Below are 144,179 nucleotides of genomic sequence, written 5' to 3'. Positions count from 1 at the left end.
CCGCATAATATAATAAATGATAAGTTTAAATAGTTTTGACCTTACATAGTATTGTAAAAGAATACCTTATCATTATCCTTTGAATAAAAAAAACAGAAAGTATTTATATTGTGTTTTGAAAACCAATCTGGTCCTTTTTAAATTTTTTTTAAGTAAAATAAAAAAATTTAATTTGTCCCATGATTTAAACTAGTGTTTAAATATTGACACAAATTTTAAGTTTGAATCAAAGAGGACTGACTTCATTATAATGCATTTGTTTGATGCAATTGAAATTTGTGTGTCTATATGGATACATTGAGAACAAAAGTGGGTTAAGAACACAGAAACAAAATATCAACAATTTCAATATTAAAAATTTATATTTATTTTATTTAAATTAATATGCTCATAATTTATTAAAAACTTTTCTGTATTAAATTTTCTTTTTTCGTTATAAAAGCTATGAAACTTCACCTGATGTGGAGGAATTTTAAAACTCAAGTAAACTTACAATATTCGAGGATTTTTTAACTTAAATATGAACTGATAAATAAAAGAACATTTTTCAAAAGAGTCGGCACAACTACAAGAATATATATTTTTTTTTTAATTTCTCAAAATTAACATCTCTTATCAAATGTAACTGAAGAAATATGTGTATAATGCAACTGATACTTTTCTCGGACTTGTTTTTGAGTTATGGAAATTTAATTCGAATTACATTTATTAATTTGATCGAAATAAAGCTGCCTTTTAAAATATTTGAGGTGTATATTGCACAATTACTATTAAAGTTTTATGCCAACTCTCCTATTCTCCAATTCAGTCAACAAACCCAGATACGAATGGTTTTAATATTTACATTTTTTGCAATTTTATGCTCTAATTTAATTAGTTAGTTTTCTATCGCTGTAACAATTAAGTACTATAGTAAAAATAGTTTAATTAATTTAGAATTCAAAACTGTTTTGAATTCTAAATTAATTAAGTGGTTTTGAAATTGAATATTACAATTCATTTGTGAAAATTTTATGGATTTGATTACTGATGGTTAACCGGAAGACAAGCGAAAATTGTTTATTTAATTCAGAATTCAACTTTGAGCGTGAATATGGAAAAAAGACTGGAAAAGTTAGAAAAACCTATATATAAGCATATAAGAGTATAAATTTTAGAATAAATTCACATACTTACTTTTAAACTTTAAAATTTCAGCTTACAATTTCTTTTAATATGGTTAGAACAAAAAAAAATTTTTAATCAAAATATAAAAAGAAACTTATACAAGCTATTAATTTCAGCTAATAATTACTTGATGAGACACATGGAATAATTAACGTACACATACATATATATGTACATATTTATGTGTTTATTCCGATTGCAAAGAATGTAAGGTAATCAAACTTCAACAACCTTTTTTTATCTTTTAAAACAATAAAAAGTTTTTGAATGTAAAAAATTTTTCCAATTTTTGATAAATTATCATTCAAATAAAAAATTTTACTATTAAAACTATTCAAAAATTTCCCATAAAAATCAAAAATTAAAATACCTTATATATGTATGTATGTATAATATATAAAATAAATATTTTCCACAATTTAATTTTTAATATTCAAAACAAACAAAAATATTATGTAAAAAATAATAATAATTTTTCAGCCATTTATAAAATGCTCTCTCTATCTCTTTATTATCCTTTATTTTTCACATAACCTATAAATTTTTATGAGAAAACTTCTTATATTACGTACATCATTTTATATTTTATCAAAGGACAAATGTTAGTATAAAATAATAATAAAATAAAGAACCCATTGACAAAAACAAAAACAAAAAAAAAACGAATTCAAGGAGTTTAGGTAAAAGTCAAAGAAAAGGACATTAGTTTTAAGTTTATATATTTTATTTTATTCACATTTTTAATGAACATTATGTACAAACACATCGCGTCTTATATGGTACATACGTACATATCGTGCGTCTCTTTCATCAAAATGAAAAATTCTAGATCTTACTTTGTAAATACAATAACTTTTTTGTTTTGTGTTTTTTTTTCTTGTTTTCTTCTTTTTTCTATTGTCTCTTTTTTTGTCTTTTGTTTTTTTCCTTGAAAGCCATTAAAACTTTTCTCACCATCAATAAAAAGCCCATAAACACTGTATCAAAACGTCCAACTCTGTTATTTAGTGAAACTGAAAATTTTTGATATTTTTATTCTCATAATATTTGTATATATATGGTATAACGTACAGGGTGCTTATACAAATAATATTAATCTATAATAATGTAAGTTAATGTTATAACTTTTTATTTAAATATTGAATTTCATAAATACGTGACTAAAATTAGTATAACGTTTTAGTTACGGCATATGTAATTAAAATTATAGATTGTATTTATTGTATTGCCAGGAAATAATACCAATATAAAAAGGTATTTTTCAATAATTAGAAAAGATTAAAATTTAAAGTTAAGACAAAGAGTAAAGAGTTCCATAATTTACACATTGGACATTATTTGAAGATGACGACAGTGCCTTATATTGCAACAATTTTGAGTTATTTTTTAGTGTATTAAACAAAACAATTGCAAAGTTTTTGTTGCACTCACCATACTATTATGGTGGAACACTAATAAAATATACAAACCACTATTCAATATCGAAACACTAATAAACTATACTATAATGAAAACAAAAGTACTTTTTTAAAATCTGAAAATGTGTAAAAATTATTGGTGCAATTAATCTCAGTAGCATAAGAATAAGGTAAAATCTATAGTATATGCGGGTTAGTTCAAGGTGTAAGTGTAAATTAACCAATCTTATACTTTTACAAAAATTGTATGGAAACGTAAAATTTTGTATGGAAACATAATTCAATATCAATTTAAAATGATAACACGACTCACCCTTATCTGCTATAACACCAATATAACTCAAAATTTATATTTAAGAAAATCGAATTTTAGTTTCTTTGCAACAAAATCACAGAAAAGTACTTCGAAAACGAAACAATTCATCTTGCAAAGCAAATTAAAATTATATTCTAAAAACACTTTGTAGACAGAAGAAAATAAAATATTATATTTTTTATTACTTGTATAAATTTACACATATCCACATACTTTTGATGATAAACACACAAATGCGTATGTTCATATATGCAAGTGAAAGTTTTTTGAAAAAAAAAAAAAAACTTTTTCTATTGTTTTTTTTTGTTATCTTCTATCTTTTATCAAATAAACATATAAAATGACATCAGAAAAACTTGTCTTAAATTTAGATCTGATACTTGATTACAAATTTTCCGGAGAGTCATTAAATTTTTAGATACTGAAAAAAAATACATATATGAATGTAGGTGAAATATTAAGCACATTTTTTTTTATTTTTTGAGTTAGTCTACTACTTAAATGGTTACATAACATAAAGACATCCTTGTTTAAGACAAAGAGAAAAACAAGAAATTAGAAGAAAACTTTTTTTCTGTTTTAACATTTGTGTACTTTGAATATTCAATGAAATATTTACTTTTTTATATTCTTGTGCTGAAATATAAAATAAACTTTTTACTATTATGTATAAAAAAAATTACATTTGAAAAAATTTAGGAAATTTAAGACCTATGATCTTAAACTTAGAAAATATTAAATTCAATAAAATTTATATCAAACTGAATTGGGATTTTCAGGTGATGCTTGTGAATTTTAGATAACAATTGCTTTTTTGGAAACTCTTAACATTTTGGGCAAATGTTAAGAGTTTCCTGCCTCATCTTCCCGATTCTTTTAAATATTATAATGCCGCATATATTTAATAATTAATTAACACTTTATCTTGGAAATCTATATTCTTTCAATGTCATGACATTAAATAAATTATGTTCAACTGTATTTTACTGAATATTTTTGATGTAAAAGTATAAAGTTGGCTTATAAATTGCAAAACGCGAGGTTTTTCTTACGGCAAACTTTTTAACCTTGTTGATGATAAGTGTCAAGATAATTTCAAATTCTAAAGTCACACATATGCAGCATCTGTATAGTATGTATTAACTGTATATAAAGTATGAAAATGTTGAGCACACGCATTACACTCTTAAAAATTTATTTAGATTATAAAATCCTTCTCTGTCTTGATTGGAAACTGCTTTTTCAAAATTATAAATATATTTTGACTTAATACTAACAGGATCTTCGCCTGGACTAAATTTATTTTAAATTAACAGATTTATTATTAAAACTTTATTTTAAATTAACAAGTTGTTTACTGTCACTTGTTCTTGATTCAGTTCAGTAACATAATTATTCCAGGCAAATATATCACAAATTCCGCATAATTTAAATAAAACAAATTTTGTAGCGAGTATTCATCGGTATAACAATTACAAATAACAAATACATTGAAAAACAATATTATCGTACATACAAATATTATTTTAAATAGCGGAAAAAATATCTAAAATCAAATTCTACATCTAACGTAATTGTGAGTCTCAAATCATTTCATCCATATAAAAATTTCTATATTCATCTGTTAATTTTGAAAATTCCTTCCTAAATTTTATATTTTCTGTTATACTTCGTTCTTTATTTTCCAATACATACAGAATACTTATAATGTGATTGCTGTAAAAATGTGCTTCTTAATTACAGGTTAAGTAATAAAAAGGACACAGTAAAACAAAGTACATGTCTGTATATTTACCTTAATTAGTCTACTAATATTATTTTTTATTTTTAAACTATTTGTTTTGTTTAAATGAAATAAAAATCTGTTATCATATAATATTTAAGTTTCTATATCATAAATACAATTTAGATTTTAGATAGATTTTGAGAAAAGCATTGAAAATACAATTAATTTCATTATTTCAAATTACATTCACATATTATAATGAAATTATAAACATATACTATAGTATACTAGTCATATATACGTTTGTTAGTTACAGTAAATTAGAAAATTCTTTGTCTGTTCGAAATTTTCGGTATGCTATCTATGTACACTTAAATTTCTAAGCATATGATTAAAAATTTTTGGTTATTAAAAATTGTGGTAAGAATAGGAAAATTTCTCTGACTTAACTGTAATATAACAAGATAAATATATAATACAATAATTTAATATAATGTTATATTAGCCATTATTTTGTCAAATTTTTATCAAAACTTTAATATATTGTAATGAAAAAGGACATAAAAATAGCAGACAAAAAGTAATTTGTTAACGAAATAGCAAAGTAATTTCATTTAATTTCACTTTCGAATATTGCAATTTCCAATGACAATAGTTCAGTAAATGACTGTATTTTTCTACTTTTATCTTCACTTGTAAAATGTTTCATATATCTCTTTTATATATATAATTTTATTTTTCACCTATTCAAGGATTAATAGTATTTTTTTTCATTTCTATTTCCACATTTAATTGCGTAAACGATATACTATAATTTAATGAAAATGTTTCCTAATAATCCAATTTATTTGTATTAATTTGGACTTTTAATATAGTAAAGATGTATATGCGTCTGTATCTATGTAATATTATAAAATATATTTAATTTGTTTAGACAAGGTGAATAATATAACGATAGCTTTATTCAGGACATTGTTCTTTATTTTATTTAGAAACAAAACTTTAATAAAAATAAATTAGATTTTTAATTTCCATTGGAAACAAGGCTTATATTTTATGCAATCATAAGTGTAGCGACTCGTGCGGAAAGTTATTGAATAATCTTATGATCGAAAGAAATGTAAAAAAAATGAATATGTTTTCCTAGTAATGAACTTTCGATTGGTATACAAAGAAAATTGTTTAGTTACAATGAATGCTAAATTTTTAACTCACAATTCACTTTTAGGGTTTTTATGGGACATTTGTTATGTTGTGTAATAAGTGTAATACAAATTATCTTCCTAATTCTTAACTGATAATGAAAATATGAACCAGTTTTTAAAAGATTTTACACTTTAGATAAACAGCTCACTACTTTCTGATTTTAAGAAATTCAAAACTAAATATTTAGGTTTATATCGTAAGGAAATATATGAAATTTCAGCCATGATTTAAATTTTCTTACAATGTAATTTAAAATAACTCAAATTTATTATTGGTTTATAAAAATAAACTTCAATTTTTTGATTTTCTCAACGAAACAAAGACTCTCCCTGCTCACATAAGATTCTTAATATGTACATAAATATATACCTATCCAAAACCAAAGCTTTTCATTAAAATATAGGACATAATGTTGTTATTCCCTTCTATAATTCTAAAAATTTAATATGTATTTCGAAGTTTTAATTAAAGAAATTTTTTGACTTGAGACCAGTTTGCAGAACAATAGTGATATTTTTGTATACGAGTATCAATAAATAATTAAAATCATCACCAGTAAAATTTTAAAGTAAAATTTAAATTTATTTCATATATAGGCACTATTACAACCATATGTTACATAACACTATTATTAATAGAAAACAAACAAAATTAAATGTGATCATGTTTTCCATTTTTTATGGCAATTACATTTTATATTGTATAGAATGTACCGTATACAAAATTTGAGAACAACAAATTAGGTAAATTATTGATTTGTATTTTATGTACATTTGATAAAATATATATGCACACATTATAAGTATACAATTCTAGATATTTCTATATACATATATATATATATATATTGTTCATTAGCACTTATAAAATAATTATACTAATTTTGAAAATCATATATACATAAATATATGTACATTAAGTGTTGTAATAAAGCAAGAATCTATATACATTATTATATATAACAATGTTAAACTCTTTGATGCATGCAACCGGTATGATAAAGATAAATTTTAGTTTGATCATGTTTTACCATTATAATGTTTTCATTATAATATATGTATGTATATGCAATTGTTAGTTCACTTTGTTGAATGTATATGTGAACAGTGTACATGCACAAATCATAAAACATTTCCGGTTTTCCTAAATACCATCATATATTGTATATAAATTTTATCCTAGATTTTATGCAACAATGCATTTAAAAATTTGTTTACCTTTGTACATTTTATATAACATTAACTTGTCCTTTTTATGGCTCAAAAGCTTCATTAAAATTTTCGTCAAACAAAAATTATTTGCTGTTAGAATGTGTCAGAATAAAACAGTCTTATGATTCCTTTCAAATATAAGGAAAGGTACAGGATTTCATTCCTATTTATATTGTAAATATCTCAATTCACATATTCTAAAATAGTAAAAATTTTTTTATAATAATAACGTTCTACCAAATTGTATATATACATATACCTACATAAGAAATATAAGCAATTGTATAATCAGTTTTACCATTCTTCAATAGTTTCCATTATGAAAATTATAGAAAATTTTTCGTTATTATAAATTATATACGTATGTATATATTTCTTTATAACAAAAATCAAAGTATTCGACAAAATTAGCCTGGTATACTAGTTTTTATGCAACTGTAATGGCAATTAAATTGCGTTTACATAGAAAAACTGGTTACATAGAATTTAATATATTTGCTATTATTAACTTAAATTGGAATTTTTAATAATTTTATAAAACTATTTTGAAATTTTAAGTAACGAAACTGAGCCTGTACTGAAACTATTAGAAAAAAAAATTGGAAGCTACAGTTTTTATGATTTAGTAAGCTAGGATTTCGAACTTTCAAACTCAAATATATGTTCAATTGTGGAGATTTTTGACAGCGAATTATAATAGTTATATACATATATATATATATATATTATTTTCTTTTTCGTGAATAGATTAATGTTTACGCTTTACTATTGTTATTGATCCAACATAATTTATCTTCAAATCAATGTTACCGTTTTCTTGATTTAATAAAACCATTCTTTAAATAAACTATTTTATTCCAAAGTTCTTTATATTTTTCTTTTACTTGCTTTAACAAAAATTTAGCTTTTTCCAATATAAATTTATATAAATAGTGGTTTGAACTACATAATCGATTCGTTTATAAATTCTTGATATTTGTATAGAATTACTCAAATTAGTGCAAAAATAATATTTTATGTCGGCCGAACCAACAAAATTCTTCTTGTATTATTCTTTTCAAATTTTTATACCCGTACGAACGTATGTTCGAAGGGTATACTAAATTTGCCTTACCGTTTGTAACGCTAAGAAATAACGGTGTTAGATATAGACTCAAGTGTATGTTTTTGATCAGCGTCAAATTCTGAGTTGATTTAGCTTTGTCTGTCCGTCCGTCCGTCCGTCCGTCCGTCCGTCCGTCCGTCCGAACGATAACTCAAAAACTAATTGAGCTAAGTTCACCAAATTTTCACAAATGATTTATTGTAGTAAGTGCTAGAACCCTATTTAAATTGGACATGATCGGGGTACCGGTTCGGGTAGCTGCCATACAACTTCAAAATTTATTTGGCTATATCTCAGAAACTATAAAAGTTATGGTATTGAAATTTCATACAAATGAATATATTAGTAGGGCCAATATGCCTCATAAAAGTCGTTGAAATTACTTGGCTCCTTCTGGTACCTGCCATACAACTTCAAAAGTTATTTGGCTATATCTCAGAAACTATAAAAGCTGTGATATTGAGATTTCACACAAGTGAATATGTTAGTAGGGCCGATGTGTCTGGTAAAAGTCGTTGAAATTACTAGGCTGCTTCTGGTACCTGCCATACAACTTCAAAAGTTATTTGACTATATTTCAGAAACTATTAAAGCTATGGTATTGAAATTTCACATAAACGAATATATTAGTAGGGCCAATGTGTTTCATAAAAGTAGTTGAAATTACTTGGCTCCTTCTGGTACCTGCCATACAACTTCAAAAGTTATTTGACTATATCTCAGAAACTATAAAAGCTGTGATATTGAGATTTCACACAAGTGAGTATATTAGTAGGGCCTATGTGCTTGATAAAATTCGCTAAAATTTCTTGGCTCTTTCTGGTAGCTGCCATACAACATCAATAGTAGTTTGGCACAACCAGTATTTTGAATAACACATAGTACTGAAATTTTGCATAAATTAATATGGTAATACGGCAACTTAAAGTCATAGTCTGCCACATAGTGAGTTATGGCACATTAGTTATTTGGATATAGGATAACAAATTCGTACGGGTATCACAGAGTTGACAAGGTCAACTCTATTTTTTTTCTCGTTTTGTTTTAAATTTACATGTACACACTTAAAGTATTTGAAATATATAGCATGTATTTCTGAAGCTATATAATATTGTATACATGTATATGCATAAATATACTTTTTTTGAAATACATATATAATCCATCTATAACATATACATATACATGAACATAGATTTGCGAAAATGAATATTCATAATATCTCAATCATACTTCCGACATAACATTTTGGCATCAGATGGTCATGATATCCGTATGAACATTTTATTCATATTATATTTTTGGAGAAAAAGTGCAAAAAAAAAGTTTACTCTAAATACACACCAGCATTTTTATCCCATTTTTTTTTATTTCATTTTTTTTTTGTCTTTTCAAACACCATATTATTCTATTAATGCCTACATAAAAATAATATAAATCTATATATGTGAGTATAACGGTTTGAACAATTGTGACAATATATATATATATATATATAGATATAAATATACAATCGGTTTATGGCAGTATACATGTGTATTTCTCTTTTACTAAAATATGAATTCTGTGTATTTGTCTATATGCGTATATTCATTTACAAAACTTTGAAAAAAAAGAAAAACGAAATCAATATAATTTCTACATTTTCATATTATAAGAATATTCATAGCCTATATTTTTTTTTTTTATTTAAAACCAACATAACCCAAAGTCAAAGTCATAAAAGTTTATACAAAAGATGACCAAACCATACAAAATCTTCAGTTCCCCTTATTATTTCAAATCTCGTTTTTACTCTTCCAATACATATACCATACACTCTCATTCATTTTTTTTTTGTTGTTCTCATTCTTTTGAAATTTATTCAATATAACATACATTATGATGACTTTTACAATATGAAACAATATTGTAGGCTAGGCATATTGAATCCTGAATAAATTGAGCTGCAGGTTGCCAAAAAGAAAAAACAAATAAAATAAAATATATTGTACATGGTACGATTTTATTCCCTATCATTCTTAGTAACCCAGGCCAGCCGCTCCCCCGTTATTGTTTGCACAACATCATAACAAATTTTCATATAAAATCTCACAGTCATCGTCATAGTTCAACTTTTATTCTTTTAATTTTCTCTCTCCTTTTCTCTCTTACTTTTAAATAATAAATTCAATATCAAAAATTGTAAATAATATTTCTTACCTCTCCCTTTTCAATTGTATTATAGAATTCTCCAAAAGCAAAAATACAAAATTAGAGTGTGTTTATAAATAAAGAAGAGAGAGGTGTTCGAGGAAAGAGGGTATTTATCAGGATATTTGGATGTGAAAATGTCTGGGAAAAATGTTTGATGTCCTTTTGAATTTTCATATAATATAATATTTTATTTTTAATTTTTTTATTATTTTTTTTTCCTGTTTATTTTTGAATTTTTTTTTTTTTTGGTATAGTATCTTCGTATATGTATGTATGTCTATTCACAATTACAATAATAATAACAATAATAATAAATATCATATGAATTTGTAAAAACGGACTCCACAGATGGTCAAGCATGATTATTTCAAAATTTAGCTTATTTAAAAGGCTCGGGGGGGGTGGTGTATTCGACTTTTTTCCTAACATATACTCAATTTTACATACATATTTACATTATATAGGAATTAATATATTGTATATACCTAAATCTGTTGTTATTTTTATATATTGTATTATTTTAAATATTGAATGTTATATAATGTTATGTAGTGGATTCTATATATGTAAATACATAGATACCCTGTATTAAATTAATCTCTTTACATTCAAATACTGACAATAACTGGGCTAAAATTGAAATGTTAAGAATTGAAATGACATAAAAGAAAAATGGGTATGAATTTTCCCTATTTTTTTTTTTGCTATTTTTTTTTTATTTTATTGTTCAATCGTGGTTACAAAAAAATATTTTTTTATCCTTAATTTAAAATATACTCTTATTTTCCAAATACATATAAGCATTTTTTATATATGGTATTACGTAATTTAATATTTTACAAAATTTTTTTATATTAAGAAATAAAATTTAGTAGAAAAATTTAAAGATATCCGACTTTAATGAGTTTTAGGAGACATTCCTTATAACAAATTTAACTTTAAATACGTTTTCTTTTGAATTTCTAAACAGTAGCAGCAAAATTGAAAAAAATGGAGCGAAATTGAAATAATGGTTTCAATAAGCTTTTGAATATTGGTAAAATTTAATTATTTCTACTATTGACACTGAAAAAAAAATAATGGATTTTGTGTTATTAGATAACACAAAATCTATAACATTTAGATACATACGAAGAAATTTCAGAAATTGCATATATTTGGGATAAGACAAAACAATAAAATTGAAAGAGGTATTAAAATAATGCTCGAATTTAAGGGTTTATATTCATATTTTTTAATTAGACGGACGGACGGGCTGAAGAATTAAACTTATAAGCACTTTTGTTTTCAAAATTTTCTTGGAAAAAAGCTAAAAAGCAATTTATAATTATAAAAAACTCCTGGTATCGTACAGTTGAGGATTTTATTTGAGCATGTTTAAAGTTACAATAACATTAGCACTGATACCAATACGTAAGATAACCCAATTTTTCCAAATAGATTTATTGCAGAATGTAATTTTATTTGTTCACTTAAATTAGTTTTCGATTATCGTATCTATCACTCTTGCGAATCTATAGCTCTTTAATTTTCAATTCATAAGCAAATCAATACATTATCACCAAAAAATATATAATATGACTAAAGTACAATTAAAAGTATATTAATTAAGTTTTGAATTTAATTCTGAGGCTATATGCTAATCTAATTTATATTCAAAATATTCAAACAGCTAAGTATTATTTTCGAAGTATTAACTTCAGCTAGTTCATTCGTAATATTAATATATACAAACTCAAATATACATATACAAAGATATCTCAATGTTCCAAACTTTAGAAACGAAACTAAAATTTTATACCAATAAATTAAAAAATTCGTATATGGCTTTTGAATTTGATTATTGCTTTTTACTTGTATGCATTTAATTGTACACATAGGGCAACATAGCAAATATTATCGAGTTCTTCTTTTAGTTTTTTAATTTAAAAACAATTAAATTATTGAAAAGTTGTAAAGTAAATCCAAAATTATAACAATTTAGACAAGAGATCCATTTCAAATAAAACCGAAAGGTCATAATTTTCAAAAGTTTTATAAGAGAATCTTCTTTTTCAATTAAATTTTTCAATTTTCTAAAAATTCATTTTAAATTCTAAAAAGGAATATGTACAAAAATAAAATATATATGTAAAATATAATAAAGAAGGAAAACAAAATTCAATCTCCTGTTTTTTTAATCATATCCTCCCATAAAACAAAAAAAAACAAATATCTGTAGTCGCAAAACAATTATAAATTTTTGAAGACTAAATAATAATGCACCCAAATGAATAGGTTCCCATGTATGCATGTATAAGTAAATATATACATATATGTAGGTACATTTTTTAAAAATAACATGAAGTGTCTATCAAAAATTTATCACCATTCATATCACTCATTATTTGAGTTTTTCTTAAACTAAAAATAGAATTTTCATTTTCCAAAAAAAAAGAAAAAACTGTTATCTAAACATTCCTGTCTATACTTGTAAAAAAAATCACTTTTTTAATCAATTTTTACCTTTAAAATACACCAGCACACACTTCAAATACATACATAACTTTAAAAGTATATTAAGTAATAGCAAACCAACAAAACAAAAAGGACATCAATTTATTTAGATAGCATAGATCCTTTTGTAGATTCTTACTATAACTTGTGAACAGGATGTGAATATAATCCTCGTTATATACGATAATATTATCTTTTTATATTGATTGTATAATGATTCTATTGTCTTTAGTGGTCTCTCCTCTAATGTTGTATTCTTACATTATGATATCTGCATTAAACATGCACACGTACATATATAAACAGACATATGAATTTATGTATATAAATAAAAAAGGTTACCAAATTTATAATATATAAATGTATATTTGTGTTTATACACGCCATAAACCTAGATCAGCACTGCATCAAATCCAAATTTTTGCAAAATATATTTTTTTCGCTTATAACAATTTAGTAGGTACTTTAGTAGGTACTTTTTGCTCGTGTTGCGAAAACATTAGAGCTTTTTACTATTTTAAAATTTTTAAATAAAAAATACTGAATTCCAAAGCAAAATTTGTTTTTTAGAATAGAAATACCCTTCCCTTCCTTCTATTCTATTCTATTCTATAGTATTTTACTATAGAATAGTGTTGAAATTTTATTGAAAAATTTAATAACTTAATAAAGATTTGGTACATCTGAGTTTACTCTCTTATATCGTTTTATCACTCTCCCGTAAAATTTTCAAAATGTGACTTAGGATACTTCTGATCTAAAGCAATGATGTGCATACATACACATTATCATAGAAAGACAAAAATTCAATAAAAATGGCAAAAGAAAAATAAATAAATAATTTGTGGCAAAAAAATAACAAAACTTTTTTTCATGCCACTTTCATTTTTTGTTGTTTTTTCATTAAGGAAGTTTTTTTAAAAGTTATTTTTGCTATTTTTATTCATATACTGTTAGATTAGTATATCTTTTTAGATTATGTATACTTTTGTAGTTACATAACATGTTTTTATCTCTATTTATCCCCATATAATTTCATATACATAATGTGTGTGTGTTCGTGTGAATAACAATGATGAAAAATATCTATTGTCGTCATTTTTCTATTAGATCAGGTAAAAATAAAAGCATTCTTCAATTTAACATTATACAGACACAGTTACCTTTTTTCGTACCTTGTTGGTTGCAAAAAAGTTGTCGGTTATTTTGTGTCTTTTTGGTTAATTTTCGTATATTTCTTACAAAATATTCTGAAAGAAAATTAATTTAGGTAAACAATTCCAGATTTCGATGCAAGACTAGGGCAAGCTATATTACGAGTAAAACCCAGCAGTAGGTTAGTGGACAAAAAAAAGTTATTACACACTTTTCTAAGTGTTCTAATAAATTTTCTGTACAAATTTTCTAATTTCTGTATTTTATAGTTCTTATTAAATTTCTGAAACTCCAATATAGATATTGCAACTCTATGGCAATATTAAACCCTATAATCAATTTAAATAACATTGTGAAAACATGTTGTTCCCGTATAGTTTACATGTAAGTGCATAATATGTTAAAATTTAGAGCTTTTTATTAAAAATCTATTATTCATAAATAAAAATTTTACAAGAGTGCAGGATTTTTGCCATAATTTTAGTGCTTTGAACATTCAAAACAACTTGGTTAACCAATTTTATATCACAAAAAAAAAAATTCTTAAATTTAAGGTTTATTAACTCTTAAATGATATAGAATATCCTATATAACCAATGAATTGAACACTGTTGGCATTTTCAAGACTATATGGGCAACAGGAAATTTTTTAAAGGATATGTTTATTAAGTTTGCAAATTTTTATTTTAATAATTAAATATTGGTCATTTGTATTAAATAGTTGCAAATAGTTTTGAATTCAATTCTATCACCATGACTAATTGGTCACATTTTTTACACGGACTAAAATTAAACTTCAATTCCCTCTGTTTCAATAATTTTTTTTTAACCATACTTGTAAACTATTTAAGAAAACCAAATGGAGCAAAAAAGCACTATCGTTTCTTTTTGCATGAATGCATCGACCGGTGAAAACCCCTAATATAACGTATACTTTTATTTTAAACATACACACATAGATTATAATTATGTGAAACATATGATAATTTAGTAATGAATGGCTCATAAAATCCTTTTTCTTTCAGACAACTTAAATCAAAATATCCTACACATGTACCGATACACATACATACATACAAATGTTTAAAAAATCGAAATGTTTTGCATGTGCAATATTACTTTAGTAAAAAATTCTTTTAACGCTATAATATTGCCATTTTACATTTATTAGAATTGTTTCTAGCTTAAAATGCTAGCATATTTCGACTCTTAGTACATCAACCAGTAAATTGAATTATTTTCATATTCTCAAATATAATTTTCAATTCAAAATTTTCTGTGATTTAAGCTCCTCAATAATTCGAAACTATATTAGATAATATTGAGTATAAGATTTAGTTTTAGATAACCAAAAATAGAAAGTATATAATTTTACAGACCTGAAATCATTTCACCAGCAACTTTGAAACTAAATCGTAAGCCAAAATTATCGACCCTTAACGATTGTTGCCTTATATAAATAACTTAAAATCAATTAATCAGAAGTACGGAAAAAGTTAGAAATCTCATTTTATCAAGCATTTCCATAATTCGAAAATTGAAATTTATTGTCGCTTTTGTTAAAGAAAATTTATTTTAATTTCCTGGAACATAACTAACTAGAAAATATTATAAATTATATTATTTTGTGGTAATAGGTGGTTTCCTTGAATTAAAATGTCCTTGAAACTTTATATAGAAACAGATCCTAAAAAGTTTTGATAATTATTTGATAATGATTATCGATTAGATCAATATATTAAGATGCAATTTTCAATCGTCTACAAAGTATTCAAAATCTTTATAACTTGGATACTTGGATACCCTCCTCTAATATGTATGACATACTTATTACCCAACTAAATATATACCAATATTTTGCACAAAAGAAAATTGTATGTATATAGTTATTGTGGAATATGGCTGGTTTGCGGTTTTAAAACTTATTGCACCTTATTGCAATAAAAATATTCTTCATATCGAATACACTCCTTTCTTATCCCATTTTTCTTTGAAAACCGAAATGAAAATGATTTTGTAAAGAAATATAAATTCTCAATTGGACATATTGTTTGGGACATTATATAGCTACTAAATAATTTTCATGCAAATTTTATGTTCTCTATTTTCTTGTTAGATGATATCAAATTTATTATTATATGATCTTAATGTTATGTTGCATGTTATAAATATATTTTATATATTTTCATATACAGAATCAATAAATTTGATATCATAAACATTCATATTATGGTTACTAAAAATATATAAATACAGTTAAGAGAATGAATCAATAAGAGTAAAATGTTAAAGCAAACTATCTGTTATTACGTCTTATAGGTACAACAAAACTACTCCTTGTCATCTCTAAAACAGAATATAAAATCTATTTTTATAAAAATTCAATATTGATTACACTCCCCCCAATACACATATAAAGATGTTAAAATATATAAATATATTCTGCATATGGACTAACAAGGATATTATGCTTATAGTCGAAAAAGGAATATGTAACAAAGAAGAGAAGAATATTGGATTGGAGTATACGAGAAAAGGAGAAGAAAGAAAATTTACATAATTGGTTATCAATATGAGAAGCATAAAGTATTTTAAATAGCATGAGCATAATTTTATTACGTTAAGTGATTTTTTATAAATTAGAAATTAGGATTCTTGAGGACGTCAGATGTTAGAAAATTGATGATCCTTATTATATTTAAGGACAACAAAAAGAAATGAAGAAAATAATAAAATTAAAAATCTCTTTTTAATATCATTACTAAAAAAAAAAAATATTCTCTCTAATTTAAAACGATTTTTCTTCAAAATTCTTTTTTAATATTAAAAACTTTTCCAAACTTTAAAGCAAAAAAAAAACAATATTCTTAATAGCCTTAATACCTTTAAATTACAAAATATAATTTTTGAAAAAAAAAAAACAAACACAAAATGGAGAAAAGTTAATTTGCAGTAGAAGGTTATTATAGAAGATTTAAAAAAAAAATCATAATTGCTTATTTTAAAGAAAAGATAACGTGACTATTATTAAATTTCTGATCTTGAAGCTATATAAGATGATTTAATATCAAAAAAATTAAATATTGTACACCTGGGCATTAAATTATTAAGCATAAGAAAATTTTTTGATTAAAAACTTTCTTTCATTTCTCATTACAGTTTATTACGAAATGAAAAAGAGAGTGTTGGGTCAGGAATCTTTACAATAATTTTTAATATTAATGTAAAATAAAATCAGTATAACAGTTGAATATTGATCTTAATTAGATCTGACCTAAATACCAAAGGTATAAATACATTTTTATAAAAAATTTTATTAATTTTCGCTGAAAATTTTAACCAAAGACTCAAGTATTACAATATGTTCACTATACACAGTCGTATACTTTGGGAAACCAAAAACACACACATAAATTTAATAATGTTTAACATTTTCATTTATTTATCAAGCAATGCATCTTCATAATTATCTGACATTTTCATAGATTTTTCGATTTTTTCGTGAGTCTTCGAATTTCTATTTTGGCATATAATACTTTTTAATTTACTTATTTCACAATTTCTTGCTTCCATATCAAGATTTAATACAGTATTTTCGGCAGCAAGAGCTTTCATCTTTTTCTCTTTAACTTTTAATAATCTCTACAACAATAAAGAAAAATCAATACTTGAAACCTTATTTTTGTTAAACTCCTTTAATGATATATGTACTTAAATATTAATTATTCTACCTGACTATTTAATAAATCCTTTTTTAGATTATAAGACGGTAGTTTTCCAATATAAGCTTTTAACGATATATTCTCTTCATTTGAATTTTTCAAGTAATCTTCGTTTTTTTTGTTATGTGCTTGTAACTTAAAATTTTCCCTAAAACTCATAAAAAAATATAATTAAGCTAAAAAAAATCAATAATTTCCGAATACACTTTTGTAATATTTGTAGTTTTTGTAATAATTGACAGCGATCTGGAACGGTGCCGGGAAGAACTCGCCAACGGTGAACATTAGTTGGTGTATTTAAATCTTCTGTAAGAACAGCATTTCTAATTCTTTCTTGTGCTAATTCTCTTTGTAATTTTACAATTTCCTTTTTCATATCGGCTGTATTAGCTATACTCTTTATTAGTATTTCTTTTTCATTATGCAGATTAGTGACTTCTAATTTGAGTAAACGAATATCTTCTAATCTTTCTCCATATAACTTTTTCCCTTAAAAACATTAATAATAAGATTTTAATTGCTTTATTAAAATATAGAAAAAGTTTTCGTGTTATAATAAACATTTTAAGGTGAAAATTAATTTTCCCTTTCAATAAATATATAAATACTAAATTTTTTACTCTTTAATAAACATACACAATAAGTTAAAAACATCAGGAATCCAGGTATTTCATTGCAATTAAATTTAGATTTAACTTCAATAGAAGGCCATAAATTTAATAATTAAAACAAATTTTTTAACCCACATGGGGCTCGAATAAGGTGACTAAAAGTTTATAAGAAAAAAGAAGGACAAGCAAAATAAAATGGGGTCAGCGCATAGACAGATTCTTCAAATTTTTTAGATAAGTCTCCTTATATTTTATGGCTTCAAATATAACTGATTTCAGCGCTACGGCTAAGTGAATCATTAATTTTTTCACAAAAAAAGAAAGTGAGTGTACCGGAAAAAAATAAAACTTTTATTAGGAGTAATCTTGAACCTTCCGATAAAATTAGCCCTAAAATGCTTTGCGAAATATCATATAAATATTCGGACATGAAAACGGATAAAAAGGGGAAATGATATGTAAAATTTTCAGTTTTGTTTTAAAACAATTTTATTTATTTTTAATACCTACTGGAAATATCAAAGAAAAGAAACAAAACCAAAGTTAAATGGAAAGTTGTGTTGCTACCATATTAAAATGAGTAACAGTGGAAAATAAAGTCTACAACACAGAGTAAAAACTGATGTTATGTATTTTATGGACGTTATAGTATAAAAATTTTAATAGTTTAAAAAAGGAACAAAAGAGGCCGAAAATGTCCGGGAAAAAGTTAACAGATATTCACCTTAAAAAGAAGTAAAATAATTTTTTGAATTTAGGACCAGTAGGCAAGCCTCACTTTTATGTATCATAAAATAACCACGATTTTATGTATCATAAATTTATAATGGAAAAAAGTACTTACCATGATTGAGTGCTGCTTCGTTTATTTGTATTTTATCTTTTAAAAGAACTATCTCATCTTTACGGCTTACCATTTGTTCTCCAATTAAATTTTTCACCTTTTCTACTTCTTGTAATTCTATTAATAATTTTTTTAATTTCTTTTCATCTTCCTAATTATTATAAATTGAAATGATAATATAAAAATTATAATAAATTATTAAAATTTAAGCACAGTAACTTCAATTTTAAAAAATTTGTTGATTTTCCTTTTTAAAATTCTAATCAACGTTAAAAAAAAATTTTAATGACAAAAATTAAACCTAAAAGTCCGGCACATACATATATCGGATAATAGACGGAACACGAAATATAGAAATTGAAACCGAATTGTAAAACTAAAAATTAATTTATTTTATCTACATTGCAGTGGAAATCATCACTACCAATTACTTGATTCAAACAATTCAAACATCAAAACTCACAGGATCTCAAAATCTATCCTAAATCTAATAAGCGTTACGTGTACATATAGTTGTTAAACCGAAGTAAATGCAAGATAACAGAACCGAAACAGAGCAAATTATGAATTAATGGGACAGATCCTGAAATTGTGGTCTTGTTAATTTTATATTTTATAAGGTTTTAACACATAGCTTTTAACTCAAATATTTGTGTATTTTTTTATTTTTGGAATGCAATTACTTCAATAACTTTAGTTAAGCTATTGTTCTTTTCCTTCATTTCTTTTAATTCTTCTTGATTCGATTGCAACATTTTTTTTACAATACCATGCTCCTTTTCAGTTTCTTGTTTCTCAGAACGTAATTTTTCAATTTGATAATTTTGGGTATTTATATTGGCTTGCTTTAAAGAAATTTCTTCATCTAATTGAATTATTTGGTGTTGTGTTTTCTAAAAACAATTTTATACAAATTTGTATACATACAAAATTATAAATTTTCATCAACTTTACAGATAATAAACTTTTTAAATTTGTTTTCTCCTCAGAACAAGTCTGTAATGATCTTTGTAAGGTTATTTTCTCTGAATTCGTTGTTTCCAACTTTTTTTGAATTTTGCCATATTCTGTTATCTTTTCATTTAATTCAACATTTAAGGCTCCCAATTGATCATTTTTAAATTTTAATTGACCTTAGATAAATTGTAAGATTTTTAACTTATTTTGATAACGCAAAATATTCCAGAAAAAAAAAACTATATGTACTATAATATACTTTGTAAATTATCAATTTTATTTTCCAATACAGTTGCTCCTTGGATTAAATCCAATTTTTCTTTAATTAGTTGAGAAATATTCTTCTTCTCATCTTCAAGCTTAACATTCAATTTTTCAATGGTTAATTTCAAATTATCAATTGTACTATCTTTTAATTTATTCTGCAATTTTAAATCATTCATAGCATTATTCACTTTAAATAGATCACTACGCAAGGAATCGCGATTCTGTGTAACACTATCTTTTAATTTATTTAAATTCTCGTATTTTCCAGCAATTTCCAATAATTTTTTTTCCAAATTTTGATTGAATTGCCTATATAAAATATAATAACAATGAATATTTTGTTTTGTATAGCTAAAAGGCTTGATACAATAAGCCAGTCTATCATAATCGACGGAAGTTTCTTATACAATAAACGACTTACATATTAATAAATTAAAAAGTATAATAATTCCATCCCAGATAATTTTTAAACGCAACAGATGAAGACATTTTTAAAATGTGATTTAAATCAAATCAAAAGAAACTAGACTACCTTAAAATTTAACTTTATAAATTTTTGAAAAAACTTGGCTATTTTTATATTTAACTTTGAAGTTTAAGGCTGTATTCAACACCTAATACATTAAATTTAAAAATTAGGGATCAACTTACTTAAACTTTAAATTATCATCCTTTATATTAGCCATTTGTTTGTCTCTTTTCGATACTGAAATAACCATGTTATTATAATCATCTTCACATTTCTTCAATTTCATTGATTTTTTAGATAATTCAGCTATTCTTTCCTAAAAATAAAATTCCTAAAATATACACAACTATATTAAATAGAATGAGGTTAATAACATTGAAATCTCTATATAATGAACACTTAAAATTCAAATTTAAATTTTTTCGTAATACAGAAATTGGATTATAGTGAATATAAATTATAAAAGATCTTCATAACAAAACACAAATGGTAAACTGGCAAACAAATTACTCCCTAATTGGAGAGGTCCTCATAAACAGTGTTCATTATATATAGAACGTTTATATATTTACTTTAAGATCAATTTTCAAATCTTTATACTGTTGTTGAAATAAATTTTTATCATTTATTGCATTTGATAATTGAATTTCAATTCTATGAAGTTCTTTTGTTAGAGAATCATTAGTTTTTTTAATATTTTCAAGATCAATACGCTTAATATCTAAATCTTTAGTAATTTCCTTTAGAGTAATAATCTTGTCTTCTAACTAAAATTATGCAAAAATACACAATTAAATTAAAAATATCACAAATTATGCGTTTAATACTTTAGTTTCTAATTCCCTGCATTGCGATAACAAATCTTTATTTATTTCTTTAGATTCTTCGAAATCTTCCTGAAGTTTTTTCATTTGCTTTTGCAAATTTATTTTCTCCAATAGAACAGCCTATAAAATGATTTAACAAAGTAAATTATTTCAATATCAAATTTAAAATATTTTTTTTTTCAAACATCAAGTAATTTTTGTATTTTTTCTGCACGCTCTTCAGCATCCTCACACCGTTTATCAACTTGTTCCCTATAAATTCGATTCATTTTAAGGCGCCGATTTAATTCTTCATTTTCATGTTGTAATCTGTCTCTTTCTTTTAAAATTATATGTTTATATTTTGTCAATTTTCCAAGTCTTAAAAGTAAAAAAAATAAATTCAATTAAAAATTAAAATATTTAAAAAATTCTTATACTCTGCGTCATCATTCTTTTCCTCAATTTCCTCCTTTTTTGTAAAAGTTTCACATTTTAATAACATTTGATTTAATTCATGTTGTAATTCTAATTCTCGATTTCTAGAAGCATCTAATTCTTTCCGGGAATTTTCTAAATTTCAAATACAAATACAGACTAATTTATTGTTCAATTATCTAATTTAATAATTTACCTAATACTAATTTCATAGAATTCATTGCTTCTTGAGTATCAACAGTTATTTTTAATGTTGAATGTAATTTTTCATCAGCTTCTTTAACTCGGGGTAGCAGTTCCCGATTTTCGAGAACTATTTGTGTATATTGTTTTTGTAATGTTTCCAAAACTTTTACTAAAGTTTTTATATCAGTTGCAAGTTCAATTCGATTTTCATCGGTTAATATTCTAACACACTAAAATTATGAAAATTTTAGTATGTATGTGAAAAAATTGCCATTTGTATACCTTGTTTGCCATTCCCCAAAAATCTTTATCTAAATCTGTCATCATATCTAATTCGCTAATACTTTTTTTAAATTCATATTTCGGTTCAGCAGGTGGTGGCGGTGGTGTTGATGGTGATGGAGGTACTTTTAATTTCTTCTTTGCCATTATATTTTAAAAATTAATTGCTCATAAAACACAAAATTAATTTCCTTCTATTCAATTAAAAATATAAAATATTTATGATTGAATAAGTCAGAAAACAACTTGATTGGAAAAAAAACTTTTTAAAAAATTTGGAAAAATTTAAGGTTGTATGTATATTAACTTTATCAACTCAATGTTTTAAGTTAACATATTGAGTATTTAAAATTATATTTAAGAGTAATTTTTTAACAGCTTATGGGGAAAACGCTCTATTGCTGGCAATTGTACTTATACATATATTTACTGGCACATATATTCTGGAAAATAAAGCATCTTTCTTTTAATTTGCAGTCTACATTATGTAAGTATTTGTTATGGATATACAGCAGTGAAATAGTATTTTCGGGTTTTTCAGTACTCTTTAATATTTATACAAACATAGTATTTATGTACTTAGGTTTACTTTAATTATTTTCTTAATATTAATAAAAAATATTTTTAAGTACCTAATAAATTAATACCTAATACACAAATATTTCCAAATATCGCAAAAAAACAAATATTTTCCTCTATGGTCTTAGCTTTTACCAAACAAATTTGCACAATAAAGAAGTTACATGATGAGGACCAAATTTAAATTGGTAAATATCAGTTTTCAACAGAAATGCAATTTTTCCGTGTTAGGGAAACATAATTAAATTATTTTTAATGAAATGGCAGTCTATCGATCTATCCGCCCACCGGTCTGTCCGGTATTTTTCAATTTCGAATGAACCGATTTTAATGAAAATTTATATCTGAGAATTTATATCGATCAAATTTACATTTTGGTCATATACAGAGAGAAATAGGTAATTAAATTTTATGGCTCGAAAATCAAACTTTCATACAGCAAATTAATAGTTTGGTGGAAAACCAAGATCGAATAATATGATGGGAACTGTTGTTAAAAGCTAAATTTGCATTTCTCTTGGCAGTATATTTTAACAATAAAGCCTTCTACAAATTTTTAGAAAGCATTTAAGACACATTCATGATTTATACAATGCGGTCGGTTATATCTTGCCCACATGAGTTGTTTTATCCTTTGTTATTTTTAAAATATACGCACATACAGAAGATAAAATTGATTTTAAAATATTTTTGAAAAACAAAGTACAGTTTTTATTTCAATATTCACAATAATGACAGCTTAAATAATATATTCTCTCTTTTCATATTTTTAGTTTTACTTATTTTATACATACATACATGCATACATACATGGGTCTAAAACCAATAATCTCTTCTACCACGCTTTCCTGTTCATCTCCCATGGGACTATACTTTTATTAATAATTTGTTTTTACTTTCACAAGCATTTTCAATAACCCCAAAAACTATAAACCAAAATCATCATCATCCCAAAAAAAAAGGCAAGAAAGGAAATTAAGAAAAAATTACCCTACTCATTGTTCATCATTTAAATTCAATGTTTTAGTGAAAAGCCAACTTGATCTGGTCTGATTTGACATTACTTGTATTTGTTTCGATGATGATTTTATTCTGAAAATTCATATTTTTTTCAATTTTACTTGTGTATGTAGGTATACAAATACTCGCATGTATGTATGTATGTATATACACAAAATAAAATATTTTGATAAATCACTGAACTTTTCACCTGTTCCCTTATAAATATGTATATAAAAAAAAAAAGAAATTGAAATTTATACATGTACACATACATACATACATACATTAATAAATACATGTTATTTACATTGTTATGTACAAAATGTATTTATAATGAAAACTTTGTCCTTTTAATATTTCTGACCCTTTTTTCTTTGCAGTCGGTTATCTTTTTACAATATGTTAACAGCTCAATTATAACTTATCAGATTGTTGGAGAACTGAAAAATTATATAAGTATGTATATATGTATAGACAATGTTTAAAATATGAGATAAAAAGAATATCTTTTCACTTAAAACTGTAAATCTGAAATTTGTTCTTTGTAAATAATATAAAGTCAAGTCTGTGTATGTAGATGTATGTATTTAATATTCATAAGTAAATATATACGGGGTGATTCTGAAAGATATACAACAACCAATGCCATTGATTAGAGGATCGAAAATGGGTAAAATTTTTGTTCCGAAGTGGGTACCAAATTTCAAAGGTTTCTAAGTTCCGGGGATTTTAACGAATTTTCACGACATTTTCACTTATCCAAGTTTTTTTGATTATAACTTCCTTTCTGAAAAAGATAGGAAGTTCAAACAAACAGCTTCTAAAAGTCCTAGTAAAGGGTTTAAAATAGACATTCTGCTTGATTTTATGTACTTTCGAACCAAGAATAAGTTAATACCAAGAATTCGAACTTTAGAGAAAATAAAAATTTCACTTGTTTTATTTTTTCAGTTTTTTCTAACTGGATAATTTCGTAAGAAAATTTTTTAATCCTTGAAATTTTTTTCATAGGATCTTTCCCAGCTGCTTGAACTTTAACTTAAATCCTCAAATATTAAAAAATTTTTATGGTACACAAGATATAGCAAAAAAACCACAAATATTGTGGGCAACAAATTCCATTAAAATCAAACCAAATGTTAATAAAACTAAAATTAAATTCAACTTAATATTCCTTTATAAAAAAATTTGGAAAAATAAGAACTCCTTATTCAAAAAATTTACAAATTTCTCAAAACGACATATTCTCCTAGGAAATTCACCTCATTCGGCAAAAATTTATATTTTTCTTCTTTCAAATCTATTTCCATTCAATCGCATATTTTAAATTAATTGTTTTACTGGAACACCTCTTAATTTGCATCAACCTTGTGCCAATTTATTAATCCCATTAAATTATTAATTTATTAGCTTCAAATTGTTAATAGCAAACTCCATTTTGTGTAAAAAAATTAAATTTTCCTATTAAAAAATTTTTTTTCTATCAGAATAAATGTCAAAATTTGTATGGCATCTCTTTAAAAATTCGCTCCAGCTAGATAACTTTAATAACTTCAGATGCCAAATGGTGTCTAGATTCCGAAAATATTTTTTTCAAATTTCTAAATTGCACCCAATGCGAGAAAAATGCATTTAAAAATTTCAAACCATATAGGTACCATTTCTTATAAAAATCGGCAAAAATAAAAAACCTATCAATTTTCTTTACCAAGAAAAGTTTCGAAAAAAAATTTTTGATTACTAGATTTTTTTTTGTTTTTTGTATTACAAAATTCTAGTTTTTCTTTTCCAAAATTAAAAATTTTTTTAAATCAATTTTTGTTTTCCAAATTTGTACAAAATTTCATTTCAATTTTGTTATTATTTGTTACATTTCAATAAAAACATTAAAATTTAGATTTTTTATCAAAATAACGGCTCTTCAAAATTTCAACTGTTTTTCTGAGTGACTATTGTTACCAAAAATTAATGATAGTTGATAATTACAACGCTTAAAATTCTTGCCTTTAAATGTCTTTAAAATCCTGACATAGAAATGGTTCCTATGCTACATCTTCCGTAACATAAAAAAATTTTTTAATGTTTGAGGGCTTAAATTAAAATTTAAACAACTAGAAAAAAATCTATAAAGAAAAATCTCAAGGATTTAATAAATTTCATACGAAATTATTCTAGTTGGAAAAAACTGAAAACATAAAGCAAGTGAAAAATTTGATTTTCCCTAAAGTTCGAATGCTTATTATTCTGAAGGTACATAAAATACAGAATCAAGCACCATGTCTTTTTTAAAACCCTTTACTATGCCTTTCAGAAACTGTTTGTTTAAAGTTCCTATTTTTTTCAGAACGGAATAATAAAAAAAACTTGGATACGTAAAAATTTTCGCAGCAAAAGTTTTACCCGTTTTGTATACCTTTCTGAATCACTCTGTATATTTAACAATAGTAAATTGAAAAATTCGGAAGCATCACATCAACAACATACCTATGACACACATACATATGTACAAATGTATTTTATAATAAACAAAATAAAAGATTTTCTATTCTCGATATTCAATTTCCGAATTGTTTTGATATTTTTTTGAAATCGAAGTTATGTGTGATTAGAAAAAATGTCTTTTTTCCTTAACAAATTTTTCACTGCTTTGCCCATTAAATTTAATTATGACTTTTACACATTTTCAGATAGAAAAAGCCGAAATGTTTTCGAATTCATATTTTTCTTCTTTTTCTAATGTCTAATGCGATAAAACTGTATACAAATATGGAAAAACCCAGCTACAATTATTAATGATATCCTAGAAATATGCAATAAGGGTTTAAAAACAATATTATCAAAAATATTTTTCTTAAATAACTGATTATTTATGAAATCTTTTCAATGCCCCAATTTTAATTAGTAATTTTGTTCTGCCGTCACCAGTTTTAGAAATTTATATTGTTCAGCGATTTTTAAATCCCTAGAATGCTCCTTTTTATTAAATATAAATTTAGAGTAAAATAAACACGTTAGTTTTCATAAACAATTATTGTACAGAACATATCATACACAGGTCTTGTCACAAATATACATATACATACAGCCAATATATAGGAAAAGAAAAATTGTGTACGTGCCAGATTTAATGAGTGTTTTTTTTAGGCACTTTCACCGATTTACTTTTGAATCCCTCATTAAATTTTTCCATACATTTTCCTAAGAAAATTTCGTTTCATAACTACATGTTCTTCTTTTAAACGTAATAAAAATCTTAACTTGCATAATTGCAAAAGTGAAAATTTTTAAAAATAAATTCAGAAGAAAATTGATGTCTTTTATAATTGAACCCAATCCTTCTGTACAATACATAGGTAAAATTCTACTCATAAAAAATGACATTGCATACAGTGAGGTGCAATATATGAAGCCGCCCATAAACTTAATATTTCTTTGACTGATTTATTGTTCCACATATCGAAAAATTATTAAAATGAGCGTATAGTAAAGTCAATCATGGCACAATTTCATTTGATAAAAATCGTCCCACAATGCACAGAAAAACTGAACATACGCATAGCATATAAAATTTTATGTGTGCTGCTGTAAATGTATAAAATAAGCTGTAAATAAAGCGAATAAAATACAGTGCTCTCATAACGTAAGAATAAAAAAAAATTCAAATAAAAATATTATTTTCCCTTTTTTTTTTGAAAGGATCTCCTGCCATAGCATGCGAATGATGAATGATGATTTAATCATTTTTATTTGCATATTCATTCATTCATTTACTCTTTTTTCAAAAACAAAATAAATTTATGATTTACAAATAAATAATAAATTATGTCCGAAAAGTATAATGGACTTTTAAATCCCAAATAATAAGAAAATAAAACTGAAAGAAAAAAAACTATAAATTAAAAACAAGGAAAATTTAAAGAATGTCAAGTATTAAAATATTGTCAAGATACAAAAAATATTTTATGGCCATTTTAAATAAAATATCCAAAAAAAATTTGTCAAAAATATTTAAAATGGAACACTAAAATGTTGAAAATTTAAAAAGAAGGTTTACACACCCCTTTTTTTTAAAGAAAAAACAAATTTTTTTTGTTCGCTTTCCTGAATTTTTGAGGTAAAATTAATAATGGCTTAAAGAACAGGATTTCAATTTTGTCATTGAATTTGCCAATACAATAAAAAATTGCATAAAACCATAAATCGATCAACTCTTGAAATTTAAAGCAAAAATTAAAATAAATTCTGCAATTAATTTAAAAAGAGAAACATTTTTACCGAACGCATACCATTTAAAGCACCGAAACGTAATTAAACTATTTTTAACGACATGTCGGTCTTTCCGTTTCTCTATTTGTAGGTCTATCGGCCTGTTGGTCTGGGTGTGTAAGTTTCTACATTTTAAAATTCTTCTATGCATTTAATAAAAATAAATTTTTTTTATTAAGTTTACAAAAGACTAGAACTAGTATTATATAATATCAAGGCATGACAATGCAAAACAGAAACTATTATACAGTAGGAGTATGTATGTCTACCAAAAAAAACTATACACTATACTATTGAATTTAGTTTTATACTTAATCTTTAATAAATTCGTTCTTCAATTCGTGTTCTCTTTTCCTCTAATTCGCAAATTTTTATCTTAATCATGGAAAAAAATTGACAGCTATTTGCAAACAATTTTTCGAAAATAAAATTTCTATATAAAAATATTAAATTTTTTATGATTATTTCAAAGCAGATTATAAATATTTGCATTAAAATTATTATAATTTACAGAAAATTTCAAAAAAAAAAAAAATAAAATTGAAAAATAATGTACTTATTAGTTTCACTCTAGCCGTCTATCCGTCCGTCCGGCATTTATCCGCACGTCTGTTTACAAAGGAAAGAGAGCTCAAATTTTATATACAGATACATTGTTATATGAAACGTTATGGAAATCATTAAAGAATAATAAATGTTTACCTTCTGATTTCTCCCATAATGGGGCTGAAATTAACCATTATCTTAAAATTGACTTCAAAAAATATAATTATATGTATATACATTAATATAATTAACTAACAGCAATTTAAAATGAAGCAATTTTAATTATTAGTGCCATATTGCCTACAGACTGAACAAGCTGCTATCTATGTAAATTCCCGTTTGCACAAATAGCCTGAAAGTTTGAATGTAATTAAATTTTATAAGTAACATACACTATATAGGGTTTTCATCAATCTTGAATAATATTTCTTTCTGCAAATAATCAATTCTTTCGAATATTTATAGTGAACATTCAACACTACATAAATTTTTGATCATTTCCGGTTTTTTTAAGCTCAGTCGTCTCAGTTATCACAGAACCGTATAATTATATTTTCTTAAGCTCAATCAGAACATTTTCAAAATCCTTATAATTATTCAAACTAGAATGAAAGTTAATACTTCAATATTATCCGAATATCTAACATAATCACTTTAAATCTATATTAATACATACACAAACAAGCGTTTTATATACATTTTTGTATACATTTTTGTATATATTTATTAAATTATATACAAAATTTATTCATTTAAATAAGTATCTACATTAAATGCAATACTTATATTTACTATTAATATACATATTACAAACAGCACATACATATATATTTGTACAACAAGTGATTACATGCATTTCTATATAAAATAAAATGTACATATATACATATATACGAGTATATATATAAATAAGAAGTATTTCACATTTTATATAAATAAAACTCAATAATTTTCTTTTTAATAATATTGAATGGCCCAATTAATTTTTAATAGAAACGATTTAAGAAAACATTTTAAATATATGGAATAAATTTATCACCACTTTAACTTATCACATACATATACACATATATTTTATATCTTTTTAGTAAATAATATCTAAAATTTCAAAAAAAAAAAAAAAATACAAATAAGAAATAAGTTATTGAATTTTATTTTCAACTCCCTATAATTTAAATTCTCTAATACATATGATGTAAATTTTTAATATAACAACATTATTGTGGCGTAAGAGGAAAAAAAAAATAAAAAGAAAATCCAAAATAAGGAAAATTTTTTATTCCTTCTCTGCTCTTCAATATTGACATTTTAAGTCAAAAATTTCATATTTATATGAAAAAATATTCCCACACTTATAGACACACACATGCCTATAAGTTTAGACAGTAAATAATCAATAATATATATATACATATATAATAAATATGTAATTTTATATATATTTATTATATACATACATATGTATATACATATGAAAAAAAATTTCCAAAATATATGTATATAACAAAACCATATTATAAAATTTAAGCGAATATAAATCACATAAAAAAAACGCTTAAATTTGCGCAAAAAATAACGGATTTTTACAGTTCTTAACTTATTTTACAATTTTCTGATATGTTTTGCATTAATATGTACTTTACGTTTTGTATATTATGTATACTTATTATTATAATATGTAGATACATATACAGATTCTGTTACAGGGATATGAAAAGATTTTCATACTCATTTTGCATTTTATATACCTATATGTACCTATATGTACCTATATGCATGGAGGTTCTTCATTTGTATATATAGGAACGCAATAACGCATTCACGTACATTATATTATAATAATACGCCTATTTGAATATTTTCAATGTTTATTTAAATGAAGAAATAAAAAGAAGTGATTCTTTTGAGTGTGTCATAAAGAATGAGAAAGAAATTCAATTTTCCTTAGTCATATATATATATATACTTATATGATATAATCTTGATCCTTTTTACTACGATACGATAGTATTAATATACACAGGTATGTATATATGTAAAAATAAAATATGAAATCTTTATATTTTGTTTGCCTCTTTTTTACCATTTTATTATTTTGTTTTTTATAAATTGTTCACTACATATAAGAGTATTTCAGAGACGTGCATAACGTTAACGCTTTTTATTTTCTGTAAAACGACAACATTTATTTGAAATTTTGATTTTCCTCTTACAATAACATTTGTTCAATAAATTAATATTAATCACTTTATAGTAGTAGGGATGAATATAACGGTATAAATTTTAAAAGACAAGCGAGCTAATAAAATCGTAAATTTTGCTGCTTTTCAAACCTTTGGAAAATAAATATTTGCAAATCATGTAATACAATCTATATGCGTGCAATGTGCTTTTGGTTTTGTGAATGCTCGGAAGAGCGCTTTCAAGGTTTAATAATTTACATCAAAAATAAAATGTCACACTTAACACCATTGCCTTCAATAATACGATTTTAAAGCATATTTAAATTTACAGCATACCCAAAAATCTTCAATGCAAATTACAACTCTGATAAGTCAAAGATGAAAAAAGATCTAAGAATATTATGTTTTGTTTTTGTATATAAAACATTCGCATTGCTGTATACATATGTACACATGTATTTATATTCGAAACTTAATAAAAGAAAACACATTATACACGGTTGAATAGATTCCTAATAAATACCTATATACATATATTTATATGTAATAAATTTATATATGTTTATGTACAGTATATTGAATAGGATAAAGAATAAATAAGATGTATTATATTCCGAGTATGTACATATCGGAGGCAATACTAATATGCAATAAAAATTTCGCGATTATTGTAAGAATTTTTTTCCCCTCTTTTAGTTATATAACTCACCTAAATCGCATACATTTGTATGTACACATTGTAATATGAAGAAAAATTCTGTATAATGACTTTGTATTATTTACAAGAAATCTTTTTGATGTTTTATTTTTTAAATATTTTTATCTCATTCTAATATCTATACATAAACACGAATTGTTTAAACAAGGTGTCTTTCTGATAATTTTCCCCAAAAAGAGTTCAGATGTGTTTTTTATTTTTTAATTTAGAAAACTAATTATGTGTATAGTTATATAATATAGCGCATATAGATATTTAAATATACTCGTATATTTTAATAAGCTAAAAACCGAACCTGATAATATGTAGCTATACAAACTTTAATATGAGATGAGCAACGCATTAACTTTAAATAAGCAAGAAGAGGTTCTTATAGCCATGGCTTATACGAGTAGATTCATATGGGTTCATATAGCCACGAACATGGCATGTGTTTAGACACAAATTCGGAGGATAATTTTTAAAAACAATCTTGATACACACTGTTCAATCAATTTAATTTTATCATCATCATCCAAAATATAATAAAACGCATTTATAATAGGTACAAATGTACACATATGCATATGAGTACTTTTCTCTACAAAATATTAGAGTGAGGAAACATTTGTTTAAAAATTTACTAATTTAATATAGAATGACTCAAAACATTATGACTGAAACCAAATTTTATTACACAAAAACCTTGCCCATAATAATGAAAATTTCTTGTTTTAAATATAATTTAAAAAATTCGTTTTCGTATACATATATTCTCGATTATGTCCGGGAAAATGGAAGTAAATTTAATTTACACCGATTTAGATAATAAATTTTCTTATGAAATTTTATATTTCTAACCTTGAGAACGAAGATAAATATTTAAAACTAATCAAACGATATGATCTATCTTTTAGGCAGAATTTCCCTAATAACTTTCACCATGAAGTAATATGATACCACGGATAGAATAAAAATTTCAGTGAAAATTCATTTACAAAATTTGGAAAATAATTTATATGTAATTAAGAACTAGTCACTAACAATTCAAAATATGTAAGTCTATAATTTTCCATTTTAACTTTTAATTTCATATGTTAACTAAAATGTAGCTTATAAAGTTAAGCCATGGATAATACATTGATTTTATTTGTCCTCAAACAATATTTTAAAATCGAAAGCATAAATTTCAATTTAAAAAGCGTTTCCTATTTTATGTACAAAAGTGGAGGTTTAAAAATAAATTTAACAATATATACACCAATACAATGTCTGATATTTTAAATCTAAAGTTGATTCGCATGTGTATTAAAATTTTGTTAGAATTGAACAGCAAGGACCTAAATAATACAAGTAAGCCTACAACTATCTATTCTGTATCGCACATTTCTTATGTAAATTCTCTAAAATCATCAATATTATTATGTATAACATTATGAATTCTCATAAGAAATTATGAACATCTATGCATCAATTGAATAATGTACGTGTTGTCATTATAAATGTTATACGAAGTTTTATTTAAAATTTTTTTAAATCTAAAACGCGTAAAGAAAAATAAATGCGGAAATAACTTTTAATACATATACATACGCATACTTTTATAATTTTATTACTAAGCATATCTTCCCTATTTTAAGAGAAATAAAAATGTATATGTATTATATAGGTATGTACATATTTAGATTCCATATAAATATCATACATACTCATGAATTGGGGGAAATCAAAACAAAAATTTCAACATTTTAAAATATAAGTATGTCTTATATAGATAGAAAATTTCAAATATCATCGTATAAGATCGTAAAATGAAGTATGGGAAATTGTTTCCAATCCTTCATCATATACAAATAAAAATTTCATCGTCATCATTTCCATCAACATATCCTGACAAATTTGTTTGTTTTTTAACTTATTTTCTTTCAATTTTTTCACGCTTTTTTTACAGTTATAACTGTTTAGAATAATAATAATAATATACACATAAGATTGGAGGCGTCATAGTTTTCTTTTCCATTTTTTTTTTAAATAAAAAAAGAATATTGTAAAAAAATTGTTTTGATAATAATAATAAAAAATATATTTATGTATATTTTTTTATATTAATAATAAATACCTACAAATTTTTGATAGAAATACGCAGGAGAAGAAATTTTTCGTTCTATTGAGTGCCATCATCATTCATTATTTTAGCATATTTGTTTAGTTAATACATACATAAATTTTGTTTAGAAATCAGTTTTAAAATTAATTACAGATTCAAAATTAATTAAATGTTGTACATTTTTTAGAAACATGATTCGTTCCGAACGTTAAGAATTCTAACTACACCGGGTTGCAATTTAAACGAATAATTAATAGGCCACATTTATGACAGTTTAACGCATTTTAATTTTTAAATGCAGAATAAGTACCAAAAGGAATATCTTGGTGTACAAATTATAGTAAATTTTAACACTAAAAAAAATATTCCATTTCATTTGATTTCGGTAAATACATGCATTCATATTTGCTTTCACATGAGAATTTTGTTTAGCAACAAAACAAATTTCAAAAGTGCAGTATTTGCAGCAAATTAATTTTTAAATTATATTGTAAATACATAGTATTGATGTTTGTTACGACTTAAAGAGTAGTTCGAAAACTTAAGAAAAAACAAATTATTGGCCGCACTTATAAAGCTGTTTTAAAATTTACCAGCTACATATTTATGTACATGCATATGTTATTTACTATGAATCAATTATATGAAATAAATTGCATCTTTAAATCTAAATAATCTTCGAAATGTCAACGCTGAATACGAGGAGAACACTATTAAATTTATTACACCTATTAGGAAAAAATAATGCTGTAGCATGCCGAATGTTAGATATTGTGGTGACACTCAAATTACTTAAATTTTAGAAAAAAACATAATTTGGTTTAATTATTTAAATTAAATAATTTTGTTAAAATGCTTAATGACTTATTAAATGTTTGCATATCCGAAAAAAAAAATAATCGTCAAAATTTGAATAAAGTTTTAAAGTTATTCTAATACAAAATCCTGTACTGAAATATTTCATTCAATTTGATTGTAGAACATGTAAAGCCGAATTTGAAAAGATCAACAACAACATAACAACCGAAACATGAGTTGTTATGGCCAAATTTAATTAATGAAATCATTATTCTTTATCTAATTTGGTTTATTTAGTTATTTGAGCACCACATTTTTGAATTCCATATATGCATGTATATACATATATATATTTACATATGTATGTACCTAATAACTACATACATAAGAACGGCGAGAAATTATTATAGATAGGCAAATAAATTTCGATTTATTTTAGAAACATTCGCATTATTATCTAAAATTATTTACGCCTCATTTTAGTTTAAATGTTCATGACAACTATAGAATATTATTTAGATATTTCAATTTATAAGAATTTCTCCGCAAAACATATGCATACTCGTATGTTTATACATGCATATATGTAATGTTTATAACTGGTATGAGACTTTTTTTCTTCACATCTTGTACATAAACATGTACATACAAACAAATAAATTTTTCATTATTTCAGATCATTTTTTCTTTCTTATATTCATTACAAAAAGCTTATATTATCTATACAAAATATATACGTAATATATATATATATAATAAATGTATATGTACACTGCTGTAGAGTGTAAGGATTTTTATAAGCTGTGACACTAAAACCTGATTATAATTTTCATTCATGAATTTCAATTTACTTTAAGCTCACTATTATAATTTTGCTAACAGCATACATCGTTTATTCTTTATAAATATACGCAGTATATTTTAATATCAATGAAACGTAAAATATATAATATGCAGTTAAGATATTCATAAACTAAAGAGCTTTAGAAAATCCTTTCAATTTTAATAAAGAAACATAAAATAGCAGCTATAACATAAACTTAATATTTGTTCATATTTTTTATAATATTCATATAAATAAGTCAATTTAAAGATTCGAAATTAAAAAACACTCATGAATACATAATGGAAATCAATCTATGTAAAATTGTTTTTATATAAAAGAAAACTTTTTTTTTCATTGTATTTTGAAATTCTTAAGATTCACTTAGAAGGAATGATTAGAAAAATGTAAATGGCGATTAAAAATATTATTTTAATGTGCAAGGTTTCTATATAAACAGAAACTCATAAAAATAATAAATTTGATGAGTAAAAAACTTGGAACATAACACAAAAAGTTTATAGAAATGTTTTATAAAATAATTCTTTAGTTTCAATTCTGACTATCTGGAAACTATAAGGTATTTCTGCTCATATATTAAGGTACTGTTTCTCACAAGTTCTAGACTAATATAATTTCAATTATCTCAATTTAAGATGATTTCCAAATATTTCATATATCTATTTAATGAAATTACATAAAGAAATATAACACTTCTAATTAAACTCTCTGAAGAAGTAAATTTCAATATTTGTAAAGAAAGTAGAAAATGTTGTATGATATAATTGCTAATACAATAATGTTTATTTAATTTTAATTTTTTTACTTTAATATTTTTTAAAGTATTCAATTTTTGTATGTTCGTATCTGTTTTTAGGGCTTAAAAATAACCAAATATAGTAAATCACAGTTAATACTAACATATGTACACAAATACGTATGAGAGATCAGTTATGTGAACATAAAACGATTTTTATAAACAAAACTGTTATATGAATTAATGCTAACTTATATTCGCAATATGTGAGCAAATTAAAAATAATTCCCAAATTTGTATGAAAACAAGAATGATTGAAAATTAATAATGTGAAGGGAATTGATTAAAAATATTTTTAATCCTAAAACTGATTCTAAAGGGAAATCTTGACATTTTACTAAGCGCGACTAAAATCATTTTTTTAATTTTTTAGTAACATTCATCTTGTCAATTTGAAATAACGGTGAATGATAGTTAATAAATAACTAACTGAATTTAGTTAAAACTGATTGCATGCTAATCAAGAATATATGTACTATATTTACATAGATACGTATATTTCTATATCTTAAACATTTACTTTTTTACTTTACCTTCGAACATTCATTAAAAATTTAAATATATAAGTCACATACGAAATTATGCAGGTGAATTTGAATATTCACTTTCAAATCAATATCCATTTTATAAATGATAATAGCCATCTAGAAATTATTGTCTTAAACTATAAATGCATTTAGGTTATTTTACTAATAACCTCTAGATAGCACTAGTGCAGTCCAATTTATCCAAGTTACAAACCATATAAATGAGTATTTAGTTGAAAAAATATCAAAAACGTTCCTTTAAAAATTTTTATTTAATTTTTTAGTTCAACATTTAAAATTCACAGATGGAATTTTTGTTGAAATATATAAAATAGATTCGTATTCACAATAAAATTTATAGATTTTTTTTAAATTTACTCTTTTGATTTTGTCTTGAAGGGACCCTTTGTTTCGGCATTGAGTGTTCCAGCTAAATATTTCAAACCCAAATAAACTAAAATTGTATATTTTAGATAAAATTTAAGTTGCGGTAGTTGAGATTGAGTTAGTATGTAGTACAACGCAAATTGCAAAGGCGAATCTTGTGCAATCAGCAATCTTGTGCAGTCGGCCAAGGTGCATTATTTTATTATTTTGGCATGTTAAAAAATGTTTTTCACATGATTAAAACATTTTTTATTATAAATTTAAGTTCCTTGGCAAGATTCAGAAATAGTTTTTTTTAAACATGTCCGGCTGACATCTGGTTGCCAAGATACAAAGCTTTATTGCAATGTTTAATGTACAGTAAAACACGGTTAAGTGGAAATCGATCAGCCAAGAAAATTTTGTCCACTAAAGCGTGTTTTCCACTTATACGAATTCGACTTAAAAAATTACCTCCGATGTCAAAGAATTGAATTTATTAAAAACTGGTTCTAATAAGTTATAAAAACCTTATTACCCATAATGTTTTTATTTTTATCTCTTAGAGTTTTAAAATAATTTTCATTTTTTGTAATTCGGGATATTGTTGATAAACCGCATCCATACTCTGATTGGATTTCCCTTCTTGATTTTCCATCCTTCAATTTTTTTATGATTTCTAATTTTTTTTGAAGATTTAACGACGTTAACGTTCTTTTTTTCATCATTTTTGTATAATTTTGTATTTAAATTCTTCACTTTTTTAGTTTAAATTTATAAAAATGTAGCTTGCTTAGGTTTTTTTCCTTACAAATTCAAATTAATTTTAGCTAATAATATTATAACTTTAATTTTTCAACACTCAAAATTTGACAATGACAGCAACTAAAATATTTTGTGTAGCTACATAGTGTTGCTTTTCTTATTTTGTAGTTGAGAGTGTAGTTTTTCATTTTTGACATTTATGCTAAATAAAAACAGGGATGTGCAGTTAACCGAATAAATTTACATATTAAGTATTACATGACGGAAAAAATATATGTGCAGATAAGCGTGTTGTGCACTTATCCGAATTCCACTTAAACGAATTTTTTTATATGACAAAATCGAAAAAAGTACAAGCCACGAAAATTTGATGCAATTAAGCGTGAAATCCACTTAAGCGTGATCCACTTAACCGTGTTTTACTGTATACATATTTGATCATAATGAAATTAATAAGAAAAGATCAGTAAGTGGAATTACTACTCTTTTTCAGTGTAATTTGAACTGGGATGAAGCAATCGCAGTTTTTTCCGTTTCCTACTTATAAGCTGTATGACTGTGCATATATTACTATGTGTTATACAAGCAAGCAAATATGTACTATCATTGATTAACGATTTAATGGTAAATCGTTACCATAAGCTTGTTATTCCATTATAATTATATTATAGCTTTCTCAGACACAAACTATTTACGAGGAAAGAATTTAATTCTTTTTTTAATAAGAAATTAGAAAATCTGTTTATGTACTAAATAAGTTTTTTTTTAATTTATCCAAAATTAACTATACATCATGCATATGTTATTAAAACTTGACCTTGCTATATTGCAATAAAATATATTATATAGTAAAATATCAAAATTTGATTATTGCTTATTTAATATATGCAATGCATGTTTCACAAATATGTGCAAAAATAGCAATTACCTATCGATAATAATTGAATATTGCTTTGTTTTTTATTTCTTAGTATAATTAATTGCACGTACTATTTTATACTTAAACCACGTACACATAAAACAAGGTTGTTCAACTGTTCATTATTTAAATATACAAAAAAATTATAACGATCCTGTATATTGTTTTAAACTTCTGATTAAAACTGTATTAAAAATCTACCAAGCTTTTCATGAGCTTTCAAATCATTTATAATTCTGAAAAAGAATCCTTTAATTGGGACTGTATAAATTACAATTAGTAATCTTCAAATCCTCTAATTAAGATTCTCAAATTTAAATAGAAAATGTAAGTCTATTGAATTTTTTCTGATAGGTAGAATATTAATGAATAATAGAGATATCACAAACGGCAAACCTAAAATTGGATACAATCAAATATTGATAATCAAATTAAAATTAATGAAAGAAAATTAAAAAAATACTGAAAAAAAATATTTGTATTTTATTTTTTTCTCTTTGAATAATATTTTTGTTGATTTGCTCTTATTTTTTTTATAAATTTTTTTGAATTTCGAAGATAGAATTACCACGTAGATGATTCTCTTCCAACTTGTTTATTTTTTCATCGCCAGGTTGTTGTTTATTTAATTCGATTTAATTATTAAACACTCAAATTTCCTCAAATTAATTAAATTTTTTGTTAATTGTTCATTCATTTAAAGCTTTGTATATAAAAATACCTAAGTATATAGAGAATACTAATATAATAAAGTTCGATTAACCTCTAGAATATTTATATTTAAATATGTGAATCATATATATATATATATATATTTATATTGTATCTATACTAATACCAATAATATAAATAAAATATTTATTTTATTTAAAATTTCACACAAAATAATTGAACTTTAATTTAAAATTATATATATGAATGTATACAATACATACATATTTTACATAGTTTAATTTTTCTCACCTAGTGTATTTTGAAATTTTGTTTTGAATATTAAAATAAAATTTAAAATTCGCAGTTGGTAATATGCTTTTGTAATTTAGTAGTACATTTTAAAGCTTACTAAATTAAGTGTATTTCGAATTGAACCACTGGTTTGTAATTGAACATTGGTCTGTAAACAAAAGTAAACTAGGTTTAAGGGCAAATTTTTAAAAATTAAAATTAAGGTATATAAATGAAATTATCTTATATAAAATGTACATATTATTTTTAAAACAAGCAGTTGTTTGCTTAAAATTTATTATTAATACTTATAAGACAGAAAAAAATTAACTTACCCAAACTTAAACCAAAAAATTTTATACCTACAAGCACATACTTATAAACATGACAGTTGCACACTTTGTTAACTAATAAAATTAGTTTTCTTATTGAAAGTCATCTCTCTCTGAACTTGAGACTTTGCGTATTGGAAGTCATCATATTATTCGCTATTATAACACCAATTTTCATTGCATTGTCCCTGTATATAGTTTCCAAAATTTTTTGATTTTAAAGAAGGAAGACGTAATATTAAATTTATCTATATGGTAAGTAAGGTACATAATTACTTACTTTAACGTTTCGTTTAACTGAAATTTTTATGAGAAAAAGAAAATTAATTGTAAATGAGGATTAAGTTTTCCAGTTATAGCCGCCTAAGTATACATACAAATGTGAAAGTATGAAATCGATTATCATTTTTTTTTTTATTTCAATAAATTATTGGGGCGAAATCAAATTTATTTGTGTACTAAAATCCAATAACATCTCTTAAACCGATTAGAATTTTTCCAAACAGGCGCACAAAAGGCAAACAAACAAACTTAAACCACAGAAAATTTTCAAAAATATTATTAATTGTATTTAAATGAGCAATTATGTATATGTTCATAAATATACATGCAAACCTAGATAAATATATAAGAATATTTTAATGTTTTATTTGCATGCAACTTTTGTTTTTTTTTTGATTTTATATTGTATAATAGCTATGGCGTACAATATAAGGTCAAATATGCATAATTGAAAAAAAAAAATAAATTAAAATAATAGATTATATAACAGTCTTGCATTAATATTTTATTGAGAATGAGCTTTTATAGGAAGTGCAACAATTGTAATTATCTATGGAATATTAACACATTTATACAGACAATATGTATGTAGAAACTTGTATATACATAGGGGATTTTCGCTTATGCACGCTGCGCTGAAAGTTCTAAATTAGAACTAAAATTTCTAAATCGCAGCGTTAAACAGTATGGAAAAATTATTGCTCAGTTTTTTTTGTTTACGTAGTCTACAAATTCTGAAATTCGTAAATAACAGAAATGACATTGTTTACGAAATTGTATCCCAATACTTTTAATTAAAGATTCAATATGCGTTTTGAAAATTTAAATTTTTTTTGGAATTTTAAATTTAAAAAAAAAAAAAAAAATTTCATGAGGTAGCGACAAAATTGAAACAAGAGGTCTGCCCTACATATCTGACATTTCTTTATTACAGATTCAATTTCCGAACGCACATTATTACAGCCATTATTTACAGTAACGTGAATTTTCGAAAGTACTACAAGCTAGAACTATTCTAGAACTGAATAAACGAAAACCCCCATATATTTTACATAAAATTCTTATTCTTTACATAAAATTCTTCATATTTTACTATTCTTTAAATGGTTTATTGAAATTTTTTATAATATATGAATCAATATATTATGTGCATTAATATAGATTCAGTTAATCATCATACAAACATTTACGAACAAAGTACTCGTAATAAAAAAAATGTACTATAAGAAACGGTAACTGGTACTGAAATTTTATTTGACTTGACCTACATATATTTATTTGAAAATTTGAAATAGAACGAAGTACAGTGATTGTGTGCATTTCATGTTCCTTCATATATACATATGTATATTATAATAACAAATAGCTCACAAAACCACTTGTATCTCAGCTGAAACTTTAAAATTATCTTAAAATAAAAATGTTGGCTGCTGTATATACATTTAAGGTCAAAAACTAGTAAAATAACATATGACCAATATCTTTTATTTTAATTGAGAAAAATATCATATTATTGCCAATATGAAATAAAATTATTAGTCAAATTTTGGAAAATACCAAATATGCATATACCTTAGTTACACACACACAGGTGTAAAATACCTACATATAGTAATGTACGTTTTATTTCTTCTATAATACGAGTATTTGGCTCAATTCAATAAATAACTTTCCTTAAAAAAAAAAAAAAAAAATTTCAAATAATTATAAAACTTCCTTGTCTTTTTAATGCTTCAATGGACGGCCTTTAAACAACATAATGCTAATTGTTATTAAAATTTTATATTTTACTAAAAATTCAGTTCACATTTTATGGTCTAAAACCAAAAACTATTTAATTTTTTTTTTTATATTTTTTAACCAAATTCAATTGAAATTATTTTAATTTTAATTTTTGTGTATTACAATTATTATTATTTGTTATTATTTGATTGGGATTACAAAGCTTATTCACTTCAATGAATAATGGTAAGTTTTTAATGAATAATACAAAAAAAAACAACTAACATAGTAAGCTATAATAAAGTAGAACCAATTATTTATTATATTCTATAATATACATATATATATACATATACATTTATAATATAAAATTTTTCATATATATGTAGGTACTTACTCTGCTATTAAATTTGCCCCCTTTGTATTTACTATATTGCTAAAAATTAAACTTAAATACATTTCATAAAACAATAAATACAATAAAAATATTATAAGCTACAACACGAAATTCAACGATTTAAACCTTAGGTCAATTACACAAATACCTTAAAAACCAAAACAACAACAAAAATAAAAGAAAAACTAAAATATTTGATGTATTTTTTATTTGTACTTACATTTTTACTGTTTATAAACTTTTTTAAAGTAGAAAAATTATATTATGTGAATGAATACTTCAGGTGCTACTCCACTACATCTTTGCACATAAACAAACACACACATAAACACAAATTTTTTAACAAAATAATAAAAAACTGGTCATTAAAGTTAAAAAGTAAAGTTGTTACCATTAAATACCAGTTATAACAATATTGTGTTTTTTTTTTGTTTTATTTTCATACATACATACATATGTACATATTTTGTAATTTAAATGCATTACAATTGGAAATGTTTGAGTACATACCCACATATATTCTTGCTTACATATTTTCAAAGGTGTATTACTTTTATTTATATCAATTGTTTGGTTTTTGGATTTTCTTTAAATTTTCCTTATATAAGAACCAAACAATTTGAATAAAACAAGAGCTTTAAATAACACAAACATAAATGACAATATATAACTACTATTTTCGTACATATGTATATGTATTAGTTATTAAAGTATAGAAACATTTTGTAGAGTTGTCATATCGGCGGTATTGTGGTAAGAGTGACGAAACTGCTTTTTTAAGAATTTTTGAGTTACATATATGTATATACAGAAAAATTTAAAATTTTCTAAACTATGTAAACTATCTTATAACTATGTAAATTTTACACGTATCTGCAAATTTGTGTTAATGTGTATATTTTCAAATGCGTTTCTCTTGAAACACAAAAAAAAGCAGTTACTTGACTCTTCCATAAAGCCGACGACATGTAATATAAAATTTTAAATATAAAGGCTTCCATTTTTTGATATTTAACACGTTCCCTGTCCCAGTACAAAAATGCAAAATTGACAAACAAATCCAAGAGGTTTTTTTGAATAATTTGTTTTGTTGTATTCATAGGATAGCACGTCCAGTGCAGAAACTGTACAGTTCCGGTACGTCCAGTCGAATAATTTGCTTTAGAAGTTTCATATACCCTCTGACGCACATATGGCTCAGGAACGTATCAGTGCTTATCAAGCGCACGTTTCCTGAACCATATGTGCCTCAGCGGACAGGGAACGTGTTAAATGAATTTTTAATTTATACAATAAATACGTATATATGTATGTGTAATAAAAAAGTGTAATAAGTATAAATAAGTAGCAATTTACTTGTCTTTTAATAAATGATCTTTTTAATAAATAGTCTTTGATTTAACAACTTTTTATTTGCTTGAAGGTGTTATTTTTTGCTATTCCCATAATTAATTTGTTAAGAACTTAACTATTAAAATAAATTCAATAACAACAACACATTAAAATTTAATTAATAAAATATGAAAAATATTATAAGAACTTATTATACAATTATACAAGCATAAGAATTATACAAGCATATGTATTAGCATTGATTAACGATTTATAAATAATGTTAAATTTATTCTCATTAATTGTTAATCTGTGATATTAGGTACCCTATTAAATACTTATTCAAAAATATGTGTTTACCACAGCTTATATTTTCAAGAAATGGTGCTGTAGGAATAGGAACATAATATGTAATAAGAATTCCTGTAGTTTTCTGTGATTTTTAAAATTTTACTACTGGTATATAAAATATTCTCAGCCAACTTGATAAATTTATTTTCAATATAATTATCAAGAAATGTCTTAAATATCTACATATATTGATTTATTAATAACTATTATATTTATAATTACTCTGTTTTTAACACACTTAATTGCATAGATCTTTGCTTAATTGTTTGAATAGAAAACAAAAATCACTAGGTATAAAGTTCCTACTCTTCATTATCGTCAATAATTTTACATACATGTGTTGCTGATTTTTGTAATTGAGTTTCTTTGTTGTCACAACAAATATAATAATTTTAAAACAGTTACATAATTTGCAACAAATTATGAAATAATTAAACGTCATATTGTTGAAATCATCATACAAATGTCAAATTGTTGACAACACTATGAAAAGTACCTAAATCAATATCAAATCCAAATTATCAAAATTTTTGTACAAAAAATCTTGACTGTTCGTTAACCCTATTTTACACGTGTTATTTACATCTACATTCTTTTTTTTGTTTTTTTTTTTATAAATTCTTAAATACCTACATTTTTTTTTTAAATTTTAAGATCTCGTTTCTACACATTATTTTATTTGCAAAAAAGGGAGAAAAAATAAAACATTGGAAAGTGAGACTGAACAAATAGAGTTTAGCTTTTTTCTTTGTTTATTTACTATACCTATATATTGTTATGTATGTATGTATAAAAATAAAATAATGTTTTATTATTATAATTTTTTTCTTATTTTGTATTTTTAAATGAATCAAACGAGAATTTGTATATGATCCAGAGTTTTACAATTTACCTGCCTGCATCCAATTCCAGTTTTAAACAACATCTTGAACGTTGAACATCGCTTTTAATATTTTTGAGTATAAAAGCTGCATTATACATATGTATATGGAATTGTACTTTGTTAAATATTATATCTTATCGCGTTCGTTACGGAATTTTATAAATTTGTTTTTCTTTAGTTAATTAAATATGTATACATACGTTTGTACCTATTTCAATGCTATATCAAAGTATCTGAACATATAATAATAATATATATAGTAGACTGTTATACCTATGTATGTATGTATATATATGCATATGGAGTTAAATAAATTCAAATATTTTCTCTCTCTCTCTCTATAATTTTAGAGATTCTCTTTTAAATAGTGAATCATCACAAGCTTTTAAATTAGAATAGTATCAACTAAAAAACCATTATTAACGTTTTGAAATTTATTCAAGATATACAATTAACTTTATAGTTAGTAGAACTCTTTAACTTCTATAGTATATAAATTAAAATTTTAATTAACAAGAGGATGAAAAAATAATTAAGAAAGTGATAAAATATCAAAATTTTTATTAATTATAAATAAAAAGTGAAAAAAAAATTTTTTCAAAAAAAATTTCATTTAAAAAATGAGTGTACGAGTATTAAATTTGAAAGTGTATCGCAAGCAAATATTGGTACAGAATCAACAATAAAATAAGATAAAATTTCGCATCATATGAAACTGAATCTTAAAATTTTCATAGCTACGTAACAAACTTAAATTATTTTTATATAAAATGAGCATCTATTAGTGGATACATATTTCATTTATTATATAAGTATATAAATAATATGGAATTTATTTAATATTTAAAAAATTAATAAATAAAGACTGTGTTTATTATACAGAAAATTAAAAATATTTAGAAAATAATGAATGTGATATTAAAAATAGAATGAAATTAATACAAAATTAAATACAAAATTGCTTAGAAATTTTACTGGAAACAAGAAAAAAGGAAAAAATGGCATCAAGATCTCAATTAAATTCAATGATTTTTAAAATGGTATGTTTTCTATGTACAATTTCGTTAAATTTTTATTAAAATTTATTTATATAATAATAATATATGCATACTATATATAAATATGGACTTGAATATTTGCTATGGCTACAATAAAAATTTCAACCATACCAACCGAATATCATCACCTGTTGAAATCACAATAAAAAATCTTTAATTTCTTATGCAGGTATAGACAGGCATAAATATCTAAGAAATTGTTTACATAATTAAAATCGTGATCGGACTTACCCCTTATTGTGTGGTACTAATACATTATAATATGTGCATAGTTTCTCTATGTATAGATACATTAAAATTAAACTGTAATTTTAATATAAATTATTCAAATTGGCGCAAATAAAAAACTTGATTTTTTGCATTCATGTTATTAGAATTTAATTTTATTGAGAATATTTTTTTTTCTTCATAATACAACAGAAATAAACAGAACTTAAATATGAATCGTAAATTTATTTTTATTAATATTGTAACGTTATCGATCAAGTTCGAAAAAATATAATTTCAAATGCAAACAAGGAATTACACATGCACTTATTTACATATACATATGCATATGTACGTAAATTAGAAAAATTAGATTCTTGTACTCGTACCAATTGAAATAGAATTTAACGAATTGCATAACTACATATGTATGTATATTAGATAAACCTACATAATATTATATTAAATGGAGATACTTGCGTATACAAACATATATAATGCATTTTATTTAAATATATGTACATACATAATTGAAATCATGATTTGAAGAGGCCGATTTTACTATAGTTACAACAGTACTTTGCAGTTACCTTAAAAGGTTCTTAAAATGTCCTCTAATTAAAAGAAAAACTCAATATTAAAATAAATATTGAGTTATTTTGTTTCCCTTATTAAAACCCAAATTTATTTTCAAATTATAACTAATACTGATTTTTACAAAATACGAGTATTACATATGATGTAAAAATTATGTATACAATTGAAAAATTCATTATTTTAATTTTACAAATAAGGAAAATATTTTTATTCTTACATAATAATACTCACCTTTTGTTTTATTAGCTCGTCAGTCACCTTCTTAATTAATATTAAATTACAAATATACATCCAATAATACAAGTACTATGTAAACATTGAATTTATGTAATGAAATATAGATACGAAAATGCAGTATTTATGTTTCTAGATATAATATACAAGATATGTAAATGCAAGGTCTAATAAATGAGCAGCATTATAAGTGTACACACATGTTTATTCATACATAATGTACAACAAAAGAAACAAAACAAATTTTGTAATGTTTCGTTATTATTTGGAAAAAAAAATATGTAAAAGTATTTCCTATATTTGGTTGAAGTATGAGTAATACAAAGGTAACAAAAGAAAAAAATTCTATTTTTCTGAGTAAAATAAAAAATATATTAATGAATCACATTAAAAGTAATGAGGATTCAGCTTAAAAAAATTTATTTAATCAATCAACAGTCTAATAGAAAAAAAAACTATGTTTCTCAATTCTTGATCCCTTTGCGGCTGCTTATTTCAATTCAATTACTACAATAATTGTGTGTACATGTGTTACTTTTTTTCTTTTCAATATCATAATATTATGTGAACTCACGTAAACAACTTTTTCTACTTATGTAAACAAAAACGCTACAGAAAAAACATTAATAAAACACAAATGATTACGTTTAATAAATGTTAATTGGATAATCAAAAGTAGAAGAAATATTTATAAAAATCTCAGGCAATTACTCGTATTACCAATTTTTTGATCCAAAAATATTTTTATAAAATCTTTAGAATCCGTAAATATTAAATATGTATATATATGTATACTCGTAATACATGATTTCTAATAAAGAGTTCTAACTTTCAGATTCAAATAACAAAAAAAATTATTTTGTGTCAACAGGTATGGATTTTGTTTGGTGGTGAAAATAGAAGGCCATCCAAATTTTTATAAAACAAAATCCATGGTAATGTTTGATGTTTAAACGTTGTGTAGTGAGCATAATTTTCAAATGTATCAAAATAGTTCACAGAATGTTACAAAAAATGCAATAATATAGCAATATGTATAGAAAATGCTTTTCAGAACATTTTCACGTAATGATGTATACATTGTTAATGTGTACGTAAAATTTACATATGTACATTTTTAATTAAATAAGTATTTACTTCATTAAAGAACCTAAACAAACTAAAAATTTTTATTAAAAAATTAAGTCGTTTCCAACATGTTCTGGAAAATGGCTCACAGTATTAACATTATATTTAGGCCAGATTTTTTTTTAAATAGAAAACAAAAATTATTTTTACTAAAAATTTTTATATTTTTATTTTCATTCAAAACATAACTATCTAAATAAAATCGTGATATTAACGTTATCAATCCCAATATTGTTGATAAAAAATATTCAACTGATAAGATTCGTAAACTTTATAGACTTATTTTAGTGTGTACACTTTATTTGTGTTCTCACTATAAAACGCAAATAAAGTGCTTTTATTGCAAATAAAATTATTAATCGTGTTGATTAATTATTTTTAAAATTAAAAAAAAATGAATTCCCATATTAAAAAAGTAAGTTTGAAAATAAAGATTTTTATATTTCCACTCATTATAAAAATAAAATATAAATATAGATCTATATAATAAAGGTTAATAGAAAAATTAAAAAATTACTCATATTTTCAAATATAATATGGTTTCAGTCTATAAAAAAAAAAGAAATTCCAAAAATAATTTTAAATGTTTAGTTTAAAAAATATTTTTTTAAGTGAAAGGTGTAAAATTTTCAAATTTTATGCGGCTGAATTTTCATCTCACAAAAATGTTTAAAGTGCTACTTTAAATTTTGAAATGTTTATTTAAATTTTCCAATTCGAAAATTATAAAAATCAATAAAAAATTTGTAATTAATTAATTTAAATATTTATTAAATTTTATTCTATGAAAATATTTGTATGATGAAAATAAAGTGTTGTGTAAGGGTGCGTATTTGGTCTAAAATAAATAGAAGTAATACTTTTGCATTGAATTTTAAAACGTACGTTCTACTTCTACAAATTGTATAACGACCATATAAACTTAAAGTACTTAATACAATATTTTTTGTTATCAAAAATCTTTTACAGTTGATAATAAAAGTTAAAAACAAATGTTTACACAAATGAAAAAAGAAAATAAAAATTTTTCCTGAATAGAATAACCACCTGTGTATATGACATTAATATTGTCGATATTTTACATATTTTGTGGCAAAAATAAAAAAAAATAGGAATTGATTACTCACCATCATTTTTTTTTGCCTCGAAAAATTAGTTTTTATTAAATTGTCTAATACTTCACAACGTCTGTGAAAAGTGCACTGAAAAATCTAGCTGAAAATTTATTTAAAAATCATTTTTACATTACACGAATATTATTTGCAAATTTTGCATAAATATATAATTTTCATAAATTTTTTAACAATAAGCTTAAGAAATATGGTAACTAGTACTCTAATTATTTATAAATTTATAATTTTAAATAAAAAAAAAATTATCGTATTTAAAAAAAAATAATTGCAAAAAAAAGATTTCAACTTTTAATTGGAGATGCCGGGGTTTGAACCCGGGACTTCTCACATGCGAAGCGAGCGCTCTACCACTGAGCTACATCCCCTTCATTATAATTTAGTCCACTGTTGCTATATTAAATTCTCTAAATTTATTTTTGGACACAAACCATTTTATTTATTATAAATTTCTTTTCAATGATGACAGTGCCACACTTATCTTGGTGTTCAATTTCTGTATTTCAATGAAATAAAAAAATTTTGTCTTCATACATTTTTGTAATTTAAATTATTGTACTTTCAATTGATTCAAACAGTATCAATTTGCAATAATCAGGCTAAAATTATAAAATTGTAAATATGGATGAATGCAAGATTTAAATAAAAACTAAAATAAAAGTGTATGCACATAAATTAGACATTATTTTTGTAATGTCTCTCTTTTGAATTAACTTTATCAGAAGAGATTTTTATAGATTATAGGTTAACGAGCACGTAACATTGAAAAGAGGAAAACATTAAAGAGTGAGAGTCAATTTAACAGCTTATTACCAAAAAAGGAAAACCATGTAAAAATTTATTTGTTTAATTTGCAGTCACACGACTTAAGTACGCTGGGTTAGTTAAATAGTATCATCATACAAAACGACAAAGTAATAAGTGCGAAGAAACTATAATTTGTATAATGACTCCGACCTATGTACTTACAAATTTTAAGCCTATTCCAAAAATTTTACTTCGTATTAGAGCACTTGCCATAGCAAATGCGAAAAAATGCATATTTATATATATTTGCTTATTCATATAACTTTTTTTATATAATTTAATTTTTATTTCGTTTTGCATTATAGCAAGTTACTACGGCATTGCTATTACTATTGATAACATTTAGTTTAGCATTAGCCCAACATGAGGAAATTCCATATGCTGAAGTTGAAAATATTTGTATAACATGTTCATGCCAAAATTTCACTAACACAAAAATTCTAAACTGCCATGATAGAAGTTTAAAGCATATTTTAGCAAGATGGCCAGAACAATTTGGTACCAATCACACAGGAATCGAAATACATGCTACATTTTCAAAAAATGACATTGAAATTTTGCAACAATTGCCAGCCACAGATGGAATACTATATTTTAGTGCGAGAAGATGGTAATTTTTTTATTACATATTTTAATTACTGTATTAAAAGTAATAACTTACAATTAATTTAAATATTCACAATTTCTCATTCTAGTAAAATTCAAAAATTGCAATCAAAAATCTTTATTGATTCGCCAAATATATTCAGACTTGATTTAAGTTTTAATCAACTAACTGAAGAAGCTTTAACACCAGATGTTTTTAAAGGGCCATATAATGAACATGAATATGAATCAATTAAACTTAAAGAACTAGATTTAAGTTATAATTATATAAGAGATTTAGATTCAAAGTTATTCGAACATATTAATCAATTATCAGTACTTAATTTGGCACACAATAGGTTTAGTAAATTTGATGATGGTGCTGCTGAAGCAATTGGTTGCTTAAAATATTTGGAGGTAAAAAATTATATTATTAAAATATGTACATTTTGATATAATTTGAAAAAAAAATTTCCGTCCACAGGTTTTAGATATATCTTTTAATCACATAAAGATTCTACCCGACAATATATTCCAAAACTTAAATCTACATAATTTGAACTTAAAAAATAATAATTTCACATCGATTCCCAATTCTCTGAATATGGCGCACAACTCATTAGAGTCATTGGATATTTCTTACAATCCAATTGAAAAAATTCATACAGATGATTTTAACAATTTTAATAATTTAAAATATTTAAACATGAGCGATATGATGACTTTAAAGAAAATTGAAGTTGGAACATTTTCGGTATTAACAAAATTAGAAGAATTACACTGCAAGAACAACTTCTACTTAACAAGTATACATTTACCAACGGAATCGAAGTTTTTGAAAATAGTAATTTTATAGTGAAAATTCAATCTTTATAAAAAATTATTTATTTAATTATTTTAATTTTTGTCTAACATTTTCTTTTTATGTTTTTTTTAGTTGGATATTTCAAATGGAAATTTAAATTCGATAGTATTAGAGGTGGACTTGTTACATAATGCATCTAAAAACGGAACATTAAACTTCTGGCCTTATATTAAAACTATTATTTTAGCTGAAAATCCATGGAATTGCGATTGCACACTAGCAGAGATACTAAAACAATTTAAAAATATTACAATCGAAAAAGATGATTTATCAAGATGTTCATCACCTATTGAGTTAACTGGAACAAAATTAAGTGATTTAAATGCAGTTGAAATTTGTAATGGTCAACATAAAAATCGGTTCATTATAGAAGATCCTAGTTCATCGTATACTCCATATGTTTTAAGAGCAAAGCATGTAGTTTACATTTTAATTACTATAGGTTTAGTTATTTTAAGTGGTATTATAGTTGGTTTTGGTTTAAGTTATGGTCGTAGAAGACTAAAAAGTGATGTCATTCGTTTAAAAAGTAGCCCTATAAGATACATATCTGTAAGAAATTCTTCTTAGCTTTAGTAAATAAAAAAAAAACACATTACAGTTATATTAAAACATAACGCAAAAGCATACATACATACAAAAATTTACATTTATGTTAATTTCATAAACATAAACTCTTGCCAAAACCAAAGACTTCTTAGAAATAAGCTACTACATGCATATATGTACATTTTGTCATAATGAAATATCCTTTAATTTTTACATAAAATTAGATTATGATATTAGTAATATTATGTACATATATATATATCAATATGTAATAAAATATATTATAATTAATATAAAACGAGGAACAAATTATATTTATCAAGCTTTAAATAAATCTTTTTTTTTTAATTGGTATGAAAAGAAAATTTCCCTTTATTCGGAATAAAATACTTTTTTTATTTTTTGCTAATATATTTCGTGCGCTACATACGCACTTTATCAAAGCTGATTTTCTTCTCAATATTCTTTAAATAAATTTTTACATCATATGTAGGTACGTACTTATAATGCAATAATTGTTTATATGTTTTTATTTTTATTTTTTTAAATAAAAAATAGGCCATAAAAGCAGCATATCGCAATATACAGTGAAAACTGTGCTATACATATTTATATTAAAAGGCAAATATTGCTATGTTTGTTGAAAAAAATTGCTAATTTTTCGCAATGTAACCATATGTATGTGTATGGCAATTGAATCATAGAAAGAACTGGTTTGATTTTTTAAAAGATATGCTTTTGCGGTATTGCGTTTTGCAGTTCTTGTCTTGCAAGACTGCGTTTATGAAAGTCTCTATAATTTTAAATACATATTTAAGATATTTATATAATTTTTATAAAATACGTTTACATATGCGCATACATATGTTTAAAATTTAGAAATTTATTGTAGATATATAAAATTGTGTATGACAAAAACCAAAACAATTTTTTGCTGATGCGATGCTGCGGATGTTTTCTTACTTTCAACTTCTTTCGCTGTCCTGTTAATGTTCTATTCACATTAAAAATAACATGTTAACATGTTATGAAAAATAGTTCACTTCAAATTTTATATGAGGATTTGTAAAAATAAAATTTTTTTTTTAATTTTTTTCTCAAATGCAAGAAATTTCTCAAGAAAATGTTTATATTCAGCAATTTAATGTCAAAATAAAAACTGACATCAGTCGCTTTGTTATTTCTTAAAACCAATTTTAGCAAAAAAAAATTCAAAACTGATAATTGAAAAAATTAATTGAAAATTGAAAAAAAATTTTTTTACCAGAAAATTGAATAATCTGAATTTAGTTTGAAATTTGCCCTGTTGACATCAAATATTTCAAAATTTTTAAAATTAAAAATTGAATTAACCGGTTAACCAACAAACTTACAACAAGGTTTTTTTTTAAATATTTTGAACAAGCCCTCTTTTCGAATAGATTTCTTCCCGATGACGTCAAATTTTCAAACGTTAATACTACCCAGAAAATCTTGTAAATAATTGTTAGATTAATCGTAATTCGTAATTGCACCAGGACACCTATATTAGATATTATATTTTCTTATTTTTATTGATTGTTGAAAATTTGGTTCACCAAAACTACTTTCAAATTGAATTTATATACTATTGGCCTTGGAAAAAACATTAATAAATATTCATATTTCGAAAATATTATTAATAAAATGGTTCCTTAATGAGATAGAATTGGATTTTACCTAATAATCGCTTATAAAACATATTTTTTCCACTTATAATTATTATATAATTTTTTGACAACGTCAATTGATGTCAATTAAACGTCAATTGAGTAAGAAAATTCCCGTCTATTAAAATAAAGGCTTTACCGCATATTACGTTATAGGGGTTTTATAGTAATATTACTTTGTATCAGAGAGTATTTCTACAAGCACAATTATTTCCAGTATAGCAATGATTGTGTAGGAACGTTACGATTGCCAAATATGCCTATTCTTTTTCATTTTTATTAAAAATCTTTGAAATGTTTATTATGGTATTGAAATGAATTAATGAAAAATTATGCTTTCAATTTTAACCAGGGCATTATTTAAATAACTACATAAATATTTGTCAGCTGGAAAACTTTGAAAAAATTGTTTTCTCTGTCACTGGCAGCACCAGCAACTGTAGTATGAGTGTTTTTTCCATGTAGTAAAGTAGTAATAAATTAAGAAATTTACTTTTAAATATTTAAGTGAAAATAAAATTTAATTTTTTAATTCGTCACGTACTACATGTTTCTGTTATCTTTTTAAAATAATGAAAATTGTGCATTTACAACGAAATTATAATGTTATAGTAAAAAATAAAATCAATTAAATTTCGGTTTTGACGTCTCAGGGATTTTTCTACTTTCACACATAAAACCCGATACGCGATATATCAAAAAAAAATTATACGAGATTAGTCACCCACCATATTTGTTAAGAAAATAAAAAAAAATCTTAAAAATTTTATCAAAATAAGATATTAATTATAATTTAAGCACAACTTATAAATTAAAAAAAAAAGTTATCAACGCATAATAGTCATTAATGAATAAAATTAATAAATATCTGTATGTATGTATATATATGCATATACATGTATAAATTTAGAGCTTTATAATTTAAAATATTAGAATAAAAATCTAGTTCGTAAGAAAAAATAATTTTCAATGCCATATTTAGTATAAATAAGAATTTTGCTATTAATTACGGCTAAAAAATTAAGAAAAAAAAAAGTTGATAAAATTTTTCTATATCATAAGATTTCGTGCAATTTTTAAATGCGCTTTTATGTGATTTTTTGCCAAGCTATTAAATTTCAAATTCAATAAGAAAATTATAAATACTAGAAAAACTAAAAACCAAAAGGAAAATACGATAAAGATATGAGTCGACGTAGTCGAACTTCATTATTTAGTGGTCCGAGTGGGTTTTCATTGCGGAGATTAATTTTGCAAGGTTAGTAAATTTTTTCATAAATTTATTAAATAATTTTTATAGAGATATTTTAAGAGGTAATGACTTTTGTTTTTTAAGAGGTAATGATGAAAGTTAGGTTCTGTAATACATATTATTTAACAAATGTTATACATAATATATGAATGCAAAATAATATGTAAAAATTCAATATTATTAAATTCTTGTCATGTATGTACCTATATTTGCTTATAAAATCATGTATGTTTGTACTTATATAGGCTGGTAATAGCTAGTGTCTACCTGGGTATAAAGGAAGGTAAATAGGTATACCTACCATCCAGCTAGTATATGTTTTTTTTTTTAAATTAATAAAATTATATTTTCAAGTTAAATTTTTAATAATTTCCGATTTATTTTTTTTCAATATAATCTTATTTTGTTAAAAGAAATTATTTAGGGCTATTTATTATTAATCTAATATATTAAACCAAATTTATTTTTGATATTATTTTAAGGCTTATATTTTTTATGTACCTATGTATTTCAGGTGCAAGAGCTGCCCGCGGAAGTCCTACACTTGGTCAAAGATGCGATATAGAACGTGGTATTACATCAAATTCTAATAGCAAACATGACAAAAAACATGGGGAAGGCACTAGCACCAGCTATGGAAATAAGGTAATAAAGTGACAATATTTTAAGATAATATAACTAATATTTGATACTTAAAACTATAAGGCACATTTCGCAATTAAAAGTTCCACCAATTATCAACTTATTTTTAAAATATTTTAACGAAAAAAAAAGTGTTAGAAATTTTACTTCAAAACACTATTTCTTTAATAGAACATAATATTATACTTTTTATTTTTTCAAATGCTTACGTTTCCTTATTTGACTTTTAAGATTAAATTTCAATGATAAATTTTAATAGAAGAAAATACTAAAACAATAACACATAGTTCTAGCACTCTCTATAATGTAGGTACCTATTAAAAATAATTTCTGAAAGGGGTTTGTGTTATTTACGCATATACAAAACTCAATTCTTTAATAAGTAAGTGCTTTTTATATTTCCTTATCACAAATTGCCTCTAATAATTTATTTTATATGTATTTGTTCTGGGTTTTCTTTATTATCTTATACTACCTCATACCCAATATATATTTAAAAGGTAAAATGTAAAAAAAAATCGAAAAAAAGCAAAGATTTCTGAATGATTTCTACTCAATAAACATTAATCTTTTTTAAATATACGTGTATCTATATGAGTATTACAAAAATTTTAATATATGTTACGAGTATGTAGTATTTCATATTTAAATTTCTTTTTTCGTATTTTGCTTTATAAAATTTTGCTCCAATATTTGTGTTTTAGACATCGAATGGCGAAAACGCATCGACATCACGACAGAATGCCAACAACGGCCTACAACAACAAAATAGTATACAAAGTGATGATTGTTCATTCCCTTTGGGTACTGCGCCGAACAATTCGAAAGCAGCTTCTATTAGTTCACCGCAGAGAAGTGATTCAACTGGTGATAATAATTTTTATTGTCAAATTTGTTACAACACTCCTACACCACCAAACGCATTTTATACTTTATTTACTTGTAAACATACAGCTTGTCGGAATTGCTTAGAAAGATATTTAAAAAATGAGATTAATGAATCTAGGACTGATATTGGTAGATATTTTCAAAAATGTAAAATTAAAAATTGTTAATTAAGACTCTTCAATTAAATTATAGCGTGCCCACAGTGCTCAGAGGCGATGCATCCAAGTGATATAGAAACATTATTAAAAAATTATTCGGATGTAATAACTAAATATGAGGATTTTATGGTTAGACGTTTTTTATTAACCGACCCAGATTCAAGATGGTGTCCAGCGCCAGATTGCAGGTAAAATGATTTTATATCGCATAAAATAAATTTCAATAAACGATCAATTAAAAAAATGATTCATTGAGCAGTTTCGCTATTATTGCTACTGGATGTGCATCATGCCCTCGTATTCGATGCCAAAGACCTGGTTGTGGTTTGCATTTTTGTTACCATTGCAAAGCTGAGTGGCACCCGGATCAAACATGTGACGCAGCTCGTGCTTCAAGACAAAGCCCATCAGCCCAGCTCCCAACTGGCAAAATAATTAGCCCTGATATTCAACATCGTAATGGAGACGATATTAAACCTTGTCCTAGATGTCAAGTTTTAATTGTTAAAATGGATGACGGAACTTGTAATCATATGGTTTGCTCAATTTGTGGATCAGAATTCTGTTGGTTATGCATGAAAGAGATTAGTGATTTGCATTACTTAAGGTAATAGATTTAAAAAAGTTATAAAAATTCTTTAAATAATCTGGCTATTCTTGTTTTATTAAGTCCTTCGGGATGTACATTTTGGGGTAAAAAACCGTGGTCTCGAAAGAAGAAACTTATGTGGCAACTGGGAACACTCGTCGGTGCACCTTTAGGTATAGCTTTAGTAGCTGGTATAGCCGTTCCTGCAATGATTATTGGTAAAAATGCACCGATGAAACAATATTAAAATTATGTTAAATTTTAATGTTTTTTTAGGTATTCCTGTTTGGGTTGGAAAAAAGATTTTTACTCGGTATAAATCTTCGACCAAGCACAGACGAAATTGCGCTGTTGTTGGTGGAGTTTTAGCCTCAGTAAATATAACAAAAAAAATTTCTTTCTTAAATGGGTTTGATAAAGTATTGCTTCTTTTAGATATTCGTTTCCCCTATCTTAGCTGGCCTGGCGGTTGCTATCGGTGTTCCAATTTTGCTTTTCTATGTTTATGGCGTTGTTCCAGTATCATTGTGTCGGGCTGGTTGTGGAGTTTCAACTACTAGAGATGGTTTCAAATTTGATTTTGATGAGGAAGAAGAGGAAAATAACACGAGAAATCAAAGTGACGGAGCAAGTGTTGATGCAGTATCACGTATAGGTGGTACGAGCATTGGTGAAGTTAGTCTTAGCGTTGCAAGTGGTAGTCATATTGTAGGTGTTTCTAATAAAGGAGACGGTCCCCAGTTTAGTGTTGCACAATCATTATCTTCAAAAAATGAATCAACTACAGCATTGGCAGGTAGCATAACTGGACATCGATTGGAAGTTCAAGCTGACGTTAGTTTATCCGAGACCGCTTCAGCCGTTACATGCATCAGTGAAAAATCGGGAAATATTTCAAATGATACGGCTTCAACAAAAGCATTGGCTGGTTCAATTTTGAGCTATAGACAAGTAAAAATTTTAACATATAACAACTATAAACAGTTTTAAACAATTTTATATTAATAATTCTAGCAAACAAATGATTATTCGAACGTAAGCGAAGATGGAATATCCGAAAGAAATCGCGTTTTAGACGTTGCTGTAACAGACCAGGTAATTACATAATTTTATTTTAAATTGATTAAAAAAAATGTTTTTGGTTTTTTAAGGATTCTCAGGTTGACAAGGCTAGTGTTGGAAGTTGCCGTTCCTTCCGTAGCTCTGAAAAATCTTTTCGCGATGATATGGATTCCACAGCATCATCTGTTAAAAGGCTGCAATTTTGTGCCAGGCATACAAAACCAAATCCAGTTGCTTTTCGTACTATGTCCTTAGATAGTAATAACGGTACTAATTATATACCAGAAAATGTCAAATTAGAAAAACAGGCTGAGGAAGAAGAATGTAGTGATAATAATAATATGACTGATATAAAACCTGAGAGCACAATTTTAATTAATAGAGAATATGTTGGAGATAAACCAATTATTGGTACATTAATTCGAGAAATTCACTTTGTTGAAGGAACTATTTATAAAGGAAAATATCCAAATGTGAATAACAGTGTTGGAAACATAGCTAATTACAATAATAATAATGAAATTTCGTCTTCCTATTCCAAATCAGTTCCGTCAACAATGAACGCTGCTACATCGACGTCAGCGAACACGACACCAACCAATTCACCAAATATTTCACCTACAGCTGTTTCCCCTGATACAATTATCACTAATTTGTCTTCTCAAAACATTAATCATAATAGTCCTGATGGAAAAAATAATCCATCAAAAGCATCGATATTAAGAAATTTATTTTTTGCTCAAAAAAATGACAATATTCTTACGCAACCAAGTGATAATTCAAAGAATTCTGAAAGTGATAACCATGATGTTTTGAAAAAATCATAAGAAATAAGATAAGCGGAAAAAATTATTTTGAAACAAAGTAATTTCATATATATATATATTAGAATTTTATAAAATTAGAGATTAATATTTTTTTCTGCTTATGTTTTCGACATTTTTTTTTTAATGTCGAAACTTTAGTTTTCCAATATTTGATTCGAAATTTTAAATATTTTCTACTTTCAAAGTAATCCAAAATAAGTAAACAAGTACAGTTGCAAAAGTTTTTGAAATATAAATCTGAACAATATTAATATAAAATTAAAATAATAAATTAGCTTACATACATTTTACAAACTTAAACAGTTATACTAAAACACTTATTTTCTAAATAAAGAGATAAAATAATTTTCCGTATTAAATAAAAATTTTAAATGAAACTAAATTCTAGCAAATAAATTCCATCATTTATGAATAAAATGAAATCACTGAGAATCACCTACATATTTGCTTTGATTAAAGGCTATTGATTTTTTTAAGTTTAATTTTTTTAATGTATTTTTAATTTTTTTGCCAATTGTAATAGTACAATTGAATCAATAGTACGTTATGGATTGATAAAAACTCAAATTGAACTCAAGTTGTGGATTAGTATGTAATTTTATTTTTACATTTTTATTTTTGTTTTGATCAAAATATCGTATTTAAAAAGTTAACTGCTATTTTTTATAATGGAAATTTTGTAAATGAAATAAGCATAATAATGAAATTAATGCATAATTGCTTATTTAAAATTAAATTTCTAATTTTTAATAATGTATGGTTATCAATAACTGTATAAGCTTTTGCGATATCTCTTCAATAATTTTTCTTTTAATTTAATTTAACTTTTAACAAATTTAAAGTTTCGAATTAAAACGAAAAAAACAGGGTTAAAATTTTAGTATATTATAATTATTTAATAATGAAAAAAAATTAAAATAGTAATTATAATTTTGAAAAATATAAAGAATATCTCGAAATTATAGTTAACTTAAAAAAAAAATACGTGGAGTAGTTAAATGTGTTTACATGAAAATTAAATGCTTACATGTTCTACTGAAGGAAATTGTCCTTTTTTTATGCAAGTATGGAAAATTATATAAAGAGTAAATAATACATAAAAAATAAATAAAGATTTAACTGTTCATTAAATGCATTCAAATCTCATACGCTTTAAAAAAAAATCAAGAATTAAGCAACTATAAATTACAATAAACGATCTGCGTAAAACAATACAAATTGCTAAATAAAATAAAAAGGCAGATAGTTGTGTACATAATGGAACTTAAAAATTGTAAACTTTAAAATGCAATATGTTAAAAAAGGTACAAAAAGGGAATTAATTGGCTTCTTCAGAAAGGCTCGACGTTCTTTTTCAATTAAACTTTCATGATTGGATATTAAAAAAGTTAATACTTAAGCAATTGTGATATTTTGAATTAGTTTAAAGTTGAATTCTCAAGTTTGACTTATTTTGAATACCAAGTCCAATTAATTTATATGAATATGATTTGGTAGTTTTCTTTTCAATATTTTATACAAAAAATTTGAAAATTTAAAAAATTTTTTTTGTGACTACATAGTTAATTTAAAATTTCTGTACATATTTAAAAAAAAATACATTGTATCTTGCAATATAATAAAGTAACCTAACAAAAACTGGTTTAAAAGACATTTAAATATTTAGGTACATATATGTATCTTTTAAAATTTATATTTTATTAAAAATAGCAAATTATTAATAAAATATTTTACTAATTACTAAAAAAAACAAAATATATTTAATCATGAAAATTTTAATGATTACATACTTATTTAAAACAAAAATAAAAATATCAGTATTTAATAAAATTAAATACTGATGTATTAATATTTATATAATGTAATAAATTGAATTTATAATAATGTAATAAATAACTTATTTAAAACAAAAATAAAAATATTGTTAGGATCAGGATAATAATAATAATTAATCAATGGTTCTTATAATATCAAGAATAAAAAAAATCAGAATTTTAAAATTTCAAATCTTTCAGAATCAGAAAATCGAAATTTCAGAATTATCAAATGTTCAAATTCATAGAAATCATAATGTCCTACACACATTTTATGTATAATATTACAACAAAATCACCAATAGAGTATGTAACAAACAACATAATCAATCGTAAGAAATATTTTTTGCTTCTAGAAAAGTTTCTCTTTTACTATGATTTTGTTAATATCTTTAACTGCATTAAAATAAATATACTTAGTGTATAAAATATAACGAGCATACTTACGTATATTCTGTTAGACGTATCACTTGAGGTGATGGGATATTATTGAAAAGTATTTTGGTTTTCAGTATAAAATTTCAAATGTTGAAATTAGTTTTATTCAGAATATTATAAAATTTTAAAAAACAACCCATCAATTCAAGTGATGTGACATTCTGTTAGTATCTGATTAATTTAAGTTTTAACTAATTTATTTCGATATACTTTTTCAAATCAAATCAAGAATTCCTTTTTTATACCTTTTATTTGGTCTAGAAAAAAAATTTAAATTTTTGCTTTAAATTTTTTCAAACTTTTTGTTTTTTTACAAAATATAATTTAAGGGAAACAGTAAAATTGGTTAAATACAACCTATGTACACAACATACATAAAAAAACCAACAATAAATATGCAACTTTACTACAAAATATACTTACATAATTATAACATAGATATAGACTAAAGTATGTATATAAGAATACACGAAGAGCGGCACTATTTGCAAAAGAAGTGATGAATTTAAAAAATTAAAATTTAATTATCTTAATATTTAATGAAAAGAAAAAAATATTTTCTTTATATAGTAATAACATTTTTTTTTTGTTTTCGTTTTTTAAGTTTTTTTATTTCACGATAATTAAAATATATCTTTAACATTTATGATAAGAGTAAGTACTACACGCATGGTAGTATGGTATGAACATAATACATATGAAATATATGTAATATTACTTGTAAATTATATATAAAAAACAAACGTGTATAAATTCATAATATGTTTAAATATAATTATTATTCTAATATTATGTATATACAATTTTTTTATTTTAAATAGTTATGACTTTTTGTTATTTATACTTTACAAAAGCAAAAACAAAACAAAAAAATATGGAAACAAATAAAATTATAATTGAAAAACATATTTTTTATTTATTCATATTTTTTCTTTTTTTTGGTATTTATAAAGGAGTTGTAAAATATAATATAATTTAGAATGCTTGCCTTTAAAGTGTTTCAGTGAATTTGAATTTTTTTTTAAATTTTTTAATTTGTATCTCTTTTAATAGGTGACATAAATATAATAGTAATAACAAGAAAAATAGCAATTATACTATTAAATATTTATTCTAAATATGATTAGACTTTTAATTGAATTTTCGTTTCACTAATGAAGAAAATTCTTCAATGACACAATTAATAAAAACATAGCACCATTGCAGAGATAGAATATAAAATTTCCGGTTATTTTTTTGAAAATTATTTCAAATTCCTTGCGATTTTCAAATGTTAAATACATGCATGAAATTAAAAAAAAATATATACTTAATTCCCCCACAAGGCAGTCACCTTGTCGTGGTGTGGGGGCTCACGTTGCAGTGATTCAATAATAACATTGATGAGCAACAAACTAAGAACTGCCAACCCCTTAATCCAGTGGTGTTATGCGACCCGTGCCCAGTGGACATGATTGGTAGCGGGGGGATATAATATCGAGCTATCGCAAACGGAGCCTTCCTGATAACCGGGCCACATCAGGAAGTAATTTGGCCTTAACATAATTATAAGATTTGGTTTAGTGGCAAATTTTCTCCTAATATTTCAACAAAAATTAAGGGTAATGAATATGAAACAGTTAGTGTGGAATTTCTTTGCAAATTTAACGCAAAATCTGTCTTGAAAAAGCAAATAAAAAAAAGGTTTTTTCAAAATCGAGAACAAAGAAGAATTTCTACAGTACGGGAAAATTATTTGCAATTTTCAAGATTTATTTATTAATTGTGTTAACCTTCTTTTAATAACCAAAAAAATAACACCAATTGATAGATAATTTAAAAAACAAAACAAGCGATATCTTAGCCGGTGTCTATGTGGATGAAAAAGGTTTTAATGAGTAAAGATAAATGGAATTTTTTTCAACCTTTTGCTGGAAACAAATAATTTGAGTGAGAAAAAATGATGCCATCAGGAAAAGAATAACAAATTTCTTAATTATAAAAAAATATGAAAAGCAAGCAAGTTTAATCCATATTTCAATTAGGCTTTGAAGTAATTTGCTAAGGGTTTCACCACACTTTAACAGTGTTTAAATTTATAAAGAAAATTTGATGTATCTAATGAACATAAACTAAGTGAATCCATAATATTGTTGCTTTTACAAGATTAATAAGAATTCCTTTAAGCTATAATTTGAGAATTCATAAGTCAATTAATCATACTTAGTCGTCACATGAAACACATGGAACAAAGAAAATAATGTGAAGAAATTTAAAAGTGTGATACATATTATTAAATAAAATAAGATTATTATCATCGAAAAAAGACAAATTAAGCTAAAAGGTGAAGCAACAATACTGAAAGGTTATATATCTATTGAAATATTTTGGAAAAAATATGTCCACAAAGTTTAAAAGAAAAATTATGGTGTGGCAAATATACCAATGAAAGTATTTTCAAATAGAGGGAACATTAAAGGACCTCGTGGTAGAAGTAAGATTTTAGAATTAATACTGTTTTTTTCAAGGGGAAGATGGAAGAACTCTCTGTTATTTCAGGTATTTAAAATATAAAAAAAAATAGTTTTTAATAGTAATTTTATTTTAATTTCTAGATATAATAGGAGTTTTAATAGCAGAACAACTAATATCTAACTTGAGAATATTTAGAGTAACATTGTTAAAGTCTCAATTCGTTTTGCCAATATTTATACTTTCATTAAGCCTCTTAAAGTTTTAAAGTCGATGACGAATTGCGGCCAAAAAGAATTGATATTGCTGATTGAATTGTAACGAAAACTGAAAATGAAAAAGAAACAAGTTTGAGGGTAAATTTATTGAAGGATCTTCTTATATTGGAACAGATAGTTCGTTTGAATTGTTCGCTAGGGTAAGATAACATAATTTGAATGTTTATACATGATTACATATTTTTGTTTTTATATAAAGATATAGAAACGTATTTAAAAGGACCAGGCTTGGCTAGTAATATTAATTTTCAACGCAATTTGTCTTTAACAAAACATTAATAGTAAGTAAGTAAATTATAAAATATAACAAAACACTTTAGAGAATAGATTAAACCCTACTTTAACATTATATCATCAGGGTTTTTGCAATTATAAATTATAAAAAATAAAATAAACATTATTAGCCCAAAAATTTATTGATTTCATGTCAGTAATTATTAATTAAAATAAAACATTATATAGTATTATGTTACTAAAATACCCATATTTCAAAGTTATTTACTTTTATTAATATATTATATAAGTATAATCAATGAATTTTAAACGAACTTAAAAAAACAAAACAGAATTTTCAAATGTATATCAATAAAATGTATGTTTCAAATTAAATAATTTTTGCTGAGTTTTTATTTCAAACCACAAGAAAACTTTCGACAGCTATAATTAAATCGTTGGGAACTTCATACCCAAATAATTATGAATTTAGTATGAAATCATTAATTAAATAATGCTTCTTGTCTTAGAATTGACTTATACATGCAATACAGTATCGCCAACATAAAAAAAACAAGCTCTTAAGAAAAAAAACATTTGGAATATATCATTCTGTGTGTTAGCATTCAAGTAGGAGAAGGAGAATATTGAAGATCGTTAACTATAAAAACTTGTTTAAAAACTAAAATAGTAAAGCAGAACAAAATTAAAGCTTTTGGAAGAAATTTCGAACGAATTTGTTAATTTGGTTAATTTATTTATTTCGACATTTTATATATAAGCAGATATTGCATATTAAAAGCTTTTGCAGGATTCTATATTAATATAAAATTTAGTAAAATAATAAATTTATAGCATTAAAATCAAAAACGTAAGTATTTTCTCTTACCTATTTTAAATTAGGCTGTTTGCATTCTTCTTATTTATTAATTCAGCTGACCTATTCTTATTCTAAATTTAAGTAACTTCCCATAACCACTGATTTTGAAAAATACCGATTTTTTATTCTCATGGAAAAAATTAATGTTTATAAAAGAAAATATGTATGAGTTTAGTTACATATTTTATCAACCTCCACACATATTATGTATGTACAATAAGTGCTTATTAAACGGTACGAAGAATGGTAACATTGCAGTATGAAAAATTTTACGTTGCATAATTTAATTTTTTTAGCAAACGTTCTCGACTATATTTAACGTAATATTAATTCGGACCAAATCAATGTTTATAAGTTCTGAACTTTCGAGAATTTTAAGTTCTAATACTGAATTAAAGTTGTCATTATTCTTTTTTTCTTACATATGAAAATTAAAATTATGGAATTTAATTTTCATGAATGAAAATTACGAATTTCAATATTTTGTTGAAGAAAGTAGAGATGTGAGTTTGTAAAAACGATCGCTACTCTTCATCTTGTGTGATAGTTCTATATTTTCAAAAGTATAGCTTTACAGTTTAAGCAGTTCTTATTAAACATGCACAGTGCAATTCTAAGTTGGAACCTATAGTGGAACAAATTCGGTATTCACTGAAAAAAAATATTTAATTTACTATGGATATTAAATTTTTTTCAACCAACCAGTTAAAACACTGAAAAATCAATGGAATAATAAAAAACACTGTTTACTATTGAAATTTTTATATTTAAGCTTTTTTTTTATATTTTTGATATAAATTAAATATAACAATATTTCTTTTTTTTTTTGATAACTATATTAATTAAAATAGTTAACTAACAACCTAAGAACAAGTTAAGAAAGAATGATAAAGAAACTGAATTATATTATTATGGCAATATTATTTGTTTTTGAAAATTACACAAAAATTAAACATAAATTAAAATAAAAAGAATTTATAAGTTATTCATGTTCTAATTCAGATACATTTTCAATTGAAGAAGGTACATATAAAAAAGGAAATAAAATTCAAATTAATTAAATTCAGTCATATTATACATAATTAATAATAATTTTCTATATTTGTTGAAAATCTTCAAAACAAAACTACCTAAAATTCTAGAAATGTAATTTTTAATTTTCCAATGCGTTTCTTAACAAACTTTCTTGCATTTTTTTATTTTTATTATCAGCTAACCTTTGTAGTAAAGTTATACGTTTTCCACTTACAAGTAATGAATTTTGTTGATGTAATGTTGAATCAGTTTTTACGGAATCGTTCTCTTGTTGTTCAAGAACTGCAGCTAAATTAATTTTTTTAACAGGTTCAGAAAGATCATTTTTCATTAAATATTCTTGAAACTCTTTATCGCTCGGACATTTAATTACATATTTTTCCTCACAATTTTGTTGTATTTCAGAGATTCTGTTTTGATTTAAATTTAAGATAGGTTTTATTTCATTTGGCACATTTTTAATCATTTCTTTATTATTATTTATTTGTCCCCCTACAAAATTATTAACCAAAGCATTTTCTAGAGATTTCTCTGGTTTTAAATTTTCGGTTACCGTTCCGTTCACGTTAACTTCTATTTTATTTGAAAGACCGCCAGCAGTCGAAAGAGATGAATCTGACATAGAAGCTAAGTCTGCGAAGTCAGTTAACTTACGTTTTTTATTAAAAAGTCTTATGACGGAATCATCTGAGGTTCGCCTTACATGCTTTACTTTTTTCAAATCTTCAAAACTCTTAAACAAATTTGTAAAATTAGGTGACGTTTTATCTATTCCGTTACTGATATTCAATATTTTACTTTTTGGATCAATTTCTAAAGACGACTGAGTACTTTGCTCTTTTTTAAGTTGATTCATACTTGGTGAATACTTTGTATTTAATATGCAAGGATCCGCAGTGTTATTCAAATAAGTGTTTTTGTTCTCCAAAGTTGAGGATTGAGAACTTGTCTATAAAAATATATAAAAATGTTTTTAAGTAAAGTTCTTTGTCAACTAAATATTTATTACTTACATTTGCTACACTCTTGGACACCAATTTTCGTCTTTCATCATCCGTTGAACTCGTTTTATTTATTACATTGTTCACATTATTTGATGAACTACTACTGATTGTACTATTTGAAGAGCTGCTTTCTCTACTGCTATCGTCTAAATTTACTATTATATTTCGGCGTTTTCCAGTCGCTTTACCAAAACTAAATGACTCCCTTTCAATACAGAGCATATCTTTTTTGAGAAAGTTAGACAAATCATATACAAAGTCTTTTTTAACAGGTTTCACACGATTTCGAATAGGTCTTTTCAAAGTTGGACTTGCACTAGAAGTATTAATTGTTAAACCAGTTCGATCTTCATTTGATGATATTGACAAAATAGAATCGGAACGTTTGATGCTGCCTGGTATTTTATCTACTCCATCCTCTTCTTCATTATTTTTTTCCAAACATTTTTCAGAGTTTTCTACGTTGCTAATCTTATCGTTTTCTGTTGTATTAGCGGATTCATTAGAATTAATTATCACGTTTGGATATAGTTTCCCAACATTCGTTTCTTCAATAGGAACTATTTTCAAATCAATTTCAATAGTGTCACCTGGAGCTGGATTAATAACATCTACGGGTGATTGAATGTTTTCTAATGGGATACTATTTTCGACAGGAGCACGCATATTTTTAATAACGTAAGGCTCTTTTGGCTTACGTCCTTTTTTCCCAGATGAATTTTTTGCGATATAATTTTCGTCTTTATTCAAATGATGCATTTTATTTTTTACCATATTGGCTTTAGCTATATCTGCTTTAATATTTTCAATATCTTCCTCTTTTTCACCTTTAAATTCCCCGTTATCAGAAATTATAATATCTCCATCGACATCGTCTTTACCGTAATTATCTTCCGCCACTAAAATTTGATCTAAATTTTGTTCTCCTGTAAGAGAATGTGCAGAATTCAAATGATTAACAACATCATATTTCCGAAAAGCTCTATAAGGACATATATGGCACCCAAATTTACGACGTCTGTAATGAAACATTGAAATGTGACGCCTTAAATTGCTTAGGGCGCTAAAAGCCTTTTTGCAAATTCGACAGTAAAAAATTAAATCTTTGCGTGGAGTGACTAGTTTTAAAAATTTTTCCCTGTTAAAATCCCGCTTTTTGAAAACAACTGAAGAGCTAGGTGCATTTTTTTCTTGTTGTTTCATTTGGATTATACTTTTCTCAATAGTTTCAGGAATTAAAATATCTTTTGTTTCCAGATTTCCATTTACTTGAATTTCTTTGATTGTATTTAAATCAGGAATTTGCTTTGATTTTTTTATGACGTTTTTTTGATCAAGTTTTGTATTTTTTAAGTCCGATATAACACTTTCAATATTCTGATCTTCTTTGATTGACTTTAAAACTAGTTCACTTTTTCTAATTATAATTGTTTCTGGTTTACGACGTTTTCTTTTATTGATGCTTTCAGCTACACTTTCCTCAATTCTTGGTTTACTAGCTTCAATTATTTTGTTGCTGGAATTGAAACCGATTTTAGTTTCATCAGATTTAATTGGTTCAAAAGTGGCATTGGCAATTGATTTAGCAGCAAAAGCTAACAGAGAACTTGTTGCACTTGTATTGGAACTAACTGGATTGCCATTTGTTATACTATTATTATTTGCAGGCGATGATGTTGAACTACGTGAAGTTGAAGAGTTTTCTCTTGAAAAAGTTAATTCATTTAGTTTTTTACTTATAAGTGTAGGAGTTTGTCGATGTTTAGCTGTACAAGTTTGTAAATGTGTAGTTAATACAGCCCGTCTTTCAAATTTTTTCCCACAATAGTTACACAAAGGAGAATTTCTTGGTGAGCGATCAATGTTATCTATCCAAGCCCGAGGGTTCTCAGCATCAATATTATCTATTTGATTTCCTTGAAGACGAGCTAATTCACGACTAGGGCCTTTTACTTGTACTTCATCAATTCTCATGCGTCTTTTGAAAATCGTTTCTCTCATTTGACGTATACGTCGTAATGATTTTCTAAAACAAAAAAAAAAAATCAAATTTAGTTAACAATGTAAAAAAAAATTGAAGCTCTGAAATCTTTTAACTTACTTGTGATCATTACTCAAATGTCTTATAACTTCTGATGGTTTTAAAAATGTTTGAGAACAGGATGGACATTGATATACATAAGTAGAAAGTATATGTTTTGTTTGAATGTGAAGTTTTAAAGTTTTTTCGGTTGAAAATTTTAGTTTACCTATAAATAAATGATAAAAGAAAAATAATACTTTAGAATTTCCAATCCCAATAATTTCTAAATTATATAACTAACATATTTCACATATTATATTTTTTTCATTCAAATTATTTTCAATTCCTTTGGCAATTTTCGTTTCATTTGTTGTGCTATTTGTTATATTACAATGATTTTCATCATTACAATTGTAATTGTCTGTATCCAAAAGTTTTCCATCAGGTCCCAAAATAGTTTTGCAATTTACAATGTCATTTATTTCAAGTATTTCCTTTTTAATATTATCACAATCCTCTTTTTTAACAGTTTGATAAACAGCTACATTACTATTTGGTATACCATCCAATTGTAATATATGATTTTTCTTTAATATTTCTTCTTGTGTTAATTTTAAATCAACTTGTTCATAAAAATCAGATAATCTAAGTGTACGATTTTTTTGCTCACGATTAATTAAACGTTCTATAATACTAGTTAAGTCTTTATTTGATTTTTCTATGTTATTGTTATTGTTATTATTGTTTGAGGTTTGTTGGTTATTATTGTTATTGTTATTATTATTACTATTAATATTGGTTGATGATATAATATTCTTTTTTGAAGTTTTATGATTATTATTGGACTTATAAGAATTTGTGTATTCTTCTTCAGCTTGTATTATTGTTGAGATGTCTTGATCCTAAAATGAATAAAGTAAAAACATAAAAAAAAACAAAATTATACACATATTTTGCTGCTATTTAATAAGTTTTGAATTGTTTTACTACAAAATATGCATTTTCCTTTAGTAAATCGTAAAATACATTTTGGGAAGGAGGATACATTATTGGGAAATACATTTCTTAAGGAATTAGATTATTCTTTTTTCATATAAAATATTATTCTAAATGTAAACCAATAGACTATAGAGCAACTAATATTGCATGTATTTTAACATTATTGTTCTAACTTATACAAAACTTCGAGAGCTTGTCTAAAAAAATTTATTTTTTAAAATTGAATTTGCATATAAGCAAAAGTATTTTATTTTTTTCAAAAAGTATTTATGAATGATCTCATGTAAATCTTAAAATTTTATTCTATTTTCAGTAAATTAATCTGCTTTGTTTGCAAAGTAGCTTAATTTATTATAAGAATTTTTACGTATATAAATTATTTAAATAAATTTATTTATACTAAATTAATTTTACTTACTATAAAACCATTTCTATTTATGTCAAAAGTATTATTATAAAAATCACGGCAATACACTCTTTTATGGCTAATGAAATTTGTTAAACTTCGAAAAACATTGCGGCAAGTCTTACATTCATATAAAATGTCACATTCACGACTCAATAGTCTTCTTATCTACAAAATAATGAAAAAAAAATCAATTTAAAAAATGCTTCTATTATTTTTTATTAAATTTTTTAAAAATCTAGTAAAAATTGAAAATATTTACTTCTTCTGTTCCATTCTCGAAAGCACGTTTAGCCTCTAAGAAACCAGTTATCGATGTTAAAATTGGTTTTCTAAGTATACTTAAATCTTGCTGTTTTTTTGATGAATTTTCATTATCCGAACTGTAGCCAGATGTACGATTTTTCATTTTGTATATTTTTTTATTAATTCTTTTTTTTTTAGTAGATTATTTTAAAAAATTATTGTTTTTGTTTTGTGTCTTCAAATCAAACAATTGAATAATAATTATTAAGCGTTTTTGGTAATGTTTTGTGTAAAATTAATAAAAATTTTTTAAAATTATAATTTAAATTATGGAAAAATCTTTGTTGTCTATGACAGTATAGAAATTTATTTCTATTTTCTAATTTTCGCTTTTATTCAAATATGAAATTATTGCAGGTATTTAAAAATTTTTTTTTATTTATTTATTATATTTTTATTTTATAAATTTTCAATTATTTTTTCAGTTTTCTTAATATTTTCTTATGATTGTATTTGTCGGAATACTAATAGTATTTATTTGGAGAACAGCGGCAATATTGTTGAATACTGGAAATGCCATTTTGATTTAAAAATCTAAAATGAAAAAAAAAAGAAAATATTAATTAATTTTAACAATTTAAAATTATTCATGAATATTTATGTAAGTTATGTATGTATATGTAAGCAGGCCCTTAATTTATAAAAGTTATAAAGAAAGAATTTAAAATTATTTTTATTAATAAATTTTGAATTTGAAAAATATTTCTGTCCCATGAAATTCATTTTCATTATTAATTTTATTATTAATTATATTAACCATAAAAGCAAATAATATGTTAAAGTAAAATTGTGAGATCTATATTCAATATTTGCTTATTTTATAATTAATCTAAACGCTAAAGTAATGCACACAATTTCAAAAGTCTTGTTCGAACAGTGAAAATTTTACAATATGTTGAAAATGATAGTGTTTAGGAAAAATGTTTCGGAATTTAAAATACTTACTAATATTTTATTGTTGTGACCCCGAAAATGCAGTTTCAATAACTTGAAAGGTAATTTAGTAATGCAAACCATATATCGAAAACTATTGACTTTTTCGAAGCTTAACGGTTTTTATTGTACTGAAATAAATACAATGAAAAGCAGAGTATGCAGCGGTGTAAAATTGAAACTATACGTTTTATGAATTCAAGTTCATATCTTAATTAGTTTTTCGACCAATATGTGGAAGAACTGATGTATGTTAATCAACTTAAAAATAATCATATAGTCTTTAAAAAATTGAGTTGGTGTAAAGTAAAATAATTAATTTTCCCTTGTACAAACCACATAAGCAATATAATTTTGATAATGTTTTACCATACTTAGGGTATACGAAATGGTGCTACTTAATTTTAAAAACAATGCATTTATTATTAATAATAAAATTTCTAAGATCCTTTCTGGTTTTCAAACATCGCAATTTATTACTTCACAAAGTATTAAAAGGTTAGTAAGTATTAATTATTATTTTTTTTTATAATCTTTATTGAATTTGTTAATAAAAAAATTCAATTTGAAAGAAACTCATAAGTTACAAACAAGGGGCTCATAAAACTACAAACAAATTTTAACTGGCTGGATTATAATGTCATTTTTTTTTAACGAAAAAATCCTAAAATTTTCACACTTTTTATTCTTCTTTTTAAAACTTTATATTTTATTTCGATTTATAAAAAAAAAAATTCATTTAACAGCCATACATAAATATAATTTTTGACATAATTTATATTGGTGTTAAAAAGATGAAAAAGGATTTATGAAATTGATTTCGTTTTAATAAATTAAATTTAGGTTAAAAAATTTATGAAATGTGAATTGAAATATATGAAAAAGGAAATTTATAATTAAATCCTATAACTAAGAAAAAAACTCTCTCACCCCTTAAAAGATATGAATACTCGTAAATAAAAAATTTTTTATGAAAATTCTCATGCGTGACATTTGTAACATATGAAAAATGTAGTTTGAAAAAATTAGAGTGTAAACACTATAAAAAGTAAATATAAAATATCTGAAGAAGCAAATAAAATCATTCTAATTAATAAAATTATTAATATAGATTATCTTAAGTGTTTTAGAAAATTTTACGAAAATAGCTATGACAAAATAGTAGTTGTAATATTTTGTACTTTAATAAAATTATAACAGATTTTCATTAAATATTTATGAGAATTATTATATAACACAAAATTAAATGAAATTATATTTAATATATTCAAAATTTTCGGGATTATTTATGAGCTTTATTAAAATATGATTTTTCTCTTCAAATAATCGAAATAAGATGAGCATTGTGAAGTTTACAAATGTGAGAGATACCCGAATTAATTTTACATAATATTCTTTGGTTATATAGTAGTTTATTTAAAGCAGAGGTTCCCAAACGTTTTCCTCTCGTAGACCCCTTGTCGCGTGTTTTAATTTTTCATAGACCCCCTGCTATTTTCTTTGATAGATTTAAATTTCTAACAGTAGCAAGGTACACTTATGATGTGAGAAAATTAAATAAAAAACTTATTTACATGAGCAAAACTAAACAAAAAATAATTCAATCTTATACATACATCACTTGCTTTTTATGTCAATATTATTACATATTTATAAAAAATAAAAATAACTTAATAGAATGGATGAATTTGACGGTTTGATAATAATTTATCAACGTTTGGCATTAATTTATTTCGTTTTAACCTTAAATCTTATTTGCTATTTTGTTATTAGATTTATAACTACGCTTAAATCTTTTCTACAACGTATGAAAATGAGAAAGACGCCCATTTCGTAGACCTCCATTTTCATTTGATAGACTCCCAATTTTTTTTTTCACCTTCGTAGACCCCTAGCAGATCTTCATATAAACTAAACACTAATATTTTTGCTTTTCGTACATAGGGGGTCGGGACCCTTTAAGTCTTTTCACGGATGTTTTGCACTTCTCATTCCCTCTTAACACTACCGCTATACTAAACATTCTAACAAGCTGCAATATTGCAGTTATCTTCAGTCTTTAGACTTACTTCAAGCATTTATATTATTATATAATAACAATTGTTTTGAAAAATCAAAAAAAAAGAAGCATCTAATTAATTTATTCGTGAAAATTAATTCGAAAACTGTCAAATACGAGAGTATTCTATTAAATTATTAGACATTAATGAAATGTTATACGCACCTATTTAAATATAAATGACAGACATATAAAATGACAGATTTTTCAAATTAATTATTGTAATTAAATTAACAAATTTCTAAATTAAAGTAAAAATTTCTCTCTTTTTTTTTTCAATTTAAATTAATTAATTATTCGCGAAACTTTACAAGTTTTTTTTTTTAAATGAATCCTAATCCCCTTTTATTAATTCTGTGTATGCAATATTTTTTGATTTTTTTATGTTAATTAGTTTGAATTTAAAAAAAAAAAAACTAATTAGTTAAAACTTTGCTTTTTTTTGTGAGAATTGTAAAATTTTAACGTAATTATGACAATAATTATTCAACGTATATAATATGCATGAGTAGGCACATTACATGTACATTATGTCATTAAATTTAATTAATATAAATGAAAAATAATTTATAAGTGTTATTTAAGATTATTCTTAAGACCAAGCAAAAGATTCTTAGAATTTCCAAGAGCGTATCAACTGAATTCTGTAGAAATTCCGTGATTTCAATAACGATTTATAAAAAAGTTTAAGTACGGTGTTAATACGATTGTAATACCGTCTCAGAGCTTTCAATACCTTTACATTGAAAAAAAAATGCTAAAGCTTTTGATACATTTTGGAATACAATTTTTACAATATTAATACATACTTTGACGTTTGTCAAATCTGAAAATAAATGCTAGTTTATTTAATTGGTAATTTCTGGCAACATTTATATGACATATATAAGAGAAACGTTGCTCGATTTTTTCGATACCCAATTTACTTTTATTTTACGTATCCGCTACGTATAGAACGCATTTTGGAAATGTCAAGAGCTTTTACTAAACTTTTTGGAATGTGATACTTTGTAAAGTTTACATCGTAAGCGCATTATTGAAGTCACGGATTCTTAGAGTTCAATTAATCCGCTTTTATGAATATTTGAAGAAACTCTATACATGTGTAGCATGTAATTTGGACAGCTCTAATTTCAATAAATATCAAATTTTGTTCGCATATATAACGTTTTGGTAACAACCACAACTGCTTGCAATCCAATATTTGAGTTTTTCATGTTTGATATTCAAATATTGAAATTTGGTTTATTGGAAACATTTCAATATTCGATTGTGCCTTCAATATTTTTAATCCTTAATTTAATTAAAATTGTGGTAGGACAGAAATTATACAAGTTTTTTTTTTCAATTTAAACAAAATTTTTTTTTTGATAAATTTTCCCAATATTATAAAATTGTTCAATAATAAAAGTTATTTTTGATGACTGGTTTTCGTCATAAGAAAAAAACTAAGAAAAAAAAATTAATTGTCAATTAAAATAGACTGTTAAAAAAGTTAACTAATAAAATTGGGTGCTTATGTTGCATAAAAATAATCAAAAAATAAACCGAAAGAGAAAAAGAACATTTGCAATTTTTTGGAAATTCCATTAGATTTAATCCCACACTGACAAAAGCCTGTCACCCGTATTACAAAAGTTTATACATTTTTTTTTTTGTGTGAAAATAAATTGATTTTTTTTTTTTTGAATTTAATGTCATTGCATAATTTTTATCCTTATTTTATAATATTGTTGTCGTCGTCAGCGAATAAAAATAAAATCACTATTGAAAAACAGACTTTTTATAAATTTTCTTGTAAAATGATAAAATAGGCGAAAATTTTAATTTTATTAAGTTTGGTTTACTTTTTTTTTGGCATAGCTCCAGAATTTCATATTGAAAATGAAAAATCCCTGATCTACATTTTACATATTCTTTCGCTTCAAAATCAATAGATCCATATAATATATCCACATATATATAATAGATATATATATATATATATATATAATTTTAGCAGTGTTATTTAACTGTTTTTGTGTACAGATGTAATATTAATAATTATATTAAGATCCAGATTTGAAAAAACTTATAGTGAACACCCTAAAACATTATATTCAAACTTTTATAATGTGGAAGATTGAAAGAAAAACGCTATGAAATTGTAGCCCCAGTTATGTACATATGTGTATGCTTTACTTAAATTTTACTTCATTAATAACTGAAATTGTATGCATTTATTATGTATCTGAAATTAAAAAGAAATAAAACTAGACTGCAGAGCTACTAAGTGTCATGCAAATGATATGCTAATGAAATAGTTAATTAAAATCATATGAATTTTGTGCGATTTTCAAAAACCTTAGAATTTTATAAATTTTACTTTAATATTCCAGAAACAATATTAATTGCAATTCATTTCACAGAACTATAGGATTGATTTAATATTAAAACATTTGTAGTGTTTGCTTGAAATTGCATAATATTGCAGAATTTTAAGGAATAAACGTACATATAATGTTAAGAAATTGAAAAATTGAAAAAAGAAAACGTTTAACTTTGTCCAGATTTGTTGAAGTGGTGCGTGAGCCTCAATTTTGCAAGAATTACAAATTTAAAATTCTTTTATAAAAATATGTACAACAAATTTAAAGTAGTCTGGAGCAGTTTGGAAACGGAATGATATTTTGTACGGAAAATCTGTTATGTAGGAGTAGGACCTATAACCTATAAATTTAAATATTCAAAATTTGAGATCTTACTTTGTTTAACTTTTTCTTTATGTGTAGGCTGGCACATCTAAAATGAACATGTTATAACAAATATTTGAAAAACACAATTATTCTTTTTAAAATTTTTCATTAAATGAGATTTTTCTCATTTAGGAATTAATTTGTTAGACACAAACATCTTAATACTAAAAATAATAATTCGGGAAAAAACATAATATTTAAATATGAAGTTGCCAAAACAACAAAAAAATAATAAAAAACAAAAACTAGGATATTGAAAATGTCTTCAAAAGTCTGTCCTATCTTCTACCTCCTACAATTTTGCTTTGTTTTTAAGGAAATAAAAATAAATTAACCTCCTGTTAACACTTTCTTTTTTTCAACCTTCTGCATCGCATCATCGTCGTCACTCTTCATTACTCATACCCATACAATGTTATTATTATGTCTATTTATAAATTATATATACATATACATATATATATATATACATATATGTATATAATCGCAAGTAATTATTAAATATAAGTTATTAGAGCAAGCCTTTAAATTTAAAAAGATATTTTGTTGCTAAAATAAAATCGTACATAGTTTAAGTTTTCAACACACCATAGTGTGCCAAGTATGACTTGTATAAACACTGATTTGATCATTATGTTCGGTAAATTTAGTGAATTAATTTAATGAAAATTAATTGCAAAACAACAAGGTAAAAAAATCTTATGTATAAACAACTTTAATCTTCCCCAAAAAAATCTGATGATGAAAAATTTTGTGAAAAACATGATCAATTCAGAATGTCGTCTTATTTTAAAGGATTATTTATCTGTAGTACACGTATAGCATATTGGAAAAAATTCAATTTTAAAATGATTCGACAAAATACATTGCTAAATGCATTTATAGAACTTTTAAAAATAAAAAAGTAGGAATATGCGAAAATTTTATTTAGGAAAATTCTGTAAAAAAAAACAAAAGTTGCTGATTTCTTATTGAAATAATTATTTTATTTAGTTTCTCACAAAAATCCAATAAGGTTGTAAAGACATTTGTAAAAAATTAATATTATTTCGTTGTTATAAAATTAAACTTATTGAATATTGTACTGCCAATTAACTTATTCTGTACTATGGCGATTAGAAACGTTATAAATATCTTTATGGTAAATAATCTTGTAAAATATTTTTAAACATCAATACAACACTTTCAATATTAAGATTCTATTAGCGTGAAAAAAATTCAATGTTTAATTGAAAATGACGATTATCTGAAAACGTGATAAAAAATTTTTAGTTCAACTATAGAATTGGTTCATAATGTTTTTTTCCCGACTCTTTCAAGGCATTGAAGAAGAGAAAAAACTAAATAAGATCAATTTTGTAACTGAAAATGAGTGAGAATATAATTTGCTCTTACGAACTCTCAATTTTTAAAAAGGAAAATTTTTCAGTAATGGAAAGTACAGGCCATCCCTCACACTCACTGAACCTAGAGCAAATAAAACAAAAGCCGCCATCGAGATCTCTACCAGCTCGCCTAGGTCATTTGAGAACTGAGTTATTATAGATTTTAAAAATTGTTATAAAGACAAGAAAAACATCATTAACAAGATTCAAATACAGTTGATATAAGAGCATTGTAAATACATAGTTCCAAAAACGTTTTCCAAAAGTAAAAACAACTCAAAACACAATGCAGTTGCATGTTTGCAGTTATTAATTCCTGTTTTCTCTTTTTAAAGCCAAATTGAACCAAATCAAAGAAAATTTTCAAAAATTTTTTCAATGTTCTATAATCTATGAAAATTTTAATTGATCTCAAAAAATTTATATAAAAAACAATGGACTGTCATTTTAAAAGTTTATTTAAAAATACACTGTTAAAATGACAGTCAATTAAACAAAATTTTGTGTATTCTTGATATTTTTTTCTTAAATTTTACCAAAAGAACTATTACTACCTAAGAGTATCTATTATATAGAAAATTTTAATATTATAAAAATGAGAAATTTTTCAAGCACATAGTTTTTATTTGAGAAAAGAAAAACATTCCAACAACCGGAGAAATAAAAAAAAAAATAAATTATTTATACATAAATATTTTTTATAATTTCCTTTGAAGGATCTTCTTTGGATTAATATATAAAATTTTGTATGTATATATGCATGTTTATATGTATAAATATTTGCAAATATGTAACCCAAACAATTGCGTTACAACAAAGGTCTAAACATAAGTGTACCTTATATTATATAATAGGTTGCATGTAGATTTGCTAAAAAGTAATTTTAGTTTTTATTTACAATGTTTGTTTTATGTTTATTTTTCTGTTATATTCTGTCGTTTACTCTCTGTTATAATCTCTCATCCTTTTTTCATTTTCTTAGATTTTTATTTAATTTCTTTACAACATTTTCTAATTCTTTTACCTTTTTTTTTTTTTGGTTTAATTTTACTCTTTTTTTCTTTTTAATTTTCTATTAAGGTTTCATCTCTTCTTATACAAAAATCTAGGATTTGTCTATATATTTTGACAAGTTTATATACTTGTTATATGATAATGGAACAAACGGAACAGTGCCAATGTTTTTTTTACAACCATTATACAAGAGGACTTAAAGCTATCTAAAAAATAACAAAAGAAAAGAGAAAAAAAAAATAACAAAAAAAATTTGTTTTTATTATTATATTTTTTTTTTCTTTTTTATTCAAAATAATATCCTTTTTCATCACACACAAAACAAAAAAAAAAAAAAAAAACTGTAATATTTTTTTTTCGGATTTGGATGGTTTATACCTCAATATTAAATAGTATGCTCCACTACCGCCCTAATATTGTCATTGTGTAACACACAATGTTATTTGGTTTATTTGCATTTTCTTACACATAAACATACATACGAACAATGTATTTTTTTTAATGAAAAGTACAGTGTATATTGGCTCAGTTGTATTATCAAAAATAGTTAGAGGGAAATCTGGGTTTTTTCTATATTTGAAAATATTTTAGTTAAAAAATTTAGCCTACTTTTAGAAGTGCGAGATTTAAAGAAAAATTATTTCTGGTGCTTTTTCAAAAAAAATTTTTGCTTTCAATCTGTCCGCCCCCGTCTGTTCGTCTGTGGACCCGTTTAAATTTTTCAAAAAAATTCTAAATCCTTGACGATAGAAAGCTGAAATTTACATGTACATACGTTATAGATCTTTAATAGAAATTTATTTCTGCAGAAGAAAATTTTTACCAATTTCTCTTTAAAAGTTATTTGCCCCATACAAAGACCCAAAAATGGGGTTTTTTGACTTTTTATTGTGAAGAAACCATAAACATTTTTTAAATTTTGCAAACCGAAAAACGTTGTTGCTGGCTTCAACTACCACGCCACAGCATAATTAAATATTAGAAGACAAAATGCCTGCTAAAATTACTAATTGATTTGAAATCAATATTTTCATTTGTTAAAGGGAAAAGTGCTACCTTAAAAAGATATCGTTCAATTATCAACGCCGGGGCTAGACATAAACTCTAAAACAAAAAATTATAAATAAATTAAAATTAAAATTAGACAGTTAATTTGTTTTGCTTCTAAAATTGATATTTTGTTGAAAAAGAACATTTTTTTTACAATTATTTTTTTTAAATACAATGAAATATAAAAAATGAAAATAAAAAGTGAAAAGATTATTTAATCAATTCCTCTTCTTATATGCATACATATATTATATATTTATATAGAGAGCGTGCCTACGGAATACTACATTAAAATTAACAAATAACATTATATTGAACAAAATCACCCTGTATATATGATATAGTATGTTAAAATTTATAAATATGCATATGTATATATACTCACATATATACACTGATTACAAAAAACATTATTTATATGAACATTAAACTAAATAAATGAGCGAATATATTATTATAAATATGTTTGCTGCTACAAGTATCCCTGGTTTCCATATTGTAAAAAAAAAAACGTTTTTGCTGCAATGTTTCAAGTTCTATATTATATTTTAAAAGCTTTACTTCCAAAAAGTTACTTCCAAATTGTTTTAAAAACCGTTTTGAATATGTAGAAATAAGCAGGGAGCGCCTCGAAAAATTTCTCTCGATGCTTTTCATAAACTTTGTTTAAGCGGTCCGCTGCCACTGAATGTAAAATTTATTAAAATTTTTTTATTTCTTAAATATTTAACAGATTGTGGTAAATGTTAGTTATATATATACGGCCTGAAATTGGATTTCTAGGTTAAATGTGAAGTAAAGCTGACAATACTGATTGAAACAGAATATTGGGTGTCAAATTGGTATTAAACGTCAGAACAACTGTTAATTAATAAATAAAAATGACAAATCATGAATAAACAATACATACAATATCATAACGTCAAAAATTATGTTCCGTATTGTTTTTTGAAACTATGTATTATTTTGGCAATCTAGTAAGAAAACTTAAAAGCTCAAGTTTAAAAAAACTGTTTTTGTTACAATATAGAAGTCAGCCTATATATGTATGCATGTATGCACGTATATACATCACATTCAATCACATATATACACTGTTTCTTATAAATAATCTATAAAAATTATTTTCGTGCAAAATAAAAAGAACAAATGCTTCATTTTTTACATTTGAGTGAACTAAATTTAAGATAAAAGCTCTGTACATTTTGAAGGATGCAATTTTTTAGACAACTTTTCTAATAACAAATAGTACTCGTAAATATAGCGTTTGCGTCTCCTCTTTTTTAATCCCCCATATCTGTTGAATTTTTTTTTTTTTTTGTTAAACAGTATTTTATATAATTTTGTATCCATGGCAGTAGAATCGCCACGACACAATAATTCTTGAATACCGCATAGTACTATGAATATCGTATAATATTTGGACTATTTAGAGCTAAAGTACACCATATTTAATATGATTTTCAAATAGCATAACCTTTTTCCAGAATTTTTACCAGTACACGCGAATTCTCTTGATATCAAAATTTTACAAACTGCAAATCTTAACTAAAAATAACAACAATTTTAATTACCGTTTGTGCGATTATACTTTAAGTTAATCCTTTTTCTATATTTTTTTAATGAATTTAAAACATTTTTGAACAGAATTTACACATTTTTAATTAGTTTCAAATAAAAACGTCATCTAACACAAATATTTATTGAGAATCACTGTATATGTGCGTTTAACACGGCACATAATATAATATACATATACCTATAAATATTTATTTACATAACTTAAAAAATTAAAGTCATATACTCGTATTTTTTTACATACATATTTTTCTGTTGCCATTTTTTCATTCATTCAATATTTTATTTGTTTGTATATGCAAACACATAGATTTGGTTTGGTTGTTTTTTTTTCCGTTCCCTAATATTTCAGTAACTTTACTAAATTTGTACATATTAAATTAAAAAAAAGATGTATATATATATGTATATGTATATGTAAAAATTATAAAATGTGGATGATCCTGAAAATCATATATATAATATTACACATATCCATATTATAAATCTCATATACATAAAAGCAGTGAATAAATAGATGAATTTTTAACAAATTCTTTAATAATATTGAACTGTATGTAGTTGTACATAATATAACGTATATAAGTTTTGAATAAGCCATATGGCATAAGTAAATGGTATAACATATAATGTGGAAATTCGTTGAAAGCTATAGGTAGATGTACTAAGAATAATTCGTTGGCCTGTTATTAAGTTTTCATAAATATTTATAAATATTCACGTATACGTATATAGTTGTTTAAAAAATAACAGCGAAAATGCGGATCCTATGTAATATTTATAAAAAATATATACGCACATTGAATTTTAGCTTCTCAAAAAATAAAAATTTAACTAAACATCTACTATATAACACCGTTATTAAAATATATAACCACCTTATATCAAATTTTTTTTTTTTATTAAATTGTAAGAAAATCCACTAAATAGAGTACATATATGTAAATTTATATACATATGCATACACCTATAGCATGTTGTGTAGTGAGAACAAAGAATAAGTGAGAACAAATCTTGCACATAAATTCACACACTATACATATTGTATGGATAAGGTGGAAAAAGGTGTGAGAAAACCAAAAAAATTTTTTTTATTTGCTACTTTCAATTTGGATGTTCGGTTGCTTTTTGTTTGTTTGTATTTTTTGTTTTTTTTTTTTCACATCGTCTTTTATTGTTGTGGCTGTTGTTGGCTTTGTTTTGTTCTTTTTCGAATATTATTGTATATTACTTTTTTTTTTTCTGTTTTTAGCCTACTTTCAGGAGAAATAAAAAAATTTTCTGGAAATTTTCTGAATGTTGTTTGTTTTTTTTGCTATTTTTATTTTTTTCGTCCCGGGTTACGTATCCTATATTTTATTTCTTTTGTTTTCAATTTTTATTTTCTTTCATTTTTTCTTATTCTTTTATTTTTGCTTTTATTCATACTCACTTAGTTTTTTTCCGTTTTTCTCTTTTTCTTCGTCTTCTTGTTTTTTTTCTTTCTTTAACTGATAAATCTATTTTTATATGCTTAAAAAATAAGAGAGAGAGAGAGCGAGAGAGAGAGAAAATGAAAAGAAGTGGAATGAGAGAAAGATATAAAGAACAAAAAAGGATAACATTATTACATAAAGAAGCAACACTAGTTTTAGGAAAATTTTTATAAATGGTCAAAAAAAAAAAAATTATTTTATTTGATTGAAGATTTTTTTTCTTAATTTTTTTTTGCCTCCTGTTTTTTTTTTGCAAAAGTGGATAAAAAATGAAAAGAGAAAGAAAAACATTTTCATTAAAATCACTGGAGCATAAATATAAAACTTATGTTTATAATAATGTTATTTGAAGTGGTTGTTATACTATGGGTTACACTTGAGATTCTTATGTAATTATACATTCATCATCCTGCGTTAAGGATCATATAACATAATATAAACGTGTACACAAATATAAAATGCATTTTTATATATAATTTTTGCAATATGGCAATTCTCTATATTATATAACAGACTCTGTTTTTTTTTTATATGAATTTAAAATTTTTATAAAAAATTCATTTAATTTTTTCTTTGAGAGCTACACAATATTTTATGAATTTTTAAAAAGAAATTCGTATTATAATGTGCTCTCACATGTATATACGAGTATGTATATTTTTACGCCTATAAATATACTTGGAATGATAAAATATACTTGAAATGTTATAAAGTATTGGAATGAATTTAATCTATGAATAATTACATAGATATAAGAAACGTAATCTTTGTATATATAAAATAAATTTAATTAAATAAAATTATATTTTTTTATTTTATAATTTATTGCAAAAACAAATTTTAATGACCTCACAAAGTATTATGATGCACTTGATCGTTTCTGAGGAAATTTTTTTAATAATATTTTGATAGGAAATTTTGATAGTATTTGTAGCTTAGTAACTTAATAAGTAATTACAATTTTGATTTAATAATATAACATATATACAGATAGATAAATTTAAGATAGAAATTTTAAAAATAAAGTCCAAAAATTACAGAAAACAATTGATTATTTTACAAAAATTTATAATGTCTACATATAAATTTAATAACGATGGACAAATTGGCATAATTTTAATAGTATAATTAAATTTAAACAGTATAGACCATTTGACGTCTATGGTGTTTCGTTTATAAGCCTACAAGCAGGCAGTAAATGACAATTTTTTACAACGAGAAATTCTCTTTAGTAATTTTGACGAGAAATGATTTTGGAAAGACGAAATGCAAATCTCCGAAACCTGCCATAGTTAGCAAATAAAAGTAAACATTAAAAATCGAAACTATTGAACGCAAATTATCGGAAACATCATATTGCTTAAAGAGAGTATCGTATAAGATTGTATGCTATGTCGGGCATTAATTAATTACAATAAAATTAGAATTATTTTTAAAAACTTAAAACTATTTTTAAATTTTTAATAGTTACTGGTTCGAGAGCCTTAAGTTTTATATTAGTAAACTACGCTTGTGATTTGCTTTACACCTTGATAAAGTGAATCGTTTATTCTTTTTAGTATCGCCGCGATTGCAAAAAAACATAATTTTACTCTTTTATCATAATTTCCGTATTTTATTGTGCATACAATAAAATATTTATTTATTTATATATAATTGTATGTCATATACTAAGGCTCTTGCGAAAAAACATGGCATCTATTAAAATTTTAAATGGATTTTTACTTTATATATAAAAATTATAATAGCCTTTTCATACAAAAATTAATTGATTTTACATACATACTAATAGATATTACAAATGTATATAAATATAAATAAAATTGCATACTTATAGGAAATAAAGAATTGCTCTATTTATTTTATTTTGAAAAACAAGGATCCTATACAGGATAAAAGTATTATTTGAAATAACTTTAACTTTTCATTAATTTATTTTTTTTGTTTTGTTTTTATAAAAAGGTATTAAATTTTAAATCTTAACCCATTTAATAAACTGTTAAAAAGGAAAATTATTATAAAAATATGTATGCTTTTTATGTTTATTCCGTTTTCTTTTTGTTTTTTTTCTTTTTTTATCGACTTTTTATTTTTTCATAAAAAGCTGTACTTTTACTGTACGTGAATTTTTATATTTATATTGTATATATGTATGTATTTGAATGCTATTTTAATGTGCATACATACATATTTTATCTGAAATCCTATTTACGTAAATAGGTTTTAAAAGGAAAAAGTTTTGCATATTTATAGGGGACGAGATCAAATAATGTTATGGTTTGTATTTTATTTACAATTTTGAATTTTTTTTTTTGTTTGTATAAAAATTCAAATTTATTAATTTTCAACAATAATTTCTTGGAAAAAAAATAATATTATAGGTGAAATTTTGCATTTTTATTCGCACAATAGAATTATTAAAAGCGATTTAAATTGAAAAGTTTTATGAGAGGTTCAAATACACAAGTTGATTATATTTGTACATAATTACTTAAATTTATAGTGAATATCAGAAATTTAAAATGTAACGTGAGAACTGTAGTTAACAAAATGTATTTCTTAATTGTATGACTATTTCAGGACGGTTACAGTGAAAATAGCATAAATATCACTTTAATGGTTAATTACAAGTTGCATATTTAATACATCTGATATTTTTAAGGAATTAGGCACGTTTGTCCGGTTCCATAGTGATTTAGTTGGTATGGAGAGTAATTTAACCAAATGTTTTTTGTGCCCCTATGTATGGTCTGATTTCTCTACTCGCGCTCACTTAGCTATCGACTGTACTTACGCACATATGTCCACTTTAATACAATTAATGGAAATCATTAATTGTTCCACTTCAGAGATGTTCATGTTGTCAACTCATGTACCACTTCATTTCCACTATATAAAAGTGTATTGAGTTTTTACTTTAATATTATTTCGGATTTTCATATATGCAGATTTACATATAAACCTATACGTAATTTTTTCAGCTCCATTGCTCCAAACATAATACAACTCAAATTTATTAAGTATATATTGTTTGGTAGGACAATAAAAAATATTTTAAGACGTAGCAGTAAACTTCTTTTTTTCTCTCCCTTCTTTTACTCAAAATATTATAGACCAAATTAATTTGTTTATTTTAATCAAAAATTTTATATTTTTGGCTAATATTGGACTACATTTAATATAAAATGAATGCTACTATATCTCAATAATAATAAAATGTCCCAATTTTATACAAGATTATGCAATCAACTTAAAAACTAATAAATTTCTCATAAAATCATAAATATACTTAATATGTGTATATGTATGTATGTATATGTTAAAGAAATGGAGGAAAAAAAGGAAAGATTTTGGGTTCAAGGACATATGCAATAAAGAAACGCAATAAAAACTATTTTTATTATATCTAAAAATATTTTTCGTTTGCGATTTTAATGCTCTTCCAACATAAAATTTTTCTTTCCACTAAACTCTATATATAACAGTGTTGATGAAATGAAAAGACAGTAGTATGTTAAGATCCTTTCTTCTTAAATAATTTTATCTTTTATAAAGCTTTTAGATTACCATCTACATTTTGTTAGCTTTTATTAATGAACAAAATGGTTTCTTTCTGTATTTTCGTCCTTAATCTAATGAATTAGTAATCAAGAATTTTATAGTCTTGCAAGTTAATTTTTGTCTTTTATTAACATTTATTTCAGTTCCTTTTTTTACAGACGGTTGTGTTGTTTTATAAAATATTGTTCATTGATTTTGGGGAATTCTTGTAATACATAGGAATATTTGTTAAGTATAATCGTGAATAGATTTGAAACGCTAATAGATTTTAGAGATGAATAGATTAGTTTTAATTAGCACATGCGATATTTAAAATTTATACATGTATAAATTGTGAAAGCTATATAAGAGTTTTAATTACATTAACCGAAAATTCTTCAAATGAAAATTGAAAATCGGTTAATGGGCGACTTATATAAATAATGAATATATTTGTTTGTTCGTAAAGGATCCATCTAGAACCTTTATTAAAATTTTAATTTAAATAAAACTTTGGTTTATTTAATTTAAATAAATCGAAAAAACAATTCGAAAAACCGAAAACTAGCTAACAAATAGTTTATTTTCTCTATATCATGGAGAAATACATTTCCGTTGAAAACTCGTACGATGTGTAATTGAATATGATTGCAATATTTCAATACAAAATGTAATTATTATATGCAACTCGATCGGTAAAAAAATACCTTTTAGGAAGAACTAAGGGACTGTAAGATAACAAAAAAAAAGTTGATAATATTTTGAAAGCGAAAATTTCTACAAAATGAAAAGTTCTTTCCCATTTAAACAAAATACAGTAAAACCTGTCCAAATCGAACACTATAAGAAACCGGAATCTGTCATTGTCCAAGAAAACAACAAGTTAAAGAACTTGCAAAAGTATTTAATATAAAAAAGAAAAAATTGAAAAATGAATGATCATTACTCTTTTTGATTTGTGAAGGTAAATTTAGAAAATGTTTGGTTTTAGTTTTACAAAATCCGGGATATACGGAACCTTATTAAGTTGTTAAAAATTTGATTCCGTCTCTACTAGGTTTCACTGTAAAAACTAAAAATTTGCAAAATTTTATAAAATCTTAAACCATGCATGTTGAGGGCAAACATAATTTGATAACCGCTTATCCTAAATATGGAAACTTAAGGTTCAAGTCTTCTTAAGAAACTTAGAAAAGCTTTTACATGTCTGCTACGGTTTTAAAACATGCCAAAATTTATTGTTCATAAATCAAAATTACCATGATTAAAAATTTTCTAAAATAATTAAAAACTGAAATGATATTAAATGGCTGACTGCACCATCACAATTTGTTTTTGTACTGAATTCGAAAAAAATCCTAATTATAATTTAATAAGCATATTTATTTAAATATGCTTTAGACAAGCAATTATTTATATATAACTTAATACCAAAAAACATTTCCATAATTCGATAAATAAAAAAAAAATTCATTTTACAATACCAGTTAGTTTTATGTCTACTTACTTTATATATCAATAAAAAATAGGATGGGAAATACATTAACATGCCTCAGAACAGAAAACCTCCCTTAAGATGTTTAAAGTATCGTTAAAAAGGGGCAGAAATATAAAAGTGTCTGGCATATTACCAACATAATATGAAAACAAAAATAACAAAAAATTTTTGCCCGTTAAAATTTCTGTCATAAATTCTTTTGAAAATCAATATATTTGACACTCGTAGCTACAAACATATTTAGATACACACAAAAAAAATTTGTAAGAAATAAAAATGAAAACGTCAATTAAGATAATTAGGTACTCATTTATAAGTTCAGCAGACAACAAAATGTAATTGCCCTATATCTTACAATCATAAAAAAATTTAATCTCTAAATTACGATATTTGATGGCAAATTTTAAAAACGATTCAACGATATCTCTTTTTTTTATACATATATACTTATATACAACAATTATGAGGGGAAATTCGATACAAGTATATTATGATTAATTCTACACAGGCAAAGGTGGTGTAGGGTGCAAGCAACCATTTTTTGTTTCTTTTTTTTTTAGATTTATCAAAGTGAAGATAAAATTACCTTGAATGATATAATATAGAAATTTATTATTTTTATAACGGTTTCATTTAACAAGTTTTAAAGAGTATAATGATAATAAGCAAAAAAATTAGTATCTATTACTTGTGAATATTATGTGTTTTCCATTGAAATTGTAAAGCGAACTAAATCTAGACTCAAAAATCTTTTCACAAACGAAGAAGTTTGTAAAAGTTTTTATTTGCAAATTGATAATAATTAATAAACTACTTCATAATTAAATAAGTTAATATCGTCTAAGTTGTTAATAATTTTAAATTCCACATAGATTAAAAAAACTTCTACATGGTTTACACCGTCTCCATATTACGCCTAAAATTCATTCATTCACATGATTTAGTTAAAAAAAATTTGATTTACTTGAAACATATTTTTTTAACAACGCTCTGTCGAGACCCATCCTTCTGACAAATTCCAGAATTCTATAAGGGTATCGATTGCTCGCAGCTTTTGCTGCAAGGACATAACCACTTAAAGATTCTTCAATTTCCCGACAAAATCTGCAAAAGCCCTTACCTTCTACGTCCAATATCCTCATGTCACCCTTTAGTTGATAGTGTGAGTATTTTCATCGCTTCTATCCATTCTTATTATGTTTCTATGCTTTTTTTGGTTATAAACGCCCAAAAACTTCTTGAAGATCTTCTTAGAATTGACCCTTTTCTGATTTTCGCATTTTGCGTTTTGTGTTTGATTGATTTTTACTTATTCCATTTACGATTTCACCCATCCGAGTATTGTTTACACCTTTACTTATTTGAAGCACTAACCTCTAAACTCTTTTTATATTTTGAACATTTTATAGGTACAAGTAAAACAAAAGAAAAATTTTTCAATAAAATGTTTGAGAACCGTCATAACATTCGACAATATTATTGAGATTATCTGATAATATTTAAAATGATACAAGAAATAAAATCTTTACCACCAAACAATACGGATGTACTCGAAACTTCCACATCCTATTAATAAAAATATTTTATTTTTATATTAACTTACACACACGCACACACATATATATACATATGTATATGTGTACACGCAGGGATATTTAAATAAAGATATTGATGTTTGTAGTGTTTTCGAATCAGACTATTTGTTTTGCAATATTGTTTGTTGTTATAAAATGTATGTAAAATGTATGTAAAAAGAGTACTTTTAACCAACATTCCCCACGTTCATATATACTCTTACATATACTTGATATATGTACATATATCAAACAAAAATTTTTTAATTAATTTCAAAATAAAAATAAATACAAAGATATTTAATGAAAATTTTTTTAATTTTTGTAATTTTTACACAAATGTATGTAAGTACAATTATACATGACTTTAATCATATACAATTTTTAAAGCAAACAAATTTTGTTCTAAGTATTTTCGTCATAATTTACAAAGGGATATCATAGAGATGATAAAAAATTATGGTATGATTTTATAGTATCCGGTCAGTTATCCTACTATTTAATATGACTTTCATAGTTCCCTTAATTTTTTTAGAAATCAGTTAATATATTATGATGTTGATGAAAGAAAGGTATAGAAAAAGTAAAAAGGTGCTTCTTCCTAATTTAAGAAAGAAAATACAGAAAGTTTGGAAGATCCTGTCAATAAAACCAAAATTGAACAAATCGAGAACCCGAAAATATTTCTTTAGTCGCGATTTTAATATCAAAAATTATATAAATTTTATATATGCACAGAAATACTTAAACAAACAGGCATACAAAGTGAAAATAAATATCAAATTTTATCAAAATTCTTTCAACTGTTTTAAAAAAATATTATAAAAAATTGTATTTGAAAAAAAAAAATAGAACAGTATTATGCAAGTATGTGGATTAATTTTTTATCTTTTCGCGAAATATTGTAGGAATTGCACACTAGAAATATCATTTCTACAACCCATAGCACATTAATTCAAGGTCATCATGGTGTATGCATTTTTTTACACAAAGAATTTATAACTTAAAAGTCGCGTGTAGGAAGGAAATAGAAATATGATTGTGGCGATGTGCGAAAACAAAAATATTTTTATATGATGAAAAAGTATAGTAAAATTGTCTATAGGAACAATTCAATGCTATACGCCTTATATAACATAATATTGTTTATAAAAAGGTAAAAATATAACAGAATAGAAAAAAAAAGAGAAATGAAAAAAAAAATACAAATAAAAAATTCTAGAGAACTTTTATAATTTATTGCTTTGTAATAAAAATAAGAAGCTTAAATATTCTAACAACCTTTATCAAAAATATTTTAAAAATGCCCTTCTGAATGCCCTTCTAAATGCTCTTCTTATAATATACGGCAACAACAATATAAATTTTCATTACTTTTAAAAAATGATTTTTTAACCTTGCCAAACTCTTACAATTAAAATGGCGTGATTATAAAACAGAGTAGTTCTGTCTGAACAAAATTTGCTTTTAATTCTGAAAAGAAACGCAAAGGACAAAAAAATAACTTGTAAATTAAAAACTGTGCACAATAAATAATATGTCAATTAATTAAGAGTTCAATTGTTTTTTATATAATATTGCTACTATAAATTTATTTCGGAAAACTAAAGCAGATGGCTAATAATTGAATAATTTTGAACTCAAAATCAGATGGTTTTCTTATATAGACCAAACATTAACTTCCATACAAAATCAACGTTGAAGGAATTGAGCAAAATAATTATGGCTAAATCTGATAACTTCTGTTAGGGTGCCAAACAAGATGCAAGTATTAAGAAATATCAGAAATAATTATAGCAATATTTTTCAAATTCAAGGAGTAGAAGACCTAGAAACTTAAGAAATAATTTGGTGCGTGAGCTTAGTTAACTAGATCTTTACTTTATAAGAAATTCGAATTAACCATATGGATAAATCCACATTCTGCCAAAATTTGATCAAATACCAAACTTGAATACGAACTTATACGACAAGAAATATAAAAAAACTAAAATTTTTTTAAAAAACATTTCTTAACTTTGAATTTATCTGCATATAAAATAAATTATTGTTTGTTTATCTGTGTACTTTACTATCCACTACCATATACTACTAATTCAATTACCATGAAATTCTGAGAAATGTATTAGAAAAGCCCCGCATTGATGTTTTTATAGCAAAAAAATCGATTTTGCGAACACTTTTAAGCTATATTAACGTAAAATTAAAAGTCGACCAATCATACGGTGCATTGTTAAAAAGTTCTCGGGAAAATTTACAATATTTGTTCCAGAAAATTTTTAGATTTTTTTAAATTCAGAAAATACGTTAAATAGAAATTATAAGCACAGTATAGATTTTGTTTAATTAATAAGCTTATGAAGAAATTCATCGTGAAGCCACTCGTGATAATTGAGAAGGCTCAAATCAAAAATCTTAAACATGAAGCGAATTATAAGTACTTACTTTTCTTTTCTTTTATTAAAAAATGACAATACTGTCTGAGTTGAATTTAATTGTTCTAAATTCAAGCATAAATTCAAATCTTCTATGTCACACCAAATATCTCTTCTTATTACGTGAAAAGTTCAACCATAAGCGAAAATAAAAAATATTATTTAGTTAAAAATCTACTCATACAATGTTGTATAAACCTATGAATCTACATATTTATAATATAGATATAAATAAAGTCAGTACAGTACTAGTGATTATATTAATTTTTTTTAGGTTAAAAAAAACTCACTATACTTATACTCGTAGAAATGAACCCGTTCAACAGTTTAAATTCAAAATATTAAAGTAAAAAGTGAAAAAAATTAAAGTTTTTAGGAGAATAATGATTGTGAATTTCTAAAATTCAATTTATTCTTCCTAACAAATTTCAAAAGTTTTTTCCACAAATAAATATTTTATTTAAATCCGAATAACATCATTCTAAAAAATCACCACCATTATAAAGATGTGAAATGAGTATTAAGAAAAAAAACCTATTAATATTCTAAAAAAACTAAAAAACTAGTACTGCAAATTAAGATCCTGAACATTGAATTCCAAAAACGATTTACATTATATAGAAATGTATGTATGTATATACAAATACACATGTACATTATATTATATATGTATTTATAGATTCGCTTTGGATAACCTACATTTCAAAACCTATTTTTGTCCTGATTTTATCGATAAAGAACTTTTTTTCTATTTTTGCTACAGGATTTTATTTTTGTTAATATTTATGTACAATGTATATATATATTTGCACGTGCTTATAAATACATATATATACAGAAACGCAATCATACATATTAATGTATTTTTTTTTCTAGATTTAAAAGTCCTTAAGTTCATTTCTTTAAAAATTTTTAGTTCACAATATTAAAAAAAAAATTTTTTTTTTTGCTGATTTTGTTATGAAATGTTGGGAATGAATCATTAATTCTGGGGCAATTGTTAATACGAATAAGATATTTGCATTCCCAATGAAATGAAAAAATTTCAATTTATGCATTCTACGGTAATATTTTAAGATTAAAAACGAAATTATTAATATCTGAATTTAACCAGAGACTCATAAAAGCCATAAATTAAAAACGATGAAATCAACAGTTGGAAAACCAAAACAGATCCTTTAGGAAATCTTAAATATCTTGTATAAATGATTCCTATTTGCTGAAATTACAAAATTATTTCAATTTATTCTCGAACAAAATACATAAGTGCATTTTATATTGCATTTGTAAGATTAACTCCGAATTTTAAATTTCTTATCCTTCTGGATTCAAACTTTATTTCGAAATTTAAACTTTTTATCAGAGACAATTTCATATTTTCTTTTTAATATTATACTTCAATAATATTCACAAGTATACGAATTTAAAATGCAATTTGATATTCAAATTAAATACCATAAAAACAATTCAAATAATATTTTCTCTTGAACTCTATTTAAATTTTTAAGACGAAAAATCATTCTTCCGATTAAAAACATAATAAAAGTCTTTTTCTTCCTTTCTTCCATCTTCTTCCTCTTCTTCTATTTTATTCGAATGGTCATCAAAATTTTATATAAATTTTTATTTTTTTAAAATGGAAATACATAATTGTTTTTTTACACCCTCTATATATATACAGAATTTGTTGTGAATTTTTTTAATAATGGCTATTAGAATTTTATAATTTCATATAAATACATTCACCTACTATATACAGTCAGGAATTAGGACTCAGTACTCAAGATGTCTAGATACACAAGAGTAAAATCATATTAAATTATTCAGGAAATAAAAAAAAAAAAAACAAAAACCAACTTATTATAATTATTATAATAAAATAATTTCGAAAAAAAATACAAAAAAAGGACGAAAATGAGGAAAAGCGAACGGTAAATAACAAAAGATTGGCTTTTTTTTCATAGTTAATTTAGGAAATTCTAAGCGAAAAAATAAATAATGAAAAAATTTATGTGAATAATTTTCAAAAAATTAATCTTAAATTATTTATAGGTATTTTATATATATATATATGTATATATACATAGAAAATAAATTATAAAAAAAAAAAATTTCACTAAATGGACAAATTTATTATGAATTCTTAAGGAAATCATTGAAATATTTACTTTTTTTTTTTTTGAAAGTTTCCTCTCAGAAAATTAAATCAGATTTAAAAATATTATAATTGAAATTTAAAACTTTCAAGGTTTTTGTAAAATATTATACAGCAATTTATATGTAATGAAATTTTAATAAAAAAAAAATGTTAATCTTACTTTAACTTAAAAACTAAATAATTTATAAAATTAAATTGAAAATTAAATAATAAAGTTAAATTGTAAGAAAATTTTAGATTTTAATACTATGAGATGAAAATTACGGTAATTTATACATTCTATTATACAAACTGTAATAAATTTCTTTCATTCATTTTATATCAAAATTTTTCAAATTATTGCATATATTAAGGATGAGACGAAAAAAAATTTTTAAAGCGATGTTAAAACTGACTTTAAATGGCTGTTTTAATGAAATATATTCTCTGGGGCAAATTTTTCCCAAGAACTCTTAAATCAGATCAGGTTGAGAAATTTGTTTGTTACGCTGAAATTGAAGAAAGGTCCAATTATACAAATATAATACTCGTAGTAATAATAGAAAATTAAAACTTTTTTTAAATTGAATAGTAAAAGTTTAAAATTTTTTGAACTTTGAAGTCATGTGATTCCGAAATCTGAACAGATTATAATTAATGTGAATATGTATGTGAAAACCCTAAGCTTTCCAAGTCATATTTAATAATGCATCTGTCTTATACAGACATACTTAAAATTTCAAAAAACAACAAAATCAGTCAAGATTGACTTTGATAAATAGTTCACATATTAATTAATTTTCGAAAAAATTGGTTTAACTCGATTTCAAACGTAATCTAAAACTAAACTCCTTTTGATTTCCCACGAAATAAGGAAAATTTTAAATTGTAATTTAATATTTAAGTGCTGCGATTTCAATAATTCAAGGCTCTGTAAAAAATATTTTACTTACAATATTTTAATAAAATTTCATTAGTTAATAAATAATCAAAGTTTTCGCAAACGTTTAAAAGAACACTAAATAAATACTATCAAATTGAAAAATGAATTATGAAGAATAAAAATGATTTCATGATCGCTAAACAAATTTATTTTAAACGAAAACCTTCAATATTTTCAGTTTTATAAACTTTATAATTAAAATTAAATATTATATTAATTTTATACATTTGTATAACAATTTCTTAAATTATTAAAATCTTCGGATCATATAAGTATGCGAAATGAAATTCAACTATACCAAAAATCGCTGAGTTAATATAAAATTAAACAAAAAAACAAAAATGCCAAATATACTGGACTGATATAATCGTCGATCTATATATAAGTATGTAGATTTATAATATGCATAACGAAATGAATATGGTACACTTAATTCATATTCTATTCAGAATATAAAAGAATCGAAATTAGAATTTCAAAATGAATAAACAAATGAGGATAAAAATTTCTGTATGAATACAAAATTTATAGAATTTTTAAAATATTCTATTTCAAAAAACGATACAATGGCACATTATAGTTTTAAAATAGCATATAGTTATTTACACATATGTATACAAATGCATATATATATATATATATAAGTAAAAGTAGATGTATTTTATATGCGATATTTGAAATTTTCACACAATATGCAGGTTTTTAATATACGAAAATTCGCATGCATATATCAGCAATAAAATATTAATCGTCATTATTATAAACTTACATACATACATGTACGAGTATGTGTACATTCACATAATATAATATAGGTACAATAGTGCAAATACTTTGTGTATATACGTATAAGTTTATTCTTATCAGTTGCGAAAATTAAGTACTTGAATAATAAATATGTATTAAATTCGCAACTTTAAGCACTACCTCCAGCTATAGGTACATTAAAAGCATTTTGTATCGTTAACACATTCATAAAAAAGCATTTAATTTTATAATTGCCCTAAAATTTAATAGAACAAGAAACAATTTATTTCGTTGACAGATGAGGGACTATTAAAATGGTGTGAATAGTATGGTGATAAAGATTGTGAAAATTCAAATTTGTATTTCAGTAACATTGTTATAATTATTAAATTTTATTTGGAATTTCTTTTCTATTTTTTAGTTTTAAATTATAAAATATGAATTAAAAACTTGACTATAGCTATCATTTTTTAAATCTAAATATTTATAGAAAACTTATTGTATATCAAAAATATTCAAAATAAAATGTAAAAGTTTGTTGCGTTGCCCATCCACTATTTAACTTATGATCCCTTAATACGTTGAAAAACATGCTGAAAAACACGTTTTATACAACATACAAAATTACGCCCACAAAAATTAAAATTTTTTAATATTTTCTTCAATCAAGTTTCAACCATTAAATGGGAGATCAACTATTCATCTAGTCCACTTATTTTAAAAAACTTTTCAAGTGAATTTATAAATTGTTCAATTCCGATTCTTATTGTGTGAATTTCTCTTTATATTTTGGTTAAATAAATCTGGACATAACTTTTTTAATACAATGGCTATACTTAATAAATTTGCTTTCGAATAATATTCAATCGGAATTATATTATAAATAAGAACATAATATAATTAAAATAAATAATGTGAACATAAACAAACAAGTAACAAGTATGTAAATTAAAAATATAAATTGCTTTTTTTCCATATGCCATAGTATAGAAGATAATACAAAAAGTTCCAGGATAAAGATTGAGCTAGTTTACATGTGTACGGAATAAAAGTATGCACAACGCTTCTTTAATGCTTCTCATGTCATCTTTCCTATATATATATTTTGTTTCCTATGGAGAGAAGGTTTAAGAAGCATAAAAGAAGTGCTGTGCATACGCTCAACATATATCAATGTAAAAAGGTCCATCTACATTAAATGTTACATAATTCTATTAACACATAAATTGAAAATAAAAATAATTAATATGGTTGCCCGATTTCAGTAAATTATATAATAAAATTCAAATACATACATATAAATATAAAAGTATCTTATAAAATTGTAAGTCATGGATTTTTAAAAGTTTTCCAATTCAAATTTTAAAGACTATTTTGCAATAGCCATGTACCTATATATTACATCAGATATATACATATATATTACAGTAAAATATAAATTATATATTTGTATAATTACAGAATTGCTATTAAAGATAAATTTTCGATTTTTATCACAATAAAATTGATTTTATTAAAAACCACCGCAACTAAAAATTGATAAGAATAAAATCACTTTCGTGACAACTATATACAAAAATTTGATAAACTATTTCTTGGAAGAAGTTATTATTGTGCACTAAATTTTATGACTATTATAAAAAGAAGAACCGATCATTTAACCAACAAATTATACTGGTTCCGTTATTAAGGCAAACGCTTCATAAACTATTAATATATTATCAGTATTATCATATTTCTTATAGAACAGTAAGCATTTTCTATCAAATAATTGTATTTGATAGAAAATCAAATATTGAATTGTTTGTATTGCTCTAGCTCTTATTTTAATAAACTTTTTCAACAATTTTCATTCAGCAAAGAAAATATTATTAAAATAACATTTTCATCTGCCCCAAAACTAATGTCAAAGAAAGTGATTGCTTAAAATTTAATTCAAACATAATGAATTTCAACCCAAATCCAACATCTACTCTTGAAATTATAAAATTTTTGAACATTTCTATTAGCACTATAATGTTTTTCTTTTCGAAAATTTACGATGAATTGAAATTTTAGAAAATTTATTTTCTAAAAATTTTACAGATAGCTTTTTTTTAACATTAACATGTACTCATTTCAATAATATAATATTTAGACACATACACATATAAGTATATAGATAATTCTGTAATCTTTTTCAAATAGAGCATTATACTAGAATATTTTTATATTAAGTATATTCCAAAAGACTGATTTCAAAATCGATTTATTTATTTTTTTTTCTTGCTTTATGGAAATTCATACATACTTACATGAAATGGAGTAGAAAAATTTTTCAAATAAACTGTAAGAATGTTATAATAATATTTTTGTACAAATTTTCTCCTATATATTATTTATATTGTCATCTTGCCAATATTTATATAGAGAATAATAATAATAATAACTTAAAACGAAATTTATGACAGAATTCATTAAAATTTCCATTTTCGAAAAAGTATATTACTTAATCTTGAGATATATGTAAATGTATGTATAAATATATATGTAAGCATATAAATATAATTTAAACATTATATTTTGTGTATGTATTAGTATACAATATAAATGTACACTGTAAAAAAAATTATTCTAAAGGCTCAAACAGAAACTAGTTTCTGCTTGATTGTTTCGCAAATTTGTAGTTTTCCAACTGTTTACTTATTTCCATATAGGGTTATATTCAAGCGCGCACACTGAATGATCGTATCCAATTAAGCAATCAAACAATTTGCAGATTGTAACGCAATCAACTTGAATTGACACAATAGTGTAGGTGCTTATAGATTTAGGCGCAACGATTTTAAAATTAAGCAGTAATCGCAAAAATAAAAATTGCATATCTGTCTGAGTCCTAATAAATGTTGGAAGGGCATGAAGATAATTCCTGTTCGATGTGTAATCAAATAAATTTTACTACAAAAAAGATTAAAAAGATTTCCATATAATTCCCATTCTTTTAGCATAATGAGTAAATATTTAAATTCAAGTAGGTTCAATACACTTCTTGAGTAAATAATTTAAGTTATTTCAATATTTATCACCAAGGGAGAAATGTACTTGACACCTTTTTATTAAACCATTTTCAAGCGCAAGTTTATACTATTTCAAATGGAGGCAGGGAGTATAAGTCTAATACAGAACTTAAGAGTATACTCCTGCTTTCATTTGGAAAGTAAAACTAAAATCTATTTAACAATTAAGTACATAAGTATAACAAACTCTCAAATAATTTTATAATAACTAGTCGAATTACAAATTTTAATTTCCCAAAAAAAATAGAATATGATTAAGTGTAATTTAAGAATTTAGTTTGAAGAATTTAGTATTGAAATTTAAAATTTCAATTTTTTTACAGTGTAAAATTTAATTCTCATTTATGAACCACAAACATTATGAGCATATGTTACTCTTTTATGAACAAATGAAAGTTATATAACATTAAAAAATATGCTAAAAATAGTTAATTTTAAAATAATTTTCAAAAAATATTTGTATATGGAAAATTTTACTTTAATAATAAATATTTTTTTGTAAATATTTAGTTTTAAAAAATATAAGTAAATATTTTATTTATGAAATTTTAATTTTAAAATAAAATGAATATTAATCAAAACAACAAACCTATTTCCGGCATTAAATTTCTAAAATAATTGCATTTTTTTGTAAAATATAAAAGTCATAGCTTTGCAGTTTTTCTTTTTATTTTGAATTCTTCAAACTTTTGACTTTATATAAAGTACATTCATACATAGTTGCATTCTCTATCTACTATTAATGCAAATACATAACATATTTATATAGTATAAGGAATGTAGAACAATTATTTTTGAAATTAAATCTAGGTATAAATAAAATATTATGTTATAACATGGTTTCATAGTAAGAGCTCTGGTTTTACATTCGATTTTATTCCTCGGAAAATTTAATTTGCTCTTCATAAAATTCAAAAATTGTCTTCAATAAAATTCTAAAAAGTATTCAGATTTGATCGGGGTTTATTCTGCGACGAATACTTTTTTGATTGCAATTGATTGCAGAATTTTCTTTTTCTTTTTTTTGTTAGGACAATAACTTTCTACATTCCTAAAATCGCTTCACATTCCTAAATTCAAGTTAAAATACTAAAATCAATGTTTTCAATCAATTTATACCATTGGCTATTGAATTTAACGAATTTAATAAAAAAAAATGCAAATTTTTCAAATTTGTTATACAAATATTACTTATTCGAAGCAATTATGTATAAAACACCTTATCTAAAGTCTTATATTCTTTATTTCATGAAAAAGAAATTGGAACTTGTGGTACACCTTAACGCTATCTCCAAAAACAATACCTGAGCGTTATCTCCGCAAACAATTTATATTTTTTACAAAATTAAATCTCAACAAACAAGCTCAGTATAATTTTATAATGTAAATAATAATATTGATGTTCAATATAAATTTAACTTGTTTTGTGGTACTTATATATGCTTGTATAGATACTCACATGCAAATTACTTTTATATTAATGAACAATTTAAAAATATTGTTTTCTAATTAATTTGAGTCACGCGAATTAAATAATTAAGCTCGGGCTTAATTTTAAAAAAAACAATTAAATTTGTTTTTATTTATTTTTTTATTTATTTATTTAACAATGGAATTACAACTAACAATTTAGGAACTTGTTGTATCGACTATTAAATATGAACTGAACTTAAAACTATTTTTTCTCTCTATTTATACTATTGAGTCCTTGTTACTAAACTCTGTTTTTCAGGTAATAATATTTTCTGTGAACATCTCTAACAGATATTTCATCAGAATTTTGTTTAACTAATTATCAGACAAAGATATTCTTCTTTGTCCTAATTACTTTCTAATGGTTATCAGACAAAGAACTTCTTCTTTGTCTCAGTTATATTTTAATTATTTTCTTAAACTAATAATAATATTTTTCACTATCAAGAATAAACATGTTTTACATTTTATTACTTTGTTTATTTACATTTTTGTTAATGGCTGATAATATTTCAGCATAATTGTTTTGACAACATGTTGATTCTTGATTTAGTTTGTTATCATTATTTTTAGGAGGTATAATGTTACTATTATCAACATTATCCTTATACATAACTTCTCCCTCCTTTATTTTAGAATTGTCCTCAATTCTTAATTTAAAAATTTTTACAAATATTATTACAATTGATAAAATCAAAATTATTATTAAAATTGTTATTATTATTACTATTATTGTGAAATTTTTCGATTAAATTTTTCTTCTGTAATTTCTTTATTGAATTTATTTTAATTTTACTTCAGTAAATGATACTGGTATTTTAATAGCAAAAATTAATAAACCATTATTAGTTTTATCAACACCTAATTCTTTTACAAATATACAATGTTATCATTGTTAAAGGAATAAATACAATCCATATTTATACCTAACCAAATCTTTTTATTATCTTTTATTTCATTAATTTCTTTTAAATTATTTTCAAATTTTAATACAATATCTTCAAAAGTTACTTTATCTGTAAAATTGTTATTTTCATTTTTACTAGGATAATAAAATCGTTCTTTAATAATTTCTTTTTCATTTGAAAATTCATTATCTTTACTGTGTCTAATTTTACTGTCACAAAGCCTGTGTCTTCGTCAATGTCTTGTACTTGTAACCGTGCATTAGTCATTTTCCCTAACAGTAACCATATCAATATTATTGTCAACATTATCTGTAAATTTTGATTGTTTTAAATTCTTCATACTTATAGTTTACATTATTTATTTGAACTATCTTTTCTTGTGAATAATCAATTTCTTTCTTATTTTTATCTCTATAATTTAGACCTACTTTTATTAATTGATTCGCTGTTTTATTAATATAATTTTTCTTCTAGAATTATACCCGTCTTTGCCTATCTCAATCCTATTACAAAAGGCGATATTGGCCCGGATTGTGTCTAGGGTTTCCTGACTTATGGTATATTCCCCCCTTTTCATTTTACTCTTTTAGCCCTCCGTCTTTGCCTAAAATCAGTCCGTTATGGCAATGTTGGCCCGACTGTATTCTAGGGTTTCCTGACATTGGATAAGCTTCAAGAATAACTTATTTAATTTTAATGTATTTGATTCTATCCTTTTTAAATGTTGCTCAATGTTTTATTAAATTCGTTCTTTTATTCTTATTTGTTCATTCATATTATTAATTAAGTTATGATTATTAGTATCTTCAAATTTATATTTAAATTTCTTTCAGTGATATAATTTCTATTTAATTTGTTTCAATAATTTTATATTGAACTTCTTTTAATAATTTTCTTTATAATTTATTTAAAATTTTTTTTTTTTTCAATTAATTTATTTAAACTTTATATATTTTTAACATATATTTTGGATAACTGTTCCAATGCTCTAGGCAGCCTCACCTAGAGAGTTGAGAAGGCTTGTGTCAGAGGAACAAGTTATTTGACAACTGTGCCTAAGGCAGCCTCACCTTAGGTAACGACGAAAAAAAGGCTTGACCACAGAGTCATATTTATATATACATATATTTAAAAAACTAATATAATATTTATTATTTTATTATTTATTGTAACTTAATGTGACCATATTTTTTCTTCTTTTTATTGTTTCCGGTTCTGTCCAAACCGTTGATATTGGGTATATCCTTTTTTGTCCAGGTTTTCTTCTTGTTCTCTTTAATGGTACCTTCACAGGGATGTTTACCTCGTAAAACTCGATCTCTTCGTCGCTACTTATTTCTATTATTTCGTTATTAATGATGTTGTTGCTACTGTTATTATTGTTGTTTATATTGTTTATAATGTTGTTTTTGTAGCTCTTGTTGCTGTTGATTTTGTTATTGATTTTGTTCATGCCGCTTTTCTCGTTGTTGCTTTTGTTGTCGTTGTTGGTGTTACTGTTATTATTTTTAAAAATATCGTTTTTATTGATGTTATTTATATCGATGTTGTTGTTTCTGTTTTTATTGTTATCGTTGTTTTTGTTGTAGTTGCTATTATCGAAACTGTTGTTTTTGTTGCTGTTACTGTTGCTTTCCTTGTTGTTGTTGTTACTTTTACTCTTATTTTTGTTGATGTTGCTAACGTTGCTATTGGTGTTGTTTTCCTTGTTGTTGTTATTTTTATTGTTATTTTTGTTGATGTTGCTAACGTTGCTATTATTAGTTATTTGTCTTTTGGTTTGGGAAATAACAAACGTTGGTGTCCTGAGTGTTGTCGTACACTCTGTTGCTATAAAAACGGAGTTCTTTTGTTGTCGTCCCATCAGTTCCTTCAATTGCTTTATTTCTTCGTTTAGAAGTTGTATTTCCTGGTCCATTTTACTGCTTGTTTCTGGAATAACCTTTTATTTCCTCGTTGCTGCTTAATTTGCCGTGGTGCTTATCTTCCTTGAGATTTTTCCACTGCGTTGGGGTTCGGACCACTGGATATAGTTCACTTTATTATTTATTTTCTCTTTGTGTCTGCGTTTTTTTTTTTTAAAAAACTTTGTATCCTGATGAAAATGAATTTATTTTACTTCGGTATTAATTTTTTTCTTTTTCACTTTATATTAATTGTATACTTTAATTTTATACTAAAGTTTAAAGTTTTAAATTTTCTACCGATTAATTATTTGAACTTTTTAGATTCGTATCACTAGATAATTCCCGTTTAGAATTATCCTACCGACTGCGCCAATTAAATAATTAAGCTCGGGCTTAATTTTAAAAAAAACAATTAAATTTGTTTTTATTTATTTTTTTATTTATTTATTTAACAATGGAATTACAACTAACAATTTAGGAACTTGTTGTATCGACTATTAAATATGAACTGAACTTAAAACTATTTTTTCTCTCTATTTATACTATTGAGTCCTTGTTACTAAACTCTGTTTTTCAGGTAATAATATTTTCTGTGAACATCTCTAACAGATATTTCATCAGAATTTTGTTTAACTAATTATCAGACAAAGATATTCTTCTTTGTCCTAATTACTTTCTAATGGTTATCAGACAAAGAACTTCTTCTTTGTCTCAGTTATATTTTAATTATTTTCTTAAACTAATAATAATATTTTTCACTATCAAGAATAAACATGTTTTACATTTTATTACTTTGTTTATTTACATTTTTGTTAATGGCTGATAATATTTCAGCATAATTGTTTTGACAACATGTTGATTCTTGATTTAGTTTGTTATCATTATTTTTAGGAGGTATAATGTTACTATTATCAACATTATCCTTATACATAACTCGCGTATAGCAGATTTTGCTCATACATAAAGTCAAAAAAATGTTTTAAAGAACATTTCATAGCAAAGAAAAAAATACTTGCATATAATAACTAGTCTAAATATAAGTCTAAATATATAATTATAAAAAAAAAAAAAACAAAATTTTTAATAATAGCTTATTTAGATATTCTAAAATCATGCAAGTACACATGAAGTTGTGCTATAAATTTAAAGTAACACAACCACATACGTAATAAAAATTAGACAATAGAATATTATATTGCACGTAACGTAACTATATAAGACACTATTTAAATCATTTAACTGTTTACTTACAAATTGAATTTTGTTAATACTCAAATAATATTGAATTTATGGAACACTTTCATCTATAAAATTTATGTAAAATATTTTTGATTAAGTATTTCGAGAATAGGTAACCTACTTTAATTTATTGATTATTGGATTTTTAAATTTAAGTAATTTAAAAGTAAATTAAATATGTTTATACCTACATAATTTAAAATTATAATAATCATTAATAACCAAGAACATATTAAACAATGTATTAAAAATGTTACTGATAATTTTGTATTTGTACAAGAGTAATTTGTCATAAATTTATTGTAAAAATTATAATGTATTTATTGGTTCGTAAATTTGCATATATTCAAGTCATATATTTGTTTTGATTACAATAAAATTTTTAATTAATTTAATTGAGAAAACAAACAAAACTTAACTGTGCAGTGTGGTGGTATTTTGGTTACTCAAATACTAACACTGAAATATAAAATTTTACTACATAACTATGTATATAAAAACTAAAAATATTAGTGTAATGTTTTGAACAACGGTAGCGCTTTTCATAAACACAGTATATATCACAAAAATTGTGCTATATTTGTGTTCATAGACAAATGTTGCTAATCAAGTATGTGGATAAATACAGCTAATTTTTCTCAATACATTTAGTATGAGTGACGCAGTTAAATCGTATGAACTGTTTATATTTTATAGAATAGTTAAGAATGTATTGCAATAATCTTCACGTTATGTTTTTGCAGTATTGCGTTACGCATTTAATGTTTTGCAGCAAATTTTTATTACATTAGTTTAATAAATACCACCTTATTAAATTTAAAACCTTCTATTCTAAAAATTAACACAAATTTCGTCATATATAGTTCTTTTCGTAGTAAAATTCTTTTAGTTAGAAAAAAATTCTTCATTTTTTTGTTACTTTTATAGGTACTAAGTATTAACTATTAATATTTCTCGCAGTATTAATACCACAGTAATTACACACATAACACTTTTTCTATTACTCAACACTATATATGCAATTCAAAGAGAACATTAATAAAAGAACTTACAAAAAAGAGAAAGTAAAATTTATATTAAAAGTTTTCCAGATTTGCTATCTCTCCTTTAAAATATCTCCAGATTTGCTATTAAAGAAATTGTTTTAAAGGAAAATCATTTTGTGTACATGTCGTCCCTTTTTAAATTACTTTCAGTTTTCGCATTGTTTATAAAATAAAAAATGCCAATTTTCATTGTATTCGTTATGTTTCTTTAAAACTTCAAATGGTACATTTCTCAAATTATCGCCTTCGTAAAGATACAAGATATTTAAAAAAAATTTATTCAACAATATTAAAATTATTTTTTTTTTATTTACATGCGACTTGTTTGCATGCATTATTTGCATAATTTTCATTTTTTTCCCTCATTTTATTTTATTTTTACATTAGCTTTTTTTTAATGTTATAAATAAAATTAAATTTGTTTACTCTGCTAAATAATTTTTACGTTTTAAAATTTAAAATGCTCTAAAAACTCTACAAAAAAAAAAATTTTTGCGTTTTAATAAGCGACCGTGTTATTGAATTTAAAATATTATTATATAAAATAATAAATTATTGTATAACATTATACGTATATATGTAAGTGCATACAACATTTGTGTCTACTGTTATAAAACTATATTTTTATGTGGATTATAATCTAGATTATTAATAAATAGAATAGGTTAATTATAGACATGTCTTTTGTTTTGTAGAAAATAATTTTTCGATATAGTTTTACAATTAGTTTAACAATTTTACTGTTATAACTTTTTTTATATACTTAATTTTATTTATCTTAGAATAATTATAATCTACAAAATTAAATTAAGAACTACAAATTCGGGAAAATACGGGCATTAATAATAATATAAGAATCAAAATTATACCTATACTCAATACCTTAGCTACACCTATCTTTTTGACTTAAATGGTGCATTTCTATTTGGTTTAAGCAAAACGAAATAGAACGAGAGCAGATAGCTATTACAAATTATCTCTCTTACCACTCGGGGCCTCTACGGTAAATTGTAACAGGCTTGTTACAAAAATACGGAAATTCATATGTATGACAATTCATATGTATTATTAGGGAAATAATAGAACGTATTATTTCACTTAATTATTAATTAAATTTAATCAAATTCTACAATTTTCAATATTTAAATTTTAATTCAACCGCACTACATACATATGTATACGAAAATGCCTTGCTATATTTCTTTCATAGGAAATTAATTTCATATGTAAATTTATTTACATTATTTCATAAAATTTTAACAGATTTCTCTTTAAAATGAACAAAAATAATATTTAATATTTAAATAAATTAAAATTTAAATATCACGTTCAACCAAAAAATAACAATAGTAATTACTAACTAAAGTACTGAAAAATTTAATCTAATATTTTATTATCAAATTTTAAAAAATATTTTCCTGTTTATTTATATTTGTTCAAATATAATAAGAAAAAAATTTATGTATACTCGTATACAAAAGAAATCAATTTTCATGCCAGTATAAAAAAAAAACAGATGCTATTGATTTTAATAATTTATTTTTATATCAAGAACGGCAAGTTTTTTTCTTTTGCTAATTTAAGTATAATTTTAGATTTAAAGGTTTTACAAAATAATTTTGAAAGTGATGAAGTTTTTATAAATAAATTTCAGTAACTTAATATTTTGTTACTTGATTATAATTTAATGTAAAGAGTGTTTCAAGAAAAATCAAGCAAAACTAAAATTTTGTGAAAATATTAAGTAGTATTAAAGCAGACAAATTTTAGTTTTATTAGAAATGAAGCACTCTAAAAAAAACAAGCTGTAGCACAACGACGTTGAATACTTAATACATTACAAATAATTTCTATGAATATATATATGTAAAATTCGATAACATTGAGTTAAAAATTTTCGCACCAGAGACTAATAGAATCAACATACTGTAATCAGACCAAGATTATGGAGACACAATACACCTTGTTGCAATTTGTTCAAAAACAAAATTATGGCTTAAAATTATATAGAAATTTTCATGAGCACAATATGTCAGTGTGTAACCAAAATTAAGCTGCAATAATGTTCATAAATAAAATATTGCGATAGATAAAATATTCAATTTTGTTCATAAAGATTTTTAAATTATCAGCAACTTAGTAAAATTATTATAATTAGCGTAAGTCATGGTTTGCTTTTATAGAATAGAATAGTCAAAAAAATATTGCATTTTCATCATGTAAATCTCTTATATTTTGAACAATGAATAAAATTTTAAAATTTTTACCCGTATATCGTAATAAATAAGATTTATCCTACGTAATAGCGTAGGATAAATCTTATCTAATATAATTTATTTGGCTATATTTTTACACGCTCTTTCTGCAAAAAAATGCTATACATACATATACATAATAATTATATAAAATAATGATTAATTATTAATTAAAAATATTTATAAAGCAACAACAATATTTGACAATCTTAGAAAGTATGCTTAAGCAGAAAAATTTCTTTTCAGATAATTAACATTGTGTTACTTTAATAAAAAAAAAATTTTAAGTTAAACTGTACTAGAAAAATGTGACCTTGTACTTAACACAATTTGTTATTAATCTTCACGAGAATCAAATAAATAAGCATTTTTATTTTAACCCTGTTTTTAAAGTATAAATTGATAGAAAATATTCAAGAATTTTTAAATGAAAACAATTGAATTTTAAACCCTTGAACAAATTATATTACCTAATCACATACATACATAATTACAAATATGCCCAAGTACATAATTAAATAAATAAAATTAATAGGTTCATATTTATTCAAAATTATGACAACTTATCATTGAAAATCTTTGATGTTAAAATGGAATACAAAGATTTCAAGGTTTTTTTATATAGTTAAGTACACACAATTGCACATGTTATAAGTTAATTACATATTTATATACTTATATAAGAATGTGCACGAGTATTATGTTTATATATCTGTAAATTAAAAACTATTTTTGAACATATCTTTTTCAAAAACAAATTCCGAATAATTTTGAACAAGGTTAATAAATTAAGCACACACACACACAATTCTTATTCAATTTTTAGGATAAAAAACAAAATTTAAAATTATTTCTTTATATTAAGTAAGGTAATAAAGCAAAACTATCTACATACTTATATGGGTGAAAATTTAAAAGTTAGCACATTTGCGTCACAAAAAAGTAAGCTTAAATAAATACTTTTTTAGAAAATAAATCAAATTTTAATTAATAAAATAAAAATTATAAAATCTTTAATTTTAAATAAAAAAAATTTTTAGATTGCAAAAGTAAGTATTTTTGGAAAATTTTGGAAAATTGTCGGAGCGCGTTTTCTGTTTTCATATAAATGAAACTTGTCACAGACCACATTTTTAATTTTCAATTTAAATTTTCATGAACTTCCCCCCACAGAAGGATATATTTTAAATTACATTGCAAAATTATTTCATTATTTTTAAATAAAAATCAAAAATTAGTTTTTAAGTTTTAATTTATTTTAATGTAATTTTAACAGAAAAAAAGTGTGTCACTAGAATTGTTCAACTGCGTTACTTCAACTATGTTACATCATAAAATTTTTTAAAATTAATCATTTTTTTAAATATTTTGGCATCATTATTTGTTTTAAAGAATACGCAATAAGTCTGTTCGGGCTAGTGGTGAATGTTGTTCCAAACACATCGCTGGAGATAGTTTGAATTTTTTTTGCCGTGAATGTAAAACGCTTTTTTCAACTGTGTTACGTGGTTTTTGTTTAAATATTTTTTTTAAAAATTCAAAAAAGTGGCATATTATTAAGCAAACCAAGTAAACTAACCAACTGTATACTTTAAAATGCAAAAATATGTTGTAGTTTTATGTTAATATACTTTTTATTTTAAAATATTCTACTGCGTTACTGTTCAACTGTGTTACTAAATTTAAGAATCGCTACTGAAGACATGGTAACAAAGTTGATTTTTAAGGCAGTTTACTCTAAGTTGGTGAATAAATTCTTAATAATTTTACATACAAATAGGCGATAACATATTTTATTGATTATTATACAAAATGCCACTATCTATTTATATTTTAAATATGTATATTGTTAAAAATGCAAATGAAAAACTTAACCGAATATATACAACTTCATCGAGAGGAAAAAAGTTAATATCTTAGCATATTAAACAGCAGCATGAAATTTACTGTTTTTGTTTTAATTTTTTTTGTTAATATACTGAAGACTGAATCAAATTTTTCAACAGTGTTACTATATTTTCCACTGCGTTACTGTTTTGTCACAAAAAAAATCAAAAAAAAATATTGTTTTAAACTTTTTTCTTCAAATTTAAGCTCTTAATTTTTTTGTTATGGACATTTTTAGAATAAAAAATTAATTTCTAAAGCAGTTATGTAAAAATTCCTGCAAGAAAAAAACTATTAAATAGTTTTATTTTAAAAATAAAAACTTTAAATTTAAAATTAGTAACACAGTTGAAATAACTTATTATTTATTTTTTTATAAAAATGATTTTTCAATATTACAGAATAAATTTATTTATAACTTTAATTACAAATGAGAGTAAAATATGAAAATAATAATTTCCATTGAAGAGATCGAAAAATTTAAGATATTTTTATCGGTAACGTAGTTGAACTAAATTCAAACCTGAGCTTACTTTTTTGGTTATAATTTCTAAAATATTTACAAAACCTCCGGACCACTTGAGGAGATTGTACATTATATATTAGGCAACTATAAAAAAATTATTTTAATAAAAAATTCTAAAAAAATAATTTGGAAAAAAAAAAATTCATTTGTGCAAACTTTTAAATTTTGACCCATATAAGAACACAAGTATACAAAATGAATTTATTGAACATTTCACTCTAAATAAATAAATATTTCAAAATAATTGGGAACCCTGAAATTTTAAGAGAAATGAAAAACAAAAATTGCTTAATATGTATATACGAATATATACAAAGCCACTTACATTAATTATACTTATATATGTATATAAATATTTACGAATTATGATATTTTAATAAAACAGGTAATAAAATAATTATAAAAGTATCGATTTCACATTTGGAAAATATCAATTAAGTACAAGTTGTCCACTTAGATTTTTCAAGTGAAATAATATTAACTATAATGGAAATTATTAAGATTTTCTACAGTTACTTAATTTGAATTTGACTTTTTAGGACTTAAAAGATAAAGGATCGTTTAACTTTTTAAAGTTTTCTATATATACAAATTAATTTAATATTTAGCAGTTCTAACTTTAAGATCATTCTAGAAAATTCTAAATTTCGTATTTTCCCCAAACTTTGATATTTTTTTCCCCGAACTTTGAACTTTCTGGTATTTTCCCGAAAATTTTCTGAATTGATGAACTTGTACAAAAAAACACAATTTAGTATTATTCCAACAATGGAGAGAAAATTTCTTAAAACATGGATGGTTAATTATTAATTTTAGGAATAATGAATATAAAAGAAGGGGATAGAATAAAATATGAAGAAGTTAAGTATAACATTTTAGATCAATATCGAAGTTATACATTATTGGTCTTATTGAAACATTAGGCTACATTAGGGTTATTAAAAATAAAATATGAAAGAAAAAATATTACTTAACGCGTTCAATTATTATGTATAATAATTGCAGTATAAATTAGAATTTCACGTTTAGAGAAAAAATCTAAAATATGATCATATATCAATATACTTAAATTGAAAAACAGATTTAAGAAACTTTACATTAATGTTTGCATTACATTATAATTAATCGAATTTTAAATAATTAAAATAAAAAATTTTTGTTGAAAATTTCAAAATTATTTAAGCAAGTAGCACAAATTTTCCATTTATATATAAAAACAGTCTCAAGTAGGTTCGAAATTATTAACAACGTATGCTTAATAATCTAAATTTACGCGTTTTCATACTTTCCAAGTGAAAATAACTTATGAATTTAAATGTATGAAAACGTTAAAAGACACTTTTTTCCAGTTAAACTATAATAATTAGTACAGAGAATCTTATTCCAGAAATAAAACTTTAGAGTAGTTAATTAAGTAATTACCAAGTTACTTTAGACTTATATGAGCACTATATAGAATTAAATACAGAAATCTGTAATATATATATATGTAGCTATCTACTTAGTTTTTATAATTGTTTAGTAGCATTTTGTGAAAATTTCAATCCCAATTGACTTATATTTCATATGAATATGTGATTGCTTACAAAAATACATATATATACATATTTAAAAGATATATGAGCTCGTACATACAAATTGTACTTAAATTACATTACACTAACATTTTTTTTCTGTGACGATTTTCTGTTTGAATCGAAAAATTTCCAAATAAATCTACGTTATAAATACAGTATTGCCACATACAAATTTTTATTAGTCTTAACAGATTTTTGACTCTGCGTATAATATTCAAAGTGGTAATAAATTTCTTATACCTTTTTGTATCAAATGGAAGATTTTTGTATAATTAAAATCCCAAAACGTATGCTTTAATAAATTTTTAACTTAAATGTTTTCAACAACTTTGAAAATCAGAAATTTTATATAAAAAAAAATAAAACAGCGTTTGACAAGATGGTGTTTCTCAGATTTGACTTTAATGTCAAATTATTAAATATAAAAATAATGGAAAAATTATTTCTTTTTAAATTTTTTAAGAATTTTGGTCAACTAATTTATTTATATGGCTGTACCAGAAGTGTATTTCAAATTTAATAAAAATTCAATAAAATTTCAAAGTAACCGCATATTTCTTAAAAATGGCTTTATATTCTTAAAATTACCTACATAAATATTTTGAAAATTATTCCGTTTCAGTTTTCAGATTTTCTTATTTTGCTTAGAATTATTGTGACGGGCAAATCTGTTATTGTATAAACATAATTTTTAATTAATGTTGTATAATTGCGCTTTAATATGCGAGTATGTACCGAATACAAATTAAAATTATTATAAAATACTTACATACATTTATATATTATAAAATTACAATTTTAACAAGACTGATAAACAGAACATATGAGTAAACAACAAAAAGCACATAAAGGTATAGAGGAAAAATCGACGTACACACATCACAATTTTTCATACTAAAATTATAATTGCATACATAAATGTATGCAATGACATTATGCAAATGCATTCATAATTTAAAGGGGTGCATTGTGCATATGCACTGTTAAATATATAAACATGCAAATATATAAAAAAAAGAAACTTCATTCGACTGTTAAAAATTATAAGAAAAATTAAAACGGGCAGGTATAGGGTAAGTGTTAGCCGTATTTTTAAATCCATATTTTTATTTTTTAAATGGTATTTGAAACCAGATAGAGAATCCTTTAAAAGAAGTAGGAAAAAAATCGATATATCGACTTTTCTTTTTTTAGCACTTTTCCAAAAAATTTTTTGAAAAAAGTGCTTATTAGTTTCAATCTGTCCGTCCGTCCGTCCGTGGACACTTTTTTTGTTTAAAAAACTTCTACACTCTTGAAGATAGAAAGCTGAAATTTCATACGTACATAGATCTTCACTAGAAACTTATTTCCGTAGAACAAAATTTTTACCTATCTCTCCCCCTCTAGAAGTTATACCCCCCCAAAACCCTAAAAATGGCCTTTTTTAAATATTTGTTGCAATGAAACCATAAGCATTTTTGAAATTTTGCAAACGCAGAAAGGCAGAAACTTGCTTCCCCTAGCGCGGTATACTATAGTTAAACTTTAGAAAAACAAAATGGCCGTTCAAATTTACCGTTATCAAAAGTCCTTTTTTTCCAAATTTTTGATTTCATTTTTCTTCTAGACTCTAGCCTGTAGAAGCTTGAAATTTTAGAACCTTTTAGACACTAATAAATGCTTCATTTTGTTAGAAGAATCTTTTTCCATCTCCACCCCCTCTCAAGTTATCACCTCTTGAAATTCGTAAAATTTTAATTTTTGACACCCTATATTTCCGAAACCGCAAGCTTTTTCAAATTTTTATAAACGCAGGAAGCTAACGGTAAATTCCATGAAATTAAAAAATATAATTATTTTTCTTAACTCACACAATTAACCCTTAAAATCGAGCATTATGTTAACCCCACTTTAAATTAATTTTTGCTTTATTTCAAAAACTGCATATATGCGTCATCCTAAATATATGCAATCCTAGAAATAGTTTTGAAATATATGAATGAAAATAAATTTTAATAGTGTGATAGGTATACGTAGACTGTACTTAAAAGCAGAATTTTCACTTGTTGAGGGGAAAAGTGCTACAATACAAACCATTGGTTTGACCCAACTTTATTTTAATTAATTTTTTTTTCTATGCTATCGTACTAAAGAAACGTAATATGTCTTTCATTAATAAAAATCCACAGAAAATTAATGTTGTAATTTTATTTTTTCAACTCATTTTCAAAATTCTTAAAATATTTTCATGCTAAACAAATTTGAGAATATTTTACTTTATACGTTCTACTTATATGTATAATAGTTATAATAAATAACCGTAAAAGGATATAAAATTTTTACATTAACATATGTGCAATGTACGGCATTATACATGCCTGCGTCTATACATATAAACTTTTTCAGATATTTGCAATACACAAAATAAATAATGCGAAATTATAACCAGTTTTGGTAGTAAATCATATATACATCATTAAAATTATATCCAAGTATGTAAGTATGTATATACACATATATATGTAATGTAAAATCAATACTTCAAAACTTTGTTTAATTTTATAAATTCCGAAATTATATATAGTTATGTATTAAAAGTATAACATTTACAATTTATTTTTAAATACAAAAAATTTTACGAAAAATGGCGAACGAATTTGAAAATTTTAAACATAAATAAAAGATTTTTAAAAATTAGTAAGTAAAAAAAAATGGAAAAAAGAAAACATGCTCTTATCTGAAGTTTCTTTCAGAATTCAGAAACACTACATTATAACAATTCAAAATTTATTTTTCCTATCTTGAATATGAAAATATATGAATAAAACCTCAATTACAATTGTGTCTGTCTACTTTATATGCATATTAAACTCCAAATGAAAAAATTTTTTTTTCTAAATTAACGTCAGTTTCAATATGAACTTGAAAGTCAGTTTATTAACATGCAAAATGCAAACGAAAATCTTATTTGGAGAACAGCCAAAACCATTCACATATGGTAAGAAAGCTTTTAATAAATGAATTATTAAAACGCATCCCGTTACTAAATTTATTTTTAAATAAAGCAATAATAAATAGTTATTTACAATATTTGTAAATACTTAATAATTATTACAAAATTTAAATTAAACTAGGTATGTGATTTACGAAAACATCCAATAAACAAATAATTTTAATCTTGACAACGTGTTGTTGCTCTTACTACAAATTACTATAAAATTAATTTTGAAACATCCGAAAGTAACAGAGAAATTTTAACTTATTAATTTATTATTGATTAATATGTTTTAAAATTTAAAATGTTGAATCCAATAAACGAATTACCATGTATGTAAATATGTACAGTGTTTCAAAGTGTTATACTATCGATTACTTATATACAATATTTATGAGAGATACATATCTAAACATCTTTAACTTAGCACACATTGATTGAATGATTATGTTACATTGAAAAAACGAAATCAATTTTAAAATATCATTGAACCGCACTTTATACTTTAAACCCCTCATAATATGCGTTTTTATATTGTACTTTAATATTAAAAAAATATGACAGTATTTAAAGGTACAAAGCGATTTATGTATATGTTAACAAAACAGTAAATGTTTGCTATTACAATCTTTTCTCCATAGTATGATTTGCAAAACTTATTAGAATTCCTAATCATTTCTATAAATTCAGGTACAAGAAGAATAACTTATATAAAACTTCACCCAACTAATTTAAATTTTACTTTATTTTACAATTAGTTTTGTCAGTGAATTTTCAACTTCTCCATTATTATTGAATTTCAAATGATATTGAGTGGTTTGAATCAACTTCTTAAACGGACATCACAGCATTTTCAATAGTTCTTCTTTGAATTTGAATTACTACGAGATTAAAGTGACAAGTATACAAGGTATAAGTATTCTAAGCTATAATGACCAAAAAAGAAAAAAACAAAACCGAGCACCTTATTCTACATTTCATGGTTTTACTCAGTGGATGAGAAGAAACTTAGTCATCTATCTGATATTCGTAAAACGTATAACTTTCAAGTGATACTGGTTTTTTCCACCATATGACGTCTTTTCCAAAAATATACAAAATCCAGAAGATACTATCCGAAAGTTGAGATTTTAAAATATTTGCTTATTTACTGAAACTGAAACAAAGTACAGAAATTAAAAAAAATTAACTGAAAAAATCTGATACTGAATTCGATTATAATTGTTTCTTTTTTAACTTGACCAAATTGAAATCAGACGGATAACTTTAACGGTATAGCATTGAAAAATTTATTAGTGAAAATACATACAATATAAAGTACATAAGGATCGGAATCGAATATATTTTATCGAGTGACCACTGTATACTTATAATATACACAGATATTACATTATTAATATGTATATAAATATAGAATTATAAATGTAAAAGAAAAGAAAAACAGGTTGTTGAGTCATCTTTGGATACAAGTGTTATTATATGTTAATCTAACACACATGTGATATATGCATATGGATATATATGCAGCGACTTAGTGTGATAAGTGATATGGGTATTTGAGAATATTGAGAATCTAAAGAAAGAATGATAAAAGTGAAAAAAAACTGATGTGGTCAGCAAATAAACGATTATAATGTAATATGCTGTGTTTTTTGAACTAATATTATTGTATTTACAAATAAACAAATACATTTACATATATATTAGTTATTTATGTTTAAATTCGTACAAAATTCGTAGACACGATTAGTGAAAATACTATTTTTCTATTAGTTACTATATTTAGTATAGTACTACATTCGCAAAAATTTATTTTTATTTACACAAAATTTAAAATTAAACAAAATTTAAAATTTACACAAAATTTAATTCATAAAATGATAAATTAAGTAATTTAGAAAAAATGAATTCAGTAAAACCCGTAATACGAGTGGAAGAACAAGTATATATAAACAAACAAATAAGCAGGCGGGTGCACAGACCGGGTACCCGTCTAAAAATTATTTGCATTATTTATCGATCAACATCTCACTAAAAGTTAGTTTTACATGTTTCTTTCAACTGGAAAGAATGAATTTCCATTGAAAGTTCGACATTTGAAATTTGATGTGAAAGCAATACTTCTTTTATTGTATATGAAATGTGATCGACAACAACAGCAATCACAAGAACAACAATCGCAAGAAAACTTAAATACTTAAATTTTCTTTTTTTTCCTCATTTTTATTTTGCACTGAAAATGAATTTAGTACACGTATTCTCGATTACTTCAAAAAATACGCCATGTGGTCACCAAGAAAGTTATTCCATTAATATGATAACACAAAAATACACAAATATATATATATAGATACAATGTCTAATATATATATAGATACAATATATCATACAATGTCTACATGCATGTATACATACAACATTTTTATAAGTTCACATTTTAATTTTAAAAATGTTATCCGCAATGTGCTTATACAAATACTGGGAAAACATCAACATTTATTATCTAATATTTAAGTATACACATTAATATAAAATATGAAAACTTTAACAGAAAATCTACTTATATTTTTATACAATCATACAATTTAACAATTTATTATTTAAATAAATTCATGTATTATAAATAATAAATTGAAACCGAATATTTTATTGTTTAAATAAAAAAAAGAAATGATAATTTGTAACCAAAATAATATTGATTTCTCCTATTTTTCAATTTATATAATCTAAATCCATGTTTAGTTAGTTAAAAAGAAAAATGAAAAATAAAACAAAATTGTTTTATTTTCTGTTATCAGTATTTAATTACAAAATAGTTGATAAGAATAAGCAGAAACTGCACGTATTATCAGTCAGTACTCATTTGATTCCTTTTACCTACTCGTTATATTTAAATTACTTTTTATTACTTAGAAAAATACATTTTTAACACATTCCCAACAAATTAAAAAATGATTTAATAAGTCCTACTTTGTCCGTCTATTCATAAAAATTTTACCTCATTCAAGATTTTTTCACATTCATCTCCTTGACAAGTTGTAAAAATGCAAAATTTTGCCAAACTACTACGCCCAAATTAAAAGTAACCTAAAAACTCAAAAACAAAATGGAAAGGCTAATTAGGTGTTGCACCTTCTATGTCGAATTGTCTCTTCACAAAAATGTCGAATTGTCTCTTCCATTCAAATGAACAATTAATTAACAATTTTTTTCTTACACAGCAACTTGAATTACTTTCATAATAATATAACAGTTTATATGCATAAATGGGAATAAATATCTTATTGTACTACAAAAATTTTTCTTGGCAAAACTTTTTACAATGTTCAATTTTCAGATCTTGTTTTTTCGAAACAATATAAACCCCATATCAAAGTCGGAACAATTCTTGATATAATTCTAACGGTTAAAACTGTAAACTTTTAAATCCTTTACATTTAATTTGTAGAAGAAATTTTTAAAACTTTATAGTTCTAACCATAAGAACAACATTTTCAAAAATATCCGCATAAACTCTTAATATTCATATATAACTAAATTAATTAGCAATAAAATTCATCAATTACTTTAAGATTTCTCCCAAATTTATGCAAAATTATATAACGGGGGAATAACAAAAATAATTCTATACGATTGTTTTGATTATTAAGCTCAAGACATTAATGCTAGATTTAAATTGTTAAACGGAAATGTGCTACAGATACATAAACCCAAACCATTAGTTGAAATTTTTAAAGAGAAATGCGCTATTGTTAAACCTAAGCTCATGGTTGACTATATATAAACCATATGGAAAATCAACTAAATTTTTCTATGTACATACTTATATAAAATTGTAAATTTTTATTTTTCGAATGTACACTGTACAACATTTATAGTTTTGTGTACATGTACATATAGTTGTATATTTGTATCTTTGTGCGTGTATTAGATAATTCCCATGGCATAAAAATATTATTTATTTTCAATTCTCTTAAGTATATATACATAAAATATAGTGTATGCACACTTTAATGAATGATTTAAGTATTCAATTTTCCAATATAAGTAAATGAAAACTATATTATACACATACACGAACTATATATAATGTGAATTATGTACCATTTTTTTATATATATAGATAAGTAGTAAACAAAAAATTATCATAAAGTATTGAATATATTTCAGTTTATATATACTTACATACGTACATAAATAAATTTTGCATTTAAAAAAATATTATTCGTTATAAAATGCACATAACATTTTTCTCTTTTGCTTTTTAAATTATTTATTAAATATTTTATAAATCTTTAATATGAAAAAAAAAAAGAGAAATAATTAAAGGAAAAAAAAATCATATCTGTTTTTATATAGAAAATTATTATTATAACCTTGGAATCTTGAATATTTTTTTCATACCTATAAACATACTTGCATGTATACGTTATATTAAACACGTATACATAAGGCACATAAAAAATCTATTCAATATATAGAATAATAATTGAAAGAACACTTTTTTAATAAGACTTTTCAATTTTATGTAGTTTTGAAATTTACTATTCATATAATACCAATACTTATGCAAAGAATTTAAAGAATCCATATGACTTTATACGGGAATTTAAAAATAATTAATTAATAAAAAAAAATTTTAAATTAAAAACTTCCATGATGGTCTTCACCTTAGGAGTACACAAATTATTATAGGTACACACAGTATGTTGTTTTCCTTTCTATAATACAATAACATGGAATAATTCAATATTAATTTTTTGTGTATAAAGAAATGGAAGGTTTTGAATTTCATAATAAGTACATAATGTTTATTATATAATTTATATTCAATGAATTAACTTTCAACATTTTTTTTTAATTAAATTTACCAAAGACATTAATATTCTTCATAAATGCAAATGACTTCAGGACTAAAGATACTCAATAATAGTTTTTATTTTAAAAAGTATTCAATTATGAATAGAAAATTTTCTGCTAGATTTTCCATCACATTTTATTCTTAAAATATGGCAAGAATGCCTGTGTGGGATACAAATTTGCACTTAATTTTTTTGATATATATTATTTTCAACTTAATTTTCAAGGAGCCAGCCAATCAACTACTTTATTTAATGTTTAATTCAATATTTTTAAAAAAATACTAATTTCAAACTTCAATATCACATTACAATAATTTTAATTTGACTCTAAAAATTTGATATTGAAAAAAAAAAAATTTAATTATTCATCCAGCTTAATAAGAATAAATGAAACATTATTCAGAATGAACAGAAATTAGGAAACTGTGAACCTTATCTATACTTATTACTTATAATAAAATTTTAATCATACAGCTATGATGACGAATAAATATTTTGCTTTTAAAGATATTATGGATTTGACCATAGAGCAAGCAGCAAATGTTGAGAAATAACAAGTTAAGTTAATTTTGATAGATCAATTATTGTTAAAATTTTCTCAAGAATTCAAAATAAATTGATATATTGGATTGGAATTTTCTGAATAAGCAGTCTAAAATTTCAATTAACTATAAATTTATTTACAGAATATAATTTGGTCAAATCAAATTTTAAATGCTGTAATTTGCTTTACCGATTTTCGAAAGTACATTTTATCAAATATTTCATTTTCAATTCGACTGAAATCATTGAAATTGCCAAAGTTGTAAATCGATTCCAATAATTATTAAATTTCGGTAAATATGTATTACTCATTCTTTACAACAAAATTTTTTCTCAATTACTTTAAGTTAGAAATGGTAATATTCATAGGTGATGGTAACTTTAATAAACTCGAATTTTTTAATCAAATTTGAAAAGTTTATAAAAACTAACTAGCTATTTTAATTAGGATTTAGTAAAGTAAATTTATTATATTTCATGTATATATGCAAGTATGAAAATGTATTTTGAAATTTCATTGTACAAAGCTTATATTTGTTTATATTTCGCTGTTACAATTAAATTATAAGTAACATTGTTTTTTTCCTTCTTTTATAAAAGTATATACCAAATATAAAAATGAGCACAACATAAGCTTAACTTTATCTACAGTTGAACTTTTTATATGGAGAAAATAATTTAGAGATATTATTAAATTATTATAAGAATTTCGAAAGTAATAGTTTATATTTGATGAAAAAGTGACTCATATCAAAGGTATACATACATACATTCATACATATTTGGACAGTAAATATAAGTTAAAGTAAATTTAAGAGAATAATATAAAGATAATGCAAGTGAATATTTAAAAAATAAGAGAATCTTCCATTTTATAATATTTTATTCGCATCTGGCATCATACTACAATTTCATGTTTCATCATTCGTTATACATATTAGTCATATTTTTTATAAAATTACAAATAAATGTATACATGTGAATCATATTATCATACTTTAGGAGGCGGATTAAATTATTACACTATTAACTAATTAGATAACGGGTCAAATTGAAGTATGAGATTAGCAAGTACATTATTACATATTGAAATATTGTTTGTGAAGATTTTGTTCTTAAAATAGAAAAAAATCAAAATATGTTCAATCAATATAATAAATACATAATATTAACCATTCTTTCATATTCCTTGAAAATTGTTTCCGTTATTCAAGGATTTCCTGTTATTCTTTATTAGTATATTAATCAAATTCTATAGGGAAGTTAGGGTACAAAGTATTTGTATGTATGTATACATGCATTTTAATAACTTAATAACGTTAAAATAATGATCTATATTATTAATATGTAATTAGTATATATATACCGCTAGTTACCGCAGGCCTAGGCCACCCGCCTAGGCTAACGAAACTAACGTATTCATACTAACGTATAAGTAAAGGGGAAAAAAAAACAAATATACTCTGTTGCTAGCTTTAATATTAAATATTATGTTATGATATTGACAGCCTAATTGTGTACTTCGCTTTTTTACTCACTTTTAATTCACTATAAAATCAGAATTCTCCGTTTGTTTGATGAATATTTCATTGTTCCATTAAGATTACTTATTTTTTCAATTTGAATTCTGCATTATTTCTCAAGTTATCGATTAAATTTCTCACTTTCAAAATGAATAAATTTTGTATACATTTTAGAAAAAAAAAAAAGAGATACGCAATACCGAATCGATCTTTTTACTCGAAAATTATATTAATCTTTTCGACGATCAGGCCCTAAAACTCTATCAAAACATATTTTTATATAAAATTCATATTAGTTCAAGCTGGCGTTAACCGTAAATATATTAATCATTTATATTTCCATTCACATGGCAGTAAAATCAGCGCAACATTAAAGAAAATTGAAAATTAGTAAAAATAACAATCGTAAAATACTTTTTACAATGTACTAAATTGCATAATAATTAATTTAAATTATTATTTACTCACTTTTTATATAAGTATAACATCTAAATCTAAAGAAATCGCTTTTATATTACACACTATGTAGAAAAAATAATTAAAATATACACGAATATAATAATGACGTTACTCTATAATTTCATTTTTGGAATGCTTATTTATAAATACTAAAATTCTAAATAGCAAAAAATTGGTTTTTTGACGACGTTTTTAATGATTTTTTTTATTTTTAATTGAAACTAAAATTTCAATAATTCTTTTGAATGAAAAGCGTCATCTCGTTTTAAAAGAAAACATTTGACATAATCACTTTCCATATACACATGTATACTTATATGTATACTTATTTATGTACAAGAAAATAACCAAAAAACTTTAACTACCAAATTCAATTTAAAAACATAAAAAACGAAAACATAAAAACATTCTATAAGATTTCATATATTTTTTTCTTAAATTAAATTTTTTTCTTTTAACACAAATTGTTTTAGTACTTGTCCAAGTATATAGTATCTTTTTATACCTTAATACATATACATACTTACATACATATGGTAAGAACATGGTAAAATCTAAGTACTTTGATAAAATAAGTTTTACCAGAATTTAAGAATTAGAAACAAAACTAAAAATAAAGAATTGCTTAATATAACAATAAAAGTATTGTACTAATTTGTATAACGAAAAAGAAAGATATAATACTTATTAACTAATAATAAAAATTATAAAATTAAAAAATGACTCATAATATAAACTTTTATGCACGTACATAGGCTATATATTAATGGCCATACCTTGGTAAATCAATAATAACTACATACTTATATTATTAATATATTCTCTATATATATGCAAGTATGTATGTTTGTATAAAACTACAAGAATTTTAAAATGAATCATTTTTTTTAATAATAAGTAAGTATAAAGTATTGTAGTTACTTCCGATTACCACCTTCTTATTCAATTCTTTGAATTTGATTTTTGTATTTTTTTTTTGTCTTGTTGTCTTATATAAAAAAAAATGAAATCTGGAGATGATTTTAATGTAGATCTCAGAAAAACAACTTTTAAGATAATTCTAAACAAGTATAAGAATGTAAGTATTTTTTCACATATATATATATCTATTTATATTAAAAATATACTTACATATAATAAGTATGTAGTTTTGTATATAAAATATGTTCTTACACTATACACTACTTAAATATAGTGTGTTTAATTTTTTTATTTTGCTTATTATTATTAAGTCAATGGCATTAATTAATATTCTTAATCGCCCACATTATTAGATTAATATTGCTATTAATTTTAACTAAAATTTTAAGATTTAAAAATTAATAAACTTTGCAAATATATTTTATTAATATTTCAAATGAGTCCGTCCATTCATACAAATGTCCATAAAAAGATTTGTACATATGTACATATTATGTTATTTATTCATGATATAAATATATACTGAACGAAGTATACTCGTATTTTAAATTTTTCAAGCCAAATTTAAAAAAAAAATCATATCAATTCAGCTAAATATTTTATTTGTGGTAGTAAATTATAATATAAATGTAGATAAAATGTGGTGGGCATACATGAAACACAAACATAATATTATCAAACTGAATATCAAAATTCAAATATTAAAAATACTACAATAATATAAAATTATATTACTACTTATGTAAGTATATCAACATTATTAGATAAATTACAATTAAAATTTAATTATAAAAACTATTTTCTTTTAATATTAAATTGAAATTATTATACGTGTACATTTATAAATATATGTAGACATAAAAGTAATTTTAAGTTTTAACAATAAGAATAATTTAATAATTTTACCAAAATTGGTATTACATTACATACACAATATCTACCAATTATTTTTAATTTATTTCTATTCACGTCTGATATATGTACGTATGTACATACGAATGAATATGTTATATTAAAATCATAATATTATTTTAGCGATGGTATTGAAATTTAAAAAAAAAAAAATATGTTAGTGCCATATTATCAAATTAATATGAAGATTAAAACAGAAAAAACGTAAAAGCTTTCATTCTATTAAAAGCTTTTAACCTAATATAATATTTTTCTGATTACACGTACAATATTTTTTTTTGTATTATAAAAAATTTAAAATGAGGAAATAAAAGAGAAACTAAAGAGAAATATTTTTCTTTAATAAAAAAATTCTCTTTAATTTTTTTTGCTAATAAAAAGCTTTTATACCTTTTGATATTCTCTTTTAATATGCTCTTCTTTTTCTTAGATATTAATTTTAGTGTGCTACCAACAACAATATTCCCAATTTTTTTTTTTTTGTTCTTTATTTATATTAAACCCTAAAGCCAAGTTTTAAAGATGATTAAAAGAGAGTAACATGGCATGGATAATGTTTATTTGTTAACTCATTAAAAAGTTGATTTACTTTCTATAGAAGTTTTTTATATCTGTGAATTATAGCGGGTTAATTAAACATTTATTACGTAATTAAATTGGTTTTTTTTTTTAATCAAATTATCGTTTAAAAAAAAAAACAAAGTGATTATGAATGAAAATGAGTCAACTGATTTTTGGAAAAAAAAATGCATTAAATTTCTTAGAAGTTTTTCCTTATTTAATGGTAAAACCAATTTTAAATAAAATCTAATGGTCAAACGATGCACTTACGAATTTAAGTACTCGTATATACATATTACATGATGTAAGTAAGTACTTTTCGAATTTCCTGAACTACATACACGTTTTATTAGGCAAAAAATGCAACATAAATATACCTGTGTTTTTCACTTATTCCCGTTATAATGCAGAAAATAAGTAGCAAGAACACAGGGCTAAAAACAATTCCTAATCTTTTAAATATTTACAAGGTTTTTACATTATTACAAGCTATATTCATAACAAAGAAGAGAAAGGCTTGTTTCTTACCCCAAACTAAATTAACAATTCACAACACGCCCATTGAATGGTCCGATCAAATTAAATATTTGGGTATCATTTTTGATAAAAAGTTAATTTTCAATAATCATATTTCATTTATAATCGATAAACTAAATTTTACCATACGGACTCTTTATCCTTTTATTAATAGAAAATCTAGAGTAAGCGAAAAAAAATAAGTTAATTATCTTTAAGGTAATTTTTCAACCTATAATTTTTTACGGCGTACCTGTTTGGTGTAAGTGTGCCAACACCTATATTAAAAAACTTCAAGTTATGCAAAATAAAATATTACAAATGATATATAACCTACCAATTCGTTACTCTACCCTTGCGTTGCATGATAGAGATAACATTTTATTAATATCTGAAAGAATAGATGTTTTGATCGAAAAATTCTTGCATAACTGTGAAAACTCTAAAAATTCTTTGATAAGACAGATATCAACAAACTATTTATAAATTTAGGCTAAGTTTTACTATAGAATAAGTTTTAATTAAAACTAAATTGTCTATAGGTTTTTCTTTTGGTTTTCCTATTATTACACTTTTAAATTGAATTTTTTTAGATAAACAAGTTTTTGAATAAGTTGAAAAGAATAACATAAAATTCTAGCACTTAAGTCATATATATTAAAATTATTGTAAAATGTATATTTATCTTGAAACAATAAACGATATTAAATTGAAAATTTACAAGGTTTTTAAATGCACTATAATAAACAATTACTTCAAAGTATACTTAAGTGGCATTAAGTTAATAAAATTAATCGATAATAGTTTACAAAATACGGTAAATACTTATGGTGTATTACAAGTATGTATTATAAGGTAAACTTACAAAATAAAGTACAATCACTAGGCATGAAAAATCGAATTTTCCAGCTTTTAATATTTCTTGTTTATAATTAAATTAAATTAAATTCTGTTATTCTATTATTTTGCATTGAACCTGCTTTTCTGTTAAATAAAATAAATTAATTTTAAAATTGGATTAAAATTTAAATTAAGTCTCAATTAATTTTGTATTAAATAGTAAACAAAAACTATGTATATGTGTATTTGTATGTACATACATAATATGTATGATAAATTCAATTTCATTTCAATATGGTAATAGATTAAATAATTTGTAACACATAGTTAAGAAAATTTTAAATTTACAGACAAAAATTTAAAATATTTTTGTTCGATAACAAAATATTTGAAAATAAAAAAAAATATATTTTTCATTTAAGTTAGAATTTATTTGATATTTTCCAATTTTTGTATATTTATATGTATACATATAGGTCGTAAAATGATTAGGCCGGTAAATACAGTTATTAATAAATTTGTGAACAGTTCCGCTGTGCCCAAATATATAAAAGATTTACAAAAACCTAATATGGAACTTTTATATAAATTATTTTATAAACATTTTTACTACAACAGTAGCGATTTTCCAATTATGCAAGTACACCAATGTCTACTTATCTAATAGCCATATGTAAATTAATTTCGATTCAAATTGAAGTATAATTGAAACTACCCGTATATACATATATATATGTATTTCACATTTGTTAAAATCTTTCCATGTCGAAAATATTTTTATTCATCAAAAAAATATTTAAGAGCTAAATATGTATGTGGGTATTTACTTTGTATATATGTATGTATTTAATTGCTTTAATAATACTGATAAGTACTTATGCAAACTACATTTATGAATTTAATTTAATGTTATTTAATGGTCAAGCAAAATACATTTTATAATTTATAGAGATTATAAAGAAAATAAGTCTAGTCATGTTAAGGCACTTTGAAAAAATTTTCACAGAGATTAAGGGATATAATATATAAGCATTTAAAATGATAAAAAATTCTATCTCATACACTCACAATTAATATTTTTAATTTCATTGGGTTTTTTTTTTCCTAATGTATTTAAAATACCTAAATCAACTGAAATATTTAAGATAAAAGTACACAAATATAAAATATCAAAATTTTACTAAAGCCGAAACCACATAAGAGTTGCTGTCAGAACTATATATTTGATATGCATTTAAGCAATACGTGTGTGCGTATCTCATATTATGTATTTTAAATGCAAATTAAATTTTACTGATAAAATTTTTATAACTTGCAATTTTTCTTTTTCTCAATTTTTATAACATTTTTACGTTTATGTAAAAGTAGGGTTAACGGAAATACTTAAGAAAAAGAAGAAAAAATATCAAAAGAAGAGGAAAGCAAATTCTTCTTAAAAAATGAGAGCAAAAACGAACAATTAAAGGTGCATTAGCGATATTGACAAGCTTTACTCTTCATTTTTGTTGTTGTAATATACATTATTCTACAACATATTGTATATACATATTTTGATATTCTATGTTCCTTTCAAGTTTCTTTAGCTCTACACATAAAACATAAATATTTGAATGAAAATTATTGTTTAATATGTTTTTTTCAAACAATAAATTTTAATGCATTTTTTCTATGTTTTCTATGCATTTTTATGAAATCTTTGATTAACTAAGTCTATGACCTGTAGAATGAGGTTAATTATTTCCTGTACATTAGAATATGAATATTGATTTAAAAAGACAACATTAAACTAGTATTTGAATTGAGCTCTCAATTTAGATTATTTTAGTCATCATAATGGAGATTTAGAACAAAACATATTTTGTTTTTGTTGGAAATTAATTATCTTATATTAACAAATACTAATTTAGGCTGTTAGACAAGTGAATTAGTCATTATTATACATTAAAAGTGAGTATATAAGAAGATTTTGTAAAAGCAAACAATAGAAATGAAATCAAAAAAGCTCAATGATTCATAAACTTCATAAATTTGTTGGGTTCCTTCTAAAACTGAACAAACATTTCTAAAATATTTAGTAAAAAAATATGTGGATTCTAAAAAAAAAATTTGTTCAGTTTGTCTACGTTTATTCATTTAATCATCTCTCCGCTTACAAGATTATAGAAATTTGGTTAAGATAGTAAATTTATGAAAATTTAAGAAGATTGAATCACAAAATAGATGCGAAATGAGTAAAATATAATTGAGTTTTTGTTAAATTAAAAAGTGAGCAATGTTTGCAACTCTCTGAATATAGCAGAAATATAAATTTCCAAATAAAATTTATTATTAGCATTCGTTTGCGAATACATACACCCATATATATTCACTGAAAGTAAAACTTAATGGATCACAATAAACGGATCTCAAAATATACCAGCATTGTATCATAAATTTGTATTTTACATAAATGATTTCGTATTTATATTTCAACTAAAAATTTTTGAAAAATATAATGGTTTTGGATTTTATGATTTCTTGCAATGCATTATTAATGTGAGAGGCTAAATTACATTAATCGTATTAAGATTTGTGGTATTTAACTAATATTTTAATAAATCTAAAGAAAACTTTTTAAGTAAGCTATGCATTTTAATTAAATAACTAATTTCAAACTTGTTCAAAAGTATTTAAAAAATTGTTAACAAATATACTAAAGAGGGTTTTTCTGGTTGTAGTACTTGAGTACGACACACTTCACTAGTCAGATAAATACTCGTAAACAAGCAATTTTTTGGAAATCAAATCGTTAAAGCTAGAATTCTTTATTAAAAAGTAGAAATTAAAATTTACAGAACTTCTAAACCTTTAACTGCCTTTATAAAAAATGCAGACGAACAGAAAACTGAGCTGCAATATACAACAAAATTAAATGAGGTTTGCAATTAAGAATTCAAGTAGTTGTCTATTACATTGTTTAGCTTTAATTTTATGATTATTTGTAATTTTAAATCATAAATATGGCAAAATTAAGTAAGCACTTTTTTTTCAAACTTTTTTTTTTTAAAGACTGCCTACTAGACACCCAGACATAATTTTAAACATTTAGGTTCGCCTACATACACATATACCTAGGTAAATACATATTATACATACTTACATAATTAAAAATGAAAAGAAGCATGTATAAAATGTAGCGATTCGAAAATTTAAAATGCTTTTAAGGAATAAAATTTTAATTGTACGAGATACTTGAGTTAAAAAACCATTAAAATGTAAATTTGTACTTATGTATGTACATGCGTAAATACACACAAATTGCATCCAAATTATTTTATAAGCATATGAGTTTTATTATGTTCCTATAGAACCATATACTAACATGAAACAAACTACAAGTTAGTTTGTATAAAAATATGTACTTACTCGAAAATCATAACACTTACTTATTCAAAAAATGTAAAAAAAGAAAAACATATTTATGAGCAACGCGTATACCTGAAACAGTATTACCGTTTTAATAAATTTATAAATGACATTTTATTATTATAAAAAATTCAAAAATTGATTAAATTGTGATGTGTTCTTCTAAATTTAACAAAGCAGATTAAATGACAAAATTAAGAAAATGATGAATGCATTCGCACATTTCCTGAACTAAAAGAAAATGTTCAGTGTTGTAACTTGTGCTGTAATTAATGTAACACTAAATCAAAAAAAATTAATAAATAATAATTGCAATTAGAAATTTACTCTTAACACTATTAAAGGAGGATTCCAATTCGGATTCGGCGATGCATACATATAATGTATGTGATCTCTTTATAATTGCTTATACGTAAGTGCTACACCAAACTTAATATGAATTATGGAATTATAATATCAAATTGAAACGTAGTTGTCATGTGACTATTTTATAAACTTTATATGAAGGGAGGCTTCAAAAAAAACAGAGGAGGGGGCTTCTAAATATATTCTATTATAAATAATTTTTAACGAAAATATTTTCATATTCGCGTTTTACAAATCTTGAAATGGTAACACTTAAACACATATTGGTACATATAGGTTCTTTTTTAAAAGCTTTACTCGTTCAACAGACCTTAAATCTGAAAATATTCTAAATATAATACATATGTATGTATTTTACGTATTTGTATGTAATATTTAAAGGAGAAAACTGAATATTAGGCACACGTTGTCGGATTATTTATGTACATATATTTACTTATATGGAAAATGGTGTATATCTTATGTCTATACTAGTATAAATAATGAACATAAACAGATATTAATACTTGAATTAAGGATTTATGTACATAATATGTGTATAAATAGATAATTCATATTTTACGAAAAATCAAAAAATAAGTAAAAAGAAGGTGAAATAAGTTTAATCAATAAAGATATTAAAAAAAAAAGGTTTAGATATTTCACTTTACTTTATTAAGGCAAAAAATTAAATAAATGGCAATGAAAAGAACTTAAAACTTTCAGGAAGGATTTTTTTTTCTTTTCAAAGATTATTTTATTATATAATTTCCTTAACCTCCGTTTTTGCATGAATACATGTACTCATATGAACGCATACAAAAATTGGGATAATTTCAAAGTATAATTAACTGTTTTCTTTAATTTAATAAAGGAACCTACTCAATTATATACAGTACATTTTAATAATGTTTTTGAATTATATATGAGCATGTTAGACTCTTTCTTATAAGTGCATAAAATTAGCTCATATTTTTCATATTTATGAACATAAGAGAATATCGTTTATCCAAATACTTAATATGAAGCAAAACCGGAACACTTTCATACTTATCTACGGTTAACAATAACAAGAGTATATAAAGGAATTAATTCTGTACAATAAACATAATTTTCATATTTATATTAACTAATTATATTGGCCTTTTGTTGTTCAATTATGTTTATAAATTTTAATTTTTATAATGGCATAATGTTTCGTTTTCAACCGAAATTTATTTCAACTTAATCATTGAAATAAAATATGTACGTATTTATCTATAACAGTTATAGCAATTATGATTGAATTTCAAAAAGAAGTGTAAAAGCATATATGAATAAGAAAAAATGGAATTGTTACCAGCTCTGTTATACCATTAAAATTTCATATAAGTACCTACTAAACTTTTGAACAATGTTTTTTGCCGACGATTAATATTAAGTATAACTCTGTTACTAACCAATTTTATATTCTTTCTTGATATAGGTAAAATATTTTTAAAAAAGTACACACCAGCTATTGTTATTGTAATCGGATTTAAATGAAATTGCTCGAATTTGTGTAAAAAGTGCTGTAATTTATGAAAAATTTATCAATCAATCAGACTAGATCAAATTAGTCTAGTTGTGGGTTCAAACTATATATGATAGGTTTCTCGATTTTGTTTTACTAATAATTCGATACAATTTTGAAAAATTGTTTATTGGCGTCTATTAACATCTTGGGTTTTTTCCAAGAAAAATTTCTCTTATCCCATTTTAAACAATCCTATTCAATTATGCAAGAAAAAATATTTAGAAATTATCAAAATTTTTAGTAATTTTGTCTTCAGTAGAGAAAATCAAATCTTTGGCTGATGATCTTCAAAGCAAAGAGGTTTAAAGCAATTGATGTAAAATAAAGATGAGAAATGGAAAGATGAAATGGAATTACTATAACTAGTTTAAAAAAAAAGGTAACTAAGGAATCGTAAGCAATTTACCTATCACATGAACAACGAAATCTCGCAAGTTTTACTGAAATTTTACTTTTAACATAAGTAATAAGCAGTTAATACTCGTATAAGTATGTTACACGTATGTCTTTATATATTTAAAGCTGTAAATACCAACATATTCCATAGTTATACAGAAAAAGCTCGTATTTATTTACTTAGTGTACAAAAACTTCTTTATCTGTAACTGTTGCACTTATCAGTACTTATCATTCGTTTATTATGCTATCTAATATTGTATTCGAACTCACGACTATATTTAAAAATTCATAAGTATAAAAAATAAATTTATAGCAATTTGCAAGAATTTTAATTGCAAATAAGATATTAGGCAGTTAAATATTTTTGTGTTACAATTACGATCCATAAAGGGTTTAATTATCGTTGAATATTGAAATATTTCGTGTTGAATAAATTTATTTAAATAAACTGTTAAGAGATATTATTCAAACTAGATAAAGTTATATAAAAATTTTGTAGCATTCTCTTCTATTCAAATTTATCTTACTTAAAATTGTGAAATAAAGATTTCTTAAGAATCATTAAACTTCTTTAAAAATGGAATCTAAACTTGTATATTATGTTCATGGACATCGGAAAAGATCATGGCTACATTGACCGGCCTTTAATGTTAGCGCTGCTTGTATTCCCTTAGAATATAATTTTTAAATGTTAAATTCAAATATTTTACAATTTCTACATCCATCTATGGTTTAAAAACGCACTCTACACGAAGAAGACTTTAAAATTATCGTTACTTCTACTTTTTCATGAGAACATTGTTTGCAAAAACGTGAGCTTCCATAATATGTAAGATAACTAATTTAGATTTTAAAAAGGAATAATTTAGATGTTTTTTTTGTCTAGAAGCAAGCACAAACAAAAAAAAGGTTAAATTTTTGTCAACCCTTTAGCGTTTATGGCACACAAGTATACGTTCATATATTATGTACGAAGTATATGTATGTACATATATTGTTATATGAATACAAAATATTCTAAGTATTTAAATTGAAATGTAAAAAATTTTGTTCTGGGAGATATTCATACCTTAGAAATTTGATTTTAAAAATGTATGTCTAAACTTAGGCATGTAAGTATATTTAAGCATTCTTATATAAATAATTACTTATGTCAGTTGTGTTGACTCAGGCTGTAAATTTTATTATAATTTAAAATTATTTTTAATTTTTGAATTTTTACATCAGTTTTAGTTAAAATGTATAAATAAAGGTTTCGTAACTAATTTGAATCTTGGTGTAGTACATACACATTAACACAAATTATATAGCAAATATAATATGTACATAAATTTAAAAATGTTAGTACTTACTAACTGCATTTCTTTTATATTAAAATACGTAATATATAAATATGTAATTAAGTACTATTTATACATACTTAAGTGTATATTCATCGCAAAATTTTATTATTTTCGTTTGATACCTAATGTTTGCGTTTATATTTTCAGTTATATACAGAAAATAGTACATATATATAAATATATATAAGTATACAACTATATATTATATAAAAACCTTAAATACAAGAATAAAAACATACCATAATCCTTTTTTTTTTTCAAAATTACGTATATACTTACTTACTTAAATTGAATACGGCAAAGAACAAAAAAAAAAGAAAATAAATAAGACTAAACAAATTTGTGACCTTCAAGCCTTCAGCAAATTGAAAATGAAAATATCTACTCTTAGAAGTATGTACATACATACATACACACATAAAATTTAAAAATTTTTCCTTTTTTATTTGCAAGGTTAGTAAATACCACCTCTTATTATTGTTATAAAATAGTGCCCACATGGCGAACTTTAAACAGAAAAACAGAAAGAAAATTCCTAAGTACACCAATGTTATAACTGTATAAATGTATGCACATACATGTGCGTATGTATATAATGTATACCTATATTTATGAATGTATAAAATATAATTGTGAATATATATACTACAAAATATATACATTTGAATTATTTAGGTATATTCGAAAAAATTTAATTATTTTATGAAAACAATGAAAAAAAAAAACTAATTAGATTTAGAAAAAAAAAAATTAAAAATTGTTGTCAAAATCTTTTTTGCAATTTTTGGCAATTTAACTTGAAAATCTGAAAAAAGTACTGTAAAATACTGGGTTCGTACTTAGTTAGATATAAAAATTACGTAAATAATGTTTTCCATGTATTACGTGCATACGTCGTAATTATATGAAAGTTTTTAAATTAAGTATACATTAAAAACCACGAAATCAAACACGAAAGAAAATCCGTTCAATTCATAGACCCATTCTATTTTGATATTAAAAATTTTCATAGAAAATCGTACCTAATTAACGGTAACAAACCAAATTTAATCTTAGAGACAAATTTTAAAACACTCTGTACTTTTTTTTTGCATAATATTGTAGAAAAAATAAATTTTAAAAAGAGTTAAAATAGTCAATAAATTTATGCTATATCAGAGTAGAGCAATTTAAATAACATATTCCAATATGGTAATATACAAAGTATACATTAATATATATTAAAAATAACGATAATTAATGAAAGAGTAACAAAAATCCGAAAACAAAAATTACGAAAAAATAAAATTAATCGAATTTTTTTTTGGGATCCTTTACAAATCTAATTATGAACATGCACATATACATACGTATCGAAGTTTGTATGTGCTCCGGAATCGGAATCGGAAGAATTGTTATGATATTTCATATTTCAAACATCAAATATTTTTATTCTTAACAAAAAGGCAAAATCTTCATCTTATATTAATTTATCCAAAAAAACATTTACTTTACATACATACATACCTTAAAACATAAATGAAGTACACATTCTAATACGAGTATACACTTACGTACATAATAAAAAACAAATTTATTCTTCGTATATAAATTTCCTCCCAATACTCGTATTTATGTAATATTAAAAAAAAAAACACCTTAACAGCCTACTACTTATCGCACTGTAATAACTTGTATCCGAAATTTTAATTTAAAAAAGTTAAAAAAAACATTTATTCATAATGTACATATATGATATACATATACGATACGATACGTATAAAAATCGAATATACTTATACTTAAATGGTATACATATATAATATATGTATGTGTATTCATGTGACATACAATTATATTTACCTAATCTTTTACAATTTAATAATATCTTGTTAATAACTTAGATAAGCACGTATCCAACCTTTGCTACATTTTATTCATAATATAAGTATCAGATATTTATATACCTATAAATTTATTATAAGTATATTATGTACTATATGTGTTTATTTATATTGTTTTTTCTAAAACAAAATTAGAGCTTTGTATAGTATGACAAGTGTACCTTTCTTTGTTGATAATCTCTTTTAAGAAAAAAAAATGTTCCATAACAATTTTTCTGTTAAAGCTTTTTCCTCTTCTTTTATATAGTGTTATAAAAATTTACCTATCCAAATAGGTAGAGAGATATGAGTAATAATTGTGGTAAACGAAATCATTAATTTAACACACAAAAAAAACAGAAGGGAATAATTAAATTTTGTTAATTTTAATAGCAATAATTATTGTATACACACATACATAAATAAATCCAATATTTTTAAAATTTTTGCCTATTAAAAGAAAATTCTTAAAAACATAAAATTCTAATTAAAATTCCTCATAGAACATACTTACATACACACATACACTTTATACATATAACAGCCCAAAAAAAATTTATTTTTTTTTAAATAAAAGAATTACGTTAAAATTTTGAATTTACGTTACATTTCCTTAAGACGACATTCGATAAATAATATACTTACGTATACCACACCAACTGATCCATACTTATACATAATTACATATATACACATATTTTGTACATACCATAAAGTCAATATTATTTTTTATTTTAGAATAAAATGAATATAACTACAAGTGTAAACAGCATATTCTTATATGTATATATACATACGAATGCACATATGGGACATACCTATTTTTAAATATAGTCAAGTCATACAATTTCGATGATGATAATACAACTAGGAAATAAAAATAATTTTACACAATATTAAATTTATCTCTAAAATAGTTGAAAAATTTGGTAGCACAAATAAATAAAAAATCATGATTAGTCAATTGATTATTTCACATTAGAAATATTATTACGATAGATATACACACGTACTATTGTATATATAAAGCTATTTTTTTAATTTATAAAAATTTATATCAGAAATAAATCTTGTCAGATGTCTCTAGTTGATTTTTTTTTTAAATATGCAAGTATAACACCAATATTTTCATAGTTCATAGAGAAAATTCATAGAGAAAATATTGTACCTACATATTTTATGAGTTGATATGTACATAATATTAACAATAGTTGAAAAAATAAGGTTTGCGATTACGTACATACATATTTTCTTCCAATAAAAAAATAAATAAGTAATATTAAATAGAAAAAGCAAATAAATAATAATAAATATTTAAGCTATTCCTATTTATAGGTGCTTATAATACACACTCATACATACACTTTAATGTTACAAATTAAATTAATTTAAAATAAAAATTTTCATTATGCTTTTTCTTTTTTCATATTTTTAAAATATAGAGCTCTTTAACTGATTACTATTACTTAAAATTTTAAAATTATATATTAAAAATACATACATATGTATATGTATATAAGTACTTATCTTTAAATTATAAAAATCTTATACTTACATACATACTTAATTATATTAAATTTCTTTAATATTTTCCTTATATATACATATATATACGTATATGTATATAATATGATTATTGTTCAATTTTCAATTTAATATTTTTTCTGTTCTTTTATTAGTTGTTTTAAGAAACTTAGGTAACAATATGTACATATGAATATATAAACATAATATACTTATGTATATATGTAAATTTATATTTTAGTGCAAAAAATAGACAAAAGTTATGATATAATAATTACCAAGATAGCTAAGTTCAGTTTGCTAATTAAAAATATGAAAAATATGAAAATGAGATATATATGTATATAAGTAGATATGTACAATATAATGTTGAAAATTTTCTTTTAATTAATAATTTTAAATTGTTAAAGTACAAAAATCATATAAAATTATTTTATTTTTAAAATAAATCAGTAATATTATTTGAAAGAAGAAAAATTAATTATGTATATACATAATGTGTATACATACATATTTATTAATTTGAAAACAAGAAAAAAAAACTTCATTAACGTATCCAATAACCCGGTTTTGAATGATTGTCAATCAGCATAAAAAGTGACAAAATAAATTTTTAAAATATTATCTAGTAGGTATTTATTTTTCAATTTTTATGTAATTTAATTTTTTCAAATTTTCACTTTTCTTTTTATATATATTTTATTTTTTACTTATGTATATATACATACATATATTTTGAACTGGCACTTATTATAATACGTAATTGTGTACCAAATTACTCAACTCAATTCGAAAATTCAAATTATTTAAATAGATATTATGTACGAATATAAAATTGCAATACCACTTTATTTTATTAACTGGTAAAATAAGCACATAATAAAAAGTACATACATACATTCATACATATGTATGTATATTTATTCCAATTTGTTTTTATTATTTTATTTTTCTAGTCCAAATCAAACTATCAAATAACGTAATTACACTCTTAATCACTCTTCCTATTCGCGTTGATTGCTAAATTCATACTAAAAAACTAAAAATGATTCAATTTCATTACAACTTTTCAAAATTAAAATATCTTCTCATATAAAAAGCAAAAATATAACATATTATGTATAACAGAAATTTTAAATTGAAAAAGTTCTTGAAGAATAACAACAGCAAACAACAACATGTTACTATTAAAGAAAAACAATTTTTCTCTTAAAAAATTTAAATATCTCTTTATGTCTTTTCAAAAAAAAAAATATTGAAGTATAAAAATTGAAAGAGAAATAAATTTAATATAGGAGGAAACCTTGTTTTGTGTTCGTCATATTCGTGTTAATGTTATGTTATTTTTATTTAATACAGAATGAATAAACAGGGATGAAAAATGTTATACTATGTATAACACGTATAATTTATATGTTAAAATTAATATGTATGTGCGTATCTAAATTTATAATTTGCGTTTCTCTTTTTACCACAAAGAAAAAAAAATTTCAGAATATCTTAATATTCACTAAATTGATTCAACACAACCCATAATTATTATCAATAAAATAATTTTCAAGTTAAATAAAATAAGATAGTAGTAAATGCAATATATTTATAAATAGTCGATACCATTGATATCTTAACAGTTATTATATACAATCAACGCCTACTTTATGAGAGTATTATAATTAATCTATTCCTACTATAATAATTACACAATATTTCGGTCAAGTGATTATGATGATTCATAAGAGTATTGAAATTAATCCAAAAAATTTATCAAAATAGGCATTGAAATTTTTATCCAGAGACAATTTTTGAAATTTAATTTAAAAATGTTAATAAAAAGTATATTAGTTAAAATGCTTTTATGTCTCTATTTTATGCACCGGTGCTGAATTTCGTTAAAAAAATAAACATTCAAATTTTCACGAAATACTGAAACTTAAAAGAAATACCGTTAAAATCCATTTTGAAATAAAGATCATCGTTAAAATACGAAAGCAACATTTTATTTGTTGCTTGCAACTAACTCCCTTGTTTCATTTCCTAAATGGATAAATGATAATTTATTTCAAAGTTGAATAAATTGCTAACCTTGAAAATAAGTTTTTAAATTAAGTTTTAATTAATTTTACACCTAATTACATTCAGAGAGAGGGAGAGAGAAAGAGCTTTTTAATAAAAAAAAAATAAATTTCTCCTTTCTCTCTCTCTCTCTCTCTCTCTCCCGTAAGTTTTTCTCTCATAATTAAATTATTCATAGTACTTTTCTTGAACAAATTTTGTCTTACAAAAACTCATAAATCAATTCAAAGCATATCCGTTTCAGCCCCTTACGGTGAAAATTAGAATTTTTTCATTTCTTGTTATTGTTTTTCACAATATTTAAGATGAGTTTTTGCACCTTATAAAAGTTAATTTGCCATAAGAAATTCAAAAAGAAAAACAAAAAAAAATGATGTACATACAAATTTATCTAATGTTGTAACATGGAGTAGTAAACTGCACTTTAAAGGTAACTGTGGAATTTCGTTAATTCGAGAAAAAAATTTTGTAGGAACTTTTTTTTTTTTTAATAGCTTGATAATATATGTACGAAATCTTTTTTTCTTATTATTTTATTATGTTTAAAACTTTTTGATGGAGATTGATTTCCCCATACTTTTTTAAGGGCTATACAAATATATTATGATTCAAGAAAGTAGTTAAAATCATATTATATGAAAGGAATGATTTTATAACAGGAATTTTTTCATCATTGATTTTAAAATTTCGTTTAATAAGTGTTAATATATGACAAAATGATACAAAGATTAAAATATAACTTTTAGGCTATGTAAGTGATAAATTGTAATTCTAATTTAAAACTAAAACTAAAAAATATCACCTTAACTGAAATTGATCTGTAAAACAATTTTCATTTAAAGACAATTCTCTAATAAAGTAACAAGCTTCCGAAATCGGATTAAATTGCATAATCATAATGACTCTCAAATTTCCCACTTTTCTATGGTACTATGTTAAAATCAAGATTTATTAACTTAAGTTTATCAGAATAATCAATAATCCAGTATTGGTAAAGTATCTATTTCAATTCTTTATTACTATATTTCTATTCATCTCTCAAAATACAAGTTTTACTAAATAACTATGAAAGTGTCATAATTCAGTTTAGTTAGACATACTCGTTAGAACTATGAGGCGCCTTTAATTAAAAAAAAAAAACAAACAAATTTAGACTGGATTTTCTTCGCCAGAGAACTAAGAAATCTTACTACAACAGTCTGGTATATTACTGTTTTAGCAAAACAAATTTTCAACAATTGATAACTACCCATTATAACTCCACAAAAAACGATAACATAAAATAAATTAACCATAATATAATTTTAATTTCAGTTCATCAATAGTGTGGCTTTTTGTTTAGCATAAAACATTGATTTCTCGTTGGAATTTTAAATTTATTATAAAAAAACAAAATTCTAAACTAGTTGAAAAAATATTAAATTCAAATAATTGTGCTCACAATAAATTTTTAATGACTTGTAAGTCATAATATTTCCAAAAGTACTAAAAGTGTAAGAAATGACATTTTATTTCATCTCGTTGTACAAAATATAACGAACAAAATATCTTAATAGCTATTTTCTTTAAATATAAATATTAAAACGCTATAATTTTCAAATGTAATCCAACACAACGATAGAATTGAGTGCTTTAAAGTTTGAATTATAATTTTTATAGTTTGCTTTAGTTTAAAAAACTTTTTAATAGTGTTGGAACTCATTATTACATTGAAGTTGAATCAAATTTTTGAAGTGGCTACAAGAAGCGCAATCAATAAAACGCTCTTGTAAATCAAATACGTTAAGAAGAAAATTCCTGTCATTTGAAATCCTGTGTATAATAGATACATCATTTTATTTTTAGTTTTTGGATATACATATGTGTATAATTAATAAATTTTTTCATAATTGCCAACTAAAAGGCCTCTAAAAAGTCAACTTTGACGCTAAGGCTTTTTTTCTATTGTCAATGGAAATTTGATTTAATAAAAAAAAATTGAGAAAATTTCAATGGAAGGAAATTCCTTTAAATAACGTTAACGGATTAAGAGAGCCAACTAACAAACCAAAGAGCACAAATAAACATTTTGTTGAGAAACAAAATAAACATTTTGTTGAGCCTTTTATTTTTGTTTTCACTATTTCTACGAAAGAATCAATCTTAATAACATTTCTTATTTTGAAAAATATTTTTTGTTAATTTTGCTTTCGGATTGATATGAAATTCAACACAACAACCATTTCTTGTTTTCCACTTACGTATCACATCTTTATTCACGAAATTTCAATTTGAGCTGTCACATTGGCAACAAACAAAAATATCAAAATGATTATTGACATTTTTCAAATCATCTCACAATTTGTACACACTATAAGTGTTTAGATAATTTGTTAATATTCTATAATATACATAGTGTGTGTATTCATAAAATTGGAGAAAAGCCTTATTTGATTACGTATAACATTTTATAATTTGCAAATAATTTTATTATGCAACTTAAATATTTTAAACCAGACTAAACAATTAGGAATATAAGTTTGAAATAGAAAAATGTGCCATGGTTTTTAGTGGAGAACGATAGTTCAGGGTAAATTTTTTTTGTTCTACAGAGAAAAAGTCCCAAAATGGTGTAATTTAAAAATTTTACGTTGACATGCTTTCATGCAATTTATAATATGTTCATGTTATTCACTTCTTAATAACATCAAAATTACATATTAACATATACATATAATTACATATGTTTATTCATATTCATATACATATAATTACATATGCAATTGATATGTGTAGAACAAATTATATAATTATGGTAAAATTACACTGTTTTGTATCAATTAGTGCAATAGTATTAAGTACCCAACGTATTCCGATTTCCAGCAATATCAACATTTAATAAAATCAATTTATGTATTAAAAGTATTAAGATTTTATTTATTTATTATTTTAAATTATTTTTAAACCACTACTTTTTAATGCATCAATTACCACCACATTTCGTGATATTAATAAACCCACATAAGTAGTTTTCAGTACATATGTATGAACATATTGTTATTATATTTTAAACATATTCCCTTAATGTCTTACTCACTATTAGTGTTACTTATTCTAAGACATATAACACGTATATTAATTTGTAATAATTTAATTGATACACTGAATAATCTATGATCATAATTTCTAGACGAGTAACATACTAAGAACACACTATAGAAGTTGTAAAATTAAAATATATTTTAAAATTTAAAAAAATAAGCAAAAACTTTAGTAATCGATAACCAAATTAAAGTACATACACAAATTCATATTTCTATACCAACGTTTCATGTATATGAGTATATTTTTCTATACACAATATTATAATAAAAATACTATGTATAAGTATGTATATTACGTATAAGTATGTATGTATGTTTGAAATGAGTAATTCACAAATTTTTTAATACAAAAATATTTTTGATTACGTTATCAAAAAAGTGAATAATATCACAAATGTTCCATTAAACTCTTTATACAAATAAAACATGCATATGTATGTATTTAAAAGAAAATATAAGTGCATAAGTATATTATTATGTCTAATTAAATGTAATTGAGTTTGAAAACTTACCTCATATTCGTCCAAAACTTTTATAACTAAAATTGAACCACATAATAAGTAATCAGTTAATTATTCACAATTTTAAAATGTTACTATACAAAACTAAAAGAAAAAAAAAACAGTAAAAAAAAACAAAATTAATTTTATTCTCTTTTTTTTCTTAATAATATTGTTTTACACGCAGGGATAATAATTATTACGTTTTTTTTTTTTTTTAAATTCGCGTATATAGTATAACAATTTTTAAAATCAATTAGAATTTTAAACGATTTTTACAGTTGAAAAAAATGAAGGTTATTCTAAATATAAAACACCAAGTTCAGTAATTCAAATACATTATATACTGGTTCAGACAGAATACTGAAATTATTACGTACAAAATACTACGTCTATCATACAAAAACACAGCAAAAATTTTTTTAGTATTTTAGTTTATTAAGTATAATAAAATAAAAACTTTTATGAGATTAGAAAAATTATAAGAGAGAGAGAAATAAATATTAAAATAGGAAAAAAAACATATTTGTGCTTTCGTTCGTGTGCTTTGGCTTTCTGAGAAATTTTTGAAATATTTAAAAATAAAGAGACTTAAAAATGCAAATAACAGAAAAACAATAACAACAACTAAAATAATTATTGAGTTTTAAATAAGCTTTATTGGCGGCTTTTTACTGAGCATAGAAAAAAAAAATATATGTATATGAATAGGTAGTTAGTTGATGGTTGGTATAAAAAAATCTTTTTATTTAAATTTCAGGTATTTCGTCTGAAAAGGCAAACAAGTAGACATACTTATTATTACACACTTCAACAGGCTTAAGGGTTTTTTATTTAAGCATCAAATATTTCTAATAGATTTTTTTTATACATACAAACATATTAGGAAAAATAAAGTTGGTACCTATTATTATATGCAAGTACTCTGATATTTAACTTTCAAATTACACGCTTATACGCGTGTATTTTCCGTATTTTGTTTTTTACTTATAAAAGTTTGTAGAATTTTTTTAATTACATAAAAGATTTTCAAAATCAATAGGTAAAAGATTAGATATCAGTATTATATGTACATATGTATGTATGTAGGTGGCTTAAAATAGTAATGTAAAAATGTTAAGATAAACATGGTTCCGTTTGAAATATGTATGTATGTACGTAAAATATAAAATAGATATTTGAAATATATGTATGTATGTAACAATGTAGCTGCATATACACGTGTTCCAGTTTATATTCAGTTTTAATGAAACTTAATGAAAAACATATTTACATGCGTACCTTCCCCCACTCTTTTCCCTAAAAGTTATGACCGAGTTAAACCATAAATTTTTTTGAAATTCTACAAAGGTAGAATTAGAACAACTTGCTTCTTCCACAGCGAAATAAAATTGATAAACGTTCAACATCGGTTTACTATTAGACTGCGAATGGTTAAACAAACCTCTTGTTATTGGCTTGTTAAACTTTTAAACCTGTTAGATATTATGAATTAATTTATTCGATTTTACCTTGAAAACAGAACAACAGAAAATTTTTATAGAAGACACATACACATGGAACTGTTCAGAGTGAAGCAAAGTTAACGCCGTGGATTTAACCGTAAACGATAAAATAGAATAAAATCACATTTTATCGCTATTGTTTTTTTTTAATATCATCAGTTTCA

General features: G+C 23.8%; 4 protein-coding genes, 1 long non-coding RNA gene and 1 other non-coding gene across 10 annotated transcripts; 3 read left to right on the top strand and 3 right to left on the bottom strand.

The window, feature by feature from the left end:
* Positions 1-19,835: 19,835 nt before the first annotated feature.
* LOC129612756 (polyamine-modulated factor 1-binding protein 1-like) lies at positions 19,836-22,725 on the bottom strand. Its single transcript, XM_055526518.1, has 8 exons — positions 22,579-22,725; positions 22,307-22,526; positions 22,113-22,245; positions 21,939-22,008; positions 21,694-21,813; positions 21,579-21,633; positions 20,128-20,273; positions 19,836-20,066 (listed from the first exon to the last, which is right to left on the bottom strand). Exons 1-8 carry the CDS (start codon positions 22,723-22,725, stop codon positions 19,836-19,838), a joined length of 1,122 nt encoding a protein of 373 aa, XP_055382493.1.
* Positions 22,726-45,575: 22,850 nt separating this feature from the next.
* Positions 45,576-52,685, top strand: LOC129610801 (phospholipase A2 inhibitor-like). Of its 3 annotated transcripts, none has more exons than XM_055523527.1 (5): positions 45,576-46,257; positions 50,684-50,988; positions 51,074-51,380; positions 51,448-51,807; positions 51,901-52,685. In XM_055523527.1, the coding sequence occupies exons 1-5, from the start codon at positions 46,216-46,218 to the stop codon at positions 52,396-52,398; spliced, it is 1,512 nt and encodes a 503-aa protein (XP_055379502.1). In that variant the 5' UTR covers positions 45,576-46,215; the 3' UTR covers positions 52,399-52,685. The 3 variants fall into 3 exon arrangements, with proteins under 3 accessions (XP_055379502.1, XP_055379509.1, XP_055379519.1); XM_055523534.1 differs by lacking the exon at positions 45,576-46,257 and adding an exon at positions 48,750-48,856; XM_055523544.1 differs by lacking the exon at positions 45,576-46,257 and adding an exon at positions 49,501-49,764.
* On the bottom strand, positions 49,868-49,939 carry Trnaa-cgc (transfer RNA alanine (anticodon CGC)). The gene has a single exon. It is a non-coding gene; the product is annotated as a tRNA-Ala (tRNA).
* A 1,837-nt stretch (positions 52,686-54,522) lies between the features above and the next one.
* On the top strand, positions 54,523-61,138 carry LOC129608391 (E3 ubiquitin-protein ligase RNF19B-like). Its single transcript, XM_055519878.1, has 10 exons — positions 54,523-55,323; positions 55,832-55,962; positions 56,664-56,976; positions 57,040-57,193; positions 57,265-57,612; positions 57,676-57,812; positions 57,871-57,968; positions 58,030-58,545; positions 58,609-58,689; positions 58,746-61,138. The coding sequence occupies exons 1-10, from the start codon at positions 55,251-55,253 to the stop codon at positions 59,481-59,483; spliced, it is 2,589 nt and encodes an 862-aa protein (XP_055375853.1). The 5' UTR covers positions 54,523-55,250; the 3' UTR covers positions 59,484-61,138.
* Positions 61,139-63,056: 1,918 nt separating this feature from the next.
* On the top strand, positions 63,057-65,076 carry LOC129610386 (uncharacterized). Its single transcript, XR_008697089.1, has 3 exons — positions 63,057-64,273; positions 64,330-64,604; positions 64,664-65,076. It is a non-coding gene; the product is annotated as an uncharacterized LOC129610386 (long non-coding RNA).
* A 1,385-nt stretch (positions 65,077-66,461) lies between these two features.
* On the bottom strand, positions 66,462-142,658 carry LOC129608289 (uncharacterized protein MAL13P1.304). Of its 3 annotated transcripts, none has more exons than XM_055519699.1 (7): positions 142,523-142,658; positions 71,287-71,864; positions 71,037-71,192; positions 69,921-70,521; positions 69,698-69,845; positions 67,606-69,622; positions 66,462-67,541 (listed from the first exon to the last, which is right to left on the bottom strand). In XM_055519699.1, exons 2-7 carry the CDS (start codon positions 71,431-71,433, stop codon positions 66,711-66,713), a joined length of 3,900 nt encoding a protein of 1,299 aa, XP_055375674.1. In that variant the 5' UTR covers positions 71,434-71,864; positions 142,523-142,658; the 3' UTR covers positions 66,462-66,710. The 3 variants fall into 3 exon arrangements, with proteins under 3 accessions (XP_055375674.1, XP_055375682.1, XP_055375690.1); XM_055519707.1 differs by lacking the exon at positions 142,523-142,658 and adding an exon at positions 136,886-136,994; XM_055519715.1 differs by lacking the exon at positions 142,523-142,658 and adding an exon at positions 72,276-72,370.
* Positions 142,659-144,179: the final 1,521 nt, after the last annotated feature.

The sequence above is a fragment of the Condylostylus longicornis genome, unplaced genomic scaffold, assembly GCF_029603195.1.
Source record: "Condylostylus longicornis isolate FDR11 unplaced genomic scaffold, ASM2960319v2 ptg000004l, whole genome shotgun sequence".
NCBI lineage: Eukaryota > Metazoa > Arthropoda > Insecta > Diptera > Dolichopodidae > Condylostylus > Condylostylus longicornis.
This window is presented reverse-complemented; position numbering and strand designations above follow the sequence as displayed.

Bases quoted from the DNA above. Each gene is read 5' to 3' on its own strand.
- LOC129612756 (XM_055526518.1), bottom strand. From the start codon at position 22,725: ATGGCAAAGAAGAAATTAAAAGTACCTCCATCACCATCAACACCACCG. The intron at 22,009-22,112 runs GTATAAGAATTT...TTTAAAAGAAAG, and splicing joins GAAAAGAATGATGACGCAGA to AGACAGATTACAACATGAAA. The intron at 20,274-21,578 runs GTATTGATCTTG...ATCAATTGGGAG, and splicing joins TAAAGATTTAGATATTAAGC to CCTTAAATGTTGAATTAAAT.
- LOC129610801 (XM_055523527.1), top strand. From the start codon at position 46,216: ATGGCATCAAGATCTCAATTAAATTCAATGATTTTTAAAATG. The intron at 46,258-50,683 runs GTATGTTTTCTA...TTTGCATTATAG, and splicing joins ATTCAATGATTTTTAAAATG to CAAGTTACTACGGCATTGCT. The intron at 51,808-51,900 runs GTAATTTTATAG...TGTTTTTTTTAG, and splicing joins AATCGAAGTTTTTGAAAATA to TTGGATATTTCAAATGGAAA.
- LOC129608391 (XM_055519878.1), top strand. From the start codon at position 55,251: ATGAGTCGACGTAGTCGAACTTCATTATTTAGTGGTCCGAGTGGGTTT. The intron at 55,324-55,831 runs GTTAGTAAATTT...TATGTATTTCAG, and splicing joins GCGGAGATTAATTTTGCAAG to GTGCAAGAGCTGCCCGCGGA. The intron at 57,969-58,029 runs GTAAATATAACA...TGCTTCTTTTAG, and splicing joins TTGGTGGAGTTTTAGCCTCA to ATATTCGTTTCCCCTATCTT.
- LOC129608289 (XM_055519699.1), bottom strand. From the start codon at position 71,433: ATGAAAAATCGTACATCTGGCTACAGTTCGGATAATGAAAATTCATCA. The intron at 71,193-71,286 runs GTAAATATTTTC...ATTATTTTGTAG, and splicing joins TCGAGAATGGAACAGAAGAA to ATAAGAAGACTATTGAGTCG. The intron at 70,522-71,036 runs GTAAGTAAAATT...TATTCATTTTAG, and splicing joins TAAATAGAAATGGTTTTATA to GATCAAGACATCTCAACAAT.